At 43.9% G+C, this 122666-nt stretch overlaps 4 protein-coding genes across 4 annotated transcripts; 1 reads left to right on the top strand and 3 right to left on the bottom strand.

Moving 5' to 3' along the window:
* Positions 1–1444: 1444 nt before the first annotated feature.
* LOC142920275 (mutS protein homolog 4-like) lies at positions 1445–14096 on the bottom strand. The gene is made up of 10 exons (XM_076062792.1): positions 12903–14096; positions 12237–12394; positions 10630–10881; positions 9230–9426; positions 6954–7061; positions 5779–5894; positions 5068–5241; positions 3482–3651; positions 2279–2346; positions 1445–1555 (listed from the first exon to the last, which is right to left on the bottom strand). Exons 1-10 carry the CDS (start codon positions 12905–12907, stop codon positions 1445–1447), a joined length of 1359 nt encoding a protein of 452 aa, XP_075918907.1. The 5' UTR covers positions 12908–14096.
* A 6514-nt stretch (positions 14097–20610) lies between these two features.
* On the top strand, positions 20611–65320 carry LOC142920274 (uncharacterized). Its single transcript, XM_076062791.1, has 3 exons — positions 20611–20722; positions 59906–61072; positions 65315–65320. The coding sequence occupies exons 1-3, from the start codon at positions 20672–20674 to the stop codon at positions 65318–65320; spliced, it is 1224 nt and encodes a 407-aa protein (XP_075918906.1). The 5' UTR covers positions 20611–20671.
* Positions 65321–87812: 22492 nt separating this feature from the next.
* Positions 87813–91652, bottom strand: LOC142920248 (uncharacterized). The gene is made up of 3 exons (XM_076062757.1): positions 91615–91652; positions 91374–91442; positions 87813–90154 (listed from the first exon to the last, which is right to left on the bottom strand). The coding sequence occupies exon 3, from the start codon at positions 90138–90140 to the stop codon at positions 89022–89024; it is 1119 nt and encodes a 372-aa protein (XP_075918872.1). The 5' UTR covers positions 90141–90154; positions 91374–91442; positions 91615–91652; the 3' UTR covers positions 87813–89021.
* Positions 91653–105771: 14119 nt separating this feature from the next.
* LOC142920247 (uncharacterized) lies at positions 105772–109697 on the bottom strand. The gene is made up of 3 exons (XM_076062756.1): positions 109654–109697; positions 109409–109477; positions 105772–108284 (listed from the first exon to the last, which is right to left on the bottom strand). Exon 3 carries the CDS (start codon positions 108254–108256, stop codon positions 107240–107242), a length of 1017 nt encoding a protein of 338 aa, XP_075918871.1. The 5' UTR covers positions 108257–108284; positions 109409–109477; positions 109654–109697; the 3' UTR covers positions 105772–107239.
* Positions 109698–122666: the final 12969 nt, after the last annotated feature.

Raw genomic sequence — 122666 nt, 5'->3', positions numbered from 1 at the left:
TGATTAACAATAATTAGTGATGATAGTGATTAACAATAATTTGTGATGACAGTGATTAATAATAATAATTAGTGATGATAGTGATCAACAATAATTAGTGATGATAGTGATCAACAATAATTAGTGATGATAGTGATTAACAATAATTCGTGATGATAGTGATTAACAATAATTAGTGATGACAGTGATCAATAATAATTAGTGATGATAGTGATCAACAATAATTAGTGATGACAGTGATCAACAATAATTAGTGATGATAGTGATTAACAATAATTAGTGATGATAGTGATTAACAATAATTAGTGATGATAGTGATTAATAATAATTAGTGATGATAGTGATTAACAATAATTAGTGATGATAGTGATTAATAATAATTAGTGATGATAGTGATTAATAATAATTAGTGATGATGGTGATCAACAATAATTAGTGATGATAGTGATTAATAATAATTAGTGATGATGGTGATCAACAATAATTAGTGATGACAGTGATCAATAATAATTAGTGATGATAGTGATTAACAATAATTAGTGATGATAGTGATTAATGATAATTAGTGATGATAGTGATCAACAATAATTAGTGGTGATAGTGATCAATAATAATTAGTGATGATAGTGATTAACAATCATTAGTGATGATAGTGATTAATGATAATTAGTGATGATAGTGATTAACGATAATTAGTGATGACAGTGATTAACAATAATTAGTGATGATAGTGATTAACAATAATTAGTGATGACAGTGATTAATAATAATTAGTGATGATAGTGATTAATAATAATTTGTGATGACAGTGATTAACGATTAGTGATGATAGTGATTAATAATAATTAGTGATGATAGTGATTAACAATAATTAGTGATGACAGTGATCAATAATAATTAGGGATGATAGTGATTAATAATAATTAGTGATGATAGTGATCAACAATAATTAGTAATGATAGTGATTAACAATAATTAGTGATGATAGTGATTAACAATAATTAGTGATGATAGTGATTAACAATAATTAGTGATGATAGTGATTAATAATAATTGGTGATGATAGTGATTAACAATAATTAGTGATGACAGTGATCAATAATAATTTGTGATGATAGTGATTAACAATAATTAGTGATGATAGTGATTAATAATAATTAGTGATGATAGTGATTAACAATAATTAGTGATGATAGTGATTAACAATAATTAGTGATGATAGTGATTAGCGATAATTAGTGATGATGGGTGATCAACAATAATTAGTGATGACAGTGATCAATAATAATTAGTGATGACAGTGATCAACAATAATTAGCGATGATAGTGATTAACAATAATTAGTGATGATAGTGATTAACAATAATTAGTGATGATAGTGATTAACAATAATTAGTGATGACAGTGATTAATGATAACTAGTGATCATAGCGATGAACAATAATTAGTGATGACAGTGATCTTGGGCAGGCGATGTAACCTGCAGTGGAGACACCAACTCCAGGACATGCTTGAGGTGGATGGCGTAGTTGATCTTAGACTCAGCAGTTCTCAACTGGAACAGGGTAGATGGATAGACAGATACATAGATAGATACATTTTGATTTAAAGCTTTCGTGACTGCAGGGATTAATATTCTTGGTTCTTTCGGTAAAGTCACCACGTAGAAAGGGAAACTATAAAATAATAAAAATATAAAACAATAAAATTATCACGAAGTTTCGACTGCAACACGAGCAATCATCATCAAGGTGTGAAAACCACAGCAAGAAAATGTTATTCTTTTATATTTATATTATTTCCCTTCTACGTGACTTTACCGAATATAGATAGATACATGTAGAGATAAATATAGACAAATAAATAGATCACTAAATAGCCTCTCTCTCTACATCACGGGTGGGGAACCTTTTTTCTACCAAGGGCCATTTGGATATTTACAACATCATTCGCGGGCCATACAAAATTGATCAACTTAAAAATTAGCCCGTTATATCTGGTCAAACGTTTAATTAACTCGCCCCTAATGTGATGGCCTGGAACTGCTTCTCTTTGGCGAGGCGTTTGGTGATGTTAGCCGGTATTGATGATGTTGTTGCTACTCACAACTGCTCTTCCAGGATTGCTCTACCTAGATTTATTGAATTTCGAGTCCCGCCTGCGGTTGCCTTGGCAGGGCCAGAGGCTGGACGTTCCCCACCCCTGTTTAACGTGATGAAGGGGTACTGTGTGGTGCTGAGCGAGGTGATGCTGATGATGATTAAAGTGATCATCTCACCGTCTCTGTCTTAGGGATTTGAATCAGCATTGAGAGCAGGTGGTCTACATCCAGAAACTGACTGATAGCTGCACACACATACACACAGACATCACACATATACACACAGACACACACACACAGACATACACAACAACAACAACCGCCATTCGCCACTAAGTGGCGGTGACGTCACCACGACGCTTGTGCCAGGCCATGTGCACCTTGAGGCCACGTGAAGTGTCGAACGCCCACCGGCAGGAGGTCACGGGGCAGACCCAGGTGCCACGGGTCGACTGACTGAGATGACTGGCTGATGCACCACCTGTGCCCCCTACTGTGCCAACCTGCTGTGCTTTAGCCACCCGGCGCTCCGCTCATTGTTGTGAGCGTCGCTCCTCCGCCCTCCGTTGTTGTTGGAGGGCGACTGCCTCCAACTGCCCAGTAGCGTCCTTCACGAGCCTCCTCCACAGAGGCCGATCTTGACACCGCTGGTACCAGTCATCGGCAAGTCCACTCAGCTCCACGTCCTCCTGTACCACATCACTCCATCTCTTATCTAGCACAAGCAGCATCCGTTTAGCCCCCTCGATCCGGCCGAACAAAATCTGTTTGGGCATGTGGTGATTGGGCATGCGGGCTACATGGCCCAGCCAACGCAGTCTTGCCTGCCGGAGGAGCTCACCGATGGGACTTTGTCCAGATTTTTCGAGGATTTGTGAGCTCCTTACACAATCCAGCCTGGTTAAACCCAGGATTGATCGTAGGCAGGCCAGCCTAAATATTTCTAACTGGCGAAGATGTTCCATTTGGGGGGTCCACGTTTCACAAGCGTAGAGAAGGGAGGGAAGACCCAAAGCTTCGTGCGGAGCGACAGACCAGGTAACTTCCACACAGCGTTACGCAACCGATGAAAAGACATTGCCGCTCGACTGATTCGGAGTGCGATCTTTGCTGTTAAACCAGAGCCGGTCATGAGCGCACTGCCCAGGTATGGGAAACTCTCCACTCGCTCCACAACTGCCCCATCACCCACCCACCCACCCACTCACCCACCCACATACCCACTCACCCACCCACGCAACCACTCACTCACCCACTCAACCACCCACCCACTCACTCACCCACTCACGCACTCACTCACCCACTCACGCACCCACTCACCCGCCCACCCACATACCCACCCACCCACTCAGCCACCCACCCACCAACCCACCCACCCACCGGCCTGCACTCTATAGAAGTTGTCTTCCTGCATCAGCTCATCCACACAGTCGAGACGGCCTCTGAGCGTCTCTTCGTCCACCAGCGGCTCGTGGATGTTGGCTCTGAGCCGGCGCGCTCCTCCACGCGTCCTCGTGTAGTTGAGCACCCCGAATAGCGAGTGGGAGCTCCTGGGTGCACGCTCGCACGCACACACACACACACATGCACACACACGGGTGGAGGAGGGTCACACACACACACACACCAACACACACCCACACACACTCATACCACACTCGCACCCACACATACACGCACACACACCAACACACACACACACTACCACACTCGCACCCACACACACCCCCACACACACCAACACACACCAACACACACACTAACACACACACACCAACACAAACCACAAAACAACAACAACAACCGCCATTCGCCACTAAGTGGCGGTGACATCACCACGACGCTTGTGCCAGGCTATGTGCACCCTGAGGCCACGTGAAGTGTCGAACACCCGCTGGCAGGAGGTCACGGGGCAGACCCAGGTGCCACAGGTCGACTGACTGAGATGACTGGCTGATGCACCACCTGTGCCCCCTACTGTGGCAACCTGCTGTGCTTTAGCCACCCGGCGCTCCGCTCGTTGTTGTGAGCGTCGCTCCTCCGCCCTCCGTTGTTGTTGGAGGCCGACTGCCTCCAACTGCCCAGTAGCGTCCTTCACGAGCCTCCTACACAGAGGCCGATCTTGACACCGCTGGTACCAGTCATCGGCAAGTCCACTCAGCTCCACGTCCTCCTGTACCACATCACTCCATCTCTTCTCTAGCCCGTGCCGCACCCATTTAGCCCCCTCAATCCGGCCGAACAAAAGCTGTTTCGGCATGCGGTGGCTGGGCATGCGGGTTGCATGACCTATCCGAGGGGCCACTCTATCCCGAGGGGCCACTTTAGCCAGCACCTGTGACAGGAGGTCATAGAAGGCATCTGACTCATCGGCTTTGCCTGCATCCCTCCACGGATGTTCATCTTCGGTGGGGGCATAAGTAACCACGACCACCATTCCTCGCCTCGGGTTGATGGGAAGGCGAGCCCAAAGTAGCCTGGGGCTTACAGCTTCCCACACCTCACCGCCACGCTCCCACGCCCCCTTCATTCTTTTGTTCAAAAGAAGAACCACTCCCTGTTGTTTGGCAGTTTGCTGCCCCGAGTAGAGGACTGTCCACCCCTCATAGTGGCAGGAGCCAGAGCCGGTCCACCGGACCTCCTAAATGCCACATAGATCCAGGCGGTACCGGTCCAGCTCCCGACAGAGGAGTGGCAGGCTCTCCTCCGCAGTGAGCGTTCGAACATTCCACGTGGCCACCCGTAGTGGTTTTTCGTTGTTTCTGGAGGAGCCCCGAGGGTAGATATTCAATCTCCTGGCTCCACACACAACCACACACACCACACACACCCACACACCCACACACCCACACCACACCAACACCCACACACACACACCACACACACCAACACACACACACCAACACACAGAAGGGGGAGTGGCTATCCCCGCTAGCGAGGGAGGAGGAGGAGGAGGCATCGTCTACCGAGGGTCGTGGGAGTTGCGCAGCAGCTCCAGGTTGGCGGCCGTGGTGCCGTCGATCATGGCGGTGCGCTCACTGCCGCAGAAGGAGACGCGCACGGAGGCCGGGGCGAGCACCACGCCCTGGATGAACTCCACATACTGCAGCAGCGCCGCCAGCGAAGCCAGGCAGTAGTATCTGGGGGTGGTGGGCAGGGGCGAGGGTGAGTGGGAGGGTGAGAGGGGGGTGGGTGAGTGGATGGGTGAGTGGGTGGATGAGTGGATGGGTGAGTGGATGGGTGGGTGGGTGAGTGAGTGGGTAACCCTAACCCTAACCACTCCATCTCTTCTCTAGCCCGTACCGTGCCCGTTTAGCCCCCTCGATGCGGCCGAACAAAAGCTGTTTGGGCATGCGGTGGCTGGGCATGCGGGCTACATGGCCCAGCCAACGCAGCCTTACCTGCCGGAGGAGCTCACCGGTGAGCTCCTCACCCACTCACCCACACACTCACCCATAGACCCACACACTCACCCACACACTCACCCACACACTCACCCACACAATCACCCACAAACTCACCCACTCACCCACATACCCACACACTCACCCACACACTCACTCACCCACTCACCCACCCACTCACCCACCCACACACACACCCATAGACCCACACACTCACTCACCCACCCACTCACCCACACACACCCACACACTCACCCACACACACCCACTCACTTCCCCTGCACGTCCATGAGCACGGTGGCCATGTGGGGCACGCAGAGCCTTCGCACGGCGTCCATGCCCCGCTCCTCGTTGAAGTATTTCCTCAGCACCGTGGTCACGTGGGCCTCCTGCACACGCACTCACCACGAGGTGGCAGCACCCACTGTGGTGCGTCTGTGGGTCTCTGTGTGATGAGTCTATCGGTCTCTGTGTGGTGAGTCTATGGGTCTCTGTGTGGTGAGTCTGTGGGTCTCTGTGTGATGAGTCTATGGGTCTCTGTGTGATGAGTCTATGGGTCTCTGCGTGATGAGTCTATGGGTCTCTGCGTGATGAGTCTATAGGTCTCTGTGTGGTCTGTGGGTCTCTGTGTGGTGAGTCTATAGTTCTGTATGTGATGAGTCTATGGGTCTCTGCGTGGTGAGTCTATGGGTCTCTGTGTGATGCGTCTGTGGGTCTCTGTGTGGTGAGTCTATGGGTCTGTATGTGATGAGTCTATGGGTCTCTGCGTGGTGAGTCTATGGGACTCTATGTGGTGAGTCTATGGGTCTCTGTGTGGTGAGTCTATGGGTCTCTGTGTGGTGAGTCTAGGAGTCTCTGTGTGATGAGTCTATGGCTCTCTGTGTGATGAGTCTATGGGTCTCTGTGTGATGAGTCTATAGGTCTCTTTGTGATGAGTCTATGGGTCTCTGCAGGATGAGTCTATGGGTCTCTGTGTGGTGAGTCTATGGGTCTCTGTGTGGTGAGTCTATGGCTCTCTGTGTGATGAGTCTATGGGTCTCTGCGTGATGAGTCTATGGGTCTCTGTGTGGTGAGTCTATGGGTCTCTGTGTGGTGAGTCTATGGCTCTCTGTGTGATGAGTCTATGGGTCTCTGTGTGATGAGTCTATGGGTCTGTATGTGATGAGTCTATGGGTCTCTGCGTGATGAGTCTAGGAGTCTCCGTGTGCTGAGTCTATAGGTCTCTGTGTGATGAGTCTATGGGTCTCTGTGTGATGAGTCTATGGGTCTCTGTGTGATGAGTCTATGGCTCTCTGTGTGATGAGTCTATGGCTCTCTGTGTGATGAGTCTATGGGTCTCTGTGTGATGAGTCTATGGCTCTCTGTCTGATGAGTCTAGGAGTCTCTGTGTGATGAGTCTAGGAGTCTCCGCGTGGTGAGTAGTGGCGATGCCGTCCGTGCGTGCTCACAGGGAAGTAGTCCCTCAGCAGGGTGAACATTTTGCTGGCGTTTGGGTTGCAGGCCGTGTGGGGCATCACCACCTCCAGTGGGCGTAGCACCTGCAGCTTGGTGATCGCCTGAACAAGCAGCAGCAGCAGCAGCGCCAGCAACGAGAACAACAGGCTGAGGTGCAGCAGGAGGAAGTCACGGGACAGACCCAGGTGCAGTGGGTTGACTGCTGTGCCAGGCTAGGTGCGCCAGGAGGAGGTCACGGGACAGACCCAGGTGCAGTGGGTTGACTGCTGTGCCAGGCTAGGTGCACCAGGAGGAGGTCACGGGGCAGGCCCAGGTGCAGTGGGTTGACTGCTGTGCCAGGCTAGGTGCACCAGGAGGAGGTCACGGGACAGGCCCAGGTGCAGTGGGTTGACTGCTGTGCCAGGCTAGGTGCACCAGGAGGAGGTCACGGGACAGACCCAGGTGCAGTGGGTTGACTGCTGTGCCAGGCTAGGTGCACCAGGAGGAGGTCACGGGACAGACCCAGGTGCAGTGCGTTGACTCCTGTGCCAGGCTAGGTGCACCAGGAGGAGGTCACGGGACAGATCCAGGTGCAGTGCGTTGACTCCTGTGCCAGGCTAGGTGCACCAGCAGGAGGTCACGGGACAGACCCAGGTGCAGTGGATTGACTGCTGTGCCAGGCTAGGTGCACCAGGAGGAGCTCACGGGACAGACCCAGGTGCAGTGCGTTGACTCCTGTGCCAGGCTAGGTGCACCAGGAGGAGGTCACGGGACAGACCCAGGTGCAGTGGGTTGACTGCTGTGCCAGGCTAGGTGCACCAGGAGGAGGTCACGGGACAGACCCAGGTGCAGTGGGTTGACTGCTGTGCCAGGCTAGGTGCACCAGGAGGAGGTCACGGGACAGACCCAGGTGCAGTGGGTTGACTGCTGTGCCAGGCTAGGTGCACCAGGAGGAGCTCACGGGACAGACCCAGGTGCAGTGCGTTGACTCCTGTGCCAGGCTAGGTGCACCAGGAGGAGGTCACGGGACAGACCCAGGTGCAGTGGGTTGACTGCTGTGCCAGGCTAGGTGCACCAGGAGGAGGTAACGGGACAGACCCAGGTGCAGTGGGTTGACTGCTGTGCCAGGCTAGGTGCACCAGGAGGAGGTCACGGGACAGACACAGGTGCAGTGGGTTGACTGCTGTGCCAAGCTAGGTGCATGAGGTAAGATAAAATAAAAAAAACTAGTGTTTAATAGTTTAAGACTAACCTAACCTGTCAATGTATATATACTGCATACCGTCAGAATAACGACACGCACACATTGGCACGTAGCTACTTACGTGGCTACGGGGCCCCGCACTTTCAAGGGCCCCGCGCTAAACGCTTTCAAGCGATCAATTCCGGTTCGGTGATTCCGCTCTCTTACCAGAGTACGAAACCGCCCTTCAGCTTTTACGAACGGCCGAGTGTGTTGAAGGTTCAGTTTCAGTTTTCAGTTTATTTTGGGTATAGTCCTGTGAGCCATCCGGCTCTTGAATCGGAGTGCAACCGCAACAAACCAACAAAAACACGAGCAAGAAAAGCATCAAATTTTGACTTAAAGCTTCCGTGACTGCAGTGGTTCATATTCTTAGCTCTTTCGGTAAAGTCACGTTAAAGGGAAATAATAAAATAATAAGCACAGAGACAATTTAAACCGAGAAGATGGATTCTGGCTTAGCAATCATTGGAAGGATTTGATAAACCATTTCAGGTCTTAATTGATTGTTCACGCTTACGGTGGCATTTAGACAGCATACATTAATTTTTCGTCTCCCCCCTCCTCTTTTCAGAACATAGATGGACTCGTCCTTCTAAATAAACTGTCAAATCGCTGCCCGTGGTGCTAACGTTTTATAAATAAATAAATGCACCCTTTAAAAATAAATACATAAATGCAAACCGACACACCTGATGACGACTGTTTGTGTTATGGTCGAAACGTCGTGAGAATTTTTATTGTTTTATATATATTTTATTATTTTATTGTTTCCCTTCAACGCGACTTTACCGAAAGAGCTAGGAATATTAATTACTGCAGTCACGAAAGCTTTAAATCAAAACAACCACAGCCACAAGCAAACTTAGGTTAGAAATGCGTCGCATTATCCGGCCGTACGGCAAGTGACAAAAATGACAATCGCTATACCGCACAGGTGAAGAATGTGCGTGTTTTAGTTTTTAATTCAGGGCCCGCTTCATAACACGCACTGCACGGGGGGGGGGGGCCCTTTATGTTCATGCACGGAGAGAGAAGGAGGCTGACCTTGACGTAGGGCTGGCTGTCGGGGAACTGACACAGGACCAGCTCGGGGCAGCGCAGGTCGATGCTGGCCAGGCCGACCTCGCCCCGAGCGATACCTCGGCCCTCTGCCAACGCCACCACCACCGACCTCGCCTCCACCTCCTCCTCCTCGTCGTCGTCGCCGGCGTCGGCGTCGTCAGTCGTGGAGAACGAGGTCGCTGCGGGGCCACAAGAGAGACGGGGTGCTGCCTCCTGTCGTGAGTCGATGAACGGTGGTGAGTCTACGGGTCTCTGTGTGAGTCTACGGGTCTCTGTGTGAGTCTACGGGGCTCTGTGTGTGAGTCTACGGGTCTCTGTGTGAGTCTATGGGTCTCTGTGTGAGTCTACGGGTCTCTGTGTGAGTCTACGGGGCTCTGTGTGTGAGTCTACGGGTCTCTGTGTGAGTCTATGGGTCTCTGTGTGTGAGTCTACGGGTCTCTGTCTGAGTCTATGGGTTTTTGTGTCAGTCTATGGGTCTCTGTGTGAGTCTATGGGTCTCTGTGTGATTCTACGGGTCTCTGTGTGAGTCTATGGGTCTCTGTGTGAGTCTACGGGTCTCTGTGTGAGTCTATGGGTCTCTGTGTGAGTCTACGGGTCTCTGTGTGAGTCTATGGGTCTCTGTGTGAGTCTACGGGTCTCTGTGTGAGTCTATGAAGGGTGGTGAGTCTATGGGTCTCTGTGTGAGTCTATGGGTCTCTGTGTGAGTTTACGGGTCTCTGTGTGAGTCTATGTGTCTCTGTGTGAGTCTATGGGTCTCTGTGCGAGTCTACGGGTCTCTGTGTGAGTCTATGAAGGGTGGTGAGTCTATGGGTCTCTGTGTGAGTATATGGGTCTCTGTGTGAGTTTACGGGTCTCTGTGTGAGTCTATGTGTCTCTGTGTGAGTCTATGGGTCTCTGTGCGAGTCTACGGGTCTCTGTGTGAGTCTATGAAGGGTGGTGAGTCTATGGGTTTCTGTGTGAGTCTGTGGGTCTCTGTGTGAGTCTATGGGTTTCTGTGTGAGTCTATGGGTCTCTGTGTGAGTCTACAGGTCTCTGTGTGAGTCTATGGGTTTCTGTGTGAGTCTATGGGTCTCTGTGTGAGTCTATGGGTCTCTGTGCGAGTCTACGGGTCTCTGTGTGAGTCTATGAAGGGTGGTGAGTCTATGGGTCTCTGTGTGAGTCTATGGGTCTCTGTGTGAGTTTACGGGTCTCTGTGTGAGTCTATGTGTCTCTGTGTGAGTCTATGGGTCTCTGTGCGAGTCTACGGGTCTCTGTGTGAGTCTATGAAGGGTGGTGAGTCTATGGGTTTCTGTGTGAGTCTGTGGGTCTCTGTGTGAGTCTATGGGTTTCTGTGTGAGTCTACGGGTCTCTGTGTGAGTCTACGGGACTCTGTGTGAGTCTACCGGTGGACGTGGTGGCCCTGCTGCTGCTGCCGGGCGCATGCCTCTGGCGTTGCCGCCGCGAGCTGCCCGGCGCTGCACGGAACCGGGAAGCGGGGAGGGGCACCCGCGGGGCCCAGGAGGAGAAGCCTGGCATCACCACGGTGGGAGCATCACCGCAGCCGCCACCGCCACCACCGCCGCCGCGGGCCCTGCCGCCGCCGCTGGTGGTTGTGGCGGTGTCGGCGTTGCCGCTCCGGTCGGCCCAACCCGACTCTGGGAACAAGAGAAACGGGGGGGCGGCGGACGGAGACTTAATTAAAGCGATCCGTTTTCTTTGAGGCTTCTCACGCTCTCGGCCCTGTTCTAACGTGGCACGTGGGGAGTGCGATGGCGTCCCCAGTGGACGCGGGCACCAGAAGACCGACATCGTTCAAGAGAGAGGCTTCACCAAAAACAGAAGCGAGAGAGCTTGCATACTTCGACAGCTGGCGAGGAACGACGCCTCCCTCTCGTCTCCCACCCACCAACCCCAGCGAGGTCTTCTGCAAAAATCCTGTTCGGCAGGATTAACGGTGCTCCCCTTTGACAAGACCCTAGCGGAGGGTGCGAGCTGATTTTTGAAAGGGGGGGGGGGGGTGGAGAGGCTGCGTAGGGCCACACATTCGCTCGACGCAATATCACAGAACGGTGCCCGGAATGGAAAGCCGTGGGCTTGTTGGGGCCTTAACGCTCCGCAGGGAGCGGAGAGCAGCGAGATGCAATCTGTTCCTTAAAACTGCCGTGACCGCAGGAATTCGTGTTGTTGAGTTATTTCGGCAAAAACTCACGTAGGTACGAAAACATTTTAATGGATCACGACGTTTGGATCGCGACACAAGCAACCGTCACCAGGTGTGAAACGAACACAGAAGGTGGACCGCCGACGTAGGAGCTGACGTAGGAGCAGTCCACGTGACCTCACCGAAAGAACCAAAGGATAAGGAGCAAGAGGATCCAAAGTACGGTAATCCGTCAACATCAAAATAATCCGCGGAGAGGCGTCATCCCCCTCAGGGGCGGAGCCAGGATTTTCAGCCCGGGGTGACATTCAACAAATGTTAACTTCAAAAATGATTAGAGATTTCGATTTAAAGCTTTCGTGACTGCAAGGATTCATCTTCTTTGGTTCTTGCGGTAAAGTCACCACGTAGAATGAGAATAAAATAATAAAACAATAAAATTCTCACGAAGTTTCGGCCACAACACAAGTGGCTTTCTTCAGGTTTAAAGGGACAGACCTGTTTGGACGACAGGTGGCCTGAAGAAGGCCACCTGCGTTGCGGCCGAAATGTCGTGAGAATTTTATTGTTTTATTTTATTATTTTATTCTCATTCTACGTGGTGGTGACTTTACCGAAAGAACCAAAGAAGATGATTAGAGAGTCAGGCTTGTTGAACCAGACGCCATCGGTTTGGCGACACGCTCTGACGGTGCAGTTACACGAAGTCCGCCAGACCAAGTGTCGTGCACTTACACGCACAATGTTTCAGATTTTTCGATTTTTTTTCAGGGGTGACAATTGTCTAACCCTGTCACCCCCCCCGCCCCCTGGCTCCGCCGCTGATTGCCCTCCTGCACTCTCTCCGACCTTGCATCCTGGAGTGGCGTGCCGCGGGCGTGGAGCTGAGCAAAGACGAGGAGGCGGAGGAGGTGGTGGTGCTGTGTAGCTTGGCTCTGGTCTTTGTGCGCCGGGGAGGAGAATCCAGCAGTAGGCCAAACGAGTACTTGGGACCCTTCGTGGACATCCTGCAACCAAGCCTGGGGGTGAGCGAGATGTTGACTACCTCACCTGGTATACAGCAAGACGTCGTGTGTGTCACCACCATCATCATCACGGTGGCTAGGAGATGTTGACTACCTCGCCTGGTATACAGCAGGAGGTTGTGGGTTCCACCATCATCATCATCACGGTGGCTAGGAGATGTTGACTACCTCGCCTGGTATACAGCAGGAGGTCGTGGGTTCCACCACCAACATCATCATCACGGTGGCTAGGAGATGTTGACTACCTCACCTGGTATACAGCAGGTCGTGGGTTCCACCACCACCATCATCATCATCACGGTGGCTAGGTGATGTTAACTACCTCGCCTGGTATACAGCAGGAGGTCGTGGGTTCCACCACCACCATCATCATCACGGTGGCTAGGAGATGTTAACGTCTGAGCCTGGCAGTGATTAGGAAGCTTGGGGAATATTCAAATCTGTGCGAGGGGCTTAACGCTGCTCAAATGATGAGGATCTGCGAGATTACCTCATCCGATTTCAAAAGAGCGGATCACCTGTCAGACACACACACAGACATCACACACACACACAAGACACACACAGACATCACACACACACACAAGACACACACAGACATCACACACACAAGACACACACACAGACATCACACACACACACATCACACAAGACACACACAGACATCACACACACACAGACACACACAAGACACACACAGACATCACACGCACACAGCCATCACACACACACACAAGACACACACAGACATCACAAACACACAAGACACACACACACAAGACACACACACAGACATCACACACACAGACATCACACACACAAGACACACACACACACAGACATCACACAAGACACACACACATCACACACACATCATACACACAGACATCACACACACACAGACACACACAAGACACACACAGACATCACATACACACAGCCATCACACACACACAAGACACACACAGCCATCACACACACACACATCACACACACACAGACACACACAAGACACACACAGACATCACACACACACAGCCATCACACACACACACAAGACACACACAGACATCACACACACATCACAAAAGACTCACACAGACATCACACACACATCACACACACAAGACACACACAGACATCACACGCACACAGCCATCACACACACACACACAAGACACACACAGACATCACAAACACACAAGACACACACAGACATCACACACACAGACATCACACACACAGACATCACACACACAGACATCACACAAGACACACACAGACATCACACACACATCATACACACAGACATCACACACACACAGACACACACAAGACACACACAGACATCACATACACACAGCCATCACACACACACAAGACACACACAGACATCACACACACATCACACACACACAGACACACACAAGACACACACAGACATCACACACACACAGCCATCACACACACACACGCACAAGACACACACAGACATCACACACACATCACACACACACAGACACACATAAGACACACACAGACATCACACACACACAGCCATCACACACACACACAAGACACACACAGACATCACACACACAACACACACACAAGACACACACAGACATCACACACACAAAGACATCACACACACACGACACACACAGACATCACACACAGACATCACACACACACACACACAGACATCACACACACACGACACACACACAGACATCACACACACACAGACATCACACACACATCACACAAGACACACACAGACATCACACACACAGACACACACAAGACACACACAGACATCACACACACACAGCCATCACACACACACACAATACACACACAGCCATCACACACACACACACAAAAGACTCACACAGACATCACACACACATCACACACACAAGACACACACAGACATCACACGCACACAGCCATCACACACACAAGACACACACAGACATCACAAACACACAAGACACACACACAGACATCACACACACAAGACACACAGACACACACACAGACATCACACAAGACACACACAGACATCACACACACATCATACACACAGACATCACACACACACAGACACACACAAGACACACACAGACATCACATACACACAGCCATCACACACACACAAGACACACACAGACATCACACACACACAGCCATCACACACACACACACAAGACACACATAAGACACACACAGACATCACACACACACAGCCATCACACACACACACAAGACACACACAGACATCACGCACACACAGCCATCACACACACACACACAAGACACACACACGACACACACAGACATCACACACAGACATCACACACACACACAGACATCACACACACACGACACACACACAGACATCACACACACACAGACATCACACACACATCACACAAGACACACACAGACATCACACACACAGACACACACAAGACACACACAGACATAACACACACAGCCATCACACACACACACAATACACACACAGACATCACACACACACACAAAAGACTCACACAGACATCACACACACATCACACACACAAGACACACACAGACATCACACGCACACAGCCATCACACACACAAGACACACACAGACATCACAAACACACAAGACACACACACAGACATCACACACACAGACATCACACACACAAGACACACAGACACACACACAGACATCACACAAGACACACACAGACATCACACACACATCATACACACAGACATCACACACACACAGACACACACAAGACACACACAGACATCACATACACACAGCCATCACACACACACAAGACACACACAGACATCACACACACACAGCCATCACACACACACACACAAGACACACATAAGACACACACAGACATCACACACACACAGCCATCACACACACACACACAAGACACACACACGACACACACAGACATCACACACAGACATCACACACACACACAGACATCACACACACACGACACACACACAGACATCACACACACACAGACATCACACACACATCACACAAGACACACACAGACATCACACACACAGACACACACAAGACACACACAGACATAACACACACAGCCATCACACACACACACAATACACACACAGACATCACACACACACACAAAAGACTCACACAGACATCACACACACATCACACACACAAGACACACACAGACATCACACGCACACAGCCATCACACACACAAGACACACACAGACATCACAAACACACAAGACACACACACAGACATCACACACACAGACATCACACACACAAGACACACAGACACACACACAGACATCACACAAGACACACACAGACATCACACACACATCATACACACAGACATCACACACACACAGACACACACAAGACACACACAGACATCACATACACACAGCCATCACACACACACAAGACACACACAGACATCACACACACACAGCCATCACACACACACACACAAGACACACACAGACATCACACACACATCACACACACACAGACAAGACACACACAGACATCACACACACACAGCCATCACACACACACACAAGACACACACAGACATCACACACACAACACACACACAAGACACACACAGACATCACACACACAAAGACATCACACACACACGACACACACAGACATCACACACAGACATCACACACACACACACAGACATCACACACACACGACACACACACAGACATCACACACACACAGACATCACACACACATCACACAAGACACACACAGACATCACACACACAGACACACACAAGACACACACAGACATCACACACACACAGCCATCACACACACACACAATACACACACAGCCATCACACACACACACACAAAAGACTCACACAGACATCACACACACATCACACACACAAGACACACACAGACATCACACGCACACAGCCATCACACACACAAGACACACACAGACATCACACACACACAGCCATCACACACACACACAATACACACACAGCCATCACACACACACACACACAAGACACACACAGACATCACATACACACAGCCATCACACACACACAAGACACACACAGCCATCACACACACACACATCACACACACACAGACACACACAAGACACACACAGACATCACACACACACAGCCATCACACACACACACAAGACACACACAGACATCACACACACATCACAAAAGACTCACACAGACATCACACACACATCACACACACAAGACACACACAGACATCACACGCACACAGCCATCACACACACACAAGACACACACAGACATCACAAACACACAAGACACACACAGACATCACACACACAGACATCACACACACAGACATCACACACACAGACATCACACAAGACACACACAGACATCACACACACATCATACACACAGACATCACACACACACAGACACACACAAGACACACACAGACATCACATACACACAGCCATCACACACACACAAGACACACACAGACATCACACACACATCACACACACACAGACACACACAAGACACACACAGACATCACACACACACAGCCATCACACACACACACGCACAAGACACACACAGACATCACACACACATCACACACACACAGACACACATAAGACACACACAGACATCACACACACACAGCCATCACACACACACACAAGACACACACAGACATCACACACACAACACACACACAAGACACACACAGACATCACACACACAAAGACATCACACACACACGACACACACAGACATCACACACAGACATCACACACACACACACAGACATCACACACACACGACACACACACAGACATCACACACACACAGACATCACACACACATCACACAAGACACACACAGACATCACACACACAGACACACACAAGACACACACAGACATCACACACACACAGCCATCACACACACACACAATACACACACAGCCATCACACACACACACACAAAAGACTCACACAGACATCACACACACATCACACACACAAGACACACACAGACATCACACGCACACAGCCATCACACACACAAGACACACACAGACATCACAAACACACAAGACACACACACAGACATCACACACACAAGACACACAGACACACACACAGACATCACACAAGACACACACAGACATCACACACACATCATACACACAGACATCACACACACACAGACACACACAAGACACACACAGACATCACATACACACAGCCATCACACACACACAAGACACACACAGACATCACACACACACAGCCATCACACACACACACACAAGACACACATAAGACACACACAGACATCACACACACACAGCCATCACACACACACACAAGACACACACAGACATCACGCACACACAGCCATCACACACACACACACAAGACACACACACGACACACACAGACATCACACACAGACATCACACACACACACAGACATCACACACACACGACACACACACAGACATCACACACACACACAAAAGACTCACACAGACATCACACACACATCACACACACAAGACACACACAGACATCACACGCACACAGCCATCACACACACAAGACACACACAGACATCACAAACACACAAGACACACACACAGACATCACACACACAGACATCACACACACAAGACACACAGACACACACACAGACATCACACAAGACACACACAGACATCACACACACATCATACACACAGACATCACACACACACAGACACACACAAGACACACACAGACATCACATACACACAGCCATCACACACACACAAGACACACACAGACATCACACACACACAGCCATCACACACACACACAAGACACACACAGACATCACACACACAGACACACACAAGACACACACAGACATCACACACACACAGCCATCACACACACACACAATACACACACAGCCATCACACACACACACACAAAAGACTCACACAGACATCACACACACATCACACACACAAGACACACACAGACATCACACGCACACAGCCATCACACACACAAGACACACACAGACATCACAAACACACAAGACACACACACAGACATCACACACACAAGACACACAGACACACACACAGACATCACACAAGACACACACAGACATCACACACACATCATACACACAGACATCACACACACACAGACACACACAAGACACACACAGACATCACATACACACAGCCATCACACACACACAAGACACACACAGACATCACACACACACAGCCATCACACACACACACACAAGACACACATAAGACACACACAGACATCACACACACACAGCCATCACACACACACACAAGACACACACAGACATCACGCACACACAGCCATCACACACACACACACAAGACACACACACGACACACACAGACATCACACACAGACATCACACACACACACAGACATCACACACACACGACACACACACAGACATCACACACACACACAAAAGACTCACACAGACATCACACACACATCACACACACAAGACACACACAGACATCACACGCACACAGCCATCACACACACAAGACACACACAGACATCACAAACACACAAGACACACACACAGACATCACACACACAGACATCACACACACAAGACACACAGACACACACACAGACATCACACAAGACACACACAGACATCACACACACATCATACACACAGACATCACACACACACAGACACACACAAGACACACACAGACATCACATACACACAGCCATCACACACACACAAGACACACACAGACATCACACACACACAGCCATCACACACACACACAAGACACACACAGACATCACACACACATCACACACACACAGACACACATAAGACACACACAGACATCACACACACAGCCATCACACACACACAAGACACACACAGACATCACACACACAACACACACACAAGACACACACAGACATCACACATACAAAGACATCACACACACACGACACACACACAGACATCACACACAGACATCACACACACACACAGACATCACACACACACAGACATCACACACACAGACATCACACACACATCACACACACACAGACATCACACACACACAGACATCACACACACACAAGACACACACAGACATCACACACAAAGATCCCCCGTACAGCCTTAACAATCTGTAGGGGCAAGTGCTGTAAGAGAGTAGCAGCACCTATAAGGGCCGGCACTGTGGTACACAAGGGGGTGGGTGGCCAGTACCACGCCCGACCGCCTTTGTCTCCCCCAGTGGTGATGTTTACTACACACCACCACACCAGGTACTCATTTGAGGCTGAGTCGACCTAGGGGAGGCCCAGGACCGGTTCAGAGAATCGTAGCGCGGCGTAGCGCTAATCACTACACTACCGCTCCCCACATACACACACACAGACACACACACAGAGACACACACATCACACACAGAGACACACACACATTACACACAGAGACACACCCAGAGACACACACACAGAGACACACACATCACACACGGAGACACACACATCACACACAGAGACACACACAGAGACACACACACAGAGACACACACCACACACAGAGACACACACAGAGACACACACAGAGACACACACGGAGACACACACACACATCACACACAGAGACACACACCACACACAGAGACACACACACAGAGACACACACGTACACACACAGAGACACACACCACACACAGAGACACACACACGTACACACACGGACACACACGGAGACACACAGAGACATACACAGATACATACTCACATACACACAGATACACACACATACACACAGATACACATACACACACAGAGATAAATACACATACACACAGACACACAGATACACACTATTACACTATTCAACTACAGACGAGAGACCTTCTGCAGTGATCTGTCAGTGCAGGAGCGGAGCTGCTGTGAGGCGAGGCGCTTGGAGCTCTCTGATTGGTCCAAGCGGCGACTTGGAGCCAATCAGATTTGGTTCCTCCCTAGCCACGTGACGCGGGATTTTTTTTTCCCGCAAAATTTTTGAGGCTCCTCCTCGGCCAGGCGCCATTTTGAGAGTCGTGAGGTGCGGATTTGATTTTTTTCGGAGCAGAAATTAACGACGATGACGACCCCCCAGGGGTGCGAGATCGCCTCTCGTGAGGGAAAACATGAGGTAAAAAGTGGCCTCAAATGTCCAGCCCGTGATTCGCAGATAGTTTAAATATGCACTGTTGAATTTATGGGCAGTGTTGGGTCTATGGGGCGGTGCTGAATCTATGGGGCAGTGTTGAGTCTATGGGCAGTGCTGAGTCTATGGGGCAGTGTTGAGTCTATGGTGCAGTGTTGAGTCTATGGGGCAGTGTTGAGTCTATGGGCAGTGCTGAGTCTATGGGGCAGTGCTGAGTCTATGGTGCAGTGTTGAGTCTATGGGGCAGTGTTGAGTCTATGGGCAGTGCTGAGTCTATGGGGCAGTGTTGAGTCTATGGTGCAGTGCTGAGTCTATGGGGCAGTGCTGAGTCTATGGGGCAGTGCTGAGTCTATGGGGCAGTGCTGAGTATATGGGGCAGTGCTGAGTCTATGGGGCAGTGCTGAGTCTATGGGACAGTGCTGAGTCTATGGGCAGTGCTGAGTCTATGGGGCAGTGCTGAGTTTATGGTGCAGTGTTGAGTCTATGGGCAGTGTTGAGTCTATGGTGCAGTGCTGAGTTTATGGTGCAGTGTTGAGTCTATGGGCAGTGTTGAGTCTATGGGGCAGTGTTGAGTCTATGGGCAGTGCTGAGTCTATGGCACAGTGTTGAGTCTATGGGACAGTGCTGAGTCTATGGGGCAGTGCTGAGGCTATGGTCATTGACAAAATACAAACGATTTAATTTGTGAATAGTTTACCTCGTGAGGGGCATAAGATGTGCCAGTATTCGTCGAGATGACTGTTTTCTTTACACCCCGCGAGTAATTTATTGCTTAAAGGAGACATCGTGGAGGGAAACAATGGGAGTGATATAAAACTACATCTGTGTGCTTTGTGGTTGTTCCTACACGAATGTAGACTGTAGTAATGGTTATTAACCAGAGTGTACTGACAGTCTATAATGTAGACTGTAGCCTGGTTATTAAGTATGGTGAGTGTACTGACAGTCTATAATGTAGACTGTAGTAATGGTTATTAAGTATGGTGAGTGTACTGACAGTCTATAATGTAGACTGTGGTAATGGTTATTAAGTATGGTGAGTGTACTAACAGTCTATAATGTAGACTGTAGCCTGGTTATTAAGTATGGTGAGTGTACTGACAGTCTATAATGTAGACTGTAGTAATGGTTATTAAGTATGGTGAGTGTACTGACAGTCTATAATGTAGACTGTAGTAATGGTTATTAAGTATGGTGAGTGTACTGACAGTCTATAATGTAGACTGTAGTAATGGTTATTAACCAGAGTGTACTGACAGTCTATAATGTAGACTGTAGTAATGGTTATTAAGTATGGTGAGTGTACTGACAGTCTATAATGTAGTCTGTAGCCTGGTTATTAAGTATGGTGAGTGTACTGACAGTCTATAATGTAGACTGTAGTAATGGTTATAAAGTATTGTGAGTGTACTGACAGTCTATAATGTAGACTGTAGCCTGGTTATTAAGTATGGTGAGTGTACTGAGAGTCTATAATGTAGACTGTAGCCTGGTTATTAAGTATGGTGAGTGTACTGACAGTCTATAATGTAAACTGTAGCCTGGTTATTAAGTATGGTGAGTGTAATGAGAGTCTATAATGTAGACTGTAGTAATGGTTATTAAGTATGGTAAGTGTATTGAGAGTCTATAATGTAGACTGTAGCCTGGTTATTAAGTATGGTGAGTGTACTGACAGTCTATAATGTAGACTGTAGTCATGGTTATTAATTCTGGGTGAGTGTACTGACAGTCTATAATGTAGACTGTAGTAATGGTTATTAAGTATGGTGAGTGTACTGATAGTCTTTAATGTAGACTGTAGTAATGGTTATTAAGTATGGTGAGTGTACTGGCAGTCTATAATGTAGACTGTAGTAATGGTTATTAAGCTGAGTGAGTGTACTAGCAGTCTATAATGTAGACTGTAGCCTGGTTATTAAGCTGGGTGAGTGTACTGAAAGTCTATAATGTAGACTGTAGTAATGGTTATTAAGTATGGTGAGTGTACTGACAGTCTATAATGTAGACTGTAGTAATGGTTATTAAGTATGGTGAGTGTACTGACAGTCTATAATGTAGACTGTTGTAATGGTTATTAAGTATGGTGAGTGTGCTGACAGTCTATAATGTAGACTGTAGCCTGGTTATTAAGTATGGTGAGTGTACTGACAGTCTATAATGTAGACTGTAGTAATGGTTAAGTATGGTGAGTGTACTGACAGTCTATAATGTAGACTGTAGTAATGGTTATTAAGTATGGTGAGTGTACTGACAGTCTATAATGTAGTCTGTAGCCTGGTTATTAAGTATGGTGAGGGTACTGACAGTCTATAATGTAGACTGTAGTAATAGTTATTAAGTATTGTGAGTGTACTGACAGTCTATAATGTAGACTGTAGTAATGGTTATTAAGCTGAGTGAGTGTACTGACAGTTTATAATGTAGACTGTAGTAATGGTTATTAAGTATGGTGAGTGTACTGAGAGTCTATAATGTAGACTGTAGTAATGGTTATTAAGTATGGTGAGTGTACTGGCAGTCTATAATGTAGACTGTAGTAATGGTTATTAAGCTGAGTGAGTGTACTAGCAGTCTATAATGTAGACTGTAGCCTGGTTATTAGGCTGGGTGAGTGTACAGAAAGTCTATAATGTAGACTGTAGTAATGGTTATTAAGTATACTGAGTGTACTGACAGTCTATAATGTAGACTGTAGCCTGGTTATTAAGTATGGTGAGTGTACTGACAGTCTATAATGTAGACTGTAGTAATGGTTATTAATTCTGGGTGAGTGTACTGACAGTCTATAATGTAGACTGTAGTAATGGTTATTAAGTATGGTGAGTGTACTGATAGTCTTTAATGTAGACTGTAGTAATGGTTATTAAGTATGGTGAGTGTACTGGCAGTCTATAATGTAGACTGTAGTAATGGTTATTAAGCTGAGTGAGTGTACTAGCAGTCTATAATGTAGACTGTAGCCTGGTTATTAAGCTGGGTGAGTGTACTGAAAGTCTATAATGTAGACTGTAGTAATGGTTATTAAGTATGGTGAGTGTACTGACAGTCTATAATGTAGACTGTAGTAATGGTTATTAAGTATGGTGAGTGTACTGACAGTCTATAATGTAGACTGTTGTAATGGTTATTAAGTATGGTGAGTGTGCTGACAGTCTATAATGTAGACTGTAGCCTGGTTATTAAGTATGGTGAGTGTACTGACAGTCTATAATGTAGACTGTTGTAATGGTTATTAAGTATGGTGAGTGTGCTGACAGTCTATAATGTAGACTGTAGCCTGGTTATTAAGTATGGTGAGTGTACTGACAGTCTATAATGTAGTCTGTAGCCTGGTTATTAAGTATGGTGAGGGTACTGACAGTCTATAATGTAGACTGTAGTAATGGTTATTAAGTATTGTGAGTGTACTGACAGTCTATAATGTAGACTGTAGCCTGGTTATTAAGTATGGTGAGTGTACTGACAGTCTATAATGTAGACTGTAGTAATGGTTATTAAGCTGAGTGAGTGTACTGACAGTTTATAATGTAGACTGTAGTAATGGTTATTAAGTATGGTGAGTGTACTGAGAGTCTATAATGTAGACTGTAGCCTGGTTATTAAGTATGGTGAGTGTAATGACAGTCTATAATGTAAACTGTAGCCTGGTTATTAAGCATGGTGAGTGTACTGAGAGTCTATAATGTAGACTGTAGTAATGGTTATTAATTCTGGGTGAGTGTACTGACAGTCTATAATGTAGACTGTAGTAATGGTTATTAAGTATGGTGAGTGTACTGACAGTCTATAATGTAGACTGTAGTAATGGTTATTAAGCTGAGTGAGTGTACTGACAGTTTATAATGTAGACTGTAGTAATGGTTATTAAGTATGGTGAGTGTACTGAGAGTCTATAATGTAGACTGTAGCCTGGTTATTAAGTATGGTGAGTGTAATGACAGTCTATAATGTAAACTGTAGCCTGGTTATTAAGCATGGTGAGTGTACTGAGAGTCTATAATGTAGACTGTAGTAATGGTTATTAAGCTGAGTGAGTGTACTAGCAGTCTATAATGTAGACTGTAGCCTGGTTATTAGGCTGGGTGAGTGTACAGAAAGTCTATAATGTAGACTGTAGTAATGGTTATTAAGTATGGTGAGTGTACTGACAGTCTATAATGTAGACTGTAGCCTGGTTATTAAGTATGGTGAGTGTACTGAGAGTCTATAATGTAGACTGTAGTAATGGTTATTAATTCTGGGTGAGTGTACTGACAGTCTATAATGTAGACTGTAGTAATGGTTATTAAGTATTGTGAGTGTACTGGCAGTCTATAATGTAGACTGTAGTAATGGTTATTAAGCTGAGTGAGTGTACTAGCAGTCTATAATGTAGACTGTAGCCTGGTTATTAAGCTGGGTGAGTGTACTGAAAGTCTATAATGTAGACTGTAGTAATGGTTATTAAGTATGGTGAGTGTACTGACAGTCTATAATGTAGACTGTAGTAATGGTTATTAAGCTGAGTGAGTGTACTGATAGTCTTTAATGTAGACTGTAGTAATGGTTATTAAGTATGGTAAGTGTACTGAGAGTCTATAATGTAGACTGTAGCCTGGTTATTAAGTATGGTGAGTGTACTGACAGTCTATAATGTAGACTGTAGTAATGGTTATTAATTCTGGGTGAGTGTACTGACAGTCTATAATGTAGACTGTAGTAATGGTTATTAAGTATGGTGAGTGTACTGACAGTCTATAATGTAGTCTGTAGCCTGGTTATTAAGTATGGTGAGTGTACTGACAGTCTATAATGTAGACTGTAGTAATGGTTATTAAGTATTGTGAGTGTACTGACAGTCTATAATGTAGACTGTAGCCTGGTTATTAAGTATGGTGAGTGTACTGACAGTCTATAATGTAGACTGTAGTAATGGTTATTAAGCTGAGTGAGTGTACTGACAGTTTATAATGTAGACTGTAGTAATGGTTATTAAGTATGGTGAGTGTACTGAGAGTCTATAATGTAGACTGTAGCCTGGTTATTAAGTATGGTGAGTGTACTGACAGTCTATAATGTAAACTGTAGCCTGGTTATTAAGTATGGTGAGTGTACTGAGAGTCTATAATGTAGACTGTAGTAATGGTTATTAAGTATGGTAAGTGTATTGAGAGTCTATAATGTAGACTGTAGCCTGGTTATTAAGTATGGTGAGTGTACTGACAGTCTATAATGTAGACTGTAGTCATGGTTATTAATTCTGGGTGAGTGTACTGACAGTCTATAATGTAGACTGTAGTAATGGTTATTAAGTATGGTGAGTGTACTGATAGTCTTTAATGTAGACTGTAGTAATGGTTATTAAGTATGGTGAGTGTACTGGCAGTCTATAATGTAGACTGTAGTAATGGTTATTAAGCTGAGTGAGTGTACTAGCAGTCTATAATGTAGACTGTAGCCTGGTTATTAAGCTGGGTGAGTGTACTGAAAGTCTATAATGTAGACTGTAGTAATGGTTATTAAGTATGGTGAGTGTACTGACAGTCTATAATGTAGACTGTAGTAATGGTTATTAAGTATGGTGAGTGTACTGACAGTCTATAATGTAGACTGTTGTAATGGTTATTAAGTATGGTGAGTGTACTGACAGTCTATAATGTAGTCTGTAGCCTGGTTATTAAGTATGGTGAGGGTACTGACAGTCTATAATGTAGACTGTAGTAATGGTTATTAAGTAGGGTGAGTGTACTGACAGTCTATAATGTAGTCTGTAGCCTGGTTATTAAGTATGGTGAGGGTACTGACAGTCTATAATGTAGACTGTAGTAATGGTTATTAAGTATTGTGAGTGTACTGACAGTCTATAATGTAGACTGTAGCCTGGTTATTAAGTATGGTGAGTGTACTGACAGTCTATAATGTAGACTGTAGTAATGGTTATTAAGCTGAGTGAGTGTACTGACAGTTTATAATGTAGACTGTAGTAATGGTTATTAAGTATGGTGAGTGTACTGAGAGTCTATAATGTAGACTGTAGCCTGGTTATTAAGTATGGTGAGTGTAATGACAGTCTATAATGTAAACTGTAGCCTGGTTATTAAGCATGGTGAGTGTACTGAGAGTCTATAATGTAGACTGTAGTAATGGTTATTAATTCTGGGTGAGTGTACTGACAGTCTATAATGTAGACTGTAGTAATGGTTATTAAGTATGGTGAGTGTACTGATAGTCTTTAATGTAGACTGTAGTAATGGTTATTAAGTATGGTGAGTGTACTGGCAGTCTATAATGTAGACTGTAGTAATGGTTATTAAGCTGAGTGAGTGTACTAGCAGTCTATAATGTAGACTGTAGCCTGGTTATTAGGCTGGGTGAGTGTACAGAAAGTCTATAATGTAGACTGTAGTAATGGTTATTAAGTATGGTGAGTGTACTGACAGTCTATAATGTAGACTGTAGCCTGGTTATTAAGTATGGTGAGTGTACTGAGAGTCTATAATGTAGACTGTAGTAATGGTTATTAATTCTGGGTGAGTGTACTGACAGTCTATAATGTAGACTGTAGTAATGGTTATTAAGTATTGTGAGTGTACTGACAGTCTATAATGTAGACTGTAGTAATGGTTATTAAGCTGAGTGAGTGTACTGATAGTCTTTAATGTAGACTGTAGTAATGGTTATTAAGTATGGTAAGTGTACTGAGAGTCTATAATGTAGACTGTAGCCTGGTTATTAAGTATGGTGAGTGTACTGACAGTCTATAATGTAGACTGTAGTAATGGTTATTAATTCTGGGTGAGTGTACTGACAGTCTATAATGTAGACTGTAGTAATGGTTATTAAGTATGGTGAGTGTACTGATAGTCTTTAATGTAGACTGTAGTAATGGTTATTAAGTATGGTGAGTGTACTGGCAGTCTATAATGTAGACTGTAGTAATGGTTATTAAGCTGAGTGAGTGTACTAGCAGTCTATAATGTAGACTGTAGCCTGGTTATTAAGCTGGGTGAGTGTACTGAAAGTCTATAATGTAGACTGTAGTAATGGTTATTAAGTATGGTGAGTGTACTGACAGTCTATAATGTAGACTGTAGTAATGGTTATTAAGTATGGTGAGTGTACTGACAGTCTATAATGTAGACTGTTGTAATGGTTATTAAGTATGGTGAGTGTGCTGACAGTCTATAATGTAGACTGTAGCCTGGTTATTAAGTATGGTGAGTGTACTGACAGTCTATAATGTAGACTGTAGTAATGGTTAAGTATGGTGAGTGTACTGACAGTCTATAATGTAGACTGTAGTAATGGTTATTAAGTATGGTGAGTGTACTGACAGTCTATAATGTAGTCTGTAGCCTGGTTATTAAGTATGGTGAGGGTACTGACAGTCTATAATGTAGACTGTAGTAATGGTTATTAAGTATTGTGAGTGTACTGACAGTCTATAATGTAGACTGTAGCCTGGTTATTAAGTATGGTGAGTGTACTGACAGTCTATAATGTAGACTGTAGTAATGGTTATTAAGCTGAGTGAGTGTACTGACAGTTTATAATGTAGACTGTAGTAATGGTTATTAAGTATGGTGAGTGTACTGAGAGTCTATAATGTAGACTGTAGTAATGGTTATTAATTCTGGGTGAGTGTACTGACAGTCTATAATGTAGACTGTAGTAATGGTTATTAAGTATGGTGAGTGTACTGACAGTCTATAATGTAGACTGTAGTAATGGTTATTAAGCTGAGTGAGTGTACTGACAGTTTATAATGTAGACTGTAGTAATGGTTATTAAGTATTGTGAGTGTACTGAGAGTCTATAATGTAGACTGTAGCCTGGTTATTAAGTATGGTGAGTGTACTGACAGTCTATAATGTAAACTGTAGCCTGGTTATTAAGTATGGTGAGTGTACTGAGAGTCTATAATGTAGACTGTAGTAATGGTTATTAAGTATGGTAAGTGTATTGAGAGTCTATAATGTAGACTGTAGCCTGGTTATTAAGTATGGTGAGTGTACTGACAGTCTATAATGTAGACTGTAGTCATGGTTATTAATTCTGGGTGAGTGTACTGACAGTCTATAATGTAGACTGTAGTAATGGTTATTAAGTATGGTGAGTGTACTGATAGTCTTTAATGTAGACTGTAGTAATGGTTATTAAGTATGGTGAGTGTACTGGCAGTCTATAATGTAGACTGTAGTAATGGTTATTAAGCTGAGTGAGTGTACTAGCAGTCTATAATGTAGACTGTAGCCTGGTTATTAAGCTGGGTGAGTGTACTGAAAGTCTATAATGTAGACTGTAGTAATGGTTATTAAGTATGGTGAGTGTACTGACAGTCTATAATGTAGACTGTAGTAATGGTTATTAAGTATGGTGAGTGTACTGACAGTCTATAATGTAGACTGTTGTAATGGTTATTAAGTATGGTGAGTGTACTGACAGTCTATAATGTAGTCTGTAGCCTGGTTATTAAGTATGGTGAGGGTACTGACAGTCTATAATGTAGACTGTAGTAATGGTTATTAAGTATGGTGAGTGTACTGACAGTCTATAATGTAGTCTGTAGCCTGGTTATTAAGTATGGTGAGGGTACTGACAGTCTATAATGTAGACTGTAGTAATGGTTATTAAGTATTGTGAGTGTACTGACAGTCTATAATGTAGACTGTAGCCTGGTTATTAAGTATGGTGAGTGTACTGACAGTCTATAATGTAGACTGTAGTAATGGTTATTAAGCTGAGTGAGTGTACTGACAGTTTATAATGTAGACTGTAGTAATGGTTATTAAGTATGGTGAGTGTACTGAGAGTCTATAATGTAGACTGTAGCCTGGTTATTAAGTATGGTGAGTGTAATGACAGTCTATAATGTAAACTGTAGCCTGGTTATTAAGCATGGTGAGTGTACTGAGAGTCTATAATGTAGACTGTAGTAATGGTTATTAATTCTGGGTGAGTGTACTGACAGTCTATAATGTAGACTGTAGTAATGGTTATTAAGTATGGTGAGTGTACTGATAGTCTTTAATGTAGACTGTAGTAATGGTTATTAAGTATGGTGAGTGTACTGGCAGTCTATAATGTAGACTGTAGTAATGGTTATTAAGCTGAGTGAGTGTACTAGCAGTCTATAATGTAGACTGTAGCCTGGTTATTAGGCTGGGTGAGTGTACAGAAAGTCTATAATGTAGACTGTAGTAATGGTTATTAAGTATGGTGAGTGTACTGACAGTCTATAATGTAGACTGTAGCCTGGTTATTAAGTATGGTGAGTGTACTGAGAGTCTATAATGTAGACTGTAGTAATGGTTATTAATTCTGGGTGAGTGTACTGACAGTCTATAATGTAGACTGTAGTAATGGTTATTAAGTATTGTGAGTGTACTGACAGTCTATAATGTAGACTGTAGTAATGGTTATTAAGCTGAGTGAGTGTACTGATAGTCTTTAATGTAGACTGTAGTAATGGTTATTAAGTATGGTAAGTGTACTGAGAGTCTATAATGTAGACTGTAGCCTGGTTATTAAGTATGGTGAGTGTACTGACAGTCTATAATGTAGACTGTAGTAATGGTTATTAATTCTGGGTGAGTGTACTGACAGTCTATAATGTAGACTGTAGTAATGGTTATTAAGTATGGTGAGTGTACTGATAGTCTTTAATGTAGACTGTAGTAATGGTTATTAAGTATGGTGAGTGTACTGGCAGTCTATAATGTAGACTGTAGTAATGGTTATTAAGCTGAGTGAGTGTACTAGCAGTCTATAATGTAGACTGTAGCCTGGTTATTAAGCTGGGTGAGTGTACTGAAAGTCTATAATGTAGACTGTAGTAATGGTTATTAAGTATGGTGAGTGTACTGACAGTCTATAATGTAGACTGTAGTAATGGTTATTAAGTATGGTGAGTGTACTGACAGTCTATAATGTAGACTGTTGTAATGGTTATTAAGTATGGTGAGTGTGCTGACAGTCTATAATGTAGACTGTAGCCTGGTTATTAAGTATGGTGAGTGTACTGACAGTCTATAATGTAGACTGTAGTAATGGTTAAGTATGGTGAGTGTACTGACAGTCTATAATGTAGACTGTAGTAATGGTTATTAAGTATTGTGAGTGTACTGACAGTCTATAATGTAGACTGTAGCCTGGTTATTAAGTATGGTGAGTGTACTGACAGTCTATAATGTAGACTGTAGTAATGGTTATTAAGCTGAGTGAGTGTACTGACAGTTTATAATGTAGACTGTAGTAATGGTTATTAAGTATGGTGAGTGTACTGAGAGTCTATAATGTAGACTGTAGTAATGGTTATTAATTCTGGGTGAGTGTACTGACAGTCTATAATGTAGACTGTAGTAATGGTTATTAAGTATGGTGAGTGTACTGACAGTCTATAATGTAGACTGTAGTAATGGTTATTAAGCTGAGTGAGTGTACTGACAGTTTATAATGTAGACTGTAGTAATGGTTATTAAGTATGGTGAGTGTACTGACAGTCTTTAATGTAGTCTGTAGCCTGGTTATTAAGTATGGTGAGTGTACTGACAGTCTATAATGTAGACTGTAGTAATGGTTATTAAGTATTGTGAGTGTACTGACAGTCTATAATGTAGACTGTAGCCTGGTTATTAAGTATGGTGAGTGTACTGACAGTCTATAATGTAGACTGTAGTAATGGTTATTAAGCTGAGTGAGTGTACTGACAGTTTATAATGTAGACTGTAGTAATGGTTATTAAGTATGGTGAGTGTACTGAGAGTCTATAATGTAGACTGTAGCCTGGTTATTAAGTATGGTGAGTGTACTGACAGTCTATAATGTAAACTGTAGCCTGGTTATTAAGTATGGTGAGTGTACTGAGAGTCTATAATGTAGACTGTAGTAATGGTTATTAAGTATGGTAAGTGTATTGAGAGTCTATAATGTAGACTGTAGTAATGGTTATTAAGCTGAGTGAGTGTACTAGCAGTCTATAATGTAGACTGTAGCCTGGTTATTAAGCTGGGTGAGTGTACTGAAAGTCTATAATGTAGACTGTAGTAATGGTTATTAAGTATGGTGAGTGTACTGACAGTCTATAATGTAGACTGTAGTAATGGTTATTAAGCTGAGTGAGTGTACTGACAGTTTATAATGTAGACTGTAGTAATGGTTATTAAGTATGGTGAGTGTACTGAGAGTCTATAATGTAGACTGTAGTAATGGTTATTAATTCTGGGTGAGTGTACTGACAGTCTATAATGTAGACTGTAGTAATGGTTATTAAGTATTGTGAGTGTACTGACAGTCTATAATGTAGACTGTAGTAATGGTTATTAAGCTGAGTGAGTGTACTGACAGTTTATAATGTAGACTGTAGTAATGGTTATTAAGTATGGTGAGTGTACTGAGAGTCTATAATGTAGACTGTAGTAATGGTTATTAATTCTGGGTGAGTGTACTGACAGTCTATAATGTAGACTGTAGTAATGGTTATTAAGTATGGTGAGTGTACTGACAGTCTATAATGTAGACTGTAGTAATGGTTATTAAGCTGAGTGAGTGTACTGACAGTTTATAATGTAGACTGTAGTAATGGTTATTAAGTATGGTGAGTGTACTGACAGTCTTTAATGTAGTCTGTAGCCTGGTTATTAAGTATGGTGAGTGTACTGACAGTCTATAATGTAGACTGTAGTAATGGTTATTAAGTATTGTGAGTGTACTGACAGTCTATAATGTAGACTGTAGCCTGGTTATTAAGTATGGTGAGTGTACTGACAGTCTATAATGTAGACTGTAGTAATGGTTATTAAGCTGAGTGAGTGTACTGACAGTTTATAATGTAGACTGTAGTAATGGTTATTAAGTATGGTGAGTGTACTGAGAGTCTATAATGTAGACTGTAGCCTGGTTATTAAGTATGGTGAGTGTACTGACAGTCTATAATGTAAACTGTAGCCTGGTTATTAAGTATGGTGAGTGTACTGAGAGTCTATAATGTAGACTGTAGTAATGGTTATTAAGTATGGTAAGTGTATTGAGAGTCTATAATGTAGACTGTAGTAATGGTTATTAAGCTGAGTGAGTGTACTAGCAGTCTATAATGTAGACTGTAGCCTGGTTATTAAGCTGGGTGAGTGTACTGAAAGTCTATAATGTAGACTGTAGTAATGGTTATTAAGTATGGTGAGTGTACTGACAGTCTATAATGTAGACTGTAGTAATGGTTATTAAGCTGAGTGAGTGTACTGATAGTCTTTAATGTAGACTGTAGTAATGGTTATTAAGTATGGTAAGTGTACTGAGAGTCTATAATGTAGACTGTAGCCTGGTTATTAAGTATGGTGAGTGTACTGACAGTCTATAATGTAGACTGTAGTAATGGTTATTAATTCTGGGTGAGTGTACTGACAGTCTATAATGTAGACTGTAGTAATGGTTATTAAGTATGGTGAGTGTACTGACAGTCTATAATGTAGTCTGTAGCCTGGTTATTAAGTATGGTGAGTGTACTGACAGTCTATAATGTAGACTGTAGTAATGGTTATTAAGTATTGTGAGTGTACTGACAGTCTATAATGTAGACTGTAGCCTGGTTATTAAGTATGGTGAGTGTACTGACAGTCTATAATGTAGACTGTAGTAATGGTTATTAAGCTGAGTGAGTGTACTGACAGTTTATAATGTAGACTGTAGTAATGGTTATTAAGTATGGTGAGTGTACTGAGAGTCTATAATGTAGACTGTAGCCTGGTTATTAAGTATGGTGAGTGTACTGACAGTCTATAATGTAAACTGTAGCCTGGTTATTAAGTATGGTGAGTGTACTGAGAGTCTATAATGTAGACTGTAGTAATGGTTATTAAGTATGGTAAGTGTATTGAGAGTCTATAATGTAGACTGTAGCCTGGTTATTAAGTATGGTGAGTGTACTGACAGTCTATAATGTAGACTGTAGTCATGGTTATTAATTCTGGGTGAGTGTACTGACAGTCTATAATGTAGACTGTAGTAATGGTTATTAAGTATGGTGAGTGTACTGATAGTCTTTAATGTAGACTGTAGTAATGGTTATTAAGTATGGTGAGTGTACTGGCAGTCTATAATGTAGACTGTAGTAATGGTTATTAAGCTGAGTGAGTGTACTAGCAGTCTATAATGTAGACTGTAGCCTGGTTATTAAGCTGGGTGAGTGTACTGACAGTCTATAATGTAGTCTGTAGCCTGGTTATTAAGTATGGTGAGGGTACTGACAGTCTATAATGTAGACTGTAGTAATGGTTATTAAGTATGGTGAGTGTACTGAGAGTCTATAATGTAGACTGTAGCCTGGTTATTAAGTATGGTGAGTGTACTGACAGTCTATAATGTAGTCTGTAGCCTGGTTATTAAGTATGGTGAGGGTACTGACAGTCTATAATGTAGACTGTAGTAATGGTTATTAAGTATTGTGAGTGTACTGACAGTCTATAATGTAGACTGTAGCCTGGTTATTAAGTATGGTGAGTGTACTGACAGTCTATAATGTAGACTGTAGTAATGGTTATTAAGCTGAGTGAGTGTACTGACAGTTTATAATGTAGACTGTAGTAATGGTTATTAAGTATGGTGAGTGTACTGAGAGTCTATAATGTAGACTGTAGTAATGGTTATTAATTCTGGGTGAGTGTACTGACAGTCTATAATGTAGACTGTAGTAATGGTTATTAAGTATGGTGAGTGTACTGACAGTCTATAATGTAGACTGTAGTAATGGTTATTAAGCTGAGTGAGTGTACTGACAGTTTATAATGTAGACTGTAGTAATGGTTATTAAGTATTGTGAGTGTACTGGCAGTCTATAATGTAGACTGTAGTAATGGTTATTAAGCTGAGTGAGTGTACTGATAGTCTTTAATGTAGACTGTAGTAATGGTTATTAAGTATGGTAAGTGTACTGAGAGTCTATAATGTAGACTGTAGCCTGGTTATTAAGTATGGTGAGTGTACTGACAGTCTATAATGTAGACTGTAGTAATGGTTATTAATTCTGGGTGAGTGTACTGACAGTCTATAATGTAGACTGTAGTAATGGTTATTAAGTATGGTGAGTGTACTGACAGTCTTTAATGTAGTCTGTAGCCTGGTTATTAAGTATGGTGAGTGTACTGACAGTCTATAATGTAGACTGTAGTAATGGTTATTAAGTATTGTGAGTGTACTGACAGTCTATAATGTAGACTGTAGCCTGGTTATTAAGTATGGTGAGTGTACTGACAGTCTATAATGTAGACTGTAGTAATGGTTATTAAGCTGAGTGAGTGTACTGACAGTTTATAATGTAGACTGTAGTAATGGTTATTAAGTATGGTGAGTGTACTGAGAGTCTATAATGTAGACTGTAGCCTGGTTATTAAGTATGGTGAGTGTACTGACAGTCTATAATGTAAACTGTAGTAATGGTTATTAAGCTGAGTGAGTGTACTAGCAGTCTATAATGTAGACTGTAGCCTGGTTATTAAGCTGGGTGAGTGTACTGAAAGTCTATAATGTAGACTGTAGTAATGGTTATTAAGTATGGTGAGTGTACTGACAGTCTATAATGTAGACTGTAGTAATGGTTATTAAGCTGAGTGAGTGTACTGATAGTCTTTAATGTAGACTGTAGTAATGGTTATTAAGTATGGTAAGTGTACTGAGAGTCTATAATGTAGACTGTAGCCTGGTTATTAAGTATGGTGAGTGTACTGACAGTCTATAATGTAGACTGTAGTAATGGTTATTAATTCTGGGTGAGTGTACTGACAGTCTATAATGTAGACTGTAGTAATGGTTATTAAGTATGGTGAGTGTACTGACAGTCTATAATGTAGTCTGTAGCCTGGTTATTAAGTATGGTGAGTGTACTGACAGTCTATAATGTAGACTGTAGTAATGGTTATTAAGTATTGTGAGTGTACTGACAGTCTATAATGTAGACTGTAGCCTGGTTATTAAGTATGGTGAGTGTACTGACAGTCTATAATGTAGACTGTAGTAATGGTTATTAAGCTGAGTGAGTGTACTGACAGTTTATAATGTAGAGTGTAGTAATGGTTATTAAGTATGGTGAGTGTACTGAGAGTCTATAATGTAGACTGTAGCCTGGTTATTAAGTATGGTGAGTGTACTGACAGTCTATAATGTAAACTGTAGCCTGGTTATTAAGTATGGTGAGTGTACTGAGAGTCTATAATGTAGACTGTAGTAATGGTTATTAAGTATGGTAAGTGTATTGAGAGTCTATAATGTAGACTGTAGCCTGGTTATTAAGTATGGTGAGTGTACTGACAGTCTATAATGTAGACTGTAGTCATGGTTATTAATTCTGGGTGAGTGTACTGACAGTCTATAATGTAGACTGTAGTAATGGTTATTAAGTATGGTGAGTGTACTGATAGTCTTTAATGTAGACTGTAGTAATGGTTATTAAGTATGGTGAGTGTACTGGCAGTCTATAATGTAGACTGTAGTAATGGTTATTAAGCTGAGTGAGTGTACTAGCAGTCTATAATGTAGACTGTAGCCTGGTTATTAAGCTGGGTGAGTGTACTGAAAGTCTATAATGTAGACTGTAGTAATGGTTATTAAGTATGGTGAGTGTACTGACAGTCTATAATGTAGACTGTAGTAATGGTTATTAAGCTGAGTGAGTGTACTGACAGTTTATAATGTAGACTGTAGTAATGGTTATTAAGTATGGTGAGTGTACTGAGAGTCTATAATGTAGACTGTAGCCTGGTTATTAAGTATGGTGAGTGTAATGACAGTCTATAATGTAAACTGTAGCCTGGTTATTAAGCATGGTGAGTGTACTGAGAGTCTATAATGTAGACTGTAGTAATGGTTATTAATTCTGGGTGAGTGTACTGACAGTCTATAATGTAGACTGTAGTAATGGTTATTAAGTATGGTGAGTGTACTGACAGTTTATAATGTAGACTGTAGTAATGGTTATTAAGTATGGTGAGTGTACTGAGAGTCTATAATGTAGACTGTAGCCTGGTTATTAAGTATGGTGAGTGTAATGACAGTCTATAATGTAAACTGTAGCCTGGTTATTAAGCATGGTGAGTGTACTGAGAGTCTATAATGTAGACTGTAGTAATGGTTATTAATTCTGGGTGAGTGTACTGACAGTCTATAATGTAGACTGTAGTAATGGTTATTAAGTATGGTGAGTGTACTGATAGTCTTTAATGTAGACTGTAGTAATGGTTATTAAGTATAGTGAGTGTACTGGCAGTCTATAATGTAGACTGTAGTAATGGTTATTAAGCTGAGTGAGTGTACTAGCAGTCTATAATGTAGACTGTAGCCTGGTTATTAGGCTGGGTGAGTGTACAGAAAGTCTATAATGTAGACTGTAGTAATGGTTATTAAGTATGGTGAGTGTACTGACAGTCTATAATGTAGACTGTAGCCTGGTTATTAAGTATGGTGAGTGTACTGAGAGTCTATAATGTAGACTGTAGTAATGGTTATTAATTCTGGGTGAGTGTACTGACACTCTATAATGTAGACTGTAGTAATGGTTATTAAGTATTGTGAGTGTACTGGCAGTCTATAATGTAGACTGTAGTAATGGTTATTAAGCTGAGTGAGTGTACTAGCAGTCTATAATGTAGACTGTAGCCTGGTTATTAAGCTGGGTGAGTGTACTGAAAGTCTATAATGTAGACTGTAGTAATGGTTATTAAGTATGGTGAGTGTACTGACAGTCTATAATGTAGACTGTAGTAATGGTTATTAAGCTGAGTGAGTGTACTGATAGTCTTTAATGTAGACTGTAGTAATGGTTATTAAGTATGGTAAGTGTACTGAGAGTCTATAATGTAGACTGTAGCCTGGTTATTAAGTATGGTGAGTGTACTGACAGTCTATAATGTAGACTGTAGTAATGGTTATTAATTCTGGGTGAGTGTACTGACAGTCTATAATGTAGACTGTAGTAATGGTTATTAAGTATGGTGAGTGTACTGATAGTCTTTAATGTAGACTGTAGTAATGGTTATTTAGTATGGTGAGTGTACTGGCAGTCTATAATGTAGACTGTAGTAATGGTTATTAAGCTGAGTGAGTGTACTAGCAGTCTATAATGTAGACTGTAACCTGGTTATTAAGCTGGGTGAGTGTACTGAAAGTCTATAATGTAGACTGTAGTAATGGTTATTAAGTATGGTGAGTGTACTGACAGTCTATAATGTAGACTGTAGTAATGGTTATTAAGTATGGTGAGTGCACTGACAGTCTATAATGTAGACTGTTGTAATGGTTATTAAGTATGGTGAGTGTGCTGACAGTCTATAATGTAGACTGTAGCCTGGTTATTAAGTATGGTGAGTGTACTGACAGTCTATAATGTAGACTGTAGTAATGGTTAAGTATGGTGAGTGTACTGACAGTCTATAATGTAGACTGTAGTAATGGTTATTAAGTATGGTGAGTGTACTGACAGTCTATAATGTAGTCTGTAGCCTGGTTATTAAGTATGGTGAGTGTACTGACAGTCTATAATGTAGACTGTAGTAATGGTTATTAAGTATTGTGAGTGTACTGACAGTCTATAATGTAGACTGTAGCCTGGTTATTAAGTATGGTGAGTGTACTGACAGTCTATAATGTAGACTGTAGTAATGGTTATTAAGCTGAGTGAGTGTACTGACAGTTTATAATGTAGACTGTAGTAATGGTTATTAAGTATGGTGAGTGTACTGAGAGTCTATAATGTAGACTGTAGCCTGGTTATTAAGTATGGTGAGTGTAATGACAGTCTATAATGTAAACTGTAGCCTGGTTATTAAGTATGGTGAGTGTACTGACAGTCTATAATGTAGACTGTAGCCTGGTTATTAAGTATGGTGAGTGTACTGACAGTCTATAATGTAGACTGTAGCCTGGTTATTAAGTATGGTGAGTGTACTGACAGTCTATAATGTAGACTGTAGTAATGGTTATTAATTCTGGGTGAGTGTACTGACAGTCTATAATGTAGACTGTAGTAATGGTTATTAAGTATGGTGAGTGTACTGATAGTCTTTAATGTAGACTGTAGTAATGGTTATTAAGTATGGTGAGTGTACTGGCAGTCTATAATGTAGACTGTAGTAATGGTTATTAAGCTGAGTGAGTGTACTAGCAGTCTATAATGTAGACTGTAACCTGGTTATTAAGCTGGGTGAGTGTACTGAAAGTCTATAATGTAGACTGTAGTAATGGTTATTAAGTATGGTGAGTGTACTGACAGTCTATAATGTAGACTGTAGTAATGGTTATTAAGTATGGTGAGTGCACTGACAGTCTATAATGTAGACTGTTGTAATGGTTATTAAGTATGGTGAGTGTGCTGACAGTCTATAATGTAGACTGTAGTAATGGTTATTAAGCTGAGTGAGTGTACTGACAGTTTATAATGTAGACTGTAGTAATGGTTATTAAGTATGGTGAGTGTACTGAGAGTCTATAATGTAGACTGTAGCCTGGTTATTAAGTATGGTGAGTGTAATGACAGTCTATAATGTAAACTGTAGCCTGGTTATTAAGCATGGTGAGTGTACTGAGAGTCTATAATGTAGACTGTAGTAATGGTTATTAATTCTGGGTGAGTGTACTGACAGTCTATAATGTAGACTGTAGTAATGGTTATTAAGTATGGTGAGTGTACTGATAGTCTTTAATGTAGACTGTAGTAATGGTTATTAAGTATGGTGAGTGTACTGGCAGTCTATAATGTAGACTGTAGTAATGGTTATTAAGCTGAGTGAGTGTACTAGCAGTCTATAATGTAGACTGTAGCCTGGTTATTAGGCTGGGTGAGTGTACAGAAAGTCTATAATGTAGACTGTAGTAATGGTTATTAAGTATGGTGAGTGTACTGACAGTCTATAATGTAGACTGTAGCCTGGTTATTAAGTATGGTGAGTGTACTGAGAGTCTATAATGTAGACTGTAGTAATGGTTATTAATTCTGGGTGAGTGTACTGACAGTCTATAATGTAGACTGTAGTAATGGTTATTAAGTATTGTGAGTGTACTGGCAGTCTATAATGTAGACTGTAGTAATGGTTATTAAGCTGAGTGAGTGTACTAGCAGTCTATAATGTAGACTGTAGCCTGGTTATTAAGCTGGGTGAGTGTACTGAAAGTCTATAATGTAGACTGTAGTAATGGTTATTAAGTATGGTGAGTGTAGTGACAGTCTATAATGTAGACTGTAGTAATGGTTATTAAGCTGAGTGAGTGTACTGATAGTCTTTAATGTAGACTGTAGTAATGGTTATTAAGTATGGTAAGTGTACTGAGAGTCTATAATGTAGACTGTAGCCTGGTTATTAAGTATGGTGAGTGTACTGACAGTCTATAATGTAGACTGTAGTAATGGTTATTAATTCTGGGTGAGTGTACTGACAGTCTATAATGTAGACTGTAGTAATGGTTATTAAGTATGGTGAGTGTACTGATAGTCTTTAATGTAGACTGTAGTAATGGTTATTAAGTATGGTGAGTGTACTGGCAGTCTATAATGTAGACTGTAGTAATGGTTATTAAGCTGAGTGAGTGTACTAGCAGTCTATAATGTAGACTGTAGCCTGGTTATTAAGCTGGGTGAGTGTACTGAAAGTCTATAATGTAGACTGTAGTAATGGTTATTAAGTATGGTGAGTGTACTGACAGTCTATAATGTAGACTGTAGTAATGGTTATTAAGTATGGTGAGTGTACTGACAGTCTATAATGTAGACTGTTGTAATGGTTATTAAGTATGGTGAGTGTGCTGACAGTCTATAATGTAGACTGTAGCCTGGTTATTAAGTATGGTGAGTGTACTGACAGTCTATAATGTAGACTGTAGTAATGGTTAAGTATGGTGAGTGTACTGACAGTCTATAATGTAGACTGTAGTAATGGTTATTAAGTATGGTGAGTGTACTGACAGTCTATAATGTAGTCTGTAGCCTGGTTATTAAGTATGGTGAGGGTACTGACAGTCTATAATGTAGACTGTAGTAATGGTTATTAAGTATTGTGAGTGTACTGACAGTCTATAATGTAGACTGTAGCCTGGTTATTAAGTATGGTGAGTGTACTGACAGTCTATAATGTAGACTGTAGTAATGGTTATTAAGCTGAGTGAGTGTACTGACAGTTTATAATGTAGACTGTAGTAATGGTTATTAAGTATGGTGAGTGTACTGAGAGTCTATAATGTAGACTGTAGCCTGGTTATTAAGTATGGTGAGTGTAATGACAGTCTATAATGTAAACTGTAGCCTGGTTATTAAGCATGGTGAGTGTACTGAGAGTCTATAATGTAGACTGTAGTAATGGTTATTAATTCTGGGTGAGTGTACTGACAGTCTATAATGTAGACTGTAGTAATGGTTATTAAGTATGGTGAGTGTACTGACAGTCTATAATGTAGACTGTAGTAATGGTTATTAAGCTGAGTGAGTGTACTGACAGTTTATAATGTAGACTGTAGTAATGGTTATTAAGTATGGTGAGTGTACTGAGAGTCTATAATGTAGACTGTAGCCTGGTTATTAAGTATGGTGAGTGTAATGACAGTCTATAATGTAAACTGTAGCCTGGTTATTAAGCATGGTGAGTGTACTGAGAGTCTATAATGTAGACTGTAGTAATGGTTATTAATTCTGGGTGAGTGTACTGACAGTCTATAATGTAGACTGTAGTAATGGTTATTAAGTATGGTGAGTGTACTGATAGTCTTTAATGTAGACTGTAGTAATGGTTATTAAGTATAGTGAGTGTACTGGCAGTCTATAATGTAGACTGTAGTAATGGTTATTAAGCTGAGTGAGTGTACTAGCAGTCTATAATGTAGACTGTAGCCTGGTTATTAGGCTGGGTGAGTGTACAGAAAGTCTATAATGTAGACTGTAGTAATGGTTATTAAGTATGGTGAGTGTACTGACAGTCTATAATGTAGACTGTAGCCTGGTTATTAAGTATGGTGAGTGTACTGAGAGTCTATAATGTAGACTGTAGTAATGGTTATTAATTCTGGGTGAGTGTACTGACACTCTATAATGTAGACTGTAGTAATGGTTATTAAGTATTGTGAGTGTACTGGCAGTCTATAATGTAGACTGTAGTAATGGTTATTAAGCTGAGTGAGTGTACTAGCAGTCTATAATGTAGACTGTAGCCTGGTTATTAAGCTGGGTGAGTGTACTGAAAGTCTATAATGTAGACTGTAGTAATGGTTATTAAGTATGGTGAGTGTACTGACAGTCTATAATGTAGACTGTAGTAATGGTTATTAAGCTGAGTGAGTGTACTGATAGTCTTTAATGTAGACTGTAGTAATGGTTATTAAGTATGGTAAGTGTACTGAGAGTCTATAATGTAGACTGTAGCCTGGTTATTAAGTATGGTGAGTGTACTGACAGTCTATAATGTAGACTTCAGTAATGGTTATTAATTCTGGGTGAGTGTACTGACAGTCTATAATGTAGACTGTAGTAATGGTTATTAAGTATGGTGAGTGTACTGATAGTCTTTAATGTAGACTGTAGTAATGGTTATTAAGTATGGTGAGTGTACTGGCAGTCTATAATGTAGACTGTAGTAATGGTTATTAAGCTGAGTGAGTGTACTAGCAGTCTATAATGTAGACTGTAACCTGGTTATTAAGCTGGGTGAGTGTACTGAAAGTCTATAATGTAGACTGTAGTAATGGTTATTAAGTATGGTGAGTGTACTGACAGTCTATAATGTAGACTGTAGTAATGGTTATTAAGTATGGTGAGTGCACTGACAGTCTATAATGTAGACTGTTGTAATGGTTATTAAGTATGGTGAGTGTGCTGACAGTCTATAATGTAGACTGTAGCCTGGTTATTAAGTATGGTGAGTGTACTGACAGTCTATAATGTAGACTGTAGTAATGGTTAAGTATGGTGAGTGTACTGACAGTCTATAATGTAGACTGTAGTAATGGTTATTAAGTATGGTGAGTGTACTGACAGTCTATAATGTAGTCTGTAGCCTGGTTATTAAGTATGGTGAGTGTACTGACAGTCTATAATGTAGACTGTAGTAATGGTTATTAAGTATTGTGAGTGTACTGACAGTCTATAATGTAGACTGTAGCCTGGTTATTAAGTATGGTGAGTGTACTGACAGTCTATAATGTAGACTGTAGTAATGGTTATTAAGCTGAGTGAGTGTACTGACAGTTTATAATGTAGACTGTAGTAATGGTTATTAAGTATGGTGAGTGTACTGAGAGTCTATAATGTAGACTGTAGCCTGGTTATTAAGTATGGTGAGTGAAATGACAGTCTATAATGTAAACTGTAGCCTGGTTATTAAGTATGGTGAGTGTACTGACAGTCTATAATGTAGACTGTAGCCTGGTTATTAAGTATGGTGAGTGTACTGACAGTCTATAATGTAGACTGTAGCCTGGTTATTAAGTATGGTGAGTGTACTGACAGTCTATAATGTAGACTGTAGTAATGGTTATTAATTCTGGGTGAGTGTACTGACAGTCTATAATGTAGACTGTAGTAATGGTTATTAAGTATGGTGAGTGTACTGATAGTCTTTAATGTAGACTGTAGTAATGGTTATTAAGTATGGTGAGTGTACTGGCAGTCTATAATGTAGACTGTAGTAATGGTTATTAAGCTGAGTGAGTGTACTAGCAGTCTATAATGTAGACTGTAACCTGGTTATTAAGCTGGGTGAGTGTACTGAAAGTCTATAATGTAGACTGTAGTAATGGTTATTAAGTATGGTGAGTGTACTGACAGTCTATAATGTAGACTGTAGTAATGGTTATTAAGTATGGTGAGTGCACTGACAGTCTATAATGTAGACTGTTGTAATGGTTATTAAGTATGGTGAGTGTGCTGACAGTCTATAATGTAGACTGTAGCCTGGTTATTAAGTATGGTGAGTGTACTGACAGTCTATAATGTAGACTGTAGTAATGGTTATTAAGTATTGTGAGTGTACTGACAGTCTATAATGTAGACTGTAGCCTGGTTATTAAGTATGGTGAGTGTACTGACAGTCTATAATGTAGACTGTAGTAATGGTTATTAAGCTGAGTGAGTGTACTGACAGTTTATAATGTAGACTGTAGTAATGGTTATTAAGTATGGTGAGTGTACTGAGAGTCTATAATGTAGACTGTAGCCTGGTTATTAAGTATGGTGAGTGTAATGACAGTCTATAATGTAAACTGTAGCCTGGTTATTAAGTATGGTGAGTGTACTGACAGTCTATAATGTAGACTGTATTAATGGTTATTAAGTATGGTGAGTGTACTGACAGTCTATAATGTAGACTGTAGTAATGGTTAAGTATGGTGAGTGAGTTTACTGACAGTCTATAATGTAGACTGTAGTAATGGTTATTAAGTATGGTGAGTGTACTGACAGTCTATAATGTAGACTGTAGTAATGGTTATTAAGTATGGTGAGTGTACTGACAGTCTATAATGTAGACTGTAGTAATGGTTAAGTATGGTGAGTGTACTGACAGTCTATAATGTAGACTGTAGTAATGGTTATTAACCTGAGTGAGTTTACTGACAGTCTATAATGTAGACTGTAGTAATGGTTATTAAGTATGGTGAGTGTACTGACAGTCTATAATGTAGACTGTAGTAATGGTTATTAAGTATGGTGAGTGTACTGACAGTCTATAATGTAGACTGTAGTAATGGTTATTAAGCTGAGTGAGTGTACTGACAGTCTATAATGTAGACTGTAGCCTGGTTATTAAGCTGAGTGTACTGACAGTCTATAATGTAGACTGTAGTAATGGTTATTTATTATGGTGAGTGTACTGACAGTCTATAATGTAGACTGTAGTAATGGTTATTAAGTATGGTGAGTTTACTGACAGTCTATAATGTAGACTGTAGTAATGGTTATTAACCTGAGTGAGTGTACTGACAGTCTATAATGTAGACTGTAGCCTTGTTCTTAACCTTGGTGAGTGTACTGACAGTCTATAATGTAGACTAGTAATGGTTATTAACCTGAGTGAGTGTACTGACAGTCTATAATGTAGACTGTAGTAATGGTTATTAAGCTGAGTGAGTGTACTGATAGTCTTTAATGTAGACTGTAGTAATGGTTATTAAGTATGGTAAGTGTACTGAGAGTCTATAATGTAGACTGTAGCCTGGTTATTAAGTATGGTGAGTGTACTGACAGTCTATAATGTAGACTGTAGTAATGGTTATTAATTCTGGGTGAGTGTACTGACAGTCTATAATGTAGACTGTAGTAATGGTTATTAAGTATGGTGAGTGTACTGATAGTCTTTAATGTAGACTGTAGTAATGGTTATTAAGTATGGTGAGTGTACTGGCAGTCTATAATGTAGACTGTAGTAATGGTTATTAAGCTGAGTGAGTGTACTAGCAGTCTATAATGTAGACTGTAACCTGGTTATTAAGCTGGGTGAGTGTACTGAAAGTCTATAATGTAGACTGTAGTAATGGTTATTAAATATGGTGAGTGTACTGACAGTCTATAATGTAGACTGTAGTAATGGTTATTAAGTATTGTGAGTGTACTGACAGTCTATAATGTAGACTGTAGCCTGGTTATTAAGTATGGTGAGTGTACTGACAGTCTATAATGTAGACTGTAGTAATGGTTATTAAGTATTGTGAGTGTACTGACAGTCTATAATGTAGACTGTAGCCTGGTTATTAAGTATGGTGAGTGTACTGACAGTCTATAATGTAGACTGTAGTAATGGTTATTAAGCTGAGTGAGTGTACTGACAGTTTATAATGTAGACTGTAGTAATGGTTATTAAGTATGGTGAGTGTACTGAGAGTCTATAATGTAGACTGTAGCCTGGTTATTAAGTATGGTGAGTGTAATGACAGTCTATAATGTAGACTGTAGTAATGGTTATTAAGTATGGTGAGTGTACTGATAGTCTTTAATGTAGACTGTAGTAATGGTTATTAAGTATGGTGAGTGTACTGGCAGTCTATAATGTAGACTGTAGTAATGGTTATTAAGCTGAGTGAGTGTACTAGCAGTCTATAATGTAGACTGTAACCTGGTTATTAAGCTGGGTGAGTGTACTGAAAGTCTATAATGTAGACTGTAGTAATGGTTATTAAGTATGGTGAGTGTACTGACAGTCTATAATGTAGACTGTAGTAATGGTTATTAAGTATGGTGAGTGCACTGACAGTCTATAATGTAGACTGTTGTAATGGTTATTAAGTATGGTGAGTGTGCTGACAGTCTATAATGTAGACTGTAGTAATGGTTATTAAGTATTGTGAGTGTACTGACAGTCTATAATGTAGACTGTAGCCTGGTTATTAAGTATGGTGAGTGTACTGACAGTCTATAATGTAGACTGTAGTAATGGTTATTAAGTATTGTGAGTGTACTGACAGTCTATAATGTAGACTGTAGCCTGGTTATTAAGTATGGTGAGTGTACTGACAGTCTATAATGTAGACTGTAGTAATGGTTATTAAGCTGAGTGAGTGTACTGACAGTTTATAATGTAGACTGTAGTAATGGTTATTAAGTATGGTGAGTGTACTGAGAGTCTATAATGTAGACTGTAGCCTGGTTATTAAGTATGGTGAGTGTAATGACAGTCTATAATGTAAACTGTAGCCTGGTTATTAAGTATGGTGAGTGTACTGACAGTCTATAATGTAGACTGTATTAATGGTTATTAAGTATGGTGAGTGTACTGACAGTCTATAATGTAGACTGTAGTAATGGTTAAGTATAGTGAGTGAGTTTACTGACAGTCTATAATGTAGACTGTAGTAATGGTTATTAAGTATGGTGAGTGTACTGACAGTCTATAATGTAGACTGTAGTAATGGTTATTAAGTATGGTGAGTGTACTGACAGTCTATAATGTAGACTGTAGTAATGGTTAAGTATGGTGAGTGTACTGACAGTCTATAATGTAGACTGTAGTAATGGTTATTAACCTGAGTGAGTTTACTGACAGTCTATAATGTAGACTGTAGTAATGGTTATTAAGTATGGTGAGTGTACTGACAGTCTATAATGTAGACTGTAGTAATGGTTATTAAGTATGGTGAGTGTACTGACAGTCTATAATGTAGACTGTAGTAATGGTTATTAAGCTGAGTGAGTGTACTGACAGTCTATAATGTAGACTGTAGCCTGGTTATTAAGCTGAGTGTACTGACAGTCTATAATGTAGACTCTAGTAATGGTTATTTATTATGGTGAGTGTACTGACAGTCTATAATGTAGACTGTAGTAATGGTTATTAAGTATGGTGAGTTTACTGACAGTCTATAATGTAGACTGTAGTAATGGTTATTAACCTGAGTGAGTGTACTGACAGTCTATAATGTAGACTGTAGCCTTGTTGTTAACCTTGGTGAGTGTACTGACAGTCTATAATGTAGACTAGTAATGGTTATTAACCTGAGTGAGTGTACTGACAGTCTATAATGTAGACTGTAGTAATGGTTATTAAGCTGAGTGAGTGTACTGACAGTCTATAATGTAGACTGTAGCCTGGTTATTCAGCTGGGTGAGTGTACTGACAGTCTATAATGTAGACTGTAGCCTGGTTATTAAGTATGGTGAGTGTACTGACAGTCTATAATGTAGACTGTAGTAATGGTTATTAAGTATGGTGAGTGTACTGACAGTCTAGAATGTAGACTGTAGCCTGGTTATTCAGCTGGGTGAGTGTACTGACAGTCTATAATGTAGACTGTAGTAATGGTTATTAAGTATGGTGAGTGTACTGACAGTCTATAATGTAGACGGTAGCCTGGTTATTAAGTATGGTGAGTGTACTGACAGTCTATAATGTAGACTGTAGTAATGGTTATTAAGCTGAGTGAGTGTACTGACAGTCTATAATGTAGACTGTAGCCTGGTTATTAAGCTGAGTGTACTGACAGTCTATAATGTAGACTGTAGCCTGGTTATTAAGTATGGTGAGTGTACTGACAGTCTATAATGTAGACTGTAGTAATGGTTATTAAGTATGGTGAGTGTACTGACAGTCTAGAATGTAGACTGTAGCCTGGTTATTCAGCTGGGTGAGTGTACTGACAGTCTATAATGTAGACTGTAGTAATGGTTATTAAGTATGGTGAGTGTACTGACAGTCTATAATGTAGACGGTAGCCTGGTTATTAAGTATGGTGAGTGTACTGACAGTCTATAATGTAGACTGTAGTAATGGTTATTAAGCTGAGTGAGTGTACTGACAGTCTATAATGTAGACTGTAGCCTGGTTATTAAGCTGAGTGTACTGACAGTCTATAATGTAGACGGTAGCCTGGTTATTAAGTATGGTGAGTGTACTGACAGTCTATAATGTAGACTGTAGTAATGGTTATTAAGCTGAGTGAGTGTACTGACAGTCTATAATGTAGACTGTAGCCTGGTTATTAAGCTGAGTGTACTGACAGTCTATAATGTAGACTGTAGTAATGGTTATTTATTATGGTGAGTGTACTGACAGTCTATAATGTAGACTGTAGTAATGGTTATTAAGTATGGTGAGTTTACTGACAGTCTATATTGTAGACTGTAGTAATGGTTATTAAGTATTGTGAGTGTACTGACAGTCTATAATGTAGACTGTAGCCTGGTTATTAAGTATGGTGAGTGTACTGACAGTCTATAATGTAGACTGTAGTAATGGTTATTAAGCTGAGTGAGTGTACTGACAGTTTATAATGTAGACTGTAGTAATGGTTATTAAGTATGGTGAGTGTACTGATAGTCTTTAATGTAGACTGTAGTAATGGTTATTAAGTATGGTGAGTGTACTGGCAGTCTATAATGTAGACTGTAGTAATGGTTATTAAGCTGAGTGAGTGTACTAGCAGTCTATAATGTAGAATGTAAACTGGTTATTAAGCTGGGTGAGTGTACTGAAAGTCTATAATGTAGACTGTAGTAATGGTTATTAAATATGGTGAGTGTACTGACAGTCTATAATGTAGACTGTAGTAATGGTTATTAAGTATTGTGAGTGTACTGACAGTCTATAATGTAGACTGTAGCCTGGTTATTAAGTATGGTGAGTGTACTGACAGTCTATAATGTAGACTGTAGTAATGGTTATTAAGTATTGTGAGTGTACTGACAGTCTATAATGTAGACTGTAGCCTGGTTATTAAGTATGGTGAGTGTACTGACAGTCTATAATGTAGACTGTAGTAATGGTTATTAAGCTGAGTGAGTGTACTAGCAGTCTATAATGTAGACTGTAGCCTGGTTATTAAGTATGGTGAGTGTAATGACAGTCTATAATGTAGACTGTAGTAATGGTTATTAAGTATGGTGAGTGTACTGATAGTCTTTAATGTAGACTGTAGTAATGGTTATTAAGTATGGTGAGTGTACTGGCAGTCTATAATGTAGACTGTAGTAATGGTTATTAAGCTGAGTGAGTGTACTGACAGTTTATAATGTAGACTGTAGTAATGGTTATTAAGTATGGTGAGTGTACTGATAGTCTTTAATGTAGACTGTAGTAATGGTTATTAAGTATGGTGAGTGTACTGGCAGTCTATAATGTAGACTGTAGTAATGGTTATTAAGCTGAGTGAGTGTACTAGCAGTCTATAATGTAGACTGTAACCTGGTTATTAAGCTGGGTGAGTGTACTGAAAGTCTATAATGTAGACTGTAGTAATGGTTATTAAATATGGTGAGTGTACTGACAGTCTATAATGTAGACTGTAGTAATGGTTATTAAGTATTGTGAGTGTACTGACAGTCTATAATGTAGACTGTAGCCTGGTTATTAAGTATGGTGAGTGTACTGACAGTCTATAATGTAGACTGTAGTAATGGTTATTAAGTATTGTGAGTGTACTGACAGTCTATAATGTAGACTGTAGCCTGGTTATTAAGTATGGTGAGTGTACTGACAGTCTATAATGTAGACTGTAGTAATGGTTATTAAGCTGAGTGAGTGTACTAGCAGTCTATAATGTAGACTGTAGCCTGGTTATTAAGTATGGTGAGTGTAATGACAGTCTATAATGTAGACTGTAGTAATGGTTATTAAGTATGGTGAGTGTACTGATAGTCTTTAATGTAGACTGTAGTAATGGTTATTAAGCTGAGTGAGTGTACTAGCAGTCTATAATGTAGACTGTAACCTGGTTATTAAGCTGGGTGAGTGTACTGAAAGTCTATAATGTAGACTGTAGTAATGGTTATTAAGTATGGTGAGTGTACTGACAGTCTATAATGTAGACTGTAGTAATGGTTATTAAGTATGGTGAGTGCACTGACAGTCTATAATGTAGACTGTTGTAATGGTTATTAAGTATGGTGAGTGTGCTGACAGTCTATAATGTAGACTGTAGTAATGGTTATTAAGTATTGTGAGTGTACTGACAGTCTATAATGTAGACTGTAGCCTGGTTATTAAGTATGGTGAGTGTACTGACAGTCTATAATGTAGACTGTAGTAATGGTTATTAAGTATTGTGAGTGTACTGACAGTCTATAATGTAGACTGTAGCCTGGTTATTAAGTATGGTGAGTGTACTGACAGTCTATAATGTAGACTGTAGTAATGGTTATTAAGCTGAGTGAGTGTACTGACAGTTTATAATGTAGACTGTAGTAATGGTTATTAAGTATGGTGAGTGTACTGAGAGTCTATAATGTAGACTGTAGCCTGGTTATTAAGTATGGTGAGTGTAATGACAGTCTATAATGTAAACTGTAGCCTGGTTATTAAGTATGGTGAGTGTACTGACAGTCTATAATGTAGACTGTATTAATGGTTATTAAGTATGGTGAGTGTACTGACAGTCTATAATGTAGACTGTAGTAATGGTTAAGTATAGTGAGTGAGTTTACTGACAGTCTATAATGTAGACTGTAGTAATGGTTATTAAGTATGGTGAGTGTACTGACAGTCTATAATGTAGACTGTAGTAATGGTTATTAAGTATGGTGAGTGTACTGACAGTCTATAATGTAGACTGTAGTAATGGTTAAGTATGGTGAGTGTACTGACAGTCTATAATGTAGACTGTAGTAATGGTTATTAACCTGAGTGAGTTTACTGACAGTCTATAATGTAGACTGTAGTAATGGTTATTAAGTATGGTGAGTGTACTGACAGTCTATAATGTAGACTGTAGTAATGGTTATTAAGTATGGTGAGTGTACTGACAGTCTATAATGTAGACTGTAGTAATGGTTATTAAGCTGAGTGAGTGTACTGACAGTCTATAATGTAGACTGTAGCCTGGTTATTAAGCTGAGTGTACTGACAGTCTATAATGTAGACTCTAGTAATGGTTATTTATTATGGTGAGTGTACTGACAGTCTATAATGTAGACTGTAGTAATGGTTATTAAGTATGGTGAGTTTACTGACAGTCTATAATGTAGACTGTAGTAATGGTTATTAACCTGAGTGAGTGTACTGACAGTCTATAATGTAGACTGTAGCCTTGTTGTTAACCTTGGTGAGTGTACTGACAGTCTATAATGTAGACTAGTAATGGTTATTAACCTGAGTGAGTGTACTGACAGTCTATAATGTAGACTGTAGTAATGGTTATTAAGCTGAGTGAGTGTACTGACAGTCTATAATGTAGACTGTAGCCTGGTTATTCAGCTGGGTGAGTGTACTGACAGTCTATAATGTAGACTGTAGCCTGGTTATTAAGTATGGTGAGTGTACTGACAGTCTATAATGTAGACTGTAGTAATGGTTATTAAGTATGGTGAGTGTACTGACAGTCTAGAATGTAGACTGTAGCCTGGTTATTCAGCTGGGTGAGTGTACTGACAGTCTATAATGTAGACTGTAGTAATGGTTATTAAGTATGGTGAGTGTACTGACAGTCTATAATGTAGACGGTAGCCTGGTTATTAAGTATGGTGAGTGTACTGACAGTCTATAATGTAGACTGTAGTAATGGTTATTAAGCTGAGTGAGTGTACTGACAGTCTATAATGTAGACTGTAGCCTGGTTATTAAGCTGAGTGTACTGACAGTCTATAATGTAGACTGTAGCCTGGTTATTAAGTATGGTGAGTGTACTGACAGTCTATAATGTAGACTGTAGTAATGGTTATTAAGTATGGTGAGTGTACTGACAGTCTAGAATGTAGACTGTAGCCTGGTTATTCAGCTGGGTGAGTGTACTGACAGTCTATAATGTAGACTGTAGTAATGGTTATTAAGTATGGTGAGTGTACTGACAGTCTATAATGTAGACGGTAGCCTGGTTATTAAGTATGGTGAGTGTACTGACAGTCTATAATGTAGACTGTAGTAATGGTTATTAAGCTGAGTGAGTGTACTGACAGTCTATAATGTAGACTGTAGCCTGGTTATTAAGCTGAGTGTACTGACAGTCTATAATGTAGACGGTAGCCTGGTTATTAAGTATGGTGAGTGTACTGACAGTCTATAATGTAGACTGTAGTAATGGTTATTAAGCTGAGTGAGTGTACTGACAGTCTATAATGTAGACTGTAGCCTGGTTATTAAGCTGAGTGTACTGACAGTCTATAATGTAGACTGTAGTAATGGTTATTTATTATGGTGAGTGTACTGACAGTCTATAATGTAGACTGTAGTAATGGTTATTAAGTATGGTGAGTTTACTGACAGTCTATATTGTAGACTGTAGTAATGGTTATTAAGTATTGTGAGTGTACTGACAGTCTATAATGTAGACTGTAGCCTGGTTATTAAGTATGGTGAGTGTACTGACAGTCTATAATGTAGACTGTAGTAATGGTTATTAAGCTGAGTGAGTGTACTGACAGTTTATAATGTAGACTGTAGTAATGGTTATTAAGTATGGTGAGTGTAATGACAGTCTATAATGTAGACTGTAGCCTGGTTATTAAGTATGGTGAGTGTAATGACAGTCTATAATGTAAACTGTAGCCTGGTTATTAAGTATGGTGAGTGTACTGACAGTCTATAATGTAGACTGTAGTAATGGTTATTAAGTATGGTGAGTGTACTGACAGTCTATAATGTAGACTGTAGTAATGGTTAAGTATGGTGAGTGAGTTTACTGACAGTCTATAATGTAGACTGTAGTAATGGTTATTAAGTATGGTGAGTGTACTGACAGTCTATAATGTAGACTGTAGTAATGGTTATTAAGTATGGTGAGTGTACTTACAGTCTATAATGTAGACTGTAGTAATGGTTAAGTATGGTGAGTGTACTGACAGTCTATAATGTAGACTGTAGTAATGGTTATTAACCTGAGTGAGTTTACTGACAGTCTATAATGTAGACTGTAGTAATGGTTATTAAGTATGGTGAGTGTACTGACAGTCTATAATGTAGACTGTAGTAATGGTTATTAAGTATGGTGAGTGTACTGACAGTCTATAATGTAGACTGTAGTAATGGTTATTAAGTATGGTGAGTGTACTGAGAGTCTATAATGTAGACTGTAGCCTGGTTATTAAGTATGGTGAGTGTAATGACAGTCTATAATGTAAACTGTAGCCTGGTTATTAAGTATGGTGAGTGTACTGACAGTCTATAATGTAGACTGTAGTAATGGTTATTAAGTATGGTGAGTGTACTGACAGTCTATAATGTAGACTGTAGTAATGGTTAAGTATGGTGAGTGAGTTTACTGACAGTCTATAATGTAGACTGTAGTAATGGTTATTAAGTATGGTGAGTGTACTGACAGTCTATAATGTAGACTGTAGTAATGGTTATTAAGTATGGTGAGTGTACTTACAGTCTATAATGTAGACTGTAGTAATGGTTAAGTATGGTGAGTGTACTGACAGTCTATAATGTAGACTGTAGTAATGGTTATTAACCTGAGTGAGTTTACTGACAGTCTATAATGTAGACTGTAGTAATGGTTATTAAGTATGGTGAGTGTACTGACAGTCTATAATGTAGACTGTAGTAATGGTTATTAAGTATGGTGAGTGTACTGACAGTCTATAATGTAGACTGTAGTAATGGTTATTCAGCTGGGTGAGTGTACTGACAGTCTATAATGTAGACTGTAGTAATGGTTATTAAGTATGGTGAGTGTACTGACAGTCTATAATGTAGACTGTAGTAATGGTTATTAAGTATGGTGAGTGTACTGACAGTCTAGAATGTAGACTGTAGTAATGGTTAAGTATGGTGAGTGAGTTTACTGACAGTCTATAATGTAGACTGTAGTAATGGTTATTAAGTATGGTGAGTGTACTGACAGTCTATAATGTAGACTGTAGTAATGGTTATTAAGTATGGTGAGTGTACTTACAGTCTATAATGTAGACTGTAGTAATGGTTAAGTATGGTGAGTGTACTGACAGTCTATAATGTAGACTGTAGTAATGGTTATTAACCTGAGTGAGTTTACTGACAGTCTATAATGTAGACTGTAGTAATGGTTATTAAGTATGGTGAGTGTACTGACAGTCTATAATGTAGACTGTAGTAATGGTTATTAAGTATGGTGAGTGTACTGACAGTCTATAATGTAGACTGTAGTAATGGTTATTAAGTATGGTGAGTGTACTGAGAGTCTATAATGTAGACTGTAGCCTGGTTATTAAGTATGGTGAGTGTAATGACAGTCTATAATGTAAACTGTAGCCTGGTTATTAAGTATGGTGAGTGTACTGACAGTCTATAATGTAGACTGTAGTAATGGTTATTAAGTATGGTGAGTGTACTGACAGTCTATAATGTAGACTGTAGTAATGGTTAAGTATGGTGAGTGAGTTTACTGACAGTCTATAATGTAGACTGTAGTAATGGTTATTAAGTATGGTGAGTGTACTGACAGTCTATAATGTAGACTGTAGTAATGGTTATTAAGTATGGTGAGTGTACTGACAGTCTATAATGTAGACTGTAGTAATGGTTATTAACCTGAGTGAGTTTACTGACAGTCTATAATGTAGACTGTAGTAATGGTTATTAAGTATGGTGAGTGTACTGACAGTCTATAATGTAGACTGTAGTAATGGTTATTAAGTATGGTGAGTGTACTGACAGTCTATAATGTAGACTGTAGTAATGGTTATTAAGTATGGTGAGTGTACTGACAGTCTATAATGTAGACTGTAGTAATGGTTATTCAGCTGGGTGAGTGTACTGACAGTCTATAATGTAGACTGTAGTAATGGTTATTAAGTATGGTGAGTGTACTGACAGTCTATAATGTAGACTGTAGTAATGGTTATTAAGTATGGTGAGTGTACTGACAGTCTAGAATGTAGACTGTAGCCTGGTTATTCAGCTGGGTGAGTGTACTGACAGTCTATAATGTAGACTGTAGTAATGGTTATTAAGTATGGTGAGTGTACTGACAGTCTATAATGTAGACGGTATCCTGGTTATTAAGTATGGTGAGTTTACTTACAGTCTATAATGTAGACTGTAGTAATGGTTATTAACCTGAGTGAGTGTACTGACAGTCTATAATGTAGACTGTAGCCTGGTTATTCAGCTGGGTGAGTGTACTGACAGTCTATAATGTAGACTGTAGCCTGGTTATTAAGAATGGTGAGTGTACTGACAGTCTATAATGTAGACTGTAGTAATAGTTATTAAGTATGGTGAGTGTACTGACAGTCTACAATGTAGACGGTATCCTGGTTATTAAGTATGGTGAGTTTACTTACAGTCTATAATGTAGACTGTAGTAATGGTTATTAACCTGAGTGAGTGTACTGACAGTCTATAATGTAGACTGTAGCCTGGTTATTCAGCTGGGTGAGTGTACTGACAGTCTATAATGTAGACTGTAGCCTGGTTATTAAGAATGGTGAGTGTACTGACAGTCTATAATGTAGACTGTAGTAATAGTTATTAAGTATGGTGAGTGTACTGACAGTCTACAATGTAGACTGTAGTAATGGTTATTAAGTATGGTGAGTGTACTGACAGTCTAGAATGTAGACTGTAGCCTGGTTATTCAGCTGGGTGAGTGTACTGACAGTCTATAATGTAGACTGTAGTAATGGTTATTAAGCTGAGTGAGTGTACTGACAGTCTATAATGTAGACTGTAGCCTGGTTATTAAGTATGGTGAGTGTACTGACAGTCTATAATGTAGACTGTAGTAATGGTTATTAAGCTGAATGAGTGTACTGACAGTCTATAATGTAGACTGTAGTAATGGTTATTAAGTATGGTGAGTGTACTGACAGTCTAGAATGTAGACTGTAGCCTGGTTATTCAGCTGGGTGAGTGTACTGACAGTCTATAATGTAGACTGTAGTAATGGTTATTAAGTATGGTGAGTGTACTGACAGTCTATAATGTAGACTGTAGTAATGGTTATTAAGTATGGTGAGTGTACTGACAGTCTAGAATGTAGACTGTAGCCTGGTTATTCAGCTGGGTGAGTGTACTGACAGTCTATAATGTAGACTGTAGTAATGGTTATTAAGTATGGTGAGTGTACTGACAGTCTATAATGTAGACGGTATCCTGGTTATTAAGTATGGTGAGTTTACTTACAGTCTATAATGTAGACTGTAGTAATGGTTATTAACCTGAGTGAGTGTACTGACAGTCTATAATGTAGACTGTAGCCTGGTTATTCAGCTGGGTGAGTGTACTGACAGTCTATAATGTAGACTGTAGCCTGGTTATTAAGAATGGTGAGTGTACTGACAGTCTATAATGTAGACTGTAGTAATAGTTATTAAGTATGGTGAGTGTACTGACAGTCTACAATGTAGACGGTATCCTGGTTATTAAGTATGGTGAGTTTACTTACAGTCTATAATGTAGACTGTAGTAATGGTTATTAACCTGAGTGAGTGTACTGACAGTCTATAATGTAGACTGTAGCCTGGTTATTCAGCTGGGTGAGTGTACTGACAGTCTATAATGTAGACTGTAGCCTGGTTATTAAGAATGGTGAGTGTACTGACAGTCTATAATGTAGACTGTAGTAATAGTTATTAAGTATGGTGAGTGTACTGACAGTCTACAATGTAGACTGTAGTAATGGTTATTAAGTATGGTGAGTGTACTGACAGTCTAGAATGTAGACTGTAGCCTGGTTATTCAGCTGGGTGAGTGTACTGACAGTCTATAATGTAGACTGTAGTAATGGTTATTAAGTATGGTGAGTGTACTGACAGTCTATAATGTAGACTGTAGCCTGGTTATTAAGTATGGTGAGTGTACTGACAGTCTATAATGTAGACTGTAGCCTGGTTATTAAGTATGGTGAGTGTACTGACAGCCTATAATGTAGACTGTAGTAATGGTTATTAAGCTGAATGAGTGTACTGACAGTCTATAATGTAGACTGTTGTAATGGTTATTAAGTATGGTGAGTGTACTGGCAGTCTATAATGTAGACTGTAGTAATGGTTATTTTGTATGGTGAGTGTACTGACAGTCTATAATGTAGACTGTAGTAATGGTTATTAAGTATGGTGAGTGTACTGATAGTCTTTAATGTGTACTGTGTACTGATAGTCTTTAATGTCACAAGCGACCTGCCCATCACAAATGAAAGCTCAACACAAAGTGACTTCATCGTGTGGAAATGTATTGCAGTTAAATATTTTAAATGCGTGATGTTAATTCTAAATCTGGAGGGGGGGAAACCGGAGGAACCAGAAACAAATCCACGTGACCACGAGGCGAGAGACACTCACACTCCAAATATACTACCAGCAGCTCCACTGTCAACAACAACAACCGCAGTTCGCCACCAAGTGGCGGTGACGTCACCACGATGCTTGTGCCAGGCCATGTGCACCTTGAGGCCACGTGAAATGTCGAACGCCCGCTGGCAGGAGGTCACGGGGCAGACCCAGGTGCCACGGGTCGACTGACTGAGACGACTGGCTGATGCACCACCTGTGCCCCCTACTGTGCCAACTTGCTGTCGTCAACGGATGGCACCTCAGCCAGCCAATCACAGTGGGTGACTTCCTCCAATATTTGAGGCACCGCAACCTCAGCAGGGTCATCCCCACTTTGTCCCACGTTTTCCTGGCTGAGGGATTTCCCCTTTACTAGGACCTCAGGAATGCTCAGAAAATCTGCAAACCTGTTCCTCGGGGTCGGATATTGGATCACCGTTCTTTCCCCTAATGACGGTAATAGGTGTGGCGCTGCAGGTTACTTTTTTGATGGAGTTAAATAGAGATTTGTGATCGCGGGCCACTGAGGCAGACTCCATCTCCTCAGCAACCCGCGACCACCACCCATCCTTGCAGCGCCTCACGGCTCCCCGAACCTCCGAGCGAAGGCTGCGGTAAGCCTCCTCATTCTCCGACGTGGGACGCTGTAGCCAATGAGAGTGGGCCTGTCGATTTTTCTCAGCCAGCTTGAACACCTCCTCTTGTCAGCCAGGGTCTCTGGGGAGGTCTGGACCGTGTACCCAAAGCAGCCATTGCAACTACATGAGCGACAGTCCTAAACCTCGCCCATTTCCCCTCGACATCAAGAGGAGTGGGAGACGATGCCAATCCCAGCCGCAAGCGATGATGAAATTCTCGTTTGTAACTTTCATCAGCTAGCTGAGACCATGCCACTATGGGTTTGAATGGGGTCCTGGGTGTACACCCACCACCGGAGTGGAAGAATTGCAGGTGCATCTTACAGATGACAAGTCGATGGTCAGTGGGCAGATCAGCTCCGCGGTCGGTCCTGGTGTCAAGGACATGGGCTCGCATTCGCTGTTCAGTCACTATGTAGTCCAGCAGATGTTCTTGCTTGGACCCGGCATGCATCCATGATGTGGTGTGGATGCTCCGATGCCGGAACAGTGTGTTGGTAATTACAAGCCCATGGGCTGCACAAAAATTTAGCAGCCTCCTGCCGTTGTTATTGAGCTGATCTGCCCGATGCCTTCCAATTACTCCAGACCAGGTGCCAGCATCATGACTAACTTGGGCATTGAAGTCACCCAACAAGATGACTATCCCGAGGGGCCACTTTAGCCAGCACCTGTGACAGGAGGTCATAGAAGGCATTTGACTCATTGGCCTTGCTTGCATCCCTCCACGGATGTTCGTCTTTGGTGGGGGCATAAGTTACCATGACCACCACTCCTCGCCTGTGGTTGATGGGAAGGCGAGCCCAAAGTAGCCTGGAGCTTACAGCTTCCCACACCTCATCACCACGCTCCCACAGCCCTTCATTCTTTTATTCAGAAAAAGAGCCACACCCTGTTGTTTGGCAGTCTCCTGCCCCGTATAGAGGACTGTCCACCCCTCATGGTGGCAGGAGCCAGAGCCGGTCCACAGGACCTCCTTATTACCACAGAGATCCAGGCGGTACCGGTCCAGCTCTTGACAGAGGAGTGGCAGCCTCTCCTCCGCAGTGAGCATTCGAACATTCCACGTGGCCACACGTAGTGTTTTTTTTGTTGTTTTTGGAGGAGCCCCGAGAGGAAGGATTCAGTCTCCTGGCTCCGCCAAATGGGGTTTGGTCAGGAGACGTCATAGACGCCTGTCCCCCCGGGGCCTCCGGCACAAGCTTATTTATAAAATGTTGTGGTCGTGGTTTAGTGGTAATTAATTGGAGGTGGAGGGGTTTCCAGCCCTTCACACCTGTCCAGAGCTCCCACTTAGCCACTGTGGTGGTTACAAACGCCATGAGGGGAAAGGCCAATCCGAATTGGCCCTCCCCCCCGGCACTGCCCACGGCAGCATTGCCCGTCCGGCACCACAAGGAGGTAGGGGGTTGTTTTGCCGGACACCACCACCATTACCACCACTACTACCACCAACACTACCACCATCATTACACCAACACTACTACCACCACCACTAGCACCACCACCACTTCCACCACTTCCACCATTACCACCACTACTACCATACACTACCATCACTACCACCACCACCATTACCACCACTACTACCAGCAACACTACCACCACCATTACACCACCACTACTACCACCACCACTAGCACCATCACCACCACCACTTCTACCGCCACTTCCACCATTACCACCACCACCACCACTACTACCATACACTACCATCACTACCACCAATACCACCACCACCACTACTACCGTACACTACAATCACTACCATCACCACCACCATTACCAACATCACTACAATCACTGACCACCACCACTACCACCAATACCACCACCACTACCAGGACGTTTGCGTGCTGAATGCTGGAATCTGATCCCGCGTCTCCTCCCTCTCCTCCGGCCCTCCCCCCTCACCAGTGGCCTCCCAGACGGCCTCCCCCGGCCCGGGCCCCGGCCCCGGCCACGGCCACGGCCGCCCCCTCCGTGAGGGCTCGCTCCTCCTGGCCCATCCGGGTGCCCAAGCGCTCCGCGGACGACGCCGGAGGAGGAGGAGCCGAGTCCCACGCGGCGCCCTTCAAGGTCGCTCGCCCGCTCCACGATGACGACGCCAGGGGGCCGGGGCCCGCGCCGGGGCCTCCCCGCCGCGACCGTCATCTTCGTCGCCCCGTGACGTTCCGGGCTCTCGAGGGGGGGCGCCGCTGCCGGGAGACTCCGGCGGCGGCGGCGGCGGCGCCCCCCCAGGAGAGCTCCCGCGGCGGCAGCGGCGGCAGCGGCGGCGCCCGGACGACGCCGACGCCGGGAATCGGCCCGAGGGTCGCCCCGGAGCGTGGAGACGGCGGCGGAGAGTCGGGGCCGGCGCTCGGCGCTGACGAGGCGGCGGGCAAGGAGGAGGCGGAGGAGGCGGAGAGACGCAGGGAGGCCGCGGTTGGACCGCGTGCGGCGCGGAAGAGACACTTCGACTTTTGGTGGCAGGGCGTGGGCAGGAGGGGGAGCAGCAGGAGGGGCGGAGGAGGAGGAGCGAGAGGAGGAGGGGAAGAGGAGGCCGAGGCGGCGGCGGAGGAAGAGGAGGAGGAGGTTTTGGCCGGGCGGTCACCGCTAAGCAAGCGGCGGGAGGCAGCGGCGGCGGCGGATTGCCCGGCGGGACCGAATCCCAATCCCTGCCCGGGCTCCTCTACCTGCCACGCTCCTCCGCCTCCTCCGCCTCCTCCGTCTCCTCCGACGCCGCCGGCTCCTCCTCCGACGCTGCTGGCGCCGGCGGTCGCGGGCAAGCGGCGCTCGGCCCCGCGTGGGGCGACGTTCCACTTCTCCTCGCTGATGCCGCGGCCGCTGGCTGAGCCGCCGCCACCCACCGAGAGGCGCCGGGGTCGCGCCCTGGAGAAGCAGCGGCAGCGACGGAAACAAATTCAGCAACAATACCGGCAGCAGAGAGCGTCGTCATCGTCGTCCAACTGTTGGTCGTTCTCGGACGCATCGTCGTCGTCGTCGTCGTCTTCAACGCCGGAGGAGGTGGTGGAGGGTGACGAGGTGAAGGAGCGGAGGGACGACGAGGAGGAGGAGGGGGAGGTGGTGGTGGAGGGTGACGAGGTGAAGGAGCGGAGGGACGACGAGGAGGAGGAGGGGGAGGTAGTGGTGGAGGGTGACGAGGTGAAGGAGCAGAGGAACGAGGAGGAGGAGGAGGAGGTGGTGGAGTCTACGGGGGGCGTCCGCAGGCTGCTGCTGAAATTTTACGCCAGCCGCCTGCAGCCGAGTGTCGACATAGCACGAGACGATGAGGAGGTGGCGGACGAGGAGAAGGAGGAGGAGGAGGAAGAAGAAGAAGAGGACGAGGAGGAGGAGGAGGAGGGGACTACGGAGATCACGCAGTGCAGCCGATGATGGCGACTGCAAGTCGGGCGACGAGGAGGAGGTGGAGGAGGAGGAGAGGGTGGCGAGTCTCAAGAGGGTGGAGGAGTGCCGGATTCTCAAGCAGATAGACGACATCATGGCTGAGATACACCAGCTGGAGGGGAGATGCAGGGTGAGGAGGAGCAGATGAGGTGTAGGGTGGTGAGGAGGGGCTGGGTGGTGAGGTGTAGGGTGGTGAGGAGGGGCTGGGTGGTGAGGTGTAGGGTGGTGAGGAGGGGCTGGGTGGTGAGGTGTAGGGTGGTGAGGAGGAGGGTGAGGAGACTCCAGGCCAGCGGGTGAGGGCGTTGGGAGTGGTTCACTCGCTCGCTCGGACACAGTCAGTCAGTTACTCACTCAGACACTCACTCAGTCACTCAGTTACTCACTCAGACACTCATTCAGTCACTCGCTCAGTCACTCACTCAGACACTCAGTCACTCATTCAGACACTCACTCAGACACTCAGACACTCAGTCACTCAGACACGTACTCAGACACTCAGTCACTCACTCAGACAGTCACTCAGTCACTCACTCATACACTCAGTCACTCAGACACACACTGACACACACACACTGACACACACACTGACAACAACAACAACAACCGCCATTCGCCACTAAGTGGCGGTGACGTCACCACGACGCTTGTGCCAGGCTATGTGCACCCTGAGGCCACGTGAAGTGTCGAATGCCCGCTGGCAGGAGGTCATGGGGCAGACCCAGGTGCCACGGGTCGACTGACTGAGATGACTGGCTGATGCACCACCTGTGCCCCCTACTGTGCCAACCTGCTGTGCTTTAGCCACCCGGCGCTCCGCTCGTTTTTCTGAGCGTCGCTCCTCCGCCCTCCGTTGTTGTTGGAGGGCGACTGCCTCCAACTGCCCAGTAGCATCCTTCACGAGCCTCCTCCACAGAGGCCGATCTTGACACCGCTGGTACCAGTCATCGGCAAGTCCACTCAGCTCCACGTCCTCCTGTACCACATCACTCCATCTCTTCTCTAGCCCGTGCCGCGCCCGCCTAGCCCCCTCAATCCGGCCGAACAAAAGCTGTTTCGGCATGCGGTGGCTGGGCATGCGCGCTACATGACCCAGCCATCGCAGCCTTGCCCGCCGGAGGAGCTCACTGATGGGACCTTGCCCAGATCTTTCACACAATCCAGTCTGCTTAAACCCAGGATGGATCGTAGGCAGGCCAGACTAAATGTTTCTAACCGGCGAAGATGTTCCATTTGGGGGGTCCACGTTTCGCAAGCGTAGAGAAGGGAGGGAATGACCATGGCCAAGAAGACCTGAACCTTAGTGCGGAGCGACAGACCAGGTAGCTTCCACACAGCGTTACGCAACCGATGAAAAGATATTGCCGCTCGACTGATTCGGAGTGAGACCTCTGCTGTTAAACTGGAGCCAGTCATAAGCACACTGCCCAGATATGGGAAACTCTCCACTCTCTCCACAACTGCCCCATCAACGATTGGGAGTTGTGGGGGTGGAGTGTCCGATGGTACAAAATACCCAGGCAGGTGCTTAGTTTTGGTGGGGCTGATGGTAAGGCCCCACTTCTTAGTGGCACGCTCCAGTCTCAGCAGCAGCGTCTCCAACTCCTCCTCTGACTGAGCAGCTATTACCAAATCATCAGCATACATAACGTGGTTGAGCAATAGGGAGCCATCCCTTGACCGCACCCGGGCATTGATCAGCCTCCCATTATATCTGTACCATATGGAGATTCCCCCGGTACAGCTATTGAAGGCTTCACGAACTACGTGGTCAAAATAGATGTTAAATAATATGGGAGCCAGAGGACATCTCTGTCGCACCCCAAGGTGTACAGGGAATGGCTCTGACTCCCGGCCACGTAGTTTTACCCGGGCCCGCTCACCATCATGAAGGTCCTTAATGATCGTGAGCAGAGGGTCAGGTACTCCAAAAGCACGAAGAACAACCCAGAGCCCAGGCCTACTGATGGTATCATAGGCCTTGACCAGGTCAATAAAGCAGAGAGTTAATCACACACTGACACACACACTGACACACACACACTCAGACAACAACAACAACCGCCATTCGCCACTAAGTGGCGGTGACGTCACCACGACGCTTGTGCCAGGCTATGTGCACCCTGAGGCCACGTGAAGTGTCGAACGCCCGCTGGCAGGAGGTCACGGGGCAGACCCAGGTGCCACGGGTCGACTGACTGAGATGACTGGCTGATGCACCACCTGTGCCCCCTACTGTGCCAACCTGCTGTGCTTTAGCCACCCGGCGCTCCGCTCGCTGTTGTGAGCGTCGCTCCTCCGCCCTCCGTTGTTGTTGGAGGGCGACTGCCTCCAACTGCCCAGTAGCATCCTTCACGAGCCTCCTCCACAGAGGCCGATCTTGACACCGCTGGTACCAGTCATCGGCAAGTCCACTCAGCTCCACGTCCTCCTGTACCACATCACTCCATCTCTTCTCTAGCCCGTGCCGCGCCCGCTTAGCCCCCTCAATCCGGCCAAACAAAAGCTGTTTCGGCAAGCGGTGGCTGGGCATGCGGGCTACATGACCCAGCCACTCAGACACACACTGACACACACACTGACACACACACCATGATACACACACTGACTGGAGGAGGTGGAGCGTGGTCAACACATCTACGCCTGAAACATTTTAGAAAGAAGCGGAGAATACGGAACAACCCACCTTTTGTCCATTTCGATTTCCGCGTTGCCTCTAATCTTCAGTCTTGCTGTGTATCCACCGTCTGCTGGAGCTCACCTTCTATAGCGAGGATATCCATCATCTCCAGTTTGTGTGTCTTTAATAAATTGTCTCGGATATTTCTTGCTGCTCTCTATATCCTTCATACATGCTGCTACATTGACATTAAGGTTTCTGCATGGCCCATGAATCATATTTGCGGTCACTACTGCAAACAGATTTTGGGTCTTCCTCTGGATTTGGAAACTCGGCAGATATAACATCGATTTGGATTGGATGATTTTTTTCTTTCAGCCGGATTAAAATATGAGCGTGGGGAAGTCATCTACATCATTAGACCTCCTTTGCCAGTACCAAAATATAATAATAGGGGTTTTTCCCCTTTTTTCTGGCAACAAAACTGAAACCTTTTTACAAGGATTCATGTCTACTGCATTAACCACAATACCTGCAGTCAAAATGCAAACAAAACACACGCACTATGATAATATATGTGGCATTGTCCTTGAAACCGATTGGTCCAGACCAAGGGACGGCTTTCTTTAGAGCCTCGACCCAATTGGTGCTCGACCAGAGGACGCCAAAAGGTTTCAGTTTTGTTGCCAGAAAAAAAGGGGAAACCCCTATGATGTGGAAGTCCTCGTTTCTGCCACTCAGTTGAGTACATCCAGCATCTTGTTTCTCCAAAAAACACGACTCTCAGTGAATGCTCTCGATGAATTTGACTTGCTTTTGTCTGAACACCCTGGCTGTGAAGTCGTATCGACGGCTGGGTGTCTGGCCGAATGAAAGTTATTACTTTTTTTGTTTTATCTGAGGCCAAGTTGGATTACATGTAAAGGTAATAAATAAGTCGGGGACATCCATACGCTCGAACGTATGACATGGCACCTTGAGCATATTCGTGCATGCGTCTAGGGCTTCCTGTGAACGTAGCAGACGCCTGGATGCTACGGGGGGGGGGGGGGGGGGGGGGATGATGTAGCGCCATGTTGGGCTGTATGCGTATTACCACGGGAGCTGACCTGTAAAGCGGACATGCGTCAACAGGGGGTGGTGTACAGACCAGGTGGGACGAACAGGGCCCCCAGACCCCAAGAGGGGAGGGGGGGGGGGCTGAGGGATGTTCCAGGGCCCCCTAGAGAGTTCCAGAAGGCTTGGCCAGGGGCAGAGAGACCCTGGAACGGGGATAAAAGCCGGACCCCTGAACGGGTTTGGCGGTCCTTGTCCACCTGAAGCTCTGAAGAAGACTCTGAGCACTACCCTGAAGACTCTGAAGACCCTGAAGCGAAGAGCCCAGTGACCCTGGCTAGGGTCGGGTTCAGACATAACCAGTGTAGGGTTAGCGCTAGAACCAGAGTAAGGGCACCGTAGTGTGGAGGGACTGCCTCCTGAGGTTATCGGCTGTGAGGGGTCGTCACCCCTCTGTGCTGTGGTTCCCTTGTTGAATAAACGTGTTGCCTCTAGCGAACCGTCTCGCCTCGTCTTGGGCCCACTGCACGTGTAACCTGTGGTAATGAAACCTCTTGTCGCAAAAAAATAGCGGCGTGTGAAAGTGAAAGGTGTTAGCGGAGTAATAATAAATGTTGATTTAAAGCTTTCGTGACTGCAGGGATTCATATTTGCAGCCAGCTATGGCTCTAGGGTTTGGTGTTACATGTTATTTATGTAGTTTATTGTTAAAAGTTCGGTCACAGTCCCTATGATCACGGTTACATTGCATTTATGGCTCTATTTTGGTGATTTCGAAAACGTTTTTTTGGTTTGGCCATGTTTTTGTTTATTGTAGCACGGAGTTAGACTGATGGCCTTAATCTTAGTTGTCTTGTGGTTGTTGTTGTTGTTGTTGTTTGACTTGCATCCCACTGGGATTTTTGCACACAGCGTTGGTGTACGGTGCTATTTCAGGAATATTTTGATGTTTTTTTCCTGGATTTTCTGTTTGCACAGTCACGTAATCACTTTAAGATGTTTTCTTGTTCATGTTTTTGTATGTTGCGGTTGCACCCAATTCAAGAGCCGAATGGCTCACAGGGCTATACCAAATAAATGGAACTATGAACTATTCTTGGTTCTTTTGGTAAAGTCACCACGTAGAAGGGAAACAATCAAATAATAAAAATATAAAACAATAAAATTCTCACGACGTTTCGACTGCAACACAAGCAATCATCATCAGGTGTGAAAACCACAGCAAGAAAATAAAAAAGTGGCGTTTTTTTAACGTTAGCACCACGGAGAGCGATTTGACAGTCATTCAGATGGACGAGTCCATATATGTTGGGGATAGAGGAGGGGGGAGACGAAAATAATGGATGCAGTCTGGAAGCCACCATAAGTGTGAACAATCATTTAAGACCCGAAATGGTTTATCAAATCCTTCCAATGATTCCTAAGCCAGAATTCCTTCCTCTCGGTTGAAATTGTCTCTGTATATGTGGATAGCCTCATGAACGAATCTCTCATGGTAGCCAGATGGATTGCAAATAACCTCCGTCTTGGAGAAGTCAATGTCATGTGAGCCTACTGAATTATAAGTCATCTGCCACGGCCGAGGTGTTGGTCCTACCGTGTTTTAGGTCTGCATTCTGTTCACGAATGAGGTCCGAGACATGTCGTATGGTTTCTCCAATGTAACTACTACCACAGAGGCAACTTAGTTTATAGACACCAGGATACTGTATGTCCGGAATCACATCTTTTACAGACGGAACCAGATCACGGATTTTATGTTATGTGTTGAAACGGACCTGGATCTTGTGTTCATTCAAGATTTTGGAGATCTTTTTTGTGATCCCCGCAATGTAGGGCAAAGTGATGGTTTTGAAAGGCTCCTCAAGAGGGTCCTTCTTCATGGTTGCAGTGATAGCTTTGCGGATTGTGTAGTCAGAGTAACCATTAGCCTTAAGAGCTTGGTGTACGTGCTTTAGTTCACTGGCTATGTGTTCCTGGTCGGATATGCATTGGGCTCTATGGTGCAGAGTCTTGATGAGGGAATTCTTCTGGGATGGATGGTGGTGGGAATCCTGTTTCAGGTAAGCATCCATATGGGTAGCTTTCCCCTAGACAGAGTGGCTCATTGAACCATCTATTTTTTTTTACCAATTCCACTTTACAGTAAAATTGTAGACACGGCACAATATATATTTCTGAATCTTTATTTTTACCAACATTTAAAAAAATATTCTCCCTTAAGTCAAAATTATGAAATATTGGATTTTTTACAAAGCCTTGTGAATTCACCTTGTATCTGAACAAGTTCAATTTGTGCAAATATATTTTTTCAAACGTATAAATAAAAAAACTGCTTAAAACTATCAGCTCTATGTTTTCAAGTCAATACAGTTTGGGTAGTGAATAAATTATAGTCTAAATAAGCTACACATGACGAATTGTAGGCAATTATAGTTATAATCAAAGACATTTTTAAACAATCACGTGGTCCCTGTAGTCGCCGTTAGAGACACAAAATATGCTTGAAAACAGTTTATCAACATATATGAATACATTTATTCTAATAAGCAGAGTTAATTTCCTATTTATGGCATGCCAGTTACGTGTCAGTTTTCGATATCAACATCACCTGACATGTGGAGCGATTTAATTGTTTCATCTCCCTACTGGGCATCCTCTCGGATGACCACCTCGCCGCCCATCGGCATCACTCGCCCCCGTCGCGCCCTCCACCGTCACCCTCAACTCCACCCGCGGTGTTTTCAACACTGCCTGGTTGGGCACTGGAACGGTATCCCAGACAGTGCCGGATTAAGCTCGTGCGGGTCCTGTGGCATGTATTATAAAGGTGCCCAAAATAAAATAAAAAAACAATTATTAAAACGCAAAGTTTACACATCTACCGGGTCTCCACTTGACTTTGTATTGTCTCGGAGGAAGTCCACCCACACCTCCACTTCCACAAACTGCTGGGAGTTGCCTCGCTCTGCCTCAGTCAGAATTCTCCTCCTGCTTTACGATGTGAAGGTCCCATTTTGGAGTTGAATCTTCATCTTCACATTTTACCTTCACTTCTTCCCTCTTCACCATCACCTCTTCACATTTCACCTTCACCTCTTCATATGTCACCTCGATACCTTTAAAAGTGTCCAAGCTGGGATTTTCATCCGGTTCGTGTTTCATGAGGGATGGGCTCATTGCGGCACTTTCACTTTCACAAGCTGATTTCAGACTCCACTCCTTGTGGATCTTCTATTGCAGGGGTCGGGAACCTATGGCTCGCGAGCCAGATGTGGCTCTTTTGATGATTGCATATGGCTCGCAGATAAAACAAAATATTCTCACTTGTTTTAATCCATCCATCGATTTTTCACTGCGCATGTCCTGTTCAGGGCTGCAGGAGCAATTGTCCATTATTTTAATTGGATGATACTGGCCTACGTTTGCCGTTGCTGGGTAAAACAGGTAAACGCCCCCTTTTGATTCAGTCTGAGACTGCGTCTGCTCGGTCATTAGCTCAAAGCTAACCCTTCGACGAAGAAGATGGCGAAAAGAAAAAAAGACGACGAGTATCGTACATTTCAGGACGAATGGACCGAAGAATTCGCCTTTGTGGAGAGAGCGGGTTCTGCGGTGTGTCTAATTTGCAATGACAAAATTACATCGTTGAAACGGTCGAATGTAAAGCGGCACTTCGACACGCGCCACGCTACCTTTGCATCAAAATACCCTGCGGGAGACAGCAGAAAGAAAGCGTGCCAAGAGCTTCTGAGCAGGGTGCAAGCTAGCCAGCAGCAACTCCGCGTATGGACCCGGCAAGGTGACTATAATTCGGCTAGCTTTGCTGGTTCTTTAGCAATAGTGAGGAACGGAAAACCATTCACAGATGGCGAGTATGCTAAAACGTTCATGCTGGATGTAGCCAATGAACTTTTTGATGATCTTCCGAACAAAGACAAGATAATCAAACGGATACAAGACATGCCTCTGTCGGCAAGAACTGTTCATGATCGTACCATCGTAATGGCAAACAAAGTGGAGGAAACGCAAGTGAAGGACATAAATGCAGCGCCGTTCTTTTCTCTGGCTTTGGATGAGTCAACAGACGTGAGCCATTTGTCGCAGTTCAGCGTGATTGCAAGATATGCTGTTGGTGACACACTGCGCGAAGAAAGTCTTGCTGTTCTGCCATTAAAAGGGTCCACAAGAGGTGAGGATTTATTCAAGTCTTTCATGGAGTTTGCTCAAGAAAAAAGTCTACCTATGGATAAACTTCTCTCAGTGTGTACTGATGGTGCTCCGTGTATGGTGGGGAAAAACAAAGGATTTGTGGCGCTTCTCCGTGAACATGAAAATAGACCCATCCTAAGTTTCCATTGCATTATACACCAGGAGGCACTTTGTGCTCAGATGTGTGACAGGCAGTTTGGCGAAGTGATGTCGCTGGTCATTCGTGTGATCAACTTTATTGTTGCCCGAGCCTTAAATGATCGCCAGTTTAAAACACTGCTGGATGAAGTTGTAAATAACTATCCTGGTCTGCTTTTGCACAGCAATGTGCGTTGGTTGTCAAGAGGGAAGGTGCTTAGCCGTTTTGCGGCTTGCCTGAACGAAATCCGGACTTTCCTTGAAATGAAAGGCGTCGGGCATCCTGAGCTAGCCGACACCGAGTGGCTCCTCAAGTTTTACTATCTCGTAGATCTGACTGAACATCTGAACCAGCTCAACGTGAAAATGCAAGGCATTGGAAATACAGTGTTATCCCTTCAACAAGCTGTATTTGCTTTTGAAAACAAGCTGGAGCTTTTCATCACGGATCTTGAAACAGGTCGTTTACTACATTTTGAAAAACTGAGCCAATTTAAAGATGCATGCACAGCAAGTGAGCCCATTCAAAACCTTGATCTCCACCAGCTAGCTGGCTGCACATCCAGTCTCCTACAGTCATTCAAAGCACGCTTTGGAGAATTTCGTGAGCACACTCGTCTTTTTAAGTTCATCACCCATCCAAACGAGTGTTCACTGAACACAGCCGACCTGAATTACATCCCTGGTGTCTCCGTCAGAGATTTTGAAGCAGAAGTGGCTGACCTGAAGGCCTCAGACATGTGGGTGAATAAGTTCAAGTCACTGAATGAAGATTTGGAAAGAATCACACGACAGAAAGCGGAGTTGGCGAGCAAGCACATGTGGACAGAAATGAAAAAACTCCAACCCGAAGACCAGCTGATTCTCAAAACTTGGAACGCGCTTCCTGTCACATACCACACACTGCAGCGTGTGAGTATTGCTGTATTGACCATGTTTGGATCTACGTATGCATGTGAGCAGTCATTCTCACATCTTAAAAACATCAAGTCCAACCTACGATCACGTTTAACGGATGAAAGCCTCAACGCTTGCATGAAGCTTAACCTCACCAAGTACCAACCCGACTACAAAGACATCAGCAAATCCATGCAGCACCAGAAGTCGCATTAATGGTGAGTGTTATAACAACATTATTTAAAAGAATAAATTCAGAGGCTTATTATACTGACATTTAGTTGAATTCACTTTTAAAATATATTATATGGCTCTCACTGAAATAAATTTCCAAATTTTTTGCTTTCATGGCTCTCTTAGTCAAAAAGGTTCCCGACCCCTGGTCTACACTGTGCGTGTACACTTGTGTGTGTACACTATGTGTATACACTGTGTGTGTTACTGTGTGTCACTGTGTGTCGCTGTGTGTCACTGTATGTGTCACTGTGCCTGGCACAAGCGTCGTGGCGACGTCACCGCCACTTAGTGGCGAATGGCGGTTGTTGTTGTGTCACTGTGTCACTGTGTGTGTGTCAGTGTGTGTACACTGTGTGTGTACACTCCGTGTGTGTACACTGTGTGTGTACACGGTGTGTATACACTGTGTATACTATGTGTATACACTGTGTGTGTACACTGGGTGTGTACACTGTGTGTGTGTACACTATGTGTATACACTGTGTGTGTGTACACTGTGTGTACACTGTGTGTGTGCACTGTGTGTGTGTACACTGTGTGTGTACACTGTGTGTACACTGTGTGTGTACACTGTGTGTGTGCACTGTGTGTGTGTACACTGTGTGTGTACACTGTGTGTACACTGTGTGTGTACACTGTGTGTGTACACTGTGTGTGTGTACAATGTGTGTATACACTATGTGTGTGTGTACACTGTGTACACAGTGTGTACACTGTGTGTATACACTGTGTGTATACACTGTGTGTGTACACTGTGTGTGTACACTGTTTGTGTCCGCATTGAACCGAACCCCCGGCAAGGCCATCTACTTAATGACGAGAGAAAATTCACACGAAATGTCCTTTTCAATGAAGTCTTCCAGATGTAAATTGATACAAGCTTTTAATGAAGAAATAAAATCATCTATTTCAAAACACAACACAATTCAAAGATGTTTCATTTTAAAACTTCAAAACGGAGCATGGGGTACTTGCGTGAATGCGTCCTTCGTGTGCAAATGTTGTGACTTTCCTGGCCTGAAGGCCGTCAATGTGTTGGACCCTTATTGGTGCACAGCGTCTCAACAACAGCAGTGGGGTTTGCTTCAACCAATAGGTACGAACATCCAGACGTGAATCAGCAAGGAGCATTTCTAGTCCCAGTTAGACAAAATCTACGTCAACACGTAAGACAAATCTACAATTCGTGTTGTAGAGAATGTACCTCCTCCTATACGTGTAACTTTCAAGTGGTATGCCTTGTAACTGATGAATGATCCGAGCATGCTTCCTACTTCAAAGAGAATTAGTTGCTCCAGAGGCAGACGCTTCGTGAAACACAAAAGTACCCTTTGACCTGTATCACAAGAACAACGGGTCTCACCCGAGTTCTCTGTACAGGTTACTTCCAAAACACACACACACACTTTGTCCTAACATCACTTATTCAATGTTTGTTCCTCATACAAAATGTTACACGTACGCACACAATCAGACAAGTATTCATTCTAAATTATCATTGACGGGCATATTAACATTGAATTACTGCAGCGAAATTGACTGCATCGCGTTACATCGTATTAACAAGAAGTTATTTTACAAATACGCACCGTCAGCTTAACAGTGTATGTACACCGTACTATTGTTGCGTCATTCAAAATGAGTAGGCCGTTGCATGCTGGCGTCTGGGTCAAAATGTAGCAAATTCTAAACATTACGCTACAAATAATAGATCACGGCGTTTCGATGGCAACACAAGCAATCGTCATCAGGTGGGACAAGCACAGCAGCAAGAAGAAGAAACTGCTGGAGTAGGCGCCTACTACTTCAGCATCTTCTTCTTGCTGTGGTTGTCCCACCTGATGACGATTGCTTGTGTTGTGATCTAAACGCCGTGATCTGTTATGTTTCTACCCACGTGGTGACTTTACCGAAATAACTAAAGAGTGTGGATTCCTGCAGTCACAAAAGCTTTGAATCAAGATTACCTACAAACTACGCAACTGAGATGACGCATAAATCATCGCCCCCTACTGACAGGCTCTTGTCCACATGCAGGCCGGTGCAGGGCCACCACCTTGTGCCACACAGGGGCAGCTGCTACTTGGGGATGCTCTTCGTGTGTCTGAGACGAGACACAAAACTCCGAATTGCCAGAGGCGATTAAGCAAGCACCATATAAGTGGAATAATTAAATAACAAAAATCACGACGTTTCGGCCACAACACAAGTGGCCTTCATCAGGTGAAGGGACCGTGCTGTCATGATGAAGGCCACTTGTGTTGTGGCCGAAACATCGTGATTTTTGTTATTTTATCTTTTAACCTACGTGACTTTACCGAATAGAACAAAAGAGTATGGATCATTGCAGTCACGAAAGCATCAAATCTAGAATGGAATCATTAAAACTGAGTGAATGCTTGGGAGCTTATTGGCTCTCGCTCCTGGTTAGAGATCTACCCAACCCACAGGTCCACAAAGACTGGCCGCTCTAACCATGCAGGTTGCACCTAGAAACTGAGTGTTCAACTTCACATTCTTGTCATTAAAGGCCTGTGACTAAGCTGCATCCATTGGAGCGACCAGAGTGGAGTCGGCTCCGGGAGAGGCAACCACCTCGCCCCACGCTGCTCCTCCACTTCGAGGTCTGCGGAGAACTTCGCCACCACCACCACCAGCGTGGCGATCTTCACGGCTGTGCTCACTGTGGTTCTGCTGCTCACGCAGCCGGTGGTGGGACTCCTCGGAGGATCTCGGCGTGGGGGTTCGAACATCAACGGCTCCACCGCCACCACCACCACGATCAACAACTACTCGGGACTCGTGAAGGACGTCTCTCCACCGGCAGCGGTCGCCACCTGGGGACCGATGTTCACCAGCGGCCATGCAGACGGACAGGAGAGGGACGGCCCAGCCTGGCCCCCCGGGATGTCCTGGCTCATGGACAGCGCGCCGACTCCTCTCCTGCACGCTGCGGGTCAGCTGTGCAGTAGCCACAGTGAGGACATAGTGAACAGCGTGCTCCCTGCCCTAGTGCAGGCTATGGGTCAGCTGTGCAGTAGCCACAGTGAGGACATAGTGGACAGCGTGCTCCCTGCCCTACTGCAGGCTATGGGTCAGCTGAGCGGCAGCTGACAGGACATAGTGGACAGCGTGCTCCCTGCCCTGCTCCACGTCGTGCGTCAGCTGTACAGCGGCTGCAAGGAGGCCATAGGCTCCACCGTGCCGCTGAACACCCCGCACATCGCCGTGCGTCTCCGGCGTTTCGTACGTCGCAGAGTTGAGTGAGCAACATCCATCGTCGTCGTCATCACCAACAGCCACGGTCAATCCACTGGCGGGTAGAGACCTCCACGTGCCGTCGCCACCTCCCACGATGCCGCTGTGCGGTGATCCACCCAGCGCCTGACACGGGGAGCGATTTCATTGCTTCGTCTCCCCACTGGGCATCATCTCGGATGACCCCCTCACCGCCCATCGGCATCACTCGCCCCCTTCGCGCCCTCCACCGTCACCCTCAACTCCACCCGCGGTTAAATTTTGATTTAAAGCTTTCGTGACTGCAGTAATTCATATTCTTAGCTCTTTCGGTAAAGTCACGTTGAAGGGAAACAATAAAATAATAAAATAAATATAAAACAATAAAAATTATCACGACGTTTCGACACACCTGATGACGACCGTTTGTGTTATGGTCAAAACGTCGTGATAATTTTTATTGTTTTATATGTATTTTATTATTTTATTGTTTCCCTTCAACGTGACTTTACCGAAAGAGCTAAGAATATCCACTCACGGTGTTTTCAACAGCCTGGTTGGGCACTGGACAGTGCCGGATTAAGCTCGTGCAGGTCCTGTGGCATGTATTATAAAGGTGCCCAAAATAAAATAAAAAAAACACAATTATTAAAACGCGAAGTTTACACATCTACCGGGTCTCGACTTGACTTTGTATTGTCTCGGAGGAAGTCCACCCACACCTACACTTCCACAAACTGCTGGGAGTTGCCTCGCTCTGCCTCACAGTCAGAATTCTCCTCCTGCTTCACGTTGCCTCCGTCGATGTGAAGGTCCCATTTTGGAGTTGAATCTTCATCTTCACATTTCACCTTCACTTCTTCCCTCTTCACTTCTTCCCTCTTCACCATCACTTCTTCATATTTCACCATCACTTCTTCCCTCTTCACCATCACTTCTTCCCTCTTCACCATCACCTCTTCATATTTCACCCCGATAACTTTAAAAGTGTCCAAGCTGGGATTTTCTTCAGGTTCGTGTTTCATGAGGGATGGGCTCATGGTGGCACTTTGACTTTCACGAGATGATTTCAGACTCCACTCCTTGTGGATCTTCTGATGCTTCTGTGTTCTCTGGTGTACTTGAAGATGTTGCTGTGCAAACGCCTTCCCACACAGAGTGCACTTGAAGGGTTTCTCTCCCGTGTGTGTCCTCTGGTGTATTACAAGAGCAAATGAACGTGCAAACGCCTTCCCACACACAGTGCACTTGAAGGGTTTCTCTCCCGTGTGTGTTCTCTGGTGTATTACAAGAGCAGATGAATGTGCAAACGCCTTCCCACACACACTGCACCTGAAGGGTTTCTCTCCTGTGTGTGTTCTCTGGTGTTTTTTAAGAGTAGATAAATCTGAAAATGCCTTCGCACACACACTGCACTTGAAGGGTTTCTCTCCTGTGTGTTCTCTGGTGGTTCTGAAAAACTGATGGCCATGCAAATGCCTTGTTACACACAGTACATTTGAAGGGTTTCTCTCCTGTGTGAGTTCTCTGGTGCCGTGTCAAATCTCCAGTCCGATCCGTGCTGTATGCACACCGGTCGCATTGGAGCCTTGTCCTACCGAGCTGCGCTGAGTGCATTTGCTCCATCAGACCAATTCTGCGGAGGAAGCGTCAGAGGAAGTGTCAGCTGCAGACAGAAAAAAATAATATCCACACCATCTACACGTCAGTATCGAGGCACAGAGGAATGCATATATAGTCACATGTGACTTACACGCCTATATTCATGATGTAGTAAAAACTTTCCCAAATTCATCACAGGGCTGTTATGGCACACAATGAGAGGGCAAATGGTTATAAACATGCCTGGAAGCCCTCGTATCTTCAAAATTAATGTTCACCCAAAACTCCGAGCACACAATTTCGGCTGTCAGGCTACAAAAGGAATATTTATGAGTGCTAAATTCAGCTGACATAGCAAAGGGTGTTAAAAACAATGCTATCTGTGTTAATTCATAAATTAATTCATAAATTAATGTTCAATCGCAACTTAGAGGTGTGAATCCAGGCTCAGATCTCCTTAAATGCTGGGATGAACAGTTCCGACTTCAGCTGCATGTGTGTGCTGTGTTCACATCCTGTTTCCATTCATATAAAGAGTTCCAGAGGAAAACAAAAGTAAACTATTGTTATGATATAACCTCCGTGTTCAACAGAGTTAATAGACGTTACTGCAAACACAAACTGTACACTGTCACTGGGTAAACAGGCGGTGGCGTGTCTAGAATCACGCCTGGCCACCTTCATCTGCTTGGCATGAATGCTTCCTCACTTCACCAAGTAATTAATTGAGGATCAACGAACATAACCGAGGCTAACTGGAGTTTGCGTGTCTCTCTCCGTGGTGAGATGTTAACTACCTCACCTGGTATACAGGAAGTCGTGGGTTCGATCCCGACCCTGACGCCTGCTGTATATTTGGAGTTTACGCGTCTCTCCGCTGAGTGTCTTTGACCGATAGACATTGACACACGTATTCTTGTTGATTTCAGTAAAGTTACGTAGATAGAAAATAACAATAACAGATAATACAATTACATTAAATAAAGACCACTTGTGTTGCGATCAAAACGTGAGTTTTTTTGCTTTATTTACAATTTATTTTTATTTTATTTTTTATTTTCTATCTACGTGACTTTACCGAAAGAACCAAAAATATTAATTCCTGCAGTCACCAAAGTTTTAAGTCAAAACATTCACACACGTTGACAAAGCCTCACCTTGTGTTGTTGTGGGCAGGTCGCTTCTGATAACAAGAGCGATATAGCAGCTCAAGCGGGCTTGGCCTGCTAACAAAAGAACTAAAATAAAAACTGCGTGAATATTTACAATAAAACAAAGTTACAAAGTGGCGAGCCGGGTGAAGACAAATAAAACTTAAGCGAGAAAATTAAAGTGAATGCAAATCAGGCGAGGGCAGGAGGCAAGGCCCCACGTGGCTAGGCCCCGCGTTGTAAAGATCCAACCTGGACATCGATTCCCATGCTCGCTGCTACTCAACTGACATCCCTACGAGAGAGAGCGAGGCTCTACCTTGGTAAACAACAACAACCACCACAACCACCACCACCACAACGATGAGAATTTCTCACCTCGGATTTCAGTGCAAGCGCGCTCACGGCAGCTTCCTGTTACCTCGCGACAGCAGGAAGTAGTATGACATCCCTTCCCTCCTACGAGCGGCTCTCCAACTGAATAAATTATAATCTTAGTTTTTTCGGTAAAGTCACGTTGAAGAGAAACAACAAAATAATAAAATATATATAAAACAATAAAAATTCTCACGACGTTTCGACCATAACTCAAACGGTCATCTTCAGGTGTGTTGGTTTGCATAAATTTATTTTTAAACGGCACATTTATTTATTTATAAAAACGTTAGCGTCACGCGCAGCGATTTGGCAGTTTACCCAGGACTAGTCCATCTATATTTTGAAAAGAGGAGGGGGGAGACGAAATTTTTTTTTATAATGTATGCTGTCTGAAAGCCAATGTAAGCGTGAACAATCAATTAAGAACTGAAATGGTTTATCAAATCTTTCCAATGATTGCTAAGATAGAATCCATCTTCTCGGTTGAAATTGTCTCTGTGCTTGTATATGTGGATAGCCTCATGAACGAATCTCTCATGGAAGCCAGATGGCTTACAAAAAACCTCTGTCTTGGAAAAGTCAATGGCATGTGAGCCTACTGAATTAGAACAATGATTTGCTACGGCCGAGGTGTTGGTCCTACCGTGTTTAAGGTCTGCTTTGTGTTCACGAATGCGGTCCGAGACATGGTGTTTGGTTTCTCCAATGTAACTACTACCACAGAGGCAACTTAGTTTGTAGACACCAGGGTATTGTATGTCCGGAATCACATCTTTTACAGACGGAACCAGATCACGGATTTTATGTAATGTGTTGAAACGGACCTGGATCTTGTGTTTATTCAAGATTTTGGAGATCTTTTTTGTGATCCCAGCAATGTAGGGTAAAGTGATGGTTTTGAAAGGCTCCTCAAGAGGGTTCTTCTTCATGGTTTGAGTGATAGCTTTGCGGATTGTATAGTCGGAGTAACCATTAGCCCTAAGAGCTTGGTGTACGTGCTTGAGTTCACTGCTTATGTGTTCCTGGTCGGATATGCATTGGGCTCTATGATAGAGAGTCTTGATGAGAGAATTCTTCTGTGATGGATGGTGGTGGGAATCCGGTTTCAGATAAGCATCCGTATGGGTAGCTTTCCTGTAGACAGAGTGGCTCATTGAACCATCAGGTCTCTTTTTAATTAGGACATCCAAAAAAGGTATCTTGGATGTCCTAATTAAAAAGAGACCTGATGGTTCAATGAGCCACTCTGTTTACAGGAAAGCTACCCATACGGATGCTTATCTGAAATCGGATTCCCACCACCATCCATCACAGAAGAATTCTCTCATCAAGACTCTGTATCATAGAGCCCAATGCATATCCGACCAGGAACACATAAGCAGTGAACTCAAGCCGTACACCAAGCTCTTAGGGCTAATGGTTACTCCGACTATACAATTCGCAAAGCAATCACTCAAACCATGAAGAAGAACCCTCTTGAGGAGCCTTTCAAAACCATCACTTTACCCTACATTGCTGGGATCACAAAAAAGATCTCCAAAATCTTGAATAAACACAAGATCCAGGTCCGTTTCAACACATTACATAAAATCCGTGATCTGGTTCCGTCTGTAAAAGATGTGATTCCGGACATACAATACCCTGGTGTCTACAAACTAAGTTGCCTCTGTGGTAGTAGTTACATTGGAGAAACCAAACGCCATGTCTCGGACCGCATTCGTGAACACAAAGCAGACCTTAAACACGGTAGGACCAACATCTCGGCCGTAGCAGATCATTGTTCTAATTCAGTAGGCTCACATGCCATTGACTTTTCCAAGACAGAGGTTCTTTGTAAGCCATCTGGCTTCCATGAGAGATTGGTTCATGAGGCTAACCACATATACAAGCACAGAGACAATTTCAACCGAGAAGATGGATTCTATCTTAGCAATCATTGGAAAGATTTGATAAACATTTAAGTTATTAATTGATTGTTCATGCTTACATTGGCTTTCAGACAGCATACATTATATAAAAAAAAAAAATTTCGTCTCCCCCCTCCTCTTTTCAAAATATAGATGGACTAGTCCTGGGTAAACTGCCAAATCGCTGCGCGTGACGCTAACGTTTTTATAAATAAATAAATGCGCCGTTTAAAAATTAATTTATGCAAACCAACACAACTGAAGATGACCGTTTGAGTTATGGTCGAAACGTCGTGAGAATTATTTATTGTTTTATATATATTTTATTATTTTGTTGTTTCTCTTCAACGTGACTTTACCGAAAAAACTAAGAATATGAATTACTGCAGTCACGAAAGCTTTAAATCAAAATTTGAATAAATTATGTTAACGAGGCCGGCCCACACGTCGAGGGATGGGGGCGTCGGCGCTGAACCCGTCGCAACTCGCCAGTCACTGGGCGTAGCTTTGCCCAAATAAGGATTGCCACTGGAACGATATCGGCATTGACCCAAGCGGAGGTGACGTCACGCACAAGGGCGCGGTGGACGGGGGAGGGGTGAATACCTTGGTGACATGACGTCACTAGCGAGGTACACCTCCCACTGGCGATTCACGCCGATGAGGTAATGCAGAGTGGTGACGTCACAGAGTTGGAGTTTAAGTTGATTTCGATTCATTCTCCATTGCTCCCTCCCTTGGGTGTGTGAGCTCAGCAACAACGTGGACATTATTGTGTATACACCGTGTGTGTGTACACTGTGTGTGTGTACACCATGTGTCACTGTGTGTGTCACTGTGTGTCACTGTGTGTCGCTGTGTCACTGAGTACCTAGTGTGGTGTAAACATCGCCACTAGGGAGACACAGGCGGTCGGGCGTGGTGCTGGCCACCCACCTCCTCGTGTACCGTTCCGGCCTTCATAGGTGCTCGCTAACAGCACTTGCCCCTACAGTCTGTTAAGGCTATACGGGGGATCTTTGTCTTTGTGTGTCACTGTGCCTGGCACAAGCGTCGTGGTGACGTCACCGCCACTTAGTGGCGAATGGCGGTTGTTGTTGTGTCACTGTGTGTGTACATTGTGTGTGTACACTATGTGTATACATTGTGTGTGTACACTGTGTACACTGTTTGTGTGTACACTGTGTGTGTACATTGTGTGTGTACATTGTGTGTGTACACTGTGTATAAACTGTGTGTACACTGTGTGTGTGTACACTGTGGGTGTACAATGTGTGTGTACATTGTGTGTACACTGTGTGTATACTGTGTGTACACTGTGTGTACAGTGTGTGTACACTCTGTGTGCACACACACAGTGTACACTGTGTGTGTGCGCACTGTGTGTACATTGTGTGTACACTGTGTGTGCACACTGCGTGTTTGTACACTGTGTGTATACACTGTGTGTACACTGTTTGTGTCCAAACCCCCGGCAAGGCCATCTACTTAATGACGAGAGAAAGTTCACACGAAATGTCCTTTGCAATGAAGTCTTCCAGATGTAAATTGATACAAGCTTTTAATGAAGAAATAAAATCATCTAATTCAAAACACCACACAATTCAAAGATGTTTCATTTTAAAACTTCAAAACGGAGCATGGGGTGCTTGCGTGAATGCGTCCTTCGTGTGCAAATGTTGTGACTTTCCTGGCCTGAAGGCCGTCAATGTGTTGGACCCTTATTGGTGCACAGCGTCTCAACAACAGCAGTGGGGTTTGCTTCAAGCGATAGGTACGAACATCCAGACGTCAATCAGCAAGGTGCCTTTCTAGTCTCAGTTAGACAAAATCTACGTCAACACGTATGCCAAACTACAATTCGTGTTGTAGAGAATGTACCTCCTCCTATACGTGTAACTTTCAAGTGGTATGCCTTGTAACTGATGAATGATCCGAGCGTGCTCCCTATTTCAAAGACAATGAGTTGCTCCAGAGGCAGACGCTTCGTGAAACACAAAACACCCTTTGACCTGTATCACAAGAACAACGGGTCTCACCCGAGTTCTCTGTACAGGTTACTTCCAAACACACACACACACTTTGTCCTAACATCACTTATTCAATATTTGACCCTCAGACAAAATGTTACATGTACGCGCACAATCAGACAAGTATTAATTCTAAATTATTGACGGGCATATTGACGGGCATATTAACAACATTGAATTACTGCAGCGAAATTGACTGCATCATGTTACATCGTATTAACAAGAAGTTATTTTACAAATACGCACCGTCTGCTAAACCGTGTATGTACACCATACTATTGTTGCGTCATTCAAAACGAGTAGGCCGTTGCATGCTGGCGTCTGGGTCAAAATGTATCAAATTCTAAACATTACGCTACAAAAAATAGATGAGGGCGCTTCGATGGCAACACAAGCAATCGTCATCAGGTGGGACAAGCACAGCAGCAATAAGAAACTGCTGGAGTAGGCGCCTACTACTTCAGCAGTTTCTCTTGCTGTGGTTGTCCCACCTGATGACGATTGTGCGTGTTGTGATCTAAACGCCGTGATCTGTTATGTTTCTACCCACGTGGTGACTTTACCGAAAGAACTCAAGAGTGTGGATTCCTGCAGTCACGAAAGCTTCGAATCAAGATTACCTACGAACTACACAACTGAGATGACGCATCAATCATCGCCCCCTACTGAAAGGCTCTTGTCCACATGCAGGCTGGTGCAGGGCCACCACCTTGTGCCACACAGGGGCAGCTGCTACTTGGGGATGCTCTTCGAGCGTTTCAGACGAGGTACGACACAAAACTCCGAGTTGCTGAGGCGATTAAACAAGCACCGTGTAAAAGCAATTATTATGATAACATAGTGAATGCTTGGGAGCTTATTGGCTCTTGCTCCTGGTTAGAGATCTACCAAACCCACGGGCCCACAAAGTGGTCAACTTCACATTCTTGTCATTAAAGGCATGTGACAAAGGTGCATCTATTGCAGCGACATCGTCTCTGGCTTACACATCTACCGGGTCTCCACTTGACTTTGTATTGTCTAGGAGGAAGTCCACCCACACCTCCACTTCCACAAACTGCTGGGAGTTGCCTCGCTCTGCCTCAGTCAGAATTCTCCTCCTGCTTTACGATGTGAAGGTCCCATTTTGGAGTTGAATCTTCATCTTCACATTTTACCTTCACTTCTTCCCTCTTCACCATCACCTCTTCACATTTCACCTTCACCTCTTCATATGTCACCTCGATACCTTTAAAAGTGTCCAAGCTGGGATTTTCATCCGGTTCGTGTTTCATGAGGGATGGGCTCATTGCGGCACTTTCACTTTCACAAGCTGATTTCAGACTCCACTCCTTGTGGATCTTCTATTGCAGGGGTCGGGAACCTATGGCTCGCAAGCCAGATGTGGCTCTTTTGATGATTGCATATGGCTCGCAGATAAAACAAAATATTCTCACTTGTTTTAATCCATCCATCGATTTTTCACTGCGCATGTCCTGTTCAGGGCTGCAGGAGCAATTGTCCATTATTTTAATTGGATGATACTGGCCTACGTTTGCCGTTGCTGGGTAAAACAGGTAAACGCCCCCTTTTGAATCAGTCTGAGACTGCGTCTGCTCGGTCATTAGCTCAAAGCTAACCCTTCGACGAAGAAGATGGCGAAAAGAAAAAAAGACGACGAGTATCGTACATTTCAGGACGAATGGACCGAAGAATTCGCCTTTGTGGAGAGAGCGGGTTCTGCAGTGTGTCTAATTTGCAATGACAAAATTACATCGTTGAAACGGTCGAATGTAAAGCGGCACTTCGACACGCGCCACGCTACCTTTGCATCAAAATACCCTGCGGGAGACAGCAGAAAGAAAGCGTGCCAAGAGCTTCTGAGCAGGGTGCAAGCTAGCCAGCAGCAACTCCGCGTATGGACCCGGCAAGGTGACTATAATTCGGCTAGCTTTGCTGGTTCTTTAGCAATAGTGAGGAACGGAAAACCATTCAAAGATGGCGAGTATGCTAAAACGTTCATGCTGGATGTAGCCAATGAACTTTTTGATGATCTTCCGAACAAAGACAAGATAATCAAACGGATACAAGACATGCCTCTGTCGGCAAGAACTGTTCATGATCGTACCATCGTAATGGCAAACAAAGTGGAGGAAACGCAAGTGAAGGACATAAATGCAGCGCCGTTCTTTTCTCTGGCTTTGGATGAGTCAACAGACGTGAGCCATTTGTCGCAGTTCAGCGTGATTGCAAGATATGCTGTTGGTGACACACTGCGCGAAGAAAGTCTTGCTGTTCTGCCATTAAAAGGGTCCACAAGAGGTGAGGATTTATTCAAGTCTTTCATGGAGTTTGCTCAAGAAAAAAGTCTACCTATGGATAAACTTCTCTCAGTGTGTACTGATGGTGCTCCGTGTATGGTGGGGAAAAACAAAGGATTTGTGGCGCTTCTCCGTGAACATGAAAATAGACCCATCCTAAGTTTCCATTGCATTATACACCAGGAGGCACTTTGTGCTCAGATGTGTGACAGGCAGTTTGGCGAAGTGATGTCGCTGGTCATTCGTGTGATCAACTTTATTGTTGCCCGAGCCTTAAATGATCGCCAGTTTAAAACACTGCTGGATGAAGTTGTAAATAACTATCCTGGTCTGCTTTTGCACAGCAATGTGCGTTGGTTGTCAAGAGGGAAGGTGCTTAGCCGTTTTGCGGCTTGCCTGAACGAAATCCGGACTTTCCTTGAAATGAAAGGCGTCGGGCATCCTGAGCTAGCCGACACCGAGTGGCTCCTCAAGTTTTACTATCTCGTAGATCTGACTGAACATCTGAACCAGCTCAACGTGAAAATGCAAGGCATTGGAAATACAGTGTTATCCCTTCAACAAGCTGTATTTGCTTTTGAAAACAAGCTGGAGCTTTTCATCACGGATCTTGAAACAGGTCGTTTACTACATTTTGAAAAACTGAGCCAATTTAAAGATGCATGCACAGCAAGTGAGTCCATTCAAAACCTTGATCTCCACCAGCTAGCTGGCTGCACATCCAGTCTCCTACAGTCCTTCAAAGCACGCTTTGGAGAATTTCGTGAGCACACTCGTCTTTTTAAGTTCATCACCCATCCAAACGAGTGTTCACTGAACACAGCCGACCTGAATTACATCCCTGGTGTCTCCGTCAGAGATTTTGAAGCAGAAGTGGCTGACCTGAAGGCCTCAGACATGTGGGTGAATAAGTTCAAGTCACTGAATGAAGATTTGGAAAGAATCACACGACAGAAAGCGGAGTTGGCGAGCAAGCACATGTGGACAGAAATGAAAAAACTCCAACCCGAAGACCAGCTGATTCTCAAAACTTGGAACGCGCTTCCTGTCACATACCACACACTGCAGCGTGTGAGTATTGCTGTATTGACCATGTTTGGATCTACGTATGCATGTGAGCAGTCATTCTCACATCTTAAAAACATCAAGTCCAACCTACGATCACGTTTAACGGATGAAAGCCTCAACGCTTGCATGAAGCTTAACCTCACCAAGTACCAACCCGACTACAAAGACATCAGCAAATCCATGCAGCACCAGAAGTCGCATTAATGGTGAGTGTTATAACAACATTATTTAAAAGAATAAATTCAGAGGCTTATTATACTGACATTTAGTTGAATTCACTTTTAAAATATATTATATGGCTCTCACTGAAATAAATTTCCAAATTTTTTGCTTTCATGGCTCTCTTAGTCAAAAAGGTTCCCGACCCCTGGTCTATTGCTTGTGTGTTCTCTGGTGTACTTGAAGATTTGATGAATGTGCAAATGCCTTCCCGCACACACTGCACTTGAAAGGTTTCTCTCCTGTGTGTTCTCTGGTGTGATTTAAGACCAGATGACCGTGAAAATGCCTTCACACACAGTGCACCTGAAGGGTTTCTCTCCCGTGTGTTTTCTGGTGTGTTTTTAGAGCAGATGACTGTGAAAATGCCTTCACACACACACTGCACTTGAAGGGTTTCTCTCCCGTGTGTGTTCTCTGGTGTGTTTTAAGAGCAAACGAATCTGAAAATGTCTTCCCACACACAGTGCATTTGAAGGGTTTCTCTCCCGTGTGTGTTCTCTGGTGAATTTTAAGAGCTGATGACTGTGAAAATGCCTTCCCACACACAGTGCACTTGAAGGGTTTCTCTCCCGTGTGTGTTCTCTGGTGTGTTACAAGATTACATGACTGTGTAAACGCCATCCCGCACATCGTGCACATGAAGGGTTTCTCTCCCGTGTGTGTTCTCTGGTGGTTCTGAAAAACTGATGGCCATGCAAATGCCTTGTTACACACAGTACATTTAAAGGGTTTCTCTCCCGTGTAAGTTCTCTGGTGCCGTGTCAAATTTCCAGTCATGTCCGTGCTGTATGCATGCTGGTCGCATTGTTGACTTGTCATACCGAGCTGCGCTGAGTGCCTTTGCTCCATCAGACCAATTCTGCAGAGGAAGCGTCAGCTGCAGACATAAAAAATAATATCCACACCATCTACATGTCAGGCACAGAGGAATGCACACGTGACTTACACGTCTATACTTATTAATATATTCATGATGTAATGAAAAGTTTCTCAAATTCATCAGATTTGATGAACGTGCAAATGCCTTCACGCACACACTGCAACTTGAAGGGTTTATCTCCCGTGTGTGTTCTCTGGTGTACTTTAAGATGTGGTGACTGTGCAAACGCCTTCACGTACAGAGTGCACCTGAAGGGTTTCTCTCCACGGGCTATGGCACACAATGAGAGGGAAAATGTCATTAATATGCCTGGAAGCCTTCATATCTTCAAGATGAATGTTAACCCAAAACTCTAAGCACACAATTTCGGCTGTCTGACTACAAAAGGAATATTTATGAAAACTAAATTCAGCTGACATAGCAAAGGGTTTTGAAAACAATACTATTTGTGTTTTGCAGAAATGCATGAATTAATGTTCAATCGCAACTCAGGTGTGAGTCCAGGCTCAGATGTTCTTGAATGCTGGGGATGAACAGTTCTGACTTCAGCTGCATGTGTGTGCTGTGTTCACATCCTGTTTCCATTCTTACAAAGAGTTCCAGAGGAAAACAAAACTAAACTATTGCTTTGATATAACCTCCGTGTTCAACCTAGTTAAGAGACTTTACTGCAAACACAAACTTGACACTGTCACACACTGCCATGAGTAAACAGGTGGTGGTGTGACCAGCACCATGCCTGGCCACCTTCATCTGCTCAGCATTAATTCTACCTCACTCCACCAAGTAATGAATCGAGGATCAATCAACATAGCCGAGGCTATCCGTGTCTCTGTCTCTCTCTCCCCGTGGTGAAGGTGTTCCCTTCCACACATTCAGAGTCAACAGCGGCACGCGCTTAGCGTCTTTGACCGATAGATACATTGACACAATTATTGTTGGTTCTTTCAGTAAAGTCACGTAGATAGAAAATAAAAATAACAGATTAAATTTAATAAGATAAAGACCACTTGTGTTGCGATCGAAACGTCGTGGGTTTTTTGCTTCATTTTTATTTTTTTTATTTTTCATTAAATTTATTATCTTTTATTTTATTTTCTGTCTACGTGACTTTACCGAAAGAATCAAGAATATTAATTCCTGCAGTCACCAAAGTTTTAAGTCAAAACATTCACACACGTTGACAAAGACTCACCTTGTGTTGTTGTGGGCAGGTCGCTTCTGATAACAAGAGCGGTATAGCAGCTCAAGCGGGCTTGGCCTGGTAACAAAAGAAAAAAAACTGCGTGAATATTGACAATAAAACAAAGTTACAAAGTGGCGAGCCGGGTGAAGACAAATTAAACTTAAGCGAGATAATTAAAGTGAATGCAATCAGGCGAGGGCAGGAGGCAAGGCCTCGCGTGGCTAGGCCCCGCGTTGTAAAGTTCCAACCTGGACGTCGATTCCAATGCTCGCTGCTACTCAACTGACATCCCTACGAGAGAGAGGCTCTACCTTGGTAAACAACAACAACAACAACCACCACGACCACCACCACCACAACGATGAGAATTTCTCACCTCGGATTTCAGTGCAAGCGCGCACACGGCAGCTTCCTGTTACCTCGCGACAGCAGGAAGTAGTATGACGTCACTTCCCTCCCACCAACGGCTCTTTAACTGAATAAATTATGTTAATGACGCCGGCCCATATGTCGAGGGATGGGGGCGTGGGCGCTGAACCCGTCGAAATAAACTTGCGACGGCTTTAACGGACACATTATGTTAATGAGCCAACAGTCACTGGGCGTAGCTTTGCCCAAATAAGGATTGCCACTGGACCGATATCGGCAGACCCAAGGGGAGGTGACGTCACGCTCAAGAGCGCGGGGGACGGCGGAGGGGTGAATACCTTACGTCAGTAGCGAGGTACACCTCCCCCTGGCGTTTCACGCCGATGAGGTATTGCAGAGTGGTGACGTCACAGAGTTGGAGATTAAGTTGATTTAGATTCATTTTCCATTGCTCCTTCCCTTGGGTGTGTGAGCTCAGCTACAACAACGTGGACATTATTGAGTAACACTGTGTGTGTGTACACTGTGTGTATGTACACTATGTCACTGTGTGTCGCTGTGTGTCACTGTGTGTGTCACTGTGTGTGTGTACACTGTGTATATATATACACTGTGTTCCCTGTGTGTGTACACTGTGTGTATACTGTATGTATAGTGTGTGTGTACACTGTGTGTGTACAATGTGTACATTGTGTGTGTACACTGTATGTACACTGTGTGTACAGTGTGTATACACTGTGTGTGTACAGTGTGTATACACTGTGTGTGTACACTGTGTGTGCACACTGTGTGTACACTGTATGTACACACACACAGTGTACACTGTGTGTACACTGTGTGTGTGTACAGTTTGTGTCCGCATTGAACCGAACCCCCGGCAAGGCCATCTACTTAATGACGAGAGAAAATTCACGCGAAATGTCCTTTTCAATGAAGTCTTCCAGATGAAAATTGATACAAGCTTTTAATGAAGAAATAAAATCTAATTCAAAACACAACACAATTCAAAGATGTTTCATTTTAAAACTTCAAAACGGAGCAAGGGGTGCTTGTGTGAATTCGTCCTTCGTGTGGAAATGTTGTGACTTTCCTGGCATGAAGGCCGTCAATGTGTTGGACCCTTATTGGTGCACAGCGTCTCAACAACAGCAGTGGGGTTTGCTTCAACCGATAGGTAACGAACATCCAGACGTCAATCAGCAGGGTGCATTTATAGTCCCAGTTAGACAAAATCTACATCAACACGTAAGACAAAACTACAATTCGTGTTGTAGAGAATGTACCTCCTCCTACACGTGTAACTTTCAAGTGGTATGCCTTGTAACTGATGAATGATCCGAGCGTGCTACCTATTTCAAAGACAATGAGTTGCTCCAGATGCTTCGTGGAACACAAAAACACCGTTTGACCTGTATCACAAGAACAACGGGTCCCACCTGAGTTCTCTGTACAGGTTACTTTCAAACACACACACACACTTTGTCCTAACATCACTTATTCAATGTTTGACCCTTACAGATCAAATGTTACAAGTATGCACAAAACCAGACAAGTATACATTCTAAATTATTGACAGGCATATTTACAAAATTGGATTACTGCAGTGAAATATACTGCATCACGTTACATCGTATTAACAAACTTTTAAAAAAATGCAGTCTGCTTCACAGTGTATGTAAAACATACTATTGTGTCATTCAAAACGAGTAGGCCATTGCATGCTGGCGTCTGAGTGAAAGTGTAGCAAATTCTAAACATTACCTACAAACTACACAACTGAGATGACGCATCAATCATCGCCCCCTACTGAAAGGCTCTTGTCCACATGCAGGCTGGTGCAGGGCCACCACCTTGTGCCACACAGGGGCAGCTGCTACTTGGGGATGCTCTTCGAGTGCTTCAGACGAGGTACAAAACTCCGAGGTGCTGAGGCAGTTAAGCAAGCACCGTGTAAATGCAATTATTATGATAACATAGTGAATGCTTGGGGGCTTATTGTCTCTCACTCCTGGTGAGAGATTGACCCAACCCACAGGTCCACAAAGACTGGCCGCTCTTACTCTGCAGGATGAACCTAGGAGCAGAGTGTTCAACTTCACATTCTTGTCATTAAAGGCCTGTGACAAAGGTGCATCTATTGTAGCGACATTGTCTCTGGCTTACACATCTACCGGGTCTCCACTTGACTTTGTATTGTCTCGGAGGAAGTCCACCCACACCTCCACTTCCACAAACTGCTGGGAGTTGCCTTGCTCTGCCTCACAGTCAGAATTCTCCTCCTGCTTCACGTTGCCTCCATCGATGTGAAGGTCCCATTTTAGAGTTTCATCTTCACATTTCACCTTCACTTCTTCACTCTTCACCATCACCTCTTCCCTCTTCACCATCACTTCTTCCCTCTTCACCTTCACTTCTTCCCTCTTCACCATCACCTCTTCATATTTCACCTCGATACCTTTAAAAGTGTCCAAGCTGGGATTTTCTTCCGGGTCTTGTTTCAAGAGGGATGGGCTTATTGCGGCACTTTGACTTTCACAAGCTGATTTCAGACTCCACTCCTTGTGGATCTTCTGATGCTTCTGTGTTTTCCGGTGTTCTATAAGATGTGGTTGCTGTGCAAACGCCTTCCCGCACGGAGTGCACCTGAAGGGTTTCTCTCCCGTGTGTGTTCTCTGGTGTATTACAAGAGTAGATGAAAGTGTAAACGCCTTCCCACACAGAGTACACTTGAAGGGTTTCTCTCCCGTGTGTGTTCTCTGGTGTGTTACAAGATTACATGACTGTGTAAACGCCATCCTGCACATCGTGCACCTGAAGGGTTTCTCTCCCGTGTGTGTTCTCTGGTGTTTTACAAGATCAGATGACTGTGCAAATGCCTTCACGCACAGACTGCACTTGAAGGGTTTCTCTCCCGTGTGTGTTCTCTGGTGTGTTTTAAGAACAAATGAACCTGAAAATGTCTTCCCACAAACACTGCACTTGAAGGGTTTCTCTCCCGTGTGTGTTCTCTGGTGTATTACAAGATTATATGACTGTGTAAACGCCACCCCGCACATCGTGCACCTGAAGGGTTTCTCTCCCGTGTGTGTTCTCTGGTGTTTTTTAAGAGTCGATGAATCTGAAAATGCCTTCTCACACACAGTGCACTTGAAGGGTTTCTCTCCTGTGCGAGTTCTCTGGTGCTGTGTCAAATTTCCAGTCCGATCCGTGCCGTATGCACGCTGGTCGCATTGTCGACTTGTCGTACCGAGCTGCTGTGCTGACTGCCTTTGCTCCATCAGACCAGCGTCAGCTGCAGACAGAAAATAAGAATATCCACACCATCGACACATCAGTATCGAGCCATGGAGGAATTAATATATACAGTCACACGTGACTTACACGTCTATATTCATTCATATATTCATGACTAGCTGCACTACCCGGCTTCGCCCGGGACTTGGATCCCCACGTCCGGCCGCCTTTGTCTCCCCAGTGGCGATGTTCACACCACAACAGTTACTCGTTTAAGGCTGAGTCGACCTAGGGGAGGCCCAGAAGCGGTTGAATTAATCATCACCGGTGGTGGCCGTGAACGGGAATCAAACTCGGGTTGCCGGGTTCGTAGCGTAGCGTAGCGCTAACCGATACACTACAATGCATTACGCTTCTACACACACACAGACACACAGACACACACAGACAGACACACACACACAGACACACACACAGACACACACACAGACACACACACAGACACACACACACAGATACACACACACAAACACACACACAGACACACACACACAGACAACGCTAACCGCTACACTACAATGCGTTACGCTTCCACGTGCGCGGGTCACGTGACAGATTTGACATCACAGCTCACTTGCCGTGCAAAAAATCTATACATTATTGAGCTCCCCACCCCCCCCCAACAAAAACACAAAAGTGTATTTGTATAATGTTTGTATGGTGTACAGTCTGGAAAGTACCCACATGGCAAGTTTCCAGTTTGTTGCATGTCGGGAAGTACGCTAAACATTTTGAACAGACAACACACACAATCACAACTTTGCCTTTTATATATATTTGGAGATGCAGTGAAAAACTTTCCCAAAATTCATCACGCGGTTTCAGTATTTTTGATTTTCAGTTTGATTTATTTTGGTTATAGTCCCGTGAGCCATTCGGCTCTTGAATCGGGTGCAACCACAACAAGCAAAAAAACAAAAACACGACCAAGAAAATCATCTTACAGTGACTACGTGTGACTGTGCAAACAGCACTGTCATGGCACGCAATGAGAGGGCAAATGTCATAAATATTCCTGTAAGCACTCGCATCTTCAACATTAATGTTGCCATAGAAACGTTGTGGGGTTTTTTGCTTCATTTAAAAAAGAAAAATTATTATGTTATTTTTATTTTATTTTCTATCTACGTGACTTTACCGAAAGAACCAAGAATATTAATTCCTGCAGTCACCAAAGTTTTAAGTCAAAACATTCACACACGTTGACAAAGCCTCACCTTGTTTTGTTGTGGGCAGGTCGCTTCTGATAACAAGAGCGGTATAGCAGCTCAAGCGGGCTTGGCCTGCTAACAAAAGAAAATAAAAACTGCGTGAATATTTACAATAAAACAAAGTTACAAAGTGGCGAGCCGGGTGAAGACAAATTAAACTTAAGAGAGATAATTAAAGTGAATGCAATCAGGCGAGGGTAGGAGGCAAGGCCCCGCGTGGCTAGGCCCCGCGTTGTAAAGTTCCAACCTGGACATCGATTCCCATGCTCGCTGCTACTCAACTGACATCCCTGAGAGAGAGAGGCTCTACCTTGGTAAACAACAACAACAACCACCACCACAATCGCAATGAGAATTTCTCACCTTGGACTTCAGTGCAGGAAGTCACGCAGCAGCAGGTGATGTGACGTCACTTCCGGGGCACGAGATACGCTCCTCCCACAATGAGCGGCTCCATAAATAAATAAATTAGAGAATGAAATAATTATGATAATGCTGCCGTCCGTTACGTCGTGAGTGCTGAACCCGTCGCAATAAACTCGCGACGGCTTTAACGAACACATTATGTTAATGAGTTGCCGTCACTGGGCGTAGCTTTGCCCAAATAAGGATTAGCACTGGAACGATATCGTCAGTGACCCAAGCGGAGGTGACGTCACGTGCAAGAGTGCGGTGGAATACCTTGGTGACATTACGTCACTAGCGAGGTACACCTCCCCCTGGCGTTTCACGCCGATGAAGTAATGCTGAGTGGTGACGTCACAGAGCGGGATTGGAGTTTAAGTTGATTTAGATTCATTTTCATTGCTCCCTCGCTTGGATGCGTGGGCTCAGCTACAACAACGTGGACATTATTGTGTATACACTGTGTGTGTGTACACTGTGTGTATACTGTGTGTGTGTGTACACTGTGTGTGTGTACACAATGTGTGTGTGTGTACACTGTGTGTATACTGTGTGTGTGTACACAATGTGTGTGTGTGTACACTGTGTGTATACACTGTGTGTGTACAGTGTGTGTGCGTACACACTGTGTGTGTGTATATACTGTGTGTATACACTGTGTGTGTGTATATACTGTGTGTGTACACTGTGTGTGTGTACACTGTGTGTGTGTGCACACTGTGTGTGTGTGTACACTGTGTGAGTGTACACTGTGTGTGTGTACACTGTGTGTACACTGTGTGTGTGTGTGTGTACACTGTGTATACACTGTCTGTGTACACTGTGTGTGTACTCTGTGTGTACACTGTGTGTGTGTACACTGTGTGTGTACACTGTGTGTGTACACTGTGTGTGTGTACACTGTGTGTTTGTACACTGTGTGTTTGTACACTGTGCGTGTGTCTACACTGTGTGTATACACTGTGTGTGTGTACACTCTGTGTGTGTACACTGTGTGTGTGTATACACTGTGTGTGTACACTCTGTGTGTGTACACTGTGTGTGTATATACACTGTGTGTGTACACTGTGTGTGTGTGTGTACACTGTGTATGTGTACACTGTGTGTGTACACTGTGTGTGTGTACACTGTCTGTGTGTGTGTACACTGTGTGTGTACACTGTGTGTGTATATACACTGTGTGTGTACACTGTGTGTGTGTGTACACTGTGTATGTGTACACTGTGTGTGTACACTGTGTGTGTGTACACTGTCTGTGTGTGTGTACACTGTGTGTGTGTACACTGTGTGTATACACTGTGTGTGTGTGTACACTGTGTGTGTGTACACTGTGTGTGTGTGTACACTGTGTGTGTGTACACTGTGTGTATACACTGTGTGTGTACAGTGTGTGTGTACACTGTGTGTGTACACTCTGTGTATACACTGTGTGTATACGCACTGTGTGTGTGTACACTGTGTGTGTGTACACTGTGTGTGTGTACACTGTGGGGGGCACAGTCATCTCAGTCGACCAATGGGCATCTTTTCATCAATTTATTATTTTCCAATTTTCTTATTTTTTTGTTTTCTATTCACGTGACTGTTCCGAAAGAACCAAGAATGTGGTAGCACATTCTCTATTTATTGCAGAGGTTCAAGGTTAAAATCCGACAGGCACACCTGGCTACCTCAGTAACATTCACCACAATATGCGCGGTCTGCTAAACGGCAGATGTAAAACATAACGTTGCGTCATTCACAACGCACAGGTCATTGCATGTTGGTGTCACGGTCAAAATTGGGTTAATTCCAAACATTATCCAGAAACTCCACAACGGAGACACGCACCCCTTGTACCAACGACGGAGGCACAGGGACAGACGCTCGATTACGTTGGAATCGATCTGCAGACGGCCAGCCGCTCCGTGTCGCCTCATCTCGACCCCGCAATCCCAACCAGGTGAAAGTCCGCATCGATCCGAACCCCCGGCAAAGGCATTGTCTACTTAACGACGAGAGAAAATTCACACGAAATGTCCTTTTCAATGAATAAGCTTTTAATGAGGAAATACAATTATACAATTCAAGACATAATACAATTAAAAGTTGTTTCATTTTCAAACTTCAAAACGGAGCATCGGGTACTTGCGTGGAGGCGTCGTTCGTGTGCAATTTTTTTCGTAACTTTCCTGGCCCAAGGCCGCAAATGGTTGTGAGGGGCGCCGCAGGTGGTCAGGCTTGCTTCAACCCTTGGTTGTGAACATCCAGACGTGAATCAGCAAGGAGCATTCCAAATTTACACGCGACGCTGAGTGTCTCTCTCCGTGTCTCTGTATCCTAGTTGTCTCTGTCTCGTTCCCGTGTCTCTCTCCCCGTGTCTCTCTCCCCGTGTATGTCTCCTAGTGTCTCTTCGTGTCTCTTTCCCGTGTCTCTCCCAGTGTCTCTCTCCCCGTGTCTCTCTACCCAAACACGAACGATACAACAACACGACGTTCGGAGTGCAAAGTTGAGAGAGAGAGAAATGAGCATTTTCCCGGCGGGCGTAACTGGGTGGGGCCGTGGGCTTCCAGTTACTGTAGCGGCCTAGTGCGTGCTCCGTCCACTGCTGCCCTGAGGGAAAGTCGCGCTCTCTCCACTGCTGCCCTGGGGTGGGGTCGTGCTCTCTCCGCTGCTGCCCTGAGGGAGAGCCGTGCTCTCTCCACTGCTGCCCTGAGTCAGGGTCGTGCCCCGTCCACTGCTGGCCGGAGGGAGCCCCGTGCTCTCCACTACTGGCTTGAGGGAGAGCCGCACTATCTCCACCGCTGCCGTGAGGGAGCCAGACTCTCTCTCCTCTGCTGCCCTGAGGCAGGGTTGTGCTCCATCCACTGCTGCCCTGAGGGAATGCCGTGCTACGTCCACTGCTCCCCCGAGATGTCGCGGGCGCTGCCCCAGAGCAAGGAGGCGCTGCTGCAGTCATTCAACAAGCGGCTCAAGGACGACGTGCGCTCCATCCTGGACAACTTCACGGAGATCGTTCGAGACGGCCAAGGGTTGTGTGGGCTTCACTGGGGCTGTCTGGACGGGCAGCAGAGACACGAGAGGCCAAGAAACAACATTCCAGTCGTGGGCTGAGCTCAAGGAGGGCTAACTCGAGCACCATCCTGCGGCGGGGAAAGGAGGCGGTGCAAGCGTTTTTCAGCCGAGCCCACAACAGCCAAGAATCTGCTGTCTGGGAGAGGGGGGTGGGTGCTGTTAAACCCTAGCACATGGGCGAGAAGCCGTGCATGTATGACGAGTGCGGCAAGACGTTTTTCTCACGCTCGGCCTACAAGTATATATATTTTTCTATTCCACTTGTGTGTAAATCTGTGTATACCCGGATATTTTAGAGATGGCAATTCTCCTGCTGTGTGTCCTACTGCTGTCCCTCCCGGCCATATCTAGTGCCCCACTCAACTCTACAAACGGCTACCCTCGTTATTTTGCGTCAATACTTGTTGCTCGACTTGCCACTACACCTGCAAATGAAACAGCTCATAGACACTTTTACACTCCATCATTGTATCCTTTTAAACCGTATCTTTGTCCCATTACTTCACCAGCACTCCTTCCAAACTTCATTCTGCTCTTAAAAATAACACCATCTGCGAGCTGCTGCTATTCGTCCAAGGTTCGCCGCTCTTCATCCTTTCACAGAAAATACTTATGCAAACTGTTAATTCTACCTTTCTTATTTCTGGGTGGTATTGAACTTCATCCTGGACCAAATGAAAAGAGCTCGTATAATTCTGTAGATTTTTCTGGCAGGAAAGGTGTTGGTGTTCTACATGTCAACATCAGAGGGCTTGTGATTAAATTAAGTCAACTAAAACTAGAAGTGGCAAATCTTGACCCGGACATTTTTTGCCTAACAGAAACATTTCTCACTCCTGCCGTCAATGACTTGCAGATTACGATTGAAAACTACAACCTTTTTCGGCTTGACCGAGGATCTAAAGGAGGTGGAATTGCCATCTATGTTCGTAACACTATTGCATGTTCACCAGCTCACTCCTTGTTTAAAAAATGTTGCTTTGAAGGTCTGGCTCTCAGAATAACTCTCCCAAATAATCAACAGATATTGGTAGTGTGCTGCTATAGACCGCCTTGTGGGAAGGATGTTGAAGCTGCATCGGCACTGAGAGAGCTTTTTGGGGGCGTCCCTAAAGGTGAAATTATTTTAGTGGGTGATCTAAATTGGAATTGGCTAAACCCGCTGGCCATGGCCACAAATTTTACAGATGAATTGTACATGTTTCAATTAATAAATGTCCCCACAAGACCCAACCTAAAAAATCCGGGACAGTCAACTCTGCTTGACGTCCTATTGACAAATGCCCCTCACAATTTCGCACTGACTGGTGTTCTGGGTAATAACCTTAGTGATCACTCCTTCATTTTTGGTGTGAGATCATCAGCCAGACCCAAAGCCCCCCCTAAAATTGTTGAGAAGCACTCTATGAGGCACTTCAGCTCTCAGGCATTTACTAATGATGTGCTTCACTCGGATATTGATAAGGTCTGTGATATCCCCAACCTGACTACGGCTTGGGAGACTTTCAGGTACACATTTCTCCAAATTCTTAACAAACATGCTCCGTTGGTTAGATTTAAAACTAAAGGCAACCGCCCACCATGGTATGATCCTTTGATTACAAAGCTCATGAAAACTAGGGACAAGGCTTGGGCATGTGCTCAGAAAAGTAATTTGGCAAATGACTGGCTAGAATACAGGATTTTAAGGAATAGATGCGTAAAAAAAATATGACATGCAAAAAATGCCTACTTTTCCTCCACTCTCCTGGAATCACATGGAAATGCCAGGATTTTTGGAAAACAATCAAATCTATCGAAAAGGCATCTAAAACAGAAAATCTGCCCGTTGAGCTTCACCGAAATGGGGATCCCCAAAAAATAGTTGACAATTTTAACCTTCATTTTTCTGAAGCTGGTAATCTTTTTGATAATGTATTGGGAGTCACCCCTGCTCCTGCAAATTCCTACACCCCTGTCCAAACATTAAACGAATTTAGTTTCCAACCAATCCACGAAAGTAATGTTCTGAAACAACTGTCCTATCTCAAAGGGTCCTCCTCTACCGGAGCAGATAGTTTTCCCGTCTTTGCTCTACTAACTGTTGGTCACCTAATGTACAAACCTATAGCCCATATTTTCAACCTGTCCATCAAAGAAGCATCAGTTCCTCTAGAATGGAATCATTCTTATGTCCGTCCACTTCACAAAGGGGGCCCTAAAGATGATCCCAATAACTACCGACCTATCTCAATTTTGTCCCCATTGATGAAAATTTTTGAGAAATTTTTGAACTACCAAATTAGCAGTTTCCTGTCCACCAACAATCTACTAGATCTAAAACAATCTGGGTTCCGGAAAAAATCCAGCACCACATCTGCTGCATTAGACTCTTTGAATCAAATTTACAATAGCCTTGATAATAAGCAGTACTGTGCCTTTTCTAGATTTAAATCTTTCGTGACTGCTAGGATCCATACTCTTTGGTTCTATTGGGTAAAGTCACGTAGGTGAAAATAAAATAACAAAAAATCACGACGTTTCGGCCACAACACAAGCGGCCTTCATCAGGTGAAGGGACGAGACTGTCTGGAGGACAGCGCTGGAGTGGGAGAAGCCACGCTCAGATCACGACCTTTAAGCTGTGTGAGAAGAAACAAAGCGCCTTGACAAAGGAATTAGCATATAATTTAGCATTGAAATGGCTCATTGAAATAGCTAAGTTAAAGTATACACATCCGCAGAGGCACCCCTTGACAAAGGAATTAGCATAGAATTTAGCATTGAAATAGCTGAGTGATTAGCTTGTAACTGGTCACAGAAATAGCTATGTTAAAGTCAGAGCATATACATTCACCGAGGCACCTAGTACAAATCAAACAGGAGAATTTAGCGAAACACAACCACGCTCAGACTGCGGACCTTTAAACTGTGTGCGAGCAAACAAGGTGTTCTGACAAAGAAATTATCATAAAAATTAGCATTTGATTGGCCGATTTTAGAAAAGAGGTGGTGTACGTGCCGGTGGACTTGCCGTTTGGCGCGGGGGGGGGGGGGGGAGAGGGGGAGTTTACCTATTGATGGTGTGAAAAGGGAATTTATAAGAGCTGCGAAAGTTTGGGGTACCACTACTTGAAAAATATACTGTACCATTGAAATTAGTTTAATGTTTAGTTCGATTTATAACATCTTTCCAATGGTTGCTAATTTGAAACCATCTTCTCGGTTGAAATTGTGTCTGTGTTTGTAGATCTGAATTGCCTCATGAACAAATCTCTGATAAAAACCCGTGGGTTTGCAAAGAACCTTGGTATCGGAGAAAATTATATCGTGATCCCCCACAGCGATGTAACATTGATCAGCCACGGCATAAAAATTCGTTTTGCCGTGTTTCAAATCTGATTTGTGCTCGCGAATTCGGTCAGAGACATGTCGCTTTGTCTCCCCGATATAGCAATCACCGCAGGTACAACTCAATTTGTAAACCCCGGGGTACTGTAAGTCAGGAATGACATCCTTCACGGATGGGATCAGATCACGAATTTTGTGTACTGTATTTAACCGGACCTGGATCTTGTGTTTGTTTAGAATTTTGGAAATCTTTTTAGTAACGCCTGCTATATATGGTAGTGTGATGGTTTTGACTGGAGTATCAAGTGGTTGTTTCTGTATGGAGGGAGAAAGAGCTTGGCGGATGGTACGGTCAGAGTAACCATTCCTTTTGAGGGCCAGGTGTACATGTTTTAATTCACTGGTCAGGTGGTGTTGGTCCGAAATGCAATGAGCCCTATGGTATAAAGTTTTGATGAGATAATTATTTTGGGCTGGGTGGTGGTGGGAATCAGGTTTCAAGTAGGAATCTGTGTGGGTGGGTTTCCTGTAGACAGAATGCCCCAATGAGCCATCAGGTCTCCTCTCAAACAGAACATCTAAGAATGGTAGCTTGCCATCTTTCTCCACTTCCATGGTGAATTTGATGGCGGGATGTCTGGAATTGAAGATAAAGACCATTTGTGTTGCGATCGAAACGTCGTGGGTTTTTTGCTTTATTTTAATTTTTTTATTTTTCATTTAATTTATAATCTGTTATTTTAATTTTATTTTCTATCTACGTGACTTTACCGAAAGAACCAAGAATATTAATTCCTGCAGTCACGAAAGTTTTAAGTCAAAACATTCACACACGTTGACAAAGCCTCACCTTGTGTTGTTGTGGGCAGGTCGCTTCTGATAACAAGAGCGGTATAGCAGCTCAAGCGGGCTTCGCCTGCTAACAAAAGAAAATAAAAACTGGGTGAATATTTACAATAAAACAAAGTTATATAGTGGCGAGCCGGGTGAAGATAAATTAAACTTAAGCGAGATTATTAAAGTGAACGCAATCAGGCGGGGGCAGGAGGCAAGGCCCCGCGTGGCTAGGCCCCGCGTTGTAAAGTTCCAACCTGGACATCGATTCCCATGCTTGCTGCTACTCAACTGACATCCCTGAGAGAGAGAGGCTCTACCTTGGTAAACAACAACCACCACCACCACAGCCACCATGAGAATTTCTCACTTCGGATATCAGTGCAAGCGTGGATCGGCAGCCTCCTGTTACCTCGCGATGTCACGCGGGTAAGCAGGTAACATGACGTCACTTCCGGGGTAAGAGACACGCCCCTCTCATAATGAGCGGCTCTGTAACTGAATTAATTATGTTAATGTGCACTAGCCATATGTCGAGGGATGGAGCGTGGCTGCTGAACCCGACGGCTTTAACGGATACATTATGTTAATGAGCTGCCAGTCACTGGGCGTACACAGTAACACGTGACTTACACGTCTATACTTATTCATATATTCATGATATAGTGGAAAAGTGTCCCAAATTCATCACACGGGCTGTTATGGCACACAATGAGAGGGCAAATGGTTATAAACATGCCTGGAAGCCCTCGTATCTTCAAAATGAATGTTCACTAAAAACTCCGAGCACACAATTTCAGCTGTCTGGCTTCAAAAGGAACTTAGAGGTGTGAAGCCAGGCACAGATGTCCTTGAATGCTGGGGATGAACAGATCCTGACTTCAGCTGCACGTGTGTGCTGTGTTAACTTCCTGACTCCATTCTTACAAAGAGTTGCAGAGGAAAACAAAACTAAACTCCTATTTTGATATAACCTCCGTGCTCAATAGAGTTAATAGACTTTACTGCAAACACAAACTTGACACTGTGACACACTCAGAGGTGGAGCCTGGATTTTCAGGTAGGGGGGGGCAACCCCTCCAGCAATGAAAAATGATAGGAGTTGTTACTAAGTAGTTGTTGGTAAGGAGTTGTTAGTAAGGAGTTGTTAGTAAGGAGTTGTTAGTAAGGAGTTGTTAGTAAGTAAGGAGTTGTTAGTAAGGAGTTGTTAGTAAGGAGTTGTAAGTAAGGAGTTGTTAGTAAGTAAGGAGTTGTTAGTAAGGAGTTGTTAGTAAGTAAGGAGTTGTTAGTAAGGAGTTATTAGTACGTAATGACTTGTCCCTTGCTTTTTATTCGACGCGTGTGATCGGCATTGCGCTCACTGAAGGTGTTTGCCTTCAGGGAAGTCGTGTACTGTATACGCAACTGCGCAAAATTCTGTGAGTCGCTTGTAACTGCTTTGCCGTTACTTATTGCCAATTATGGACTCGGACTGTTGTCCTCTCATAGAGTCCCTGGCACGTAATAATATGCCACACGGTGGCAGTGGGGGACGCAAAATGCTGATTTATCTATATATATGAAAGGGAAATGTGTGGATACGTGTGTCTGTTCGAAATGTTTAGCATACTTCCCAACCTGCCACACACTTGAAATTTGGCATGTGGGTATATTCCATACTGCACACAATGTAAAAAAAATATAAAAAGTCTTTTGTATTTTTTTTGGGGGGGGAGAATGACCATGAAGTGTCTGGCGTCAACCCGCAACACCTCTGAGTTAAGCGCTCTGCAATGCTTAGAGTTGTTAACAGCGTGCCGGGAGATTTTAGGTGGCGCTTCGCTCCTGGCCGATGAAGCCATTGGTTTCTCGGGAGTTCAATACATATCCTCCGTGCGAAGAACGGGTAGAACTGCTATCTAAAATATGAAGCAGAACATTCCATCTGTTTGTTTGTGCGAAGCAGCAAAAACCTCTCCAACGCTGAGCTCTGGCGTCGTGAAAATTTGCACAGCTGACGCTGTCTGGAATTTCTAAGTGAACGTGACTATTTTCAGCTCGCCACGTCATTATTCCCTTCCCCGAGTGGCCAAAATCGGCCTTACATAGCAGTGGGGTAAGGTTGAATTTCCTGGAGTGAAAACATCCGATTTAGGTAAATTGATTTGTTTCGGCTTTTTTTCTTTCTTGCAAGCATCAATTTTTTCCAGGGTTTTTCAGTGAAATAGAAGGGAATGCGAAGTTAACCAAAGACAAGAATCCAAGTCCCGGGCAAAGCTGGGTTGTGAAGCTCGTTACTAATAAACCCCAATGATCCTATCAAAATTAGGGATTTCTATCGGATCATTGGGGGGGCACGTGCCACTCGACCCCCCACTGGCTCCACCACTGTCACACACTGGCATGGTTCACAGGTGGTGGTGTGTCCAGACCCACGCCTGGCCACCTTCACCTGCTCAGTTTTAATGCTTCCTCACTCCACCAAGTAGTTAATTGAGGATCAATCAACACAGCCGAGGCTGCGTTTCTCTCTCTCTCCCCGTGGTCGTGTGGATTTCCTTCCCGATCCCCCGGTCTCCCCTCTACATGAAGAGAATGAACACCACCAAGCGTCTAGAATGAACACCACCAAGCGTCTAGAGTGAACACCACCACGTGTCTAGAGTGAACACCACTACGTGTCTAGAGTGAACACCACTAAGCGTCTAGAGTGAACACCACCACGTGTCTAGAGTGTACACCACCACGCGTCTAGAGTGAACACCACAACGCGTCTAGAGTGAACACCACCACGTGTCTAGAGTGAACACCACCACGCGTCTAGAGTGAACACCACCACGTGTCTAGAGTGAACACCACCACGCGTCTAGAGTGAACACCACCACGCGTCTAGAGTGAACACCACCACGTGTCTAGAGTGAACACCACCACGTGTCTAGAGTGAACACCACCACGCGTCTAGAGTGAACACCACCACGTGTCTAGAGTGAACACCACCACGCATCTAGAGTGAACACCACCACGTGTCTAGAGTGAACACCACCACGCGTCTAGAGTGAACACCACCACGTGTCTAGAGTGAACACCACCACGCGTCTAGAGTGAACACCACCACACGTCTAGAGTGAACACCACCACACGTCTAGAGTGAACACCGCCACGTGTCTAGAGTGAACACCACCACGTGTCTAGAGTGAACACCACCACGCGTCTAGAGTGAACACCGCCACGTGTCTAGAGTGAACACCACCACGTGTCTAGAGTGAACACCACCACGCGTCTAGAGTGAACACCACCACACGTCTAGAGTGAACACCACCACACGTCTAGAGTGAACACCACCACGTGTCTAGAGTGAACACCACCACACGTCTAGAGTGAACACCACTAAGCGTCTAGAGTGAACACCACCAAGCGTCTAGAGTGAACACCACCACACGTCTAGAGTGAACACCACCACGTGTCTAGAGTGAACACCACTAAGCGTCTAGAGTGAACACCACCACGTGTCTAGAGTGAACTCCACCACATATCTAGAGTGAACACCACGTGTCTAGAGTGAACACCGCCACGTGTCTAGAGTGAACTCCACCACATATCTAGAGTGAACACCACGTGTCTAGAGTGAACACCACCACGTGTCTAGAGTGAACACCGCCACATGTCTAGAGTGAACACCACCAAGCGTCTAGAGTGAACACCACCACGTGTCTAGAGTGAACACCACCACACGTCTAGAGTGAACACCACCACGTGTCTAGAGTGAACACCACCACGTGTCTAGAGTGAACACCACCAAGCGTCTAGAGTGAACACCACCACGTGTCTAGAGTGAACACCACCACGTGTCTAGAGTGAACACCACCAAGCATCTAGAGTGAACACCACCACGTGTCTAGAGTGAACACCACCACACGTCTAGAGTGAACACCACCACGTGTCTAGAGTGAACACCACCACGTGTCTAGAGTGAACACCACCAAGCGTCTAGAGTGAACACCACCACGTGTCTAGAGTGAACACCACCACGTGTCTAGAGTGAACACCACCAAGCGTCTAGAGTGAACACCACCACGTGTCTAGAGTGAACACCACCACACGTCTAGAGTGAACACCACCACGTGTCTAGAGTGAACACCACCACACGTCTAGAGTGAACACCACTAAGCGTCTAGAGTGAACACCACCAAGCGTCTAGAGTGAACACCACCACACATCTAGAGTGAACACCACTAAGTGTCTAGAGTGAACACCACCACGCGTCTAGAGTGAACACCACCACGCTGTTGACAAGCCCCACCTTACACCATTGGTAACCTCATTTGCCAGTAACAAAATATGATGAAAAAATGTTTACCCTTTTATCTGGCAACAAAACTGACACCTTTTTTACAAGGAGTCATGTTCACATTAACCACAATACCTGCGGTTGGAACGCAAACACAAAACAACAACTCTGATAATATTCTTAGTTTTTTCGGTAAAGTCACGTTGAAGAGAAACAACAAAATAATAAAATATATATAAAACAATAAAAAATTCTCACGACGTTTCGACCATAACTCAAACGGTCATCTTCAGGTGTGTTGGTTTGCATAAATTTATTTTTAAACGGCGCATTTATTTATTTATAAAAAACGTTAGCGTCATGCGCAGCGATTTGGCAGTTTGCCCAGGACTAGTCCATCTATATTTTGAAAAGAGGAGGGGGGAGACGAAATTTTGTTATAATGTATGCTGTCTGAAAGCCACTGTAAGCGTGAACAATCAATTAAGAACTGAAATGGTTTATCAAATCTTTCCAATGATTGCTAAGATAGAATCCATCTTCTCGGTTGAAATTGTCTCTGTGCTTGTATATGTGGATAGCCTCATGAACGAATCTCTCATGGAAGCCAGATGGCTTACAAAGAACCTCTGTCTTGGAAAAGTCAATGGCATGTGAGCCTACTGAATTAGAACAATGATCTGCTACGGCCGAGGTGTTGGTCCTACCGTGTTTAAGGTCTGCTTTATGTTCACGAATGCGGTCCGAGACATGGCGTTTGGTTTCTCCAATGTAACTACCACAGAGGCAACTTAGTTTGTAGACACCAGGGTATTGTATGTCCATTTTATTAGCCATTTTATTAGCTGTTATTTTAATTTTATTTTATATCTACGTGACTTTACCGAAAGAACCAAGAATATTAATTCCTGCAGTCACCAAAGTTTTAAGTCAAAACATTCACACACGTTGACAAAGCCTCACCTTGTGTTGTTGTGGGCAGGTTGCTTCTGATAACAAGAGCGGTATAGCAGCTCAAGCGGGCTTGGCCTGGTAACAAAAGAAAATAAAAACTGCGTGAATATTTACAATAAAACAAAGTTACAAAGTGGCGAGCCGAGTGAAGACAAATTAAACTTAAGCGAGATAATTAAAGTAAATGCAATCAGGCGAGGGCAGGAGGCAAGGCCCCGCGTGGCTAGGCCCCGCGTTGTAAAGTTCCAACCTGGACATCGATTCCCATGCTCGCTGATACTCAACTGACATCCCTACGAGAGAGAGAGGCTCTACCTTGGTAAACAACAACAACCACCACCACCACAACGATGAGAATTTCTCACCTCGGATTTCAGTGCAAGCGCGCACACAGCAGCTTCCTGTTACCTCGCGACAGCAGGAAGTAGTATGACGTCGCTTCCCTCCCAAGAGCGGCTCTCTAACTGAATAAATTATATGCTTAGTTTTTTCGGTAAAGTCACGTTGAAGGGAAACAACAAAATACAATATTGTTTTATATATATTTTATTATTTTGTTGTTTCCCTTCAACGTGACCTTACCGAAAAAACTAAGAATATGAATTACTGCAGTCACGAAAGCTTTAAATCAAAATTGAACAAATTATGTTAATGAAGCTGGACCCTACGTCAGGGATGGGGGCATAGGCGCTGAACCCGTCGCAATAAACTCGCGACGGCTTTAACGGATACATTATGTTAATGAGCAACAAATCACTGGGCGTAGCTGTGCCCAAATAAGGATTGCCACTGGAACAATATCGGCAGTGACCCAAGCGGAGGTGACGTCATGCTTAAGAGCACGGTAGACGGGGAGGGGTGAATACCTTGATGACATGACGTCACTAGCGAGGTACACCTCACCCTGGCGTTTCACGCCGATGAGGTAATGCAGAATGGTGACGTCACAGAGTTGGAGTTTACGTTTAGATTCATTTTCCATTGCTCCCTCCCTTGGGTGTGTGAGCCCAGCTACAACAACGTGGACATTATTGTGTATACACTGTGTGTGTATGTACACTGTGCGCGTACACTGTGTGTATACACTGTGTGTACACTGTGTGTACACTATGTGTGTGTACACTATGTGTGTATACACTGTGGGTGTGTACACTGTGTATACACTGTGTGTCACTGTGTGTCACTGTGTGTCGCTCTGTGTCACTGTGTGTCACTGTGTGTGTGTCACTGTGTCACTGTGTGTGTGTACACTGTGTGTGTACACTGTGTGTACACTGTGTGTACACTGTGTTTAAACTGTTTGTATACACTGTGTGTACATTGTGTGGGTGTACAATGTGTGTGTACACTGTGTGTGTGTACACTGTTTGTGTCCGCATTGAACCGAACTCCCGGCAAGGCCATCTACTTAACGTTGAGAGAAAATGCACACGAAATCTCCTTTTCAATGAAGTCTTCCAGATGTAAATTGATACAAGCTTTTAATGAAGAAATAAAATCATCTAATTCAAAACACAACACAATTCAAAGATGTTTCATTTTAAAACTTCAAAACGGAGCATGGGGTACTTGCATGAATGCGTCCTTCGTGTGCAAATGTTGTGACTTTCCTGGCCTGAAGGCCGTCAATGTGTTGGACCATTATTGGTGCACAGCGTCTCAACAACTGCAGTGGGGTTTGTTTCAACCGATGGTTACGAACATCCCGACGTGAATCAGCAAGGTGCATTTCTAGTCCCAGTTAGACAAAATCTACGTCAACACGTAAGACAAAACTACAATTCGTGTTGTAGAGAATGTACCTTCTCCTATACGTGTAACTTTTAAATGGTATACCTTGTAACTGATGAATAATACGAGCGTGCGCCCTATTTCAAAGACGATGAGTTGCTCCAGAGGCAGACGCTTCGTGAAACACAAAAGTACCCTTTGACCTGTATCACAAGAACAACGGGTCTCACCCGAGTTCTCTTTACAGGTTACTTCCAAAACACACACACACACACTTTGTCCTAACATCACTTATTCAATGTTTGTTCCTCATACAAAATGTTACATGCACACGCACAATCAGACAAGTATTGATTCTAAATCATTGACGGGAATATTAACAACATTGAATTACTGCAGCGAAATTGACTGCATCACGTTACATCGTATTAACAAGAAGTTATTTTACAAATACGCACCGTCTGCTTAACAGTGTATGTACAACGTACTATTGTTGCGTCATTCAAAACGAGTAGGCCGTTGCATGCTGGCGTCTGGGTCAAAATGTAGCAAATTTAAAACATTACGCTACAAATAATAGATCACGGCGTTTTGATGGCAACACAAGCAATCGTCATCAGGTGGGACAAGCATAGCAGCAATAAGAAGAAACTGCTGGAGTAGGCGCCTACTACTTCAGCAGTTTCTCTTGCTGTGGCTGTCCCACCTGATGACGATTGCTTGTGTTGTGATCTAAACGCCGTGATCTGTTATGTTTCTACCCACGTGGTGACTTTACCGAAAGAACTCAACAGTGTGGATTCCTGCAGTCACGAAAGCTTGGAATCAAGATTGCCTACAAACTACACAACTGAGATGATGCATCAATCATCGCCCCCTACTGACAGGCTCTTGTCCACATGCAGGCCGGTGCAGGGCCACCACCTTGTGCCACACAGGGGCAGCTGCTACTTGGGGATGCTCTTCGAGTGTTTCAGACGAGGTACGACACAAAACTCCAAGTTGCTGAGGGGATTAACCAAGCACCATGTAAAATCAATTATTATGATAACATAGTGAATGATTGGGAGCTTATTGGCTCTTGTTCCTGGTTAGAGATCTACCCAACCCACGGGCCCACAAAGTGTTCAACTTCACGTTCTTGTCATTAAATGCCTGTGACAAAGGTGCATCTATTGTAGCGACATCGTCTCAAGCTTACACATCTACCGGGTCTCCACTTGACTTTGTATTGTCTAGAAGCAAGTCCACCCACACCTCCACTTCCACAAACTGCTGGGAGTTGCCTCGCTCTGCCTCAGTCAGAATTCTCCTCCTGATTCACGCTGCCTTCATCAATGTGAAGGTCCCATTTTGGATTTGAATCTTCATCTTCACATTTCACCCTCACCTCTTCATATTTCACCTTTATACCTTTAAAAGTGTCCAAGCTGGGATTTTCTTCCGGTTCGTGTTTCATGAGGGATGGGCTCATTGCGGCACTTTGACTTTCACAAGCTGATTTCAGACTCCGACTCCGCTCCTTGTGATGCTTTTGTGTTCTTTGGTGTCTTCGAAGATTTGATGAATCTGCAAACGGCTTCCCGCACAGAGCACACTTGAAGGGTTTCTCTCCTGTGTGTGTTCTCTGGTGTTTTACAAGATCGGATGACTCTGCAAATGCCTTCACGCACACACTGCACTTGAAGGGTTTCTCTCCCGTGTGTGTTCTTTGGTGTACTTTAAGCTTTGGTGAAACTGTAAACGCCTTCCCGCACAGAGTGCACCTGAAGGGTTTCTCTCCCGTGTGTGTTCTCTGGTGTGTTACAAGAATATATGAATCTGAAAACGCCTTGCCGCACAGAGTACACTTGAAGGGTTTCTCTCCCGTGTGTGTTCTCTGGTGTTTTACAAGAGCAGATGACTGTGCAAATGCCTTCACGCACACACTGCACTTGAAGGGTTTCTCTCCCGTGTGTGTTCTCTGGTGTACTTTAAGATGTGGTGACTGTACAAACGACATCCAGCATACAGTGCACTTGAAGGGTTTCTCTCCCGTGTGTGTTCTCTGGTGTATTACAAGATAACATGAATCTGAAAACGCCTTGCCACACAGAGCACACTTGAAGGATTTCTCTCCTGTGTGTGTTCTCTGGTGTTTTTTAAGAGCAGATGACCATGCAAATGCCTTCCCACACACAGTACATTTGAAGGGTTTCTCTCCTGTGTGTCTTCTCTGGTGCCGTGTCAAATTTCCAGTCATGTCCGTGCTGTATGCATGCTGGTCGCATTGTTGACTTGTCATACCGAGCTGCGCTGAGTGCCTTTGCTCCATCAGACCAATTCTGCAGAGGAAGCGTCAGCTGCAGACAGAAAAAAATAATATCCACACCATCTACACGTCAGGCACAGAGGAATGCACAAATGACTTACACGTCTATACTTATTAATATATTCATGATGTAGTGAAAAGTTTCCCAAATTCATCAGATTTGATGAACGTGCAAACGCCTTCACGCACAGAGTGCACCTGAAGGGTTTCTCTCCACGGGCTGTTATGGCACACAATGAGAGGGAAAATGTCATTAATATGCCTGGAAGCCCTCATATCTTCAAGATGAATGTTAACCAAAAACTCTAAGCACACAATTTCGGCTGTCTGACTACAAAATGAATATTTATGAAAGCTAAAATCAGCTGACATAGCAAAGGGTTTTGAAAACAATACTATTTGTGTTTTGCAGAAATGCATGAATTAATGTTCAATCACAACTTAGAGGTGTGAATCCAGGCTCAGATGTCCTTGAATGCTGGGGATGAACAGTTCCGACTTCAGCTGAATGTGTGTGCTGTGTTCACCTCCTGTTTCCATTCTTATAAAGAGTTCCAGAGGAAAACAAAAATAAACTATTGTTTTGATATAACCTCCGTGTTCAACAGAGTTGATAGACTATACTACAAACACAAACTTGACACTGTCACACACTGCCATGAGTAAACAGGTGGTGGTGTGACCAGAACCATGCCTGGCCACCTTCATCTGCTCAGCATTAATTCTTCCTCACTCCACCAAGTAATGAATCGAGGATCAATCAACATAGCCGAGGCTATCCGTGTCTCTGTCTCTCTCTCCCCGTGGTGAAGGTGTTCCCCTCCACACATTCAGTCAACAGCGGCACGCGCTTAACGTCTTTGACTGATAGATACATTGACGCACGTATTGTTGGTTCTTTTGGTAAAGTCACGTAGATAGAAAATAAAAATAACAGATTAAATTTAATAAGATAAAGACCACTTGTGTTGCGATCGAAACGTCGTGGGTTTTTTGCTTTATTTTCAATTTTTTTTATTTTTCATTTAATTTATAATCTGTTATTTTCATTTAATTTTCTATCTATGTGACTTTACCGAAAGAACCAAGAATATTAATTCCTGCAGTCACCAAAGTTTTAAGTCAAAACATTCACACACGTTGACAAAGCCTCACCTTGTGTTGTTGTGGGCAGGTCGCTTCTGATAACAAGAGCGGTATAGCAGCTCAAGCGGGCTTGGCCTGCTAACAAAATAACGAAAATAAAAACTGCGTGAATATTTACAATAAAACAAAGTTACAAAGTGGCGAGCCGGGTGAAGACAAATTAAACTTAAGCGAGATAATTAAAGTGAATGCAATCAGGCGAGGGCAGGAGGCAAGGCCCCGCGTGGCTAGGCCCCGCGCTGTAAAGTTCCAACCTGGACATCGATTCCCATGCTCGCTGCTACTCAACTGACATCCCTACGAGAGAGAGAGGCTCTACCTTGGTAAACAACAACAACAACCACCACCACCACCACAACCACCACCACCATGAGAATTTCTCACCTCGGATTTCAGTGCAAGCACGGATCGGCAGCCTCCTGTTACCTCGCGACATCACGCGGGTAAGCAGGTAACATGACGTCACTTCCGTGGTAAGAGACACGCCCCTCCCACAAAGAGCGGCGCTGTAACTGAATAAATTATGTTAACGAGGCCGGCCCATATGTCGAGGGATGGGGCGTGGCTGCTGAACCCATCGCAATAAACTCGCGACGGCTTTAACGGACACATTATGTTAATGAGCCACCAGTCACTGGGCGTACCTTTGCCCAAATAAGGATTGGCACTGGACATCGGCAGTGACCCAAGCGGAGGTGACGTCACGCTCAAGAGCGCCGTTGACAGGGTTGGGGGAGTGTGAATACCTTGGTGACATGATGTCACTAGCGAGTTACACCTCCCGCTGGCACTTCATGCCGATGAGGTCATGCCGAGTGGTGACGTCACAGAGCGGGGATGGAGTTTAAGTTGATTTAGATTCATTTTCCATTGCCCCCTCCCTTGGGTGCGTGAACTCACCAAAAACAACGTGGACATTATTGTGTATACACTGTGTGTGTGTACACACTGTGTGTGTACGTACACACTGTGTACGTGTACGTACACACAGTGTGTACACACACACAGTGTGTAAATACTGTGTGTGTGTACACGTACACAGTGTGTGTGTGTACACAGTGTGTGTGTAGTGGGGGGCAAAGGCGGTGCATTGGCCAGTCATCTGAGTCAGTCGACCCATGGCATCTTATCATCAATTTATTTTTTAAAATGTATTATTTTTATTTGTTATTTGTATTAATATTTTTTATTTTTTAATCTTTTATTTTGTTTATTTTTTGTTTTCTATCTACGTGACTTTACCGAAAGAACCAGGAATATGGTAGCGCATTCTCTATTTGTTGCAGAGGTTCAAAGTTCAAATCCGACAGGCACACCTGGCTACCCCAGTAACATTCACCACAATATGCGCTGTTCTGCTTCACGGCGGATGTAAAACAGAGTATTGTGTCACTCACAACGCACAGGTCACTGCATGTTGGTGTCACGGTCAAAATTGTGGTAATTCCAAACATTATCCAGAAACTCCACAAGGGAGATGACGCGTCAATGATCGCCCCCTACCGACAGACTCATGCCACGTGCAGGCCGGTGCAGGGCCACCTTGTGCCACACAGGGTCAGCTGCCACTAGGGGGCGCCCTTCGATTGTTTGAGATGAGATTCGATACGAAACACCGAGTTGCTGAAGCAATTAGGCAAGCGACTTATGAGTGCAAATATGTTGTTTATAACGTAGTGAATGCTTGGGAGCTTAATTGTCTCTCGTTCCTGCTCACAGATTTACCCAGCACACAGATCTTACATATGAAAAGCTAATGGTCAGTGAGGTCAGCAGCACTGTAGGTTCTGGTGTCAAGGACATGGGCCTGCATTCGCTGGTCCACTGCTCTATAGTCCAGCGGATGTTCTTGCTTGGACCCGGCGTGAATCCATGATGTTGTCTGGATGCACAGATGCCAGAACAGCGTGTTGGCAATGACAAGCCCACAGGCTGTGCAGAAGTCTAACAGCCTCCTACCGTTGTTATTGAGTTGATCTGGCCCATGCCTTCCAATCGCTCCAGACCAGGTGCCAGCATCATCACCAACTCGGGCATTAAAGTTACCCAACAGTATGACTCTATCCCGAGGGGCTACTTTTAGCTAACACCTGTGACAGGATGTCATAGAAGGAATCTGAATCCACGGGCTTGCCTGCATCCCTCCACTGATGTTCATCTTCGGTGGGGGCGTAAGCAGCCACCACCACCACCACCAGTCTCTGCCTCCTGTTGATGGGGAGGCGAGACCAAAGTAGCCTGGGGCTTACAGCTTCTCACACCTCGCCGCCATCTTCCCACGCCGCCTTCATTCTTTTTTTCAGAATAAGAGCCACTCATTGTTGTTTGGCAGTCTCCTGCCCCGAGTGGAGGACTCTGCACCCCTCATGATGATTGGAGTCAGAGCCGGTCCACTGGATCTCCTGAATGCCACAGAGATCCAGGTGGTACCAGTCCAGCTCTGTACAGAGTAGCAGCCTCTCCTCCACGTGGCCATTCTCAGTGGCTTTTTGCCATTTCTAGAGGAACCCCAAGGGTAAGGATTCAGGCATTGCTCTTCACAATGTTATCGTCTGGCATCACAACCACCAACAACACACCTGTATTTGAATTGCAAGTAACTTTAATGAACACAACGCAACCCAAACAACCGTTCGTTTGAAAAACATATCCTAAAGAATCGTCACTGGGTGTTGGCTGTGAGCGGGAATCAAACTCGGGTAGTCATGTTTGTAGAGCAGCGCACTAACCGCTAGACTACCACCACACACGTTACACACACACACGGTACACACACACACAGTGTACACACACACGGTACACACACACACAATACACACACACGCACAGTACACACACTCGCACAGTACACACACACTCACGGTACACACACACACAGTACACACACGTACGCACGGCACGCCCACACTCCTTCAGTCACGTGACTAAGGTTGACGCGCCGCCCCGTCTCCCGAGGTGACCTCTTGGCTCTCTCGTCTCTCCTCGACATGTAGATTCATTTCTTACTCTTACCTAGAAACCTCATTGTCTGTCTGTCTCTGTGGACGCAACTTGCGAGGAATTGTGCTCACAAACTGTGGGGTTTACGTTTCAAATAAAGTGCCCAGATACCACGCGATAAGCCCCGTGGTGAGACAGTGCTATTCCTATTTCCAATCCGTCAACTTGAAAGTAGTTAAATTAACAATTTATTACTAATCTCCATATATACCAAAGCCAAAGTTGTGAATGTGTGCGTCTGTTCAAAATGTTTAGCGTACTTCCCGACACGCACCAAGCTTGAAATTTGCCATGTGGGTAATTTCCAGACTGTACACCGTGCAAACATTATAAAAATAGACTTTTGTATATTTTTTGGGGGGGGCGCGCAATAATGTATAAGCTTGAAAACACCACGATACATAGGACTTACTTTGATTAGAATCTTGGAATTGATTGTGTACATGTTGAAATTGTTAAATGAACATTTTGAGTACACTGCTGTTTTAATAAATGTTCATGATTCTGAGAATATAAGTGTAATTCTGAGCATCATAATGACCATATTGGAATTGTCATCATGAATGGGGGTACAATGATTTTTTATAACAATAGGAATGCATTTCGATTTAAAGCTTTCGTGACTGCAATGATTCATCTTCTTTGGTTCTTTCGGTAAAGTCACGTAGAATGAGAATAAAATAATAAATTGCTAAAATAAAATAACACAATAATATTCTCACGACGTTTCGGCCACAACACAAGCGGCCTTCATCAGGTGAAGGGACGAGACTGTCTGGTAGGACAGCGCTGGAGTGAAAGAGCCACGTTCAGATCACGGCCTTTAAGCTGTGTGAGAGGAACAAAGCGCCTTGACAAAGGAATTAGCATATAATTTAGCATTGAAATGGCTGAATGATTAGCTTGTGACTGAGCCCACTGAATTATAACAGTGATCTGCCACGGCAGAGGAGTTCGTCCTACCGTGTTTCAAGTCTGCTTTATGTTCGCGGATGCGGTCCGAGATATGTCTTTTGGTTTCTCCAATGTAGCTACTACCACAGAGGCACTTTAGTTTGTAAATGCCCGGGTACTGTATGTCTGGAACAGCATCTTTTACAGATGGAACTAAATCACGGATTTTATGTACTGTGTTGAATCAGACCTGGATCTTGTGTTTATTCAGGATTTTGGAGATCTTTTTAGTGACCCCTGCAATGTAGGGTAAGGTGATGGTTTTGAGTGGCTCCACAAGAGGATCCTTCTTCATGACTGGAGTGATGGCTTTGCGGATTGTGTAGTCGGAGTAGCCATTAGCCCTGAGAGCCTGGTGTACGTGCTTGAGTTCACTGGTAATGTGTTCCTGGTCGGAAATGCATTGGGCTCTATGGTATAGAGTCTTGATGAGGGAGTTCTTCTGGGATCGATGGTGGTGGGAATCCGGTTTCAAGTAAGCATCTGTATGGGTAGCTTTCCTGTAGACAGAGTGGCTCATTGAACCATCATGTCTCCTTTTAATTAAGACATCCAAAAAGGGTAGTTTGCATCTTTTTCGACCTCCATGGTAAATCTGATGGCTGGGTGTATGGAAATGATGTGGTCGCGGAATTGGTCTAGAGCAGGCTGGCCATGTGGCCAGATGACAAAGGTGTCATCAACGTACCTCTTCCATAAGGTCGGGCGTAGAGTGGCAGTCTGGATGGCGTCAGTTTCAAATTTTTCCATGAATACGTTGGCTACAACCGGAGATAGGGGGGAGCCCATTGGGGTGCCCTCAGTTTGTTTGTAGAAAGTTCCATTCCAGGTGAAGTATGTGTTCGTTAAGCAATGTCTCACCAGGGGGGGTACATCAGTATGCAGTCCTTGATGAACCAGGTCTTCAATGATAGCGATGGTGTCAGGTACCGGGACTTTGGTGAACAAGGACACCACATCAAAACTGACAAGCAGGTCGTTTGGGGACAGGGAAATGCCTTTGATTGTCGATACAAGGTGAGTATAATTTAGTACCGCAGAGGTGGTTTTTCCAGTGAAAGGTCGCAGTATATCAGCAAGAAAACGTGCCAGTTTGTAGGTGGGGGAGCTGATAGTAGAGACGATGGGACGAAGGGGTGTATCTTCTTTGTGTATCTTTGGAAGGCCATATAATCTTGGTGGTCTGGCAGCAGAGGGTTTCAACGAGAACTGTTTGATCTCATCAATTAATGCTGTTGAATCAGAGATGATTTTGTTCGTTTTGGTGACCAGGCTGTTGGTGGGATCTCTTTTTATTTTTGTATAGCTGCCATCGTTGAGTAGTTCTTGAATTTTGTTGTTATATTCTGTTTTGTCCATGATGACAGTGGCATTGCCTTTGTCGGCTGAGAGGACGACAATATCATCCCTCTTTTTTAATTGAGATAATTCAAAACGTGTGTCTTTGCTGATGTTGCTGGGTGGCAACTTAGCGTATTTGAGGGTTGCTCTAGACCAATTCCGCGACCACATCAATTCCATACACCCAGCCATCAGATTTACCATGGAGGTCGAAAAAGATGGCAAACTACCCTTTTTGGATGTCTTAATTAAAAGGAGACATGATGGTTCAATGAGCCACTCTGTCTACAGGAAAGCTACCCATACAGATGCTTACTTGAAACCGGATTCCCACCACCATCCATCCCAGAAGAACTCCCTCATCAAGACTCTATACCATAGAGCCCAATGCATTTCTGACCAGGAACACATTACCAGTGGACTCAAGCACGTACACCAGGCTCTCAGGGCTAATGGCTACTCCGACTACACAATCCGCAAAGCCATCACTCCAGTCATGAAGAAGGATCCTCTTGTGGAGCCACTCAAAACCATCACCTTACCCTACATTGCAGGGGTCACTAAAAAGATCTCCAAAATCCTGAATAAACACAAGATCCAGGTCCGATTCAACACAGTACATAAAATCCGTGATTTAGTTCCATCTGTAAAAGATGCTGTTCCAGACATACAGTACCCGGGCATTTACAAACTAAAGTGCCTCTGTGGTAGTAGCTACATTGGAGAAACCAAAAGACATATCTAGGACCGCATCCGCGAACATAAAGCAGACTTGAAACATGGTAGGACGAACTCCTCTGCCGTGGCAGATCACTGTTATAATTCAGTGGGCTCACATGACATTGACTTCTCCAAGACGGAGGTTCTTTGCAAACCAACCGGCTACCATGAGAGATTCGTTCATGAGGCCATTCACATATACAAGCACAGAGACAATTTCAACCGAGAAGATGGATTCTGGCTTAGTAACCACTGGAAAGATGTTTTAAATCATTTCTGTTCTTAATTAATTGTATTTTTACGATGACCTTCAGACCGCAGCTCTTTCGCCAGCATTGCCTCTTAATACCTCTCACACCACGGTTAATGGTATGGTTTTACAACATGGAGTATACTAGGGCCTCGCAGCTGTCTCTCTCCCCCTCCTCTGTTCCGACCATGGACGAACTCGTCCGTCTGAACGGGGCCCGTAGCAATCCGTGGTGCTAAAGTTGAGGGCAAGAATCCACCCATTTTTTGCCATATAGCATTGTGATATATAACGACTTATTGTTGGTAGCTTAGCTGATTGGAGAATATAGAGTTTATTGATAACATTAAGGTAATTTATATTTTAGTTTTTATTGGTTCACTATATAGTACTGTGAATAGCTCAGATGTGTAGGCCTTGACTTCAACATAGTCATTTCTGTGACCAGTCACTAGCTAATCACTCAGTTATTTCAATGCTAAATTCGCCTAGTTATTTCAATGCTAAATTCTCCTGTTTGATTTGTACTAAGTGCCTCGGTGAATGTGTATGGTCTGACTTTAACGTAGCCATTTCTGTGAGCAGTTACAAGCTAATCACTCATCTATTTCAATGCTAAATTATATGCTAATTCCATTGTCAAGGGGTGCCTCTGCGGATGTGTATGCTTTAACTTAGCTATTTCAATGCTAAATTCTATGCTAATTCCATTGTCAAGGGGTGCCTCTGCGGATGTGTATGCTTTAACTTTTAACATAACTATTTCTGTGACCAGTCACAAGCTAATCATTCAGCCATTTCAATGCTAAATTATATGCTAATTCCTTTGTCAAGGCGCTTTGTTCCTCTCACACAGCTTAAAGGCCGTGATCTGAACGTGGTTCTTTCACTCCAGCGCTGTCCTACCAGACAGTCTCGTCCCTTCACCTGATGAAGGCCGCTTGTGTTGTGGCCGAAACGTCGTGAGAATATTATTGTGTTATTTTATTTTATCAATTTATTATTTTATTCTCATTCTACGTGACTTTACCGAAAGAACCAAAGAAGATGAATAGGAATGCAGTTTTGAGCATGACTATTCATATTTCAGACTCATTTATGACAATAGATTCACGATTAAATTGCGATTTTGTTTTGCTCATCAATCTGAATACTGTTAATGATGCGCATGCCCATAAATTGTTGAAATGACTAGAAATGCAAGTTGTGTATACTCTCCAACCCCATTCCTCTACCTACCCATTCCCTTGACGGGCTCCGTGCCCACTTAAACCCATGACGATGGCGGTGATGATTCCACCTCTCGCTGTAACAATCAAAGCACCTCCAACTTCTGAATGCAAAGGTGCTGGGTTGGTGCAACGCCAAAACACATCGTCAACGCCGCTCCCAAGCCCGCCCTACGTTAGTTACATCATGAGAATCAACAAAATAAAAAGTTCCACAGAGGAAACTAAAATGACATTACGCAATCCCCAAAGTCGCACGCGGTAGGCTACACCACTCGGAGAACAACGTCAGACTTCAAGACTTGCATCGCCATCATCATCATTATCATTTTTCGATTTAAAGCTTTCGTGACTGCAATGATTCATCTTCTTTGGTCTTTCGGTAAAGTCACGTAGAATGAGAATAAAATAATAAATTGATAAAATAAAATAACAATTTATTATTTTATTCTCATTCTACGTGACTTTACCGAAAGAACCAAAGAAGATCATCATCATTCTTCCTCTCCACAAGTCATCGCACGTCAATATTCAACAAGCTGCACACACGTGCAAGTCACCTCTCGACCCGCCACCTGCACAGTTAACGCGATCAGACCCGGGGGTCAAATTAAAATTGTGTCGTCTTTGGTGACGTATTACAATCGGTGTAATTTTAATGATGTACGTACAGCAACTGCTGTACGTATGATGTACGTACAGCAACTGCTGTACGTACATCAAATTATATCATTGACAACGGGGTTCACTTTTGCGATATCTGCGTGCGGTCTTTAATTGTATAGATACGTAGTCAGTTCATTAGTATGGGGTTCCTCTATAACAGGGGTCGGGAACCTATGGCTCGCGAGCCAGATGTGGCTCTTTTGATGATTGCATATGGCTCGCAGATAAAACAAAATATTCTCACTTGTTTTAATCCATCCATCGATTTTTCACTGCACATGTCCTGTTCAGGGCTGCAGGAGCAATTGTCCATTATTTTAATTGGATGATACTGGCCTACGTTTGCCGTTGCTGGGTAAAACAGGTAAACGCCCCCTTTTGAATCAGTCGGAGACTGCGTCTGCTCGGTCATTAGCTCAAAGCTAACCCTTCGACGAAGAAGATGGCGAAAAGAAAAAAAGACGACGAGTATCGTACATTTCAGGACGAATGGACCGAAGAATTCGCCTTTGTGGAGAGAGCGGGTTCTGTGGTGTGTCTAATTTGCAATGACAAAATTACATCGTTGAAACGGTCGAATGTAAAGCGGCACTTCGACACGCGCCACGCTACCTTTGCATCAAAATACCCTGCGGGAGACAGCAGAAAGAAAGCGTGCCAAGAGCTTCTGAGCAGGGTGCAAGCTAGCCAGCAGCAACTCCGCGTATGGACCCGGCAAGGTGACTATAATTCGGCTAGCTTTGCTGGTTCTTTAGCAATAGTGAGGAACGGAAAACCATTCACAGATGGCGAGTATGCTAAAACGTTCATGCTGGATGTAGCCAATGAACTTTTTGATGATCTTCCGAACAAAGACAAGATAATCAAACGGATACAAGACATGCCTCTATCGGCAAGAACTGTTCATGATCGTACCATCGTGATGGCAAACAAAGTGGAGGAAACGCAAGTGAAGGACATAAATGCAGCGCCGTTCTTTTCTCTGGCTTTGGATGAGTCAACAGACGTGAGCCATTTGTCGCAGTTCAGCGTGATTGCAAGATATGCTGTTGGTAACACACTGCGCGAAGAAAGTCTTGCTGTTCTGCCATTAAAAGGGTCCACAAGAGGTGAGGATTTATTCAAGTCTTTCATGGAGTTTGCTCAAGAAAAAAGTCTACCTATGGATAAACTTCTCTCAGTGTGTACTGATGGTGCTCCGTGTATGGTGGGGAAAAACAAAGGATTTGTGGCGCTTCTCCGTGAACATGAAAATAGACCCATCCTAAGTTTCCATTGCATTATACACCAGGAGGCACTTTGTGCTCAGATGTGTGACAGGCAGTTTGGCGAAGTGATGTCGCTGGTCATTCGTGTGATCAACTTTATTGTTGCCCGAGCCTTAAATGATCGCCAGTTTAAAACACTGCTGGATGAAGTTGTAAATAACTATCCTGGTCTGCTTTTGCACAGCAATGTGCGTTGGTTGTCAAGAGGGAAGGTGCTTAGCCGTTTTGCGGCTTGCCTGAACGAAATCCGGACTTTCCTTGAAATGAAAGGCGTCGGGCATCCTGAGCTAGCCGACACCGAGTGGCTCCTCAAGTTTTACTATCTCGTAGATCTGACTGAACATCTGAACCAGCTCAACGTGAAAATGCAAGGCATTGGAAATACAGTGTTATCCCTTCAACAAGCTGTATTTGCTTTTGAAAACAAGCTGGAGCTTTTCATCACGGATCTTGAAACAGGTCGTTTACTACATTTTGAAAAACTGAGCCAATTTAAAGATGCATGCACAGCAAGTGAGCCCATTCAAAACCTTGATCTCCACCAGCTAGCTGGCTGCACATCCAGTCTCCTACAGTCCTTCAAAGCACGCTTTGGAGAATTTCGTGAGCACACTCGTCTTTTTAAGTTCATCACCCATCCAAACGAGTGTTCACTGAACACAGCCGACCTGAATTACATCCCTGGTGTCTCCGTCAGAGATTTTGAAGCAGAAGTGGCTGACCTGAAGGCCTCAGACATGTGGGTGAATAAGTTCAAGTCACTGAATGAAGATTTGGAAAGAATCACATGACAGAAAGCGGAGTTGGCGAGCAAGCACATGTGGACAGAAATGAAAAAACTCCAACCCGAAGACCAGCTGATTCTCAAAACTTGGAACGCGCTTCCTGTCACATACCACACACTGCAGCGTGTGAGTACTGCTGTATTGACCATGTTTGGATCTACGTATGCATGTGAGCAGTCATTCTCACATCTTAAAAACATCAAGTCCAACCTACGATCACGTTTAACGGATGAAAGCCTCAACGCTTGCATGAAGCTTAACCTCACCAAGTACCAACCCGACTACAAAGACATCAGCAAATCCATGCAGCACCAGAAGTCGCATTAATGGTGAGTGTTATAACAACATTATTTAAAATAATAAATTCAGAGGCTTATTATACTGACATTTAGTTGAATTCACTTTTAAAATATATTATATGGCTCTCACTGAAATAAATTTCCAAATTTTTTGCTTTCATGGCTCTCTTAGTCAAAAAGGTTCCCGACCCCTGCTCTATAAGGAATTGTAAAATGTATTACTTAATAATACGCTTCCAGGCCGCACTTAGCTTGTAGCAGTCAGAGCAGTTAAAATGACTGTACATGTGTAGGTATGAAATAAAAGAAATAGTTATTAAAACATTTAATTTAACGTAGGTATAAAATATATTTAAATAAAATATATTTAATTTACTAAAAAATGTAATTTAATTTAACGTAGATATAAAATAAAATAAATTTAATTTAAATAAATTAAATGTATTAAAAAATTAAATTTAATTTAACGTATGTATGAATTAAAATTTTATTTATTATAAATTTAAATTAAATTTAACGTAGGTATAAAATAAAATGTAATTAAATAAAAAAAATTGTTTTCTACCTCCGTGACTTTACCGAAAGACGCAAAGAGTGTGGACCCACGTGACATCAAGGCTGTCCTAGTCTAGGCAAGGCCTCAGGGTGTACCGGGCCTTTCACAACAACAGCCGCAGCAGCAACAACGGTTCTCTTGAGAAAATGCTTTAAAAAATAAAGTCAACGTAGCTTACCTTGACACTCGCGAAATTTAAAGATTAAAATAATTAAAACAAAACTAAACACTCACACGCACATGGGCGCGCGGTGGTCAGCGTGTAGGGCATTAAAAATGGTAGCGTCCTCCCGCGATCTGATTGGTCGCCGCGTGCCAAAGTGGGGAGGGGGGGGAGGGCCAGCGATCCGATTGGTCGAGAGACAAACCTGGGAGCGTCTCCGGTGCGCAGCGATTGGTCAACGGTTGTCCTATGCTAATTTTGGTATGCTAATTAATTTTAATCTGTATGCTAATGCAGTATATTTATCCATACTCATTAAGTTTAATGTTTATCCTAAATTAGTTAAAAATGTATGCTCGTTTAGTTAACATTCTATGATAGTATCGTTACATTTTTTTATGCTATGATTACAGCAGGCATACTGGCTGTGGTGGTACCTGATATGATTACAGCAGGCATACTGACTAGTGGTACCTGCTATAATTACAGCAGTACATACTGACTGTGGTGGGACCTGCTAAGGTGACAGCAGTGCATACTGCTTATATGCTTTATCACATGTCGTAAATGTGATAGTTTCATCCCATAAATGGTGTCCTTGACCGGCCCAGAGCAGACATTTCACCTTGCCTTAGAACCTGAGGTTGGGATAGCATTAGCAATTCCAAGTTCTTTAGGTGACCAATAGCAACGAATTATGTGGCAAAACATTTGAAATGAGTGGGTTATGACGTACTGTACTTCACTCTTATCGACCATTAACATAACTCTGTGTTACTGGCGTTGTGCTGCCTTGGCTGGTACCAACTTCTTCTTTGACCACGTGGACCACGCGGATGAATGGTCTACGCGAGTCGAGCGACCGATGGAGACTCTCAGGCGAAATCGTGGAAGTCGTGTGACAGAAGCCACGCGTGGAGGATAGATGCATGCTGGCGAGACGTCGTCTTCAGTTTAATTTAAGTTTCATGTGTCAGGTGTAGAGCCCTGTGAGCCGTGCGGCCCTTGACTCGGGTGCAACCGCAACAAAACAAAAACGTGAACATATTCATGTTGTGGGTCACTGTTGACGATGTGGGTCCCTACTGACGAGGTGAGTGTCCATATTCATGTTGTGGGTCACTGTTGACGATGTGGGTCCCTACTGACGAGGTGAGTGTCCATATTCATGTTGTGGGTCACTTTTGACGATGTGGGTCCCTACTGACGAGGTGAGTGTCCATATTCATGTTGTGGGTCACTGTTGATGATATGGGTCCCGATTGAAGATATGGGTCCGGATTAAAGAGGTGAGCGTCCCTTTTGATGTGGGTCTCTATTGACGAGGCGAGCATCCCTGTTGACGATGTTGGTCCCTGATGACGATTTGGGTCCGTGTTAACGATGTTAGCACTCAATTGGTCCTCGTCTAATAGCCTATATGTTCTACCATATGTAAACCCATACGACAATAAATGTTACAATACATAGCATGTATGAGAATTCAAATTCATGTCAACCACCACTCACCCTCCCCTCGACTCACTCCCATGCTCAGCCCTCCACTAGGGTACCCCCCCCCCCCCGCCCACACCGGTGGCAGAGGGCCTTGTTGGACCCAAGACACCTCTCCTTCTTTCCACAGAGCTACAAGACAATCAGAGTCTAGTCGTCCTACACATCGTCAGCAAGACGGATGAGGTGAGCTACGTCTGGCTGTGTGTGGCGCCGAGCGTAAAGATTTTCTTCTCTTCTGCAGCGTGCGTCCACGTCAACTTTCACCACCAAGCGCGCCCAGACTCCTCCACGGCTCCGCTGCCTCTCCTGCCCTCGTCCTCCTGCTTCCGCTCCGTCCGATCGCCCCCCTCTCCTCCCGCCCCTTGCCGTCTCTCTTCACACGCGCACTCCGACCTCCCTCGCTTTCCACGTCAGGAGGTACGCCCGAGATCATTCGTCCTGCCCACACCAACGGCTCACCCATTGTCTGACTGTGTCTCCGTTCATGCAGGTAAGGGCACCATCACGGCGTAGCGGTTAGCGGCGCTGCGCCATTCTCG

This window comes from Petromyzon marinus, unplaced genomic scaffold (assembly GCF_048934315.1).
Source record: "Petromyzon marinus isolate PM22_M1 ecotype Great Lakes invasive population unplaced genomic scaffold, UKy_Petmar_22M1.pri1.0 PM_G_Scaffold_70, whole genome shotgun sequence".
NCBI lineage: Eukaryota > Metazoa > Chordata > Hyperoartia > Petromyzontiformes > Petromyzontidae > Petromyzon > Petromyzon marinus.
This window is presented reverse-complemented; position numbering and strand designations above follow the sequence as displayed.

What these genes read in the sequence shown, in the direction of transcription:
- LOC142920274 (XM_076062791.1), top strand. Translation starts at nt 20,672, where the DNA reads ATGACGACCCCCCAGGGGTGCGAGATCGCCTCTCGTGAGGGAAAACAT. An exon ending in CTCGTGAGGGAAAACATGAG is followed by an intron (nt 20,723 to 59,905) that starts GTAAAAAGTGGC and finishes CCCCCTCACCAG; the next exon opens with TGGCCTCCCAGACGGCCTCC.
- LOC142920248 (XM_076062757.1), bottom strand. Translation starts at nt 90,140, where the DNA reads ATGGAGCAAAGGCAGTCAGCACAGCAGCTCGGTACGACAAGTCGACAA.
- LOC142920247 (XM_076062756.1), bottom strand. Translation starts at nt 108,256, where the DNA reads ATGGAGCAAAGGCACTCAGCGCAGCTCGGTATGACAAGTCAACAATGC.
- LOC142920275 (XM_076062792.1), bottom strand. An exon ending in ACGCCACTCCAGGATGCAAG is followed by an intron (nt 10,882 to 12,236) that starts GTCGGAGAGAGT and finishes TCTTGTTCCCAG; the next exon opens with AGTCGGGTTGGGCCGACCGG. An exon ending in CTTCTATAGAGTGCAGGCCG is followed by an intron (nt 2,347 to 3,481) that starts GTGGGTGGGTGG and finishes ATGTGTGTGCAG; the next exon opens with CTATCAGTCAGTTTCTGGAT.